The 144,179-nt window shown below is 47.0% G+C and overlaps 1 protein-coding gene across 1 annotated transcript; it reads right to left on the bottom strand.

Moving 5' to 3' along the window:
* Nucleotides 1-39,309: 39,309 nt before the first annotated feature.
* ACRBP (acrosin binding protein) lies at nt 39,310-141,219 on the bottom strand. Its single transcript, XM_085615188.1, has 5 exons — nt 141,106-141,219; nt 106,891-106,939; nt 97,170-97,412; nt 55,475-55,569; nt 39,310-41,794 (listed from the first exon to the last, which is right to left on the bottom strand). The coding sequence occupies exons 1-5, from the start codon at nt 141,217-141,219 to the stop codon at nt 39,386-39,388; spliced, it is 2,910 nt and encodes a 969-aa protein (XP_085471314.1). The 3' UTR covers nt 39,310-39,385.
* Nucleotides 141,220-144,179: the final 2,960 nt, after the last annotated feature.

Genomic DNA, 144,179 nt, shown 5'->3' with positions numbered 1-144,179 from the left:
TTTCACTGGAGAAGGTTGAAAGAGGTAATTTCTCCAAGGAATTTGTATAGCGCAGAACACCCATAGTGCTTTTACTGTGTTTATTTGACACACAGCGGAAAACTTCCCATTGGTGGTCCATGCTGTCTGCCTGAACGGTCCCTTTGGGGTTCATATAAGGTCTGTTCTTAATGACTCTGTAGGGTTTATTTGATGTCTACTTCACTGTCCCATATTTCACACTCTTGGATTGACCTGAACAGAGCTGCTCCACATGGGTCAGAATAAGTATTCAGCCGTCATCATGAAAGATATGAATAGGTCTGGATAATTCTTCGCTTGCGTCAGAGAGAACACCTCCCAGCAGAGTGAAAGAGCATATTATACTACTGTTAGACATTGCTTGTTTGTTGAAGTCTTTCCTCATTGTCCTTATGAAATAAGTTGACTTGTCATATCAGTTTCCTTCCAGTATTGATCTAAAGGGTTTCCTCACTCAACCTTGGTGTCTATCCTAGTCTGCTTCTGGTGTCTATCTGAGTTGTGCTGGAGCTTGTAGCATTTGTTGGTCCTGTTCAAGTAAGGATGCATGTGTTAGAGAGGTGAGTGTCCAATTGCATGTGATGTTTCAGGGGTTGGTTAAGTGGCTCCAAGGAATATGTCCCTGATGTAAATTCAAAGCCGCCTTTTTGAGGCGCTGAAGGGTTGTCGATCTGCAGTCAGAAAGTTAATGCTTAATCTGTAGAACAATACGGCTGACCCCAATACTTTGCTCAGTAGCCAGCGGCTGGTACTACTGGATGTCTGTGGACCAAATCCCAAGGCTGTCTAGCCTTGATTTCACCTCATGACTCTTTAATCTAGAATCAGACATACCCTGCTTCTTTAGCTCACTCTTGCAGGTTCCTGCTTTTTAGGTCTCGCCTACGCAGCGCGCATGCGCTGCATAGGAAAGAGACCTTTAGTAATCGGCACAGCTTTCCCGGCAAAAACGTGCACTTGTTGCATTGCTTCCAATGGTAACGCGTGCACGTCTGGCGATTCACTTGCGGGAGCTAGCGGCTGGTGTCATATGTTATATATTATCGCGCCCTGCTGCTCGCTCCCGCAAGGGAATCGCGCAGGCCCCATCCTCTCTCCTCTCCCCCTGCAGCCGCGCGAGGCACGTGCTTGTTTTTTTTTTTCTAATGGCCATTTGTTTACTTTTTTTTTTCCAACATGCGCATACCATATTTAGACAACAGGTCTTTTATTTTTTTATTACTTTTTTTGTCTATTACATATGTTTGCAAAAAAGGAAATACTAAATAAAGCAGGGTTGCCAAGGCCATACCTATTGGCTTAGGCAATGCCTGTCTAATTTCATGAGGCTGGCAACACTGCTCTAGGCCAGACCTAAAAATGATAGGATTTTTCATAAACTCGTGCCCATCTAGCAGCACTTCTCCCTTCCAACCTCAAAGCATGAAAATCATATCCAATATATTACTCGGAGAAAGACTGCGGTCCTGACTGGCTGATGCAGTTTCGGTTTCACAATTAGACGTCACAAGCCTGAAGAGAAACTTCCCCACAGCAGCCGGGGCGCTTCGGTGGAGAGGAGTGTTGACCCTGAGCCCCCGGAGGAAGCCTGCTCTGCTGCAGCCCCCTCTCCCTGCACGAGACACACAGGCGGCGCGCGGCCTCGGGTAGGTCACGTTACTGCTTTTTCTGCTCCACCCGAGACCAATATTCAACTGGTATTGCCTAGGTAATGACGATGCAAGAAATAGTCTTTCTTTTAGAGTTTGTCCTGTTCCGTGTTTTTTCCTTAGCGGTATTGTGTGCCTCAGGGAGACGGAGTTTGAAGAAGTGTTGTGTATTGACAGGGCATTAAGTGGGATGAAAAAACTGGGGGTGGGGGGGGGGTCTCTCAAAGGGGCGTGGCTAATGTAATTAAGGCGTGGCTTAAAAACACATAAGTTACAAAACTGTGCTTAACATAGTGTACCGTCCGACCTGTATTTTGCTGTTTCTGTCATTGCATCCAGTTATGATACAAGTAGCATCATGCCTACAACAAGCCTGGACTATTAGCTTTGTCAATGGTTGTTAGTTGGAAAACCACTATAAACAGTGGGTTTCCAGCTTGTTTTCCGAGGCTTTGAACTGCCGACATCCATTCAAGCTGGTGAATCAAGCCACCTGTGTCCATATGGCAAATGTCACGGAAACAGCCAAAACGTAGGATTCATCTGGTTAAAGTGAAATACGCGTTCCACTTTTTCCACATAACTTTGAGAAGGAGTCATTAGGCGGCAATGAGCTTCGGAGGACGTGCTGAGTCTACAGTTGTGGAGTGTATTCTTTTATTTAACAAGAGATCTGGAAATAGCACCAACAGACCTCCTTGGGGCGGCGAGTGCTCTGAAGAATTTGATATTATGATGTCCGGGTACTGACAAAACTGTGCCATTATATTCCCCTGACTGTAAAATCAACGCAGTGTACAAACATGGACAAAGTATATAGTTGGTGGAAAGCAGCTTCTATGGGCAAGCTGGCAGACAATTCACATGGGCCATGGACCCGTAGAAGCCTTCGCTCTTAGCTCTTCTTCACAAATCTATAAACCACGTTGACTAAATTCAGTGTCTGTTCCTGGAGATTATTCCAATGTGGAAAAACTCTGTAAAGTAAATTTATGTTGCAGTGGGAAGTGTCATATTTTTTTTCTGCTGAGCTGGATAGGAAAAGCACAGCCCATTTGTATGCATCAGACGTGGCTTTGATGGCTTCCACTGTGCAGTGTGCGACACATCTGGAAAATGTGGACACATTAGCACATTCTTGAGTCTTACATACCCGGCCTGACAAGCCGTGTACTGCTACCAACTCCACTTTCAGAAGGCCTCTCGGTTTGAAAGGAGGCAAAACTGTCTGTGGACTGGAGAGATACATACTCCTGTCAGACCTCATATCAGATTTTTAAATGCCTATTTTTCACCCACTGCACTTCACAGAGAAAAAATTAACATGGAGTGCAGCTGTAAAATGACTGTCTCAGGCAGATGTGGACAAAAGTGCCTTAATACCAAATGAAGTGATCACTGAAAAGAACAAGCACTGGCATAGCCAATAGGTCTCGCCTTTGGGACCTTATAAGTGTTTAGTTATCCAGCACAATATCCTTGGTGCAACAACATCAAGTGTTGCATGGCTAAACACTTATAAGGTCCCAAAGGCGAGACCTATTGGCTATGCCAATGCTTGTTTCCTTTGTCACAGGTTTCTGTCTTTCTCTTACTTCTTCTTTCCCCCTTGTATTTTTTCTCTCTTTTGTTGTGGGTCAAAGTTTGATTAGGATAAATAAGCGATGGTCACCAAAAAGGAGTGCCGTTGACCTCACCTGCAACTGGCAGCTCAAAGCACTGCCAGAGGTGTGTGCCTTATATATCGCTAATTAAAACTGTGGTGTAGGAGCTGTTGAAGTGATTCTCAGAGGTCTTTTGACTATGAAACCCATAGGAACAATGTTCTATGGTTGCGTGGGGATGTTGGAGTAAGATCCCAGTAGGTCTGTAGATACCTGTGTCTTGTGTTGATGCTGTGGCTGGTGATTTGACTAGTAAAGATTTATCTAATCTTGATAAATACTTTTATTCTGACTGTAAAATATACAGAAAATAACAAGATAATAATTCATTTAACATACTAAAAAGCTTTCGATACTTTAAAAAAAACACTTTGCAACACACCAGAATACAGTATTCTGAGAGCAAGCTAAAACATAAATCAAGTAAACAATTAAAAAAATGCAAAACTTTATCAAGAAGTCACAACTACTTTTGGAAGTTGGTATTTCATTAAGTCCTAGTTCAAAGAGACGGTAGTTACAATATATATTCTAAATTAATTATTAAAGCACCTAAAATAATATTCAGGGGAGTATGGCTGATATTTCTTCACCCTCCTTTTTTCCAATTTTACATTTACCCATATAGTTCAATTGGGTCCATAGATCTGCATTAACGATGGGGACATAAAACAGAGTGATAGACTCTTAATAATGCCACGAGCTAGAGTTACATAAACAAGTGTTGTGCTATGGCAGCAATCAGAGTCTTAAACACAACACAACCTAGAGGTTCAGTGATATATCTTGGTTCCTTGAGCTCTCACCTGGCAACAGGACTAGAATCAACGCGAGATGACGCTGCATCTCCCTCCTTATATCTTTTCCTCAACTAAACAACTCCACGTTGAGGAAAGAAATGAGAGCCGGGCTCCTCTTCATGGAAGCAATGATACCTGGACTCATCAATGGTAAAGTGAAGGACCAGGTACCTAGGGGAGGAGAAGGCTAGTAACCTCATAGATGAAAGGCGCTGACCTCAAACAATCAGGATCACCACTGTAGGATCTTCCTCCTCCAAACATGGTGTGTCTGCTTCAGAGGAACCAGGGGCACCTGAATTGGTTCCCTCTGTCACACGTGTGCTAGGCAAGGGTCATGTGAAAAGGTGCCCAAAGACTAAGGTGTTGATTTGAATTGCGAGAAAGAATACTTGTAGCATGCGGGAGTCTTGCTTTAGGTATATTTTCCCAACTTTTAGAAGGGTTTGGGAGTATTGCTATCAGATTTAGGTCTTTGATGGCATCCAGTTTAGATCACAGGGCCCAGTAAAGACCTAGATGCGTCACTAAAGAAAGAGAAGTATAATCCTCGCCTCCATGTCCTTAATAGAATTGAAAATGCTTGATGCGTCAGCTAAAAACTTTTTTATTCTAGCTACATCACTCGCTACTAGCAGCCCTGAGCAACCAATGGGGAGACATGACCAACAAACCTCCAACTCACCTAACTATTCAATACTTACATGTCATGGGACGGGGCAGGCACCTCACGAAATGGTTTGCTGCCTTCCTCAGACAACACACTGCAGTGGCGCTATCACCTTTGAGAAGACACTGGGAAGAGGACCTGCACCGCCCTTTTACAGACAAAGAGTGGAATGCCACACTGGAAAGCCCCGTCCTTGTCCCCAGGAATATGCACTGCCGCCTAATACAATACTATATTATGCAGAGAGCGTATCTCACCACACCTAAAATCAACAAATACTTTAACTGCACAGATACCATCTGCCCGCGTTGCCGCCTTACAGATGCGGACCTATTGCACATGTTATGGAACTGTCCGCTCCTCTATGGGTATTGGAAGTCAGTTACCAACACACTATCCTGTTGCACAGATCGCTCAGTGCCCCTCACATGAGAGACATGTATACAAATGTCTATCGTAGGCGTAAAAGGTAGAGGGTGACTTCTTGCTTGATTGATCTGGGAGTGGTAGTAGTTAAGGGACTGATCACTAAAAGGTGAAAGTTACCTGTGCCCCCCCCCAGGCATTGTCCTGGAAGCGCTCCCTGCAAACATGGGCTAAAGCTGGGAGCGTTGCTTTACAAAGGGAAGACATATCAGGCCTCGGTAAAATCCCAATCGCCGCCAGCTGGGACACCATCCTGCACAAATTACAGAACGAGCACCAAACTGACACAGACACACTAACCCTCTTCAACATCACCAGGCAAGGGTTGGAAAAGGCGCTAACCCTGGCACAACCGTAGTAGAGGAGCTGCTAAATGTGCAGTTGGATATGCACCTCTCATCACAGATTTAGTACCAAATAATCAGGAGATCGAGGACACAAGAAGCACACAAAATTGTTATGCTCGAGATCAAGGGATGCATTAGTTAGACACACAGCTACCTGTATTTTTCCTATATACTCTTAATAATGCCACGAGCTAGAGTTACATAAACAACTGATGTGCTATGGTAGCAATCATAGTCAAACACAACACAACCTAGAGGTTCATTGATATATCTTGGTTCCGTGAGCTCTCACCTGGCAACAGGACTAGAATCCACGAGAGATGACGCTCCATTTCCCTCCTTATAGCTTTTCCTCAACAAAAGACCTCCACATTGAGGAAAGAAGTGAGAGCCAGGCTCCTCTTCAGAAAAGCAGTGATACCTGGACTCATCAATGGTTAAGTGAAGGACCAGGTAACTAAGAGAGGGCAAGGCCAGTGACCTCATAGATGAAAGGCTGCTGACCTCAAACAATCAGGACCACCACTGTAGGATCTGCCTCCTCCAAACATGGTGCGTCTGCTTCAGAGTGACCAGGGGCACCTGAATTTTTTCACCTCTGTTAGACGTGTGCTAGGCAAGGGTCATGTGAAAAGGTGCCTAAAGACTAAGGTGTTGATTTGAATTGCGAGAAAGAATACTTGTAGCATGCGGGAGTCTTGCTTTAGGTATATTTTCCCAACTTTTAGAAGGGTTTGGGAGTATTGCTATCAGATTTAGGTCTTTGATGGCATACAGTTTAGATCACAGGGCCCAGTAAAGACCTAGATGCTTCACTAAAGAAAGAGAAGTATAATCCTCGCCTCCATGTCCTTAATAGAATTGAAAATGCTTGATGCGTCAGTTAAAACATTTTTTGTTCCAGCTACATCGCTCGTTACTAGCAGCCCTTAGCAACCAATGGGGAGACATGACCAACAAACCTCCAACTCACCTAACTATTCAATACTTACATGTCATGGGACGGGGCAGGCACCTCACGAAATGGTTTGCTGCCTTCCTCAGACAACACACTGCAGTGGCGCTATCACCTTTGAGAAGTCACTGGGAAGAGGACCTGCACCGCCCTTTTACAGACAAAGAGTGGAATGCCACACTGGAAAGCCCCGTCCTTGTTCCCAGGAATATGCACTGCCGCCTAATACAATACTATATTATGCAGAGAGCGTATCTCACCACACCTAAAATCAACAAATACTTTAACTGCACCGATACCATCTGCCCGCGTTGCCGCCTTACAGATGCGGACCTATTGCACAGGTTATGGAACTGTCCGCTCCTCTATGGGTATTGGAAGTCAGTTACCAACACACTATCCTGTTGCACAGAGACCTCAGTGCCCCTCACATGAGAGACATGTATACAAATGTCTATCGTAGGCGTAAAAGGTAGAGGGCGACTTCTTGCTTGATTGATCTGGGAGTGGTAGTAGCTAAGGGAATGATCACTAAAAGGTGAAAGTCACCTGTGCCCCCCCAGGCATTGGCCTGGAACCGCTCCGTGCAAATATGGGCTAAAGCTGGGAGTGTTGCTTTACAAAGGGAAGACACATCAGGCCTCGGTAAAATCCCAATCGCAGCCAGCTGGGACACCATCCTTCACAATCTACAGAACGAGCACCAAACTGACACAGACACACTAACCCTCTTCAAAATCACAAGGCAAGGGTTGGAAAAGGCGCTAACCCTGGCGCAACCATAGTAGAGGAGCTGCTAAATGTGTAGTTCGATATGCACCTCTCATCACAGATTTAGTACCAAATAATCATGAGATCGAGGACACAAGAAGCACACAAAATTGTTATGCTCGAGATTAAGGGCCGCATTAGTTAGACACACAGCTACCTGTATTTTTCTTATAAAACCTTAATAATGCCATGAGCTAGAATTACATAAACGAGCGTTGTGCTATGCTAGCAATCATAGTCAAACACAACACAACCTAGAGGTTCATTGATATATCTTGGTTCCTCGAGCTCTCACCTGGCAACAGGACTAGAATCCACGAGAGATGACGCTCCATCTCCCTCGTTATAGCTTTTCCTCAACAAAAGACCTCCACTTTGAGGAAAGAAGTGAGAGCCAGGCTCCTCTTCAGAGAAGCAATGATACCTGGACTCATCAATGGTTAAGTGAAGGATCAGGTAACTAAGAGAGGGCAAGGCCAGTGACCTCATAAATGAAAGGCTGCTGACCTCAAACAATCAGGACCACCACTGTAGGATCTGCCTCCTCCACACATGGTGTGTCTGCTTCAGAGTGACCAGGGGCACCTGAATTGTTTCCCCTCTGTCAGACGTGTGCTAGGCAAGGGTCAAGTGAAAAGGTGCCTAAAAATTCAGGTGTTGATTTGAATTGTGAGAAAGAATACGTGCGGGAGTCTCGCTTTAGGTATATTTTCCCGACTTTCAGAGGGGGTTTGGGAGTATTGCTATCAGATTTCGGTCTTTGATGGCATCCAACCTAGATCACAGGGCCCAGGAATGACCTACGTGCTTCAGTAAAGAAAGAGAAGCATAATCCTCGCCTCCGTGTCCTTAATAGAATTGAAAATTCTTGACCCGTCAGCTAGAATTTACTTTATTCTTGCTACATCACTCGCTACCAGCAGCCCTGAGCAACCAATGGGGAGACATGACCACCAAACCTCCAACGCACCTAACTATTCAATACTTACATGTCATGGGACGGGGCAGGCATCTCACAAAATGGTTGGCTGTCTCCCTCCGACAACACACTGCAGTGGCGCTCTCTCCTTTGAGAAGTCACTGGGAAGAGGACTTCCACCGCCCTTTTACAGACAAAGAGTGGAATGCCACGCTGGAAAGCCCCGTCCTTATCCCCAGGAATATGCACTGCCGCCTAATACAATACTATATTATGCAGAGAGAGTATCTCACCCCTGCTAAAATCAACTAATACTTTAACTGCACAGATACCATCTGCCCGTGTTGCCGCCTTACAGATGCGGACCTATTACACATGTTTTGGAACTGCCCGCTCCTCTATGGGTATTGGAAGTCAGTTACCAACACACTATCCTGTTGCACAGAGCACTCAGTGCCCCTCAGATGGGAGACATGTATACTGATGTCTATCGTAGGCGTAAAAGGCAGAGGGCGATCTCTTGTTTCATTGATCTGGGAGTGGTAGTAGCTAAGGGACTGATCACTAAAAGGTGAAAGTCACCTGTGCCCCCCCCCAGGCATTGGCCTGGAAGCGCTCCCTGCAAACATGGGCTAAAGCTGGGAGCGTTGCTTTACAAAGGGAAGACACATCAGGCCTCCATAAAATCCCAAGCGCAGCCAGCTGGGACACCATCCTGCACAATCTACAGAACGAGCACCAAACTGACACAGACACGCTAACCCTCTCCAAAATCACAAGGCAAGGGTTGGAAAAGGCGCTAACCCTGGCGCAACCATAGTAGAGGAGCTGCTAAATGTGCAGTTGGATATGCACCTCTCATCACAGATTTAGTACCAAATAATCATAATATTGAGGACACAAGAAGCAGACAAAAATGTTATGCTCGAGATCAAGGGCCACATTTTAGACACACAGTTACCTGTATTTTTTCTATATATCCTTAATAATGCCACAAGCTAGAGTTACATAAACAAGTATTGTGCTATGGCAACAATCAGAGTCTTAAACACAACACAACCTAGAGGTTCACTGATATATCTTGGTTCCTCGAGCTCTCACCTGGCAACAGGAGTAGAATCCACGAGAGATGACGCTCCATCTCCCTCGTTATAGCTTTTCCTCAATCAAAGAACTCCACATTGAGGAAAGAAATGAGAGCCGGGCTCCTCTTCATGGAAGCAATGATACCTGGACTCATCAATGGTTAAGTGAAGGATCAGGTTACTAAGAGATGGCAAGGCCAGTGACCTCATAGATAAAAGGCTGCTGACCTCAAACAATCAGGACCACCACTGTAGGATCTGCCTCCTCCAAACATGGTGTGTCTGCTTCAGAGTGACCAGGGGCACCTGAATTGGTTCCTCTCTGCCACATGTGTGCTAGGCAAGGGTCAAGTGAGAAGGTGCTCAAAAATTAAGTTGTTGATTTGAATTGCGAGAAAGAATACTTGCAGCACACGGGACTCTCGCTTTAGGTATATTTTTCCGACTTTCACATCGGTTTGGGAGTACTGCTATCAGAGTTAGGTCTTTGATGGCATCCAACCTAGATCGCAGGGCCCAGGAAAGACCTAGGTGCTTCAGTAAAGAAAGAGAAGCATAATCCTCGCCTCCGTTTACTTAATAGAATTAAAAATTCTTGATGCGTCAGCTAGAAATCTTTTTATTCTTGCTACATCGCTCGCTAGTAGCAGCACTGAGCAACCAATGGGGAGACGTGACCAAGAAACCTCCAAGGCACCTAACTATTCAATACTTACATTTCATGGGACAGGGCAAGCACCTCATGAAATGGTTTGCTGCCTCCCTCAGACAACACACTGCAGGGGCTCTATCACCTTTGAGAAGTCACTGGGAAGAGGACTTGCACTGCCCTTTTATAGACAAAAAGTGGAATGCCACGCCAGAAATCCCCGTCCTTGTCCACAGGAATATGCACTGCCACCTAATACAATACAATATTATACAGAGAGCGTCTCTCACCCCAGCTAAAATCAACAAATACTTTAATCACACAGATACCATCTGCCCGCGTTGCCACCTTACAGATGAGGACCTATTGCACATGTTATGGAACTGCCCGCTCCTCTATGGGTATTAGAAGTCAGTTACCAACACACTATCCTGTTGCACAGAGCACTCAGTGCCCCTCACATGGGAGACATGTATACTACATCTCTATCGTAGGCGTAAAAGGCAGAGGGCGACCTCTTGTTTCATTGATCTGGGAGTGGTAGTAGCTAAGGGACTGATCACTAAAAGGAGGAAGTCACCTGAGCCAACCCAGGAATTGGCCTGGAAGCGCTCACTGCAAATATGGGCTAAAGCTGAGAGCGTTGCATTACAAAGGGAAGACACATTAGGCCTCCGTAAAATCCCAATCGCAGCCAGCTGGGACACCATCCTGCACAATCTACAGAACGAGCACCAAACTGACACAGACACTCTAACCCTCTCCAACGTCACCAGGCAAGGGTTGGAAAAGGCGCTAACCCCGGCGCAACCATAGTAGAGGCGCTGCTAAATGTGCAGATAGATATGCACCTCACACCACAGATTTAGTACCAAATAATCATAAGATCGAGGACACAAGAAGCACACAAAATTGTTATGCTCGAGATCAAGGGCTGCATTAGTTAGACACACAGCTACCTGTATTTTTCCTATATAATCTTAATAATGCCACGAGCTAGAGTTACATAAACAAGTGATGTGCTACGGTAGCAATCATAGTCAAACACAACACAACCTAGAGGTTCATTGATATATCTTGGTTCCTTGAGCTCTCACCTGGCAACAGGGTTAGAATCTACGAGAGATGACGCTCCACCTCCCTCCTTATAGCTTTTCCTCAACCAAACAACTCCACATTGAGGAAAGAAATGAGAGCCGGGCTTCTCTTCATGGAAGCAAAGATACCTGGACTCATCAATGGTAAAGTGAAGGACCAGGTACCTAGGGGAGGAGAAGGCTAGTAACCTCATAGATGTAAGGCTGCTGAACTCAAACAATCAGGACCACCACTGTAGGATCTGCCTCCTCCAAACATGGTGTGTCTGCTTCAGAGTGACCTGGGGCACCTGAATTGGTTCCCCTCTGCCACACATGTGCTAGACAAGGGTCAAGTGAGAAGGTGCCCAAAAATTAAGGTGTTGATTTGAATTGCGAGAAAGAATACTTGGAGCATGCGGGAGTCTCGCTTTAGGAATATTTTCCCGACTTTCACAAGGGTTTTGGAGTATTGATATCAGATTTGGGCCCTTGATGGCATCCAACCTACATCACAGGGCCCAGGAAAGACCATGGTGCAGCATTCTCAGCCGGTGTTCTCTTGTTGTGTCCATCAGCATCCTCTGCTTGTACTGTACCTTTAGGCTCCTTGGAGAAGGTCTTAGGCACATTGAAGGCACACAGCAGGTTCGATCTCTTTGCTGTCATGGTTTATTTATGATGGATTCTCCAATCGTGTCATCTTTAGAACCTGAAGCTTTTGCTCCTCGTGGGACATTCTGAGAAATTTCACCAGTTTTGCTGCAGAACCTGGTTGTGTGGGCCTGGCGAGAAGGAGGCATCTTGTTACTCGGCCATGATTCATGGCACAGATCCCTATGAATTGAGGCTAGACCCTGGAGAGAATGTCAGGAAAGTGAGCAAATGACCCCAGAGCCTGTGGGTGATTTATAAGCAGAGACCGGGGTGCTCTTTGACAGACGTGGTCCATAAACTCTTCTGAACCTGACTATTTCTTTCCTGGTCTCCTTACACCAGGGCCTGACTTCTTGCTTTCCATATCGGGTCAGATCAATAACAGTGCATCAAACCAGTAAATATATAGACTGTGCATCTTTCTGTGCCTCCTGTGATATGCATGTCTCACACCAGTGCATCAGTCTCTTGAGTAGTAATGTGTTTGTATCTGACTTGCACAGTCCTGGTGTTGGCTGTGGTTGTGTGGTCTGTACAACACGTGTCCCATTGGAGCCCATAGGTATAGAAAGCCTAACATAGCATTATTAGCCTAATTGTAGTGGAGGCTGCATCCCTACCTCACACAATCACTGAAAATATAAGCCAATGAAATAGCTGATTTTACATCTGGCTTTGTTAGGAATATTGATGAGTTGTTGGTTAACACAGAGACAGGATTCATAGAACGAGCAGGAAGTTGCTGTCTCTACCTACACACAGGTACACACACACACACACACACACACACCCTCCCCCAGAAGGCAAACCCCAGATACTGCTGTATGTGCTTGGCATGGGGCGGAGTCAGAGCAAGATCCCATTGGATTGGATACAGGAGCTAGTCAAGGGTTTTGGTCCCACCTCAACCTTTGTAGAACACATTGGTATGTTGTTTTTCTGTCTGTGGACTAGGATTCTTAGATCAGCCCCTTGCATTCGTACATGTTTGAGAATAGTGTGATCTGGAAAGTACTCTTGCCAAGGTGTGCATGGCCAGGACAGTTGGCAAAGCTAATGAAAGACCGTGTCAAGCATTGTGTGTGTGTTCCAGTTCCCTGTACTGCTTTATTATTCCTTTCTACTTGACTACGTACTACTTAAAGTGTCACTTCTTTATCTAATAAAGAACCTACAAAGAACATACCGTCTTTACTGTTTCTAGAGTATGCAGCTGCTTTCATGAATATAATAAACATATTAGTCTGAAAAATACACACAAACGCATTGCATTCGAGAGACATCGTCAAACAGCTCCCAACAGCTCTTCCGTAAGACAATATGCCGCTTCCAGACAACAATTCACACACTTCACCAACCCATACTGCCACAGCTACTCAGGTTGAAAGGGATGCGTGGATCCTAACAAGAGGTAATTCTCTTCGTTCCCCCAGACGGATGCTTCAAGCTGGTAGTTGACAGACCAGTTTTCCTAGATGCCAAGTACCGAATAGCCAGCTGCACACGTACACTCACATAAACACATTAAACTAAACATTACACCAGACAACCACGCATACGTTCGAAAAAACCGAACTATCGATGATCCAACTCAAACAATAAGAAAAAACAGAAATCCCGAAGACCAGGGCAGCATTGTGAGGCCTTAGTAATGGCAACACAGAGCCACATAAATTTATGCAACATAACATGATGTGAACATGCTCAGATATAGTGGTGGGGGCGCCCACATGAAACCAGGTGCTTAGAAATCCAATCAGTAGCTCTCGCTTTCCCCCCCCCCCAGTGACCATCATTCATCTTTGCTTCCGTCAACACAAGCACCATATGAATGGTGTCCTGCGTGGTCCCTGGGTCAAAGCCTTGGACTCTCAGGGGTCAGGGTCTTCTGGTAGAGAACTGGCATAGACTTAGTCACACATACAAATGCACACTGCTATCCTCTGTTTTCTCTATAACTTGGTAACTTTCAAGGACTACGAAGAGATAGGAATTTTTGGGCTTCAAGAACTCAAATTAGGATAGTGGTGCAGTCACCAAAATTTACATCACACAGCCTTAGTTCCAATCATGACTTCACAGGAAATCACATCACACTTCCGTGCCAAATGAGAGGACCTGACTGCGTAGCTTTTGGACCAGATGCCATAACAAGAATTGAATGAAAGATAAATGAGTGACTTTTATGTACAATGGCTTGAGGTAACCTTATAAACACATATCTTCATTTGTCTATATCTTATCTCCATGAAGTCCATGCTCATAATTCCAGTCATTACCAGGAGGAATTTATTTCGAGGTAGTAAGTGGCTTTGAGGCATGGCATTACTTGTGTGACACTTGGTTGTCCATGGAATGACACTGATTCAACTTTACACTGATGGCTTCTTCATGGACGCTGCATTGCGCCGCCGGTTTCCCATGATAACCCTGAAAAATTTGCTGGCCACTCTGTCATTATAGAGATCTTCTCTTCCCCTTTCTTCAAACTAAACTTTGTTAAAATCTTTCAGGCATCCACTTCAGCACTTTTGTCAAGTGAAGCCGTGAATATTTTGTTTAAGGCCCTTTGTCTCGTGATGTCCTACAGTTCCAGAGCGATTACCATTGGTACTGATACAACGTTCAATAACCCACCGAGACTGGGATTGTATCATGCTCTTCTTATCACCCCAAAGGCAGATCTGACTGCCTCACAAGATGAATCCAGCTTAGCTTGTGGCAGCCTGACTTCTGGCTATCATGTGTCAAATGATATGCCTATTTAACAGAAAGGCTGCTATGTGTAGGATTATTATATATTTTTAACTCTTTTTATAGTTTTTTCCCCAACATCATCATAACTATCCATGGGAGACCACCAGCAAATAACATAATATGTTACAATGTTCGGTACACTATATTTTCATATTTACAGGGATTAGTCATCAGCCATCTATTGCCGTTACATTTAGTTGACCCAGGGACACTGCTCAGCCGTGTTTTTTGTATTATGCCGTGCCCGTGGTGTTGTCGTTTTTGTACGCCCCTCCCATTCCCCATCGATGCTTCTCCCCCCCGCCTCAGATTTCAAAATCGTCGCCTTGTACATGCCTCCATTTGGACCATATCTTGTCAAAGTTCCGGGGGCAGTATCTATCCTTGTAAACTCTGGCTTCTGCCTGTATGCACTAGTTCATGTAAGTGACCCAGTTTGTCATCTTGGGTACCATTTATGCCCTCGTAGCCGAACAATATCCCTTTTTTTTACTACCAGGGCCATGTTGTGAAACAGTAAATCATACATGCAGAGCGTACCAGCTCCTCACAACCCTAACAGTACCAAAGGCAGTGTGAGTGTGATATTGTCCACTGCCACTCATAGTGTTCCACCCGCACCCAGAATGTCTGTAATCGGTGGCAACTCCACAGTGTGTGGACCGGCCGACACTAGCTCTATCCATCTGGAATTATTGTGTTCTGCTTTAGTGGGCTCTATGTAAAATCTTATATTGTACCAGGCAAAACTCCACTTTTATAACACTCTCCCCTCCAACCCACCTCCTCTGGGTAGCGACAATCACCTGCCAAGTCCGCGTCGCCAGAGATCCTAACTCTTATTCCCATTTGACTTTCAGTTTGTCTAGTGGGCGTTGATAGGTCGTCACAAGTGTTCAATATATGTGTGAGATCGCATGCTTGTGGCGTGTCGTGGTGCTAGCAAAAAGAACAAATGATGGACGGAATGCTGAACGATGCAAACACTCACCCCCAGTCACAAAAGTCTGGGTTTAAGCCATGACTTTTTTGCCCACCATGCCACCCCAGTTTGGACCCAGCCACATATGCAAATCAGTCTTGACCCTGCTCCTCATAGGAACAGTCCAGCCTGACCTGCCAAGCCAGATTGTACCTGGACCGGAAACAAGCATCATTGGACAGTTTTCGGGGTATCACCCCTCATCAACCAGGCTAGCTGGTGCAGTGAGCACTGGACCCACGTCTGGGCATACCCTTCCCACTTAGAGCGACAAAAGCAAGAACAAATGATGTACGGAATATTGAACATTGGAAACATTCACCCCAGTCACAAAGATCTAGATTTAATCCATAGTTTTTTTGCTCACAAGCCCACTCCAGTTTGGACCCAGCCATATGCAAATCAGTTTTGACTTGCTCCTCATGGGAACAGTCCAGCACGAACTGTTAAGCCAGGTCCTCCATGGAACGGAAACAAGCATCCTGGGACCTGTTTCAGGTTATCACCCCTCATCAGCCAGACTAGCTTGAATCCAGTGGTGCAGTGAGCATGAGACCCACGTCTGGGCATTCCCTTCCTACTAATGGTGACAAAAGCAAAAAAAACTAATGATGAATGGAATGCAGAACAATGCAAACATTCAGCTCCAGTCACAAAGATATGATTAATTCACAGTTTTTTTGTTCACCAGGCTACCCCCGTTTGGACCAAGCTATATGCAAATCAGTCCTGATCGTGTTCTTCATGGGAACAGTCCAGCCCGAACTGCCAAGCCAGGTTCTCCCTGGACCGTAAACAAGCATCCTGAGACCAGTTTCGGGAAATCACCCCTCATCAGCCAGGCTAGCTTGAATCCAGTGGCGAGGTGAGCACAGGTCCCACACCTGGGCATACTCTTTCTACTAGGGGGGACAAAAGCAAAAAGAACAAATGATGGACGGAATGCTGAACAATGCAAACAATAACCCCAGTCACAAAGATCTGGGTTTAATCCTTATTTTTTTGCTTACTGTGCCAACCCAGTTTGTACCCAGCCATATGTATATAAGTCAAAACCCTCCTGCTCATGCGAACAGTCCATCCCAAACTGCCAAGCCAGATGCTCCATGGACAGGAAACAAGCATCCTGAGAGCGGTTTCGAGGTATCACCGCTCATCAGCTAAGCTAGCTTAAAATCAGTCCTGCAGTGAGCACGAGACCCACGTCTGGGCATTCTCTTCCCACTAGGGGCGACAAAAGCAAAAAGAACAAATGATGTACGGAATGCCGAACAATGCAAACATTCACCCCAGTTACAAAGATCTGGGTTTATTCCATAGTTTGTTTGCTCAGAAGTCCACCCCAGTTTGGACCCAGCCATACGCAAATCAGTCTCGACCCAGCTCTTCATGGGAACGGTCCTGCACGAACTGCCAAGCCAGGTCCTCCCTGGACCGAAAACAAGCATCCTGGACCCGGTTTTGGGGTATCACACCTTATCAGCCAGTCTAGCTTTACTCCAGTGGTGCAGTGAGCACGAGACCCATGTCTGGGCAGACCCTTCCCACTCAGGGCGACAAACACAAAAAAAACAATGATGGGGAGAATGCTGAACAATGCAAACATTCACCCTCAGTCACTAAGATCTGTGTTTAATTCATAATTTTTTTGCTCGCCACACCACCTCAGTTTGAACCCAGACATATGCAAACAAGTCTTGAACCCACTGCTCCTCATGGGAATAGTGCAGCCTAAACTGAAAAGCCAGGTCCTTCCTGGACCGGAAACAAGCATCTTGGAGCCAGTTTCTGGGAATTACCCCTCATCAGCCAAGCGAGGTTGAATCCAGTGGCACAGTGAGCATAAGACCCACGACTAGGCATACTCTTCCCACTAGGGGCGACAAAAGCAAAAAGAACAAATGATGGACAGAATGCCGAACAATGCAAACATTCACCCCAGTTACATAGATCTGGGTCTAATCCTTCTTTTTTTGCTCACCACGCCATCCCAGTTTGGACTCAGCCATATGCAAATCAGTCTTAACCCTGCTCCTCATGGGAATAGTCCATCCCAAACTGCCAAGCCAGATGCTCCATGGACAGGAAACAAGCATCCTGGGACCGGTTTTGAGGTATCACCCCTCATCACTAATATTATCGAAGATAGACTATTGCAATGGCCTCTACATTGGCATGCAGGCCCAGTATCTGCATAAACCGCAAGTTCTTCAGAATTCCGCAGCCATACTTTTTCTGGAAGTGCCCAGGCACCACGTGGTTTCTTCCACACTTAAAGACCTTCACTGGCTGAAGGTCAAAAATAGAATCAAGTTTAAGGCTCTTTGTCTGACCTATAAAGTCCTCCACGATTCTGGATCCATTTTCCTGAAAGCATCCCTATCCTGGTACACCCCCACCACAAACCTAAGATCATCAGGCACGTTTAAAATTTATTCAGATTTAAAAAATCCAAATGGGGTGGGAGCAGTTTCGTGGTCAGAGCTGCTACTTCTTGGAACCTCCTCCCACTCGACATAAGGTCAACCCCTGCCTTACTCCAAATCAGGAAGCACCTGGAAACATGGCTTTTCAATCAGTAGGATCTCTGTCTCCTCTCATCTTTGCTCTTGGAATCAGCGCCAAGACATCTCCGGGTACACGTTGCGCTTTACAAATTGGCTAACATAACATAACATCAGCCAAGCTAGCTTAAAATCAGTGTTGCAGTGAGCACAAGACCCACCTCTGGGCATACCCTTCTCACTTAGGGTGACAAAAGCAAAAAGGACAAATGAACCCAGTCTTGATCCTGCTCCTCATGGGAACAGTCCAGACCGAACTGTCGAGTCAGGTTCTCGATGGAACGGAAACAAGCATCCTGGGACCAGTTTCAGGGTTTCACTCCATATCAGCCAGGCTAGCTTAAATCCGGTGGTGCAGTGAGCACAAGATCCACGTCTGCTTATACCCTTCCCACTTAGGGTGACAAAAGCAAAAAGAACAAATGATGGATGGAATGCTGAACAATGAAAATATTCACCCCCAATCACAAAGATTTTGGTTTAACCAATTGTTTTTTTTTTATTACCACACAATCCCAGTTTGGACCCAGCCATATACAAATCAGTCTTGACCCTCAAGGGAACAGATCAGCCTGAACTGACAAGCAAGGTCATTCCTGGCCCGGAAACAAGCATCTTGGGACCGGTTTCGGGGTATCACCCCTCATCAGCCAGGCTAGCTTTAATCCAGTGATGCGGTGAGCATGGGAGCCACGTCTGGCCATACTCTTCTTACTTAGGGCGACAAAAGCAAAAAGAACAAATGACGGACGGAATGCTGAACAATGCAAACATTCACCCCTAGTCACAAAGATCTAGGTTAAATCCATCATTTTTTTGCTCACCACACCACCCCAGTTTGAACCCAGCCATATGCAAATCAGTCTTGACCCTGCTCCTCATGGGAACAGTCCAGCCCAAACTGCCAAGCCAGGTCATTCCTGGACTGGACACAAGCATCCTGGGACCGGTTTTGCGGTATCACCCCTAATCAGCCAGGCTAGCTGACCAATGTAAGCATTCTCCCACAGTCACAAAGATCTGGGTTTAATCCATCTTTTGTTTGCTCACCACACCACACCAGTTTGTGTAGTGGCGCTGACAAAAGCCAAAACTCCAATGGAGTCTCTTCTGCCACGTTCACTAGTCAGTTTGAATATTCTGTCAGTGTCTATTTCGCTTGGAGGTATCTTAAGAATTGCCCGTCAGCCAGTTTGTATCTGGTCTGCAGTTCCACATATGGTACCATCCTACACTCCTCCTATATATCCTCTACTTTACACAAGTCCATAAGGTACCACTAGCGGCGCACTTCAGGTTCGTGGTTCTTAGCCAGTATATTGGCTTCTCATAGTGGAGTTTCTAACGTCAACCTCATCCTCCATGCCAATGCGCTCGCAACTGCTCTCCACACCTTGGGGATTTTGGATGTTGGCGTAAGGAGGGCTTAGTTCCCCCATACAGTAGGCTCACGTTACCCATTGCCTTTTCTGTCGACCATCAGCACCAGCTGAGTTTGTGAGAGCTCATTCGTTTGACACCAACAGCTGGGCCGCCCTGTAATAAACAGTATTTTAGTTCTGGGAGAGAACTCCTCCTCACAGGGCACTCTCTTCAGAGTTAGATGGGCCTTTTGCAGTGCCAAAACATCCCACAGCAGTGTGTGTGTGGTGGACTCCACTACCCTGAATAAGGTGTCCGGCACCTCATAGGAAGTATTATGGAGCATATACAGGAATTTCAGGAGTGTGATTATTTTGTACAGGGCCGTTCTGCCTAGTAATTTTCCCCAGTGGGCTACATCTTTCTTGAATTCCTTGGGTATGCGATCAAATGGTGTAAAGTTGATGCCGAAAAGACTACTTCAGCAGTCTTGAGCCGCATACTCCCGCACATAGAAACGTGCTTAAATTTACAGTCGCTTCCCGGTCAGGTACTGGAAAGTTTCTCTCTCATTACATCAGAAATTAAGAGAGAGCTGTTCCGTAAAACGACGGGCACAAATCAAACAAAAAAGGGTTGGTTTAATTCTGCAACAAGGCGCTCACATCAACTATTGAAGAAAGCTCTTACTAAAACTGTCAGGGATAGCGAGGAAGTGAGAAGATTGAGAAAATGTTATAAGCAAGCACTAAAATCCTGCAAGGTTGATATCAAGAAGGAATTATGGGCCAAGCTGCATCAGAGTAGCTCTCTTAAGGACTCGGCCACTTTCTGGAAAATAGTTAGAACTCCCTTTTTGACTGATCAACAAGAGACCCCAAGGATCGAGGTAGCAGTGGGTGAGGCAGCATGGGTTGACCATTTCTCAAGGATCTTTGGTCTCTCGGATGATTCTATGCCAGAGCCCCCCCCAGATAGTGCAGGGATACGGCTTACCCAAAACTACAGTAGGTCTCCTCCCACCCCTAATTCTAACCTTCATTTTGGCCACGATGAGGTACTTATGGCGTTGCAGGCCTCTAAATGTGGCAAAGCCCCAGGTCCTGATGGGGTCCCTGTGGACCTATTCAAAAACAACTTAGAACTATGGTCCCCAATTCTCACTAGGGTCTTCGAAGCAGCCACTAAAATCGGCCCACCAGAGTCCTGGACAACTTCTATTCTTCTTCCTATCTTTAAGAAGGGCGACCGTAATAGTCCTGCCTGTTACCGACCCATTTCCCTCTTGGATTCTACCGGCAAGGTGATGGGTCGGCTGCTTCTTAAAAGACTCCAGGATTGGGCTGAAAGCAATCAAGTGGTTTCCGACCTACAGTACGGCTTTCGAGAGGGACGTGGGACAGTGGAGCAGGCACTAAACCTTTCCCTACTGATAGGTAAATACGTTGGGGCTAAAAAGGGGAGGTTGCATTTAGCATACGTCGACTTATCGGCGGCATTCGATTGCGTTTCCCATAGTAAGTTATGGAAACTCCTTTTGGCTATGGGGATAGATCCTCTTCTGGTGAATTTTATTCGGAATCTCTATTCAGGGGCCTCAGCTAAAGTACGGTACGGTCTGGGGGGGGAAGTCACAGCATCATTTCCAGTACTTAAGGGTGTCAGACAGGGATGCGTTTTGGCCCCCTTTCTTTTTAATCTATATACAAACGGTTTAGAAGCTGCGATGTTGGCAGGAAGCCAGGACCTACCAGCGATTGGTCACCGTTCGATACCCGCGTTGCTTTACGCGGATGACGCGGTGATCATGGCCAGGACCCCACGCCAACTCCAACTTCTCCTCGATAGATATTGTGACTTCATGGCAGCCCTCGACTTAAAAGTAAACATAAAGAAAACGTTTGCCATGCACATGGGGAAACGCCTTAGACATTCCGGCTGTATCCAGATAAACAATACCACCCTGGAGACTGTTACTGCATACCCCTACTTAGGTATTCTGATAGACAATACCTCTAGTTGGGGTCCCACCCTCCAGGCCAGAAAGTTGGGGCTCCTCAGGACTACAACGGCTTTGGTCACATTCGCACAAAAACTAGGCCAGCGCCCTTCCCGGGAGTTGATTCAGATTTATGGGGCCAAGTGCCGTCCAGTGGCAATGTATGGGGCAGGGGTCTGGGGTTACATCGACACGGACCTATCCAAAAAAATAGAAAATGCTTTCTTGCGGTACCTTTTGGCCGCCCCCAAAAGTTCACCAATTTACGGTTGCCACATGGCGTTGGGGGAAGATTACATTTCGGATCTTATTGCAATCCAACCAATTCTTTTATGGCATCGTCTTTGGGTTACTCCAGAATGCAAACTGACTCGGCAGCTCATCTCTGACTGTCTCACCTTAGAAGGTTGGAAAAATATCTCGTGGCTGCTGTATGTTTATAAATTTCTGAAAGATGTAAACCTGGAATCTCTTTTCATACTTCCTGAGTCTTCAGCGGACATTTCACGCAAAAATTTGAAAACCGCATGCTTATCTCATCTACGTGAGCTGCGCCTAACATCAGAGATCTCAAAGCCCACAAATCTCCATCTTGCCGCTGTACAAGTCTCATTAGGAATTCAGCCATATTTACTAACCAGTGCCACCCATTATGAAAAATATCTTTTAACACGATTCCGGTTTAACACTTTCTATCGGTTGATTACCTTCCCGAAGACAAAAGATTGGTCCAGAAAATTAATTCCGTGTCCCTGTGATGGCCATTCTGAACAATCATTATTGCATGTAGTCCTATTTTGTAGTTATTATGATTTTCCACGTCATAAGTGGATTTTACCTTTACTAAAAGTCATAGGCTTACGCCAGTGTCGTCCGGCCCTTCTTGCATTACAACGTTTGGACACTGAGCATAGCATCTTTTTAATATCCAGTTTTCTAAAAGCTTGCGTTAAATATCGTGAAAACTATGACCTTTCTTAATTCGCCAGATTGTAATGAATTAAAAGTAATTATGTGTTACATACCTGTTGTATTTACAATCAATGCATATTAACTTTTTCATGATTTACTTGAATATTTTTAATCTCAAAACTTTGTTTTTAATTCTTGTATACTTTTATGGTTACAAATTTTGTATCCGAATAAAGTTTTAATTGATTGATTGATTGAATTCCTTGTGTACCTTTCCCAAGTTATTTGTGGAATTCCTATTGGTCAGTGGTAATATATATACCTAGATATCAAAACCCCTTGGGTTGCACCACTAGGATCTCTCTCCCCTCTGGTCCTACCCAGAGGGTGATTGGGTATATCACCAATTTATGCCAGTTTATAGGAATGCTTGTATGTTTCCCAAATACGGTGAATATCTCCAGCACCCTGGATAGGGAGCTGTCTGGATCCGCCAGATATCTTCATATATCCATCAGATATTTGAGGATATCATCCACATATAGGTATATTATGTCTCTCCATGTGGTGGTCAAGTTGCTTCCTCTTATAAGTGCATTCCTCCTCACTTACTCCGCTGGAGGTTCAAGGGTGACCGCAAAGAGGAGTGGGTTGAGTGGGCACTCCTGTCTAGTTCCCCGACACAATGCAAAGCTGGCTGAACAAGCCCCATTACCTTACCTTGGGCTATGGGTTCAACGTAGAGTAGTTGCAGCCAGGCCAGAAGTCAGGGCCAAACCACACTTTACACAGGATGGCCTGCAGGTAAGGCCATTCCAGGGGGGGTCACATGCCTTTTCGGCATCTACCGAGAGCAAGATAGTGGGGTCCTGGGTCACCTGGCATCTCTTCAGGAATTCAAAAAGTTTTCTCAGTTATAATGTGTGGCCCTTTGTGGCATGAACCTGGACTTGTCTAGGTCCACCAATTTGTAAATAATTGTGTTCAGACGGTTTGAAAGTATCTTAGCCAACACCTTAACCTCAGTTTTAAGCAGGGAGATCGGCCTATAAGATGCAGTGTCTTTCCTAGGGTTCACCACTTTTATGTATTACGACTATTGTCGCAGACCTGAGATCGTCTAGAAGTCACCCTGTTCGTTTGGCATCTTTAAACATTGCTAGAATAGGCTTCATTATTTTCTACTTCAGGCATTTAAATATTTTGAGTGGGAACCCATTCGGTCTCGGGATTCTCCTACTCCTCATTTGCACAATTGCCTCTCCCAGCCCCTTTCCCATATCTCCTCCTCTAGTTGTGCCATGTCCTCCCTGTCAAAATGCGGTATGGGGAATTCCCTAATGAATCCCTGCATCCTCTCTGGGTCTATCTGCAACTTGGAGCTATATAGGTCGTGAAGGTGCATACTAAACATCTCCCATATCTTCTCCGCAATATATGCCATCTCCCCTGTCTCTTGACGAATGGTATGTACCCATCTTTGGCTCTCTTCCCTGCTCGCCAGTCACGTCAGCGTTTTCCAAGTCTTATTGCTGAATTTATCAATTTGGTGTTGCTTTGCCTGGTAATGTTTTTGTGCCTCATCCTCTACAATTGCCTGTAGCATTCTCTAATCAGCTCTATTTGTCCCGTCATCAAATGGTCAGGGGCCTCCATATACTCTATCTCCAGTCTCTCTAGTTCAGTTTCTAAGTCTTCAATTTCTTTATGTCTTTTCCGCTTCTTGCCCTGGATGTGGGACACTGCCTGCTCATGGTGGCTTTGTAAGCCTCCCATAATACTCTATCAGAGGTCACTGAACCCTCCGTCTCTCCAAAGTACAGATCCATGGCCTCAGTGATGTGTCATCGTATGTCTCTTCCACCAGATATCCAGCAGCCTCAGTGCGGATATGAGATTTGTCAGCCTATTGTCCTCTTTACTCATGTGAGCACTGCTTGTGACTCTATCTGAAGTGGTGTTCATTGTTAAGTGCAAGTCCCCCCATTAGTAGTAGGGAATCTGACGTTTGCACAATCTACCCTCTCAAAGCCTCCATCTTGTCTGTCTGCCCAGGATCTAGTTAAAGTGAGTGGGAAGGAGTACTGGACCAGGACCCGTGTTCCTCTGGATTTCGATGAGAAACCATAGTGCACCAGGGAGAAAACGAGTTACTTACCTGTAACTTCAGTTATCCAGTACTGGTATCTTTCATAGATTCACATGCTTGAATCATCCCAGCCGTCGAGGTGGGAGTCTCACGTTACAAATAAAATATATACATAAAAGTAATAAAACATAATACAATAGGCTATAATGGACTGCACAGTCACTACATTAGCTCATTCTTGTCCTTTTGTAAAAAAGAACCAAATCTGAAACACAGCCAATCAGGCTCTAGCACCCTCTGAGAACATTCCACAGAGAGGCAAGTCCCTCAGATTTTCGAGCGCAAGTGACAGTAAGTATAAATTAGCAATAAGGAAAGCCTCTCCGGGGAGGAGGGGGGGGGTCGCATGTGAATCTATGAAAGATACCAATACTGGATAACTGAAGTACAGGTAAGTAATTTGTTTTCTTATCCAGTATTGATGTATCTTTCATAGATTCACATGCTTGAATCAGAATAGCTAGCAATAAAGGTCTTTAGTTTTTTAGCAGATGGTGGGTATCATACAAACCACATTAGATACCTCGTAATAGATATACATCAATATATCCACAAATATGGAACATAATATGAGAGAAGCAGTATGCATAAAGAGAGAAACAGTATTAACATGCAATACAAAAGTTTTAATTAGTATAGAATAAAAATAAACACCTCTCAACAGAGGCTTACCTTATTGGAAAAGGTTGCATAACAATGCTTGACCAACAGCTGATTTAGCTTCTGTACCTAGGTCAAAACCGTAATGCTGTGTAAATGTGCGCACATTCTTCCAAGTTGCAGCACGGCAAACTTTTTCCAAAGGCACTCCAGCAAAAAGCGCCGCCGATGATGACACTGCTCTTGTGGAATGAGCTTTAGGTTTGACAGACATAGGATTTCCTGCTTTAGAGTGGCACAATTGAATCGCAGATGCAAGCACAATTGAATCGCTGATGCAATCCACCTTGCTACTGTTGGTTTAGTCACTGCTGTACCTGGTGTTTGTCCACCATATGACACAAATAATTGATCCGGCTTTCAGACAGATTTAGTATGTGATAAATAGAATTTCAGGCACCTTTTTATATCCAAAGAGTGAAGAGCCTTCTCAGCCGGGGTAGAAGGACTAGGAACGAAAGTCCGTAAGATAATAGGCTCATTAAGATGGAAAGAAGATGGAATCTTTGGAATAAAGATACGGTTCATTCCGAGGAGAACGTAGTCATTGGTAAAACATAGATATGGCTGTTTGATAGCAAACGCTTGAATTTCGCTGACTTTCCTAGCGGATGTAAGGGTCAACAAAAGAGCGATTTTCCAGGAGAGATACTTAAGTTCAGCTCTGTGGATAGGTTTGAAGGCATGTTTCATGAGCTGCACTAGAACCAGGTTAAGCCTCCATTCAAGAGGAGGAGCCCTAATGGGAGGAATAGCTCTGAAGAGACCTTTCATAAATTGCTTGACCAGACGGTTAGAGCAAAGAGATATGCCACTGGAAGAGCGCCTATGAACAGAGATGGCAGCCAGATATAACTTAGCCGATGTGAACATGAGACCAGACTTTGCTAGTGAAAGAAGGTAAGGAAAAACCTTGTCTGGAGAACACTCCAGGGGATGTACATCATTATCAAGGCACCATGAACAGAAGCGTTTCCATTTCAGAGAATAGGTCTTAAGAGTAGATAGTGTTCTCGCCTTAGCAAGTATGTCTCTACTGTCCTGAGGCAAATCTAACTCTTTGAATTCAGAGAACTCAAAAGCCAGGCATGCAGCTGCAGTGGGCTGGGTGCGGGTGGAGACTCTGGCCCTTGCTCAATGTCATTAGTGTTGGAGACACTAGGAGGCGATATGGTCTGCATTGTGAGAGCAGGAGAAGCTCTGTGAACCAGTGCTGATGTGGCCACCGCGGGGCAATGAGAATCATCCGGCAGGGTTTCATTTTCAGTTTTCTCAGAAGTCTCAGGAGTAACGGGAAGGGGGTGGAACGCGTAAGCGAAAATCCCCATCCATCTCATCATAAAAGCGTTTTCCTAAGATCCTTTCTCTGGTTCCCAGCTGGCATAGAATGGGCATTTCCGATTTGACTCAGAGGTGAAGAGATCCATGTTGGGCTTGCCCCACATTTGGAAAATGCGTTCCAGGATTGAATGGTCTAGTTCCCATTCATTACAGGAATGTGACATTCTGTTCAAGGTGTCCACTAGACTGTTGTTTATTCCTGGCAGATGTTCCACCTTTATGGAAATGCGGTGAGAAAGGAGCCATTTCCATATATCTTGAGCTTCCCGAGATAGGATGTGAGAGCGTGTTCCTCCTTGCTTGTTTAGGTAGTGCATGCAAGTGGTGTTGTCCATCCTTATAAGGACCGAGGATCCTTGAAGTCTTGGAAGGAAAGCCTGTAGAGCTAGAAGTATAGCTCGAAGTTCCAGGAAGTTAATGCGCATTTTTGCCAACGCTTTGGACCATTTCCCTCTTATGCGAAGATCTTGAAGGTGTGGACCCCATCCTTCGAGAGAAGCATCTGTAATAATGATGAACTGTGGTGTTGGAGGAAGGAAGGTAAGCCCGGTCGAGATATTGCTGGAGCGCTGCCACCAGAGCAGAGCTGCCCGCATGACCTGGGTTATCCTTACCAGGTTGTCGAACGATCCCGTGACTTGAAGCCATTGATTGTCTAGCTTTTCTTGAATAGTTCTCATTCTGAGACAGGAGTGAGGTACTGAAAAGGATTGCAGAGGACAACATCCCGAGAAGAGATTTTACCTTCTTCACAAAAGCCAACCTTCTTTTCCGTAGGCCTGTTGCTAGGGAAATCAGGTGTGATTGTCTTTCTGCGGACAAGAATGCTTTGTCTTGAATAGTATCCAAAACTGCTCCTAGGAATTGAGTCCTTTGAGAAGGAAGTAGAACTGACTTTTTGGAGTTGAGAGACAGCCCCAGGGATTGAAACATGTGAAGGCAAGTTAATGTTGCTTTTGAGGTTTGCTGAAAAGATGGAGCTTTTATCAGCCAATCATCCAGGTAGGGGAATAGATGTAGGCCTTGCAGCCTGAGATGAGCCGAAACTAGTGCAAGACATTTTGTAAAAACCCTTGGAGCTGATCGCAGACCAAAAGGGAGAACCCTGAATTGAAAATGAGAACCTGTCACAGTAAAACTGAGGAATTTTCGATGTTTGGGGTGGATAGGGATGTGGAAGTATGCATCCTGTATATCTAAAGTCGTCATGAAGTCCGCATGATCCAGGAGCTGCAGAATCTATTGAAGAGTAACCATGTGGAAGGATTTTTCTGCAGATATTTGTTTAACGTCCTTAGATCTAGGATTAGCCTCCATTCTCCCGATTTTTTCTTGATCAGAAAGAAATGGGAGCAAAAACCTCTTCCCACTTGAGAGTGTGGAACTCTTTCTATAGCTCCTTTTTTAAGCATATTCCTGGCCTTTTCCTTGCGGAGAGTTAGATGTGGTGGATGTTTCTTTAGAGGTGGATGGGGTGGTGGGATCTTTACAAATTCTAGGGTATGTTCAAATTTGACTATGTCCAGTACCCATTTGTCTGAAGTTCATTTTTTCCATTGGTTGAAATGACGAGAAATATTCGGCGCCTTGGGGTTGAAAAATGACCGAATTGCTGCAGGTGCTGGAGAGAGGTCACTGTTTCCTGGTATTATCTCTAACGTGTTGGGGCTATTTCCTCCTGTTTTGCTGTCTGGTGTAAGCGGCAGCAGGGGGGCTCTGTAAGACCGTTGCTGCTGATAGCCATATCTGCTCTGGTAATTTTGGGGTTGGTATCTTTGGTAGCTACCACGAAAGGAATAAGCTCCTCTGCCACGGGCGCCTCGAAAGGGAGTTTTCCTGTACTGAAGCGTACCTAGGGCCTTGGCTGTGTCAGTGTCCATCTTCATCAATATGCTTGCCAAACAGCGCATCCCCATCGAATGGCATATCAAGAATTTTACTTTGTACCTCCAGCCGAAAGGTGGTAAATTTAAGCCATCCTTGACGGCAGAGGACCACTGCTCCGGCTAGTTGCCAGAAACCTAGGGAGGCAAAATCCATTCAGATGTCAATTATCTCTGAAGCTGCCCTCTCCCCCTCAAGGAGAATGTTTCTCGCCTCCTGCTTCTTGTCATCTGGCAAAAGCTCGAGGTACGGAGCAACATCGGACCACATTTGGCGGTCATACCTTCCAAAAATTGCCAAAGAATTAGCAGCACGCACAGAAGCACCTGCCATGGTGGTGAATCGCTTCCCAATGTTATTCAGTCTCCTTCCATCCTGATCAGGTGGCGCAGTGATTGGCATTGATGGATTTCTGGATCTGCGTTGAGTAGTCTGAGAGATCACAGAATCAGGTCTAGGATGTCCGGACAGGCATGCAGGAGCATCATTAGGGGTCTTATACTTCTTATCAATTCTGGGAATAATTGCAGGCACGGAGAAAGGATTTCTCATAATTTTAACGCCCTCTTCCCAAATATGATCGATAACGGCGCAGACCGATTTCCTGCTCTGATCTTTGAAATCGTATAAAAAGCAGTTGGACCACTTAATGGGCATAGGGAGGTGAAATGGTTCGCAGCTCTTTCCATGATGGCATGGAAACCTCCAATGTCCTCCGGAGGAGAATCAATTGCCTGAGGAACTAGGGATGACGGTGTTGGGATTAAATAAATCCTCCCATTCGTCAATGGTAGTTGGTGTTTTAGGAAGTTCACATTCCTAGGTGACTGTATCATCATCGTCTTTCGCTCCCTGATCTTGTGGCGCAGGGGAAATATCATGAGCTTCAGCAGTAGGAACAGAGGAACCTGTAGTATGGTGAGCAGGTGAAGGAGATGGTTGACTGTGAACGGGACCCACTGCAGATGGGACACGAGTATAGTAGTCCTGCAGGATATAGCTGTCAAGTCCTGCACCAATGCCACGGGCATTTGAACCATAGGTTCCTGAGGAGGTAACAGCACTTGAGTCCATTGAATAGTTTGATAATGTTCATAATATTCCTCCTTCTCATCATCATCCTCCTGGTATTTAACATGAAGTTGAGAGGGGCTGCGTGCTGGACTGAACAGCCCATCATCCTCTGATTCCTCTAGAAAATGACTAGGTGGTAAGGGAGATATGTAGGAAGGATCCTAGTAAAAGCTTCTCGTTGACGGGAACGTGGACAAAAGCCTGGAAGATAATATAGGTGTGGCTTGCAAGGAAGTAGGTCTTTTCCGTGTGAGCATCGACGAGATGACCGTCGACGGTGACATAGAGATAGCTGACACTGACATGACCGCCGTCAGCGTTGACGTTGTCGTCGTCAGAAGAACCATCGTCGACTATGATGTCTTTGAGGCAGTGGTCATCGTCGACGTTGGAGTCGTCGACGAGGGATGGACCGTTGACGTCGATGGTGTCGTCCACGGGAGAGTCGTCGACAGGGAAGAAACTGTCATCGTTGGTGGTACCGTCGATGGTGCCGTCGTCGACGGCGAGGTGATTTTCGTCTACGAAGGTACAATTTTCACTAACGGTTCTGTCAACGGGGAAAGCGTCGATGACATCTGAGGTGGTTTTGTTGTCGACGATGTCTTCGATGACGAGGATGATCTGACAGACTCAGACTGAGTCTTAGGCTGTTTAAATGTAGTTTTAGGTGGCATTTTCGATTTTTCACCAGATTTCTCCTCAGAAAAGAATGTCAGCTTAACTTTTTTAGAGGAAGAGAGAATAGTCTCATGCTGGGACTTTTTGGATGTCTTACCAAGTCTCTCAGGTGATTCTCTAGATCTATCCTGCTTTTAGTCAGCTGGGCTGACGCTTGAGAATTGCCACTGGCTTCATCTTCAGATACCACATTGGATCTTGATTTCAATTTCTGCAACCAAATCAGTAATCTGCCTTCTCTGTCCTTTAGAGTTTTTGAAGAGAAGGTTCTGCAGATTCTACAGTCCTTGACCTTATGAGCAGGATAAAGGCAGTACATACACTCCTTGTGGGCATCTTCAAAATGAAGCCTCTTTTTCCCCACAGGAGCCACAAGGCAAAAAGAACCCTTTCTTAGAAGTATCAGACATTCTGTACTCACTAACAGTAAATGTAGAAAAAACTGAGCAGAGTTCAGGGAAACTCCCTGTCACACGACGTGCAGTAGAAAATCTGAGGGACCTGCCTCTCTGTGGAGTGTTCTAAAGGGTGCTAGAGCCTGACTGGCTGTGTTTCAGATTGGGTTCTTTTTTACAAAAGGACAAGGAGGGGCTAATGTAGTGACTGTGCAGTCCATTATAGCCTATTGTATTATGTTTTATTACTGTTATGTATATATTTTATTTGTACTGTGAGACTCCCACCTCAACGGCGGGGATGATTCAAGCATGTACATCTATGAAAGATACCCCAATACTGGATAACTTGTATTTCCTTCAGCTCAAGAGTCCATTTATTTCTTGCTAGGTATGTATTTTGCAGGAGTACTAAGTCTGGGTGTTGTCTCGCCAGGTATTTGTACACCACTCCCCTCTTCAGTTGACTGTTTAGGCCATTCACGTTCCATGACAACAGGGAGAGCGTCTGCCCTGATCGCCTATCCCATGTCATCCCAGAGGACTGTAATAAACATCCCGAGGGTTCATCTTTCACCTGTCGTGTGTCATGAACTTCAGTTGTTGCCAGTGTTGGCAGCCTCCTCTTCGCCACCCTTCCTCTCCCCCTCTCCGGAGCCTCTTGCTGCAAGTTTCTAATTACTTGTCCCCCTACTGCCTGAGGCGCCTGTAGCCCCACCCTCAAAACCATCAAACCTGTGTTGTGAGTCCTGTTAGCTCAATAACAGACTACATCAGTCACACCAGCCAGCCAAATCCAGACTCTATGGAAGTCATGGGTGATCAACAGGCCTCGGACAGTCACCAGAAGGTCCATATCAATGTTCCCTCTTCAGATAACCGATCATTGTGTGCCTTCATTGTCTATCACATTGGGTCACCAGTTTTTCATATCTGCGCGAAGCCAGGAAATAGCCACCGCCACAGTGTCGATATTAGTTTCTAGTGCAAACATAGTGTCTTTTATTGCCAGCAGCAGGTCTGCGAACAATGGTGCCTGTTTATGAGCCATTTCTTTTTGCGGTGTCTGAGTTTGCTATATCTTCCCCTGGCACTCCGAGCCGAAAGGCATATTTGTCCAGCATGGCTGCCGATAGCAGACTGAGCACCTTGTCTTGTACCATCACTGCGCGAGACGAGTGTATTAGCCAATTAAATGATGATGGGGTTGGGGAGCCTGGGTTATCAGTCATCTGTCTTGTGAGCAGATATAATGCTGCTTGCTGACCTGGCGTATGATGAGCTGTGAGATTCGCATCGCTCCATCAGGCTTTTTGTGTATCTTGAATCCTTGATCATAAAAAGGCGTGATAGTAAAGGAGTCTTTACCTCCAACTAGGGTGTGGCCACATACAGTGCTTGTTCATGATGTGCCAGATCAGACTGGACTTGGCAAAGTTACAGTGTGGGCCTCTCATGTCTCCCTCATCTGAGCAAGCACTTTATCCTTTCTAACTACAGGTAGCAACTCGGTAACAGTGAAGCAATCTAGTTGCACAAACTTATTGTGCAACTGGGTTGGCACATTTCCTGATGCCTTTAAACCAGGGATCTCCAACTTTTTTTGTAACAAGAGCTACTTCTGTTCAATGAAAATCATTCTGAGCTACCAATAATATTAGTGTTGTAATTGTGATTACAGAAGACAAGATTACATTAATGGCCACCACAGACAGGATTACCAGCAGTGATCACCTGAGCGTATTAGGCAGAGTTATCAGCAGTAATATAAAACCGTAAATTAGGAATGTTTCTGTATGCATAACAGCCATAGCTGCAATACACCAAGGAAATAATATTAGCAATAAGTCTCTCCAATATCACATTATTTATCACTCAAATATCAACTTTACATGTATTTTAGAAATTCATCCATTTTTGTCCAAACGTCATCCTAGGAGTTCTTAAAATACACACAGTTTCGTCTCGTCTACACCCTTTTCAATTTTGGTATATACATATTCATTCAACCAAACAAAACCTTCTAATTTAGTAGGCTGGGCAGAACACAGGAGAGCTTCTAAGAGGTAGATGGAGAGCTTGCTTTAAACAGACCTGCAGACTACACACCACCAGCACCCAAAAAACAATGCTATGTACTAGGCGCCTTAATGCTGCCTGTGCAACAGCACTGCACATGGCCAGGAAGCACTGGTTGGCCTGGTGACTTGGTGACCATCCACCTCAGATTTGTCCTTTGGGTTTAATGCCATACCAAGGGGGTATTTATATAGTTTCTTCTGCCCCTCCACAGCAAGCAAACAGTTGTTGAGGAGTTAAGGGTCTTACAATAAGACTAAACCCCGTTATGTCTTGGGGTGGGGCAAAGAATACGTGATGTCACTTCCGCTATCCTTGATATTTTGGTAAATTGTCCTTCATGTTTGAGTCTTATAACTTGAGCATGTCTGAGACGTTTAGAGCCGTGGTAGAATTACAAGACCTAGGAAGAGGTTCCCTGCCTAACCAGGCTTGTGGTCTGGAAGACAGTTGGCTTTTTCAGGACTGTATGGATGGAGCCATCCTCAGCCCTTCAATCCAGACCCAAGGAAATGGCACTCAATCTTTTAGGCATGTACATGACTGTTTGCTGCAGAGAAGCAGCATTCCTAGGTACTTCCCGATTCTGACGCAAACAGAATATTTTATTATCTTCTCTCGATCACTTTGCAAAGTGTAGGGCTGGTATAGCAACATCTTCCAGGAATGCTTTCTTCCCCAAACAGTATATATATTGTAGATATTCTTTCTCACACAATCTGGGAGTCCATTAACCTTATCCTGAACAATGTCTTCACTTTAAAACATGACATCTTTCCAATTAATTAATCCAGGAGCAACACAACTCCTCAACACACTTACAATTTCTCTGGTGATTCTTGTGCGTTTTAGAAGTACTAAGAGGTTCTGGGTTCCAAGAGGAAAACATGCAAAATTAAAGCTGAAATTGATTTCTAATGCATGTGATTGTGGTTCATGGCTCTGTATCGGAAAGTTTATTCCTAAATGTGTTGAGTTGAGAGTGGATCTGAACCCATGTTTTTAACCACCAAGATCAATCCCTTCATGAACTCTTGCATTACCACATGTCTGAAGGTCAATGGTTTTGGGGTGAACAGGGCGCCCTAGACTTGCAATTGGCAATCTCATGTGGCCCAGAGCAGAATCTCTAATAGCCAGGGGTAAAGCCTTCTGTATGAGCAGCCTAGGCCAGGCTGGCCTAGATTCAGTAAGTGGCAGTATCGGTCACTCAGCACTTTAGGTACAGTTTCTCTTTTGACAAGTAAGGACAGCTTCACAAACCCCAAGCTTCTATGAAAATGAGAGAGAGCACAACCAATGGTCTATGAGCCACCACCGCAAATCTTTCTCCAGTGTTGGACTCCACAGGCAAATTTATCATTAGGAATTGGGTCGGGAATGACCTCTTCCCGTAGCCTTCTCAAGCACAGTGCTCTGAGATCTTCAACACAGTTACAAGGGGTTAGTTTGGGCCAGAGAAACTCTTCACACAATGCAACACCACAACTCTCATTACAAGTTCTTTTTTTACTCTTCAGGGAGATACCATGTCAGGAATTAATGATTCCGGCCAGTATTTCCCTCCGAGTATAACATGTGGACCCAGAAGTAACATGTTCAATTCCACGTTTTTCTTCATCCCGGGGTAAATAAAAGGACATCTGGAAACATTTACCACCTGCTTAGATTGAGTGGTAAATATAGGAGGTGCTTTTTTCTTGGCCATGGTAGAGGAGGAACTTTTTCTCCCCCCATCCCACCCAACCAAGCTAAAATATGAAAGCAAACACAACAAGATGATGGACGGAGAGCTCAAACTTTGCAAACACTCACCCCCAGTCAAAACATCTGGGTTTAATCCTTTGTTTGTTAACTCACTATGCCACTCCAGTTTGGACCGAGCCATGTGGAAATCAGTCTAGACCCTGCTCTTCATGGGAACAGTCCATTCCGAACTGCCAGGCCTGGTCCTCCCTGTACCGGAAACAAGCATCCTGGGACTGGTTTAGGGGTATCAACCCATATCAGCCAGGCTACCTTGAATCCAGTGGCACAGCGAGCAAGGGAGCTTGTTTCCGTTCCAAGGAGGACCTGGCTTGGCAGTTCGGGCTGGACTGTTCCCATGAGGAGCAGGGTCAAGACTGATTTGCATATGGCTGGGTCTAAACTGGGGTGGAATGGTGAACAAAAGAACAATGGATTTAACTCAGATCTCTTGACTGGGGGTGAATGTATGATTTATTCAGTATTCTGTCCATCATTTGTTTGCGTAGACGTATGAAATTAGGCACAGCTCAGGCACAGCAGATGCCCTGCAGCTCCTCACAAGCGTTGACAGTGTCTCCAAGCCTAGAATTATCAGGTGTGGAATTTGATAACCCTCTGAGGATACTGCTCCGGGAAACCTGTCATTAAAGCCCAGGTGGGGAAATGGCAAACAAAGGGTTCAAGGCAAGAGATTAGAAAGAGGGTGAAAAAGAGGAACAGTCTGTACCAGTTCCAATGAGACTAAACAAGGAATAATCACAACATCAGCTCTATCAGAACTACTCTCTGTCAGACATTGAACATGCCGCGCCTACGTAGCAGGCAAAAAAAAACGTCCGCACTACAATTCCCAGAAGACCTTCTGGGTAGGACCAGACTTATTTAATAACACACAACGCAAGGAGCATTGTACGTGATTCTAGCGGAGTGTTTGTTTTTGGGTTTCAAATCGACTTCGTGGATTTGACCGCGTCCTCCATTGAGGCGCGGAGCGGCGACCTTGTGGATTGTTTATTTCAGGCTCGTTTGAAGCTGCCACACGCGTTACGCTCGCCCATTCCCGCTAGCAACTGCAGTGGAATTACTGGGGGCGGCCGCCCCTCATCTACCGCCATCCTTCTGTCTCTCCTGGTCCGGCGGCAACGGGATGAAGAGGTGATCCGGCCAGAGGTGACGAGCTGGAAATCTCTGAAGGATCCTACACTCAGCGCATTGACAGTCAGAGTTCGGTAAGCTTCCTGGGCCTTTGGAGCGGAGGTCCGGCTCGGAGGCCTTTCTTTCTCCTGTTATATTTGCTTTTTCCCGGAATAACAAAACTATTTAGCTGGGGCAGCTGATTATTCTTGGAACCTATTTTTGCCTTACATATACTATGTGTGTTTTTGAATTACTCATGGAACAGAGATCTCCAGCATTTCGTTTTCCTTTTTGAGTGTCTTGAGTATTCTGTCCTGGTGCTGGAGTTGGCCTTATCATTTGGATTAAAGGGTGTGTGACAGAGGGTATGTATGGAGAACAGTAGCGCTTACTTACAGTTAGGATTTGATGTTGGCAGTGTGTGTGATATCTCATTGTGCTTGCATTATAGATGTATATGACTTGCCTACGGAAAGAGAACTATCTTACCTGAGAGAGAGGAAGGGTCCACCTCAGGGACAGTTCTGTTTACGGTATGTCTACTATGCTAGTGAGACTTATATGAGAGTAGCCAGAGAGTTATGCGGTATTAATCCTTTGCTTATGTTGTTACAGGCCTCCCTTTTCCACCGCTGTCCCTACCCTAAACCCATCCCTCGCTTGATTGCCTTTATACTCTGTATATTTATGTAGCCAGAGTGTGGGGACGTCAGGAGGTGGACCCCCCTGAGTATCGTCCTGATCCTGAGGAGCTCGGTAGTCGTGACACTCTCAGTAACGAATGCCACAGACAAGAATCAAAAGAAGACTCCGACACACACCCACATGGGCTGTTGGAAGAACATAGCGATTAGGCATGGCTCCAAAATCATAAATGGCAATCACTGTCAGACCTAACATGGTTTAAGTGGAGGACAGCAAATCATAAATGACCTGCCAAGGGCATCACAGAGACAACTCAAGATATGGTCGACACTCATGTGCCGGGTTGGAATGTAATAATATCTGCCTGTCTTGACTGGACCTGACCATGAGCAAAACCCTCAGGGTGGTGAATGTGTATTACAGCATCCCAGCAGGGAAGGCCAAAAAGACTGATTCAGTTAAAAAAGAATTGTAAAAAGAAACCTGGGAATTGTAGTACTGAAAAAGCAAGAGTAACGTTTGCAGCCATGTAAGACGTGCACCATGAAAAGGCAGCAGATTACACTAGAAACATTTTAAGCAAATTATTTCAGAAAGTACCTGAATAGAAAAACACACAAGCAAATGAACAATGCACATCAGTGAAAGTGTCATCAAGAACCCTAAAGAGAGACACATATTTACTAGGTGCCAAGGGCAAAGCTAATGGCAATTCACATGTACCTCGTCTTTGCTTTGTTGATGGTAAGCTTTTTTGTTGGTGGTAAGTTGCATGACCATCTAACTCATGGAGGTGCAAGAAAAACACACGAGACCAAAAAAGACCTACACTTTCAGAACGACACAGCACTTAATTAAGAGTAAACATAGAAACACAGGTTAAAGCTGAGCGCTTCATGACCGTGCCTCCCTTGGGAACAGCCCCCCTTCTGTACCAACTCCTTCATGAGTCTACTTTCGTCCTAACAGAACCAAATGACCATTGGAAATGGTGGACAATGCACTCTGCTATAAGTCGATCACAACATGAAATCCATTCTGTGTTCCAGCTGCTTTTTGAGTAATCCAAACATGCATGCTGGTAGTGGCAGCAGCTGAAGACAGCAGAGGGGTCCCATCTAGCAGCAGCAGGAGTCCACAGAGGCGGGATTCATGCCCCATGTTTCAGATATCCGCTTGGGATAAATGTACATGCAGTGACTCTAGATAGTCGCTGGTCGTTATGAAAATATGGCATGGATCCAGCCCTCTTACACCGAACCTGGAAGATGAGGAACAATGAACTCCTTTTGTTGGTAAGCTCTCTCGCCAGAGAGGGAATTTAACTGGGCTTGCACACACCGTCAGTGCAGAAGGGGCACCCACTCCACAGCTGTGCAGGGAGGAAACTCATTCCCCACTGGGCCTTGGTAAACTATGTGCTTTTCAGATACCAGAGGGCTCTGCAGATGCACTGGTGTTCAGAGTGAAAAATATTTGTTTCCAATTTAGAGGGCATTTCTGGTGGCACGCAAGCTGCAACAGATTGAGTTATCCGGTAACAGTCAAAGACGAATATGACACTTTGTTATTCATTTGATTAGGTGGTGAGTTTTCGTTTCTGAATTTGAATAAGGCTCGCTTATATCTGGGGTTCTTAAAAAATTATATATTTCGTTATTAAATGCAGTGAGATTTATTTTCGATTTAGCACACATAACTGGTGCTGAGCAGGAGGCTCTCTGCAGACTCCAGTGCTTAAGACCTGGTGCAATGCGCCAGTGGGAGTTGTAGTTCAGTCTGGCTTTGCCCACTAGACAGACAAGTGTACAGCTTTCACTGCTGATCTGATGCTAATACTCCTGGAGGGCCAGTGGAGCTGTAGATACTGACAGGAGAGCCTTGCAAAAAGCCCTGTGCAAGATAGCAGTTGAGTTGGTCTATGACCTGGGCCTCATACTGGCACAAGAAGGACTGACCAACAGGATAGTAAAGAACCAGATGGCACTAACACTCTTCCCTCAGGCCACCCTGATCCTCATACAAACCAATCATAAATTGGGACAAACTGAAGCCCTAGTCTCGCTGTGACTGGATAACTGAATTACAACTTGTAAAGGACCCTATGAGAAAAGTATTGTTTCCAAATTATACATTGTACTAAACGAGACAGACATCATTTTTCTCATCTCGAAGACTATAAAACACAGAATGTCCCCTAAAATCACCCTCTGGGTCCACTTTCCCAGAATAAAATTCAAAATAATCTGCCCCGTGCATGAAGCTTTCTGGAGCAAAGGCTCTCGTCACCTGTAGACACCTATTCTTTTGCATTAAACCCCGGAGCATCATCCCCAGCCAGATGTTGATACTCTGCCGTACACTTGTGGATCAAACAGGGAGGTAGGCTACTGGTGGGCCTGGGTCACTGCATGAATGTGCAACCCATCGACCTGTCCTTTGGTTAATGACTTAGTCAAGCTTATACTAGATAGCCTGGCATACCTGTACACGCCCCACTGGAGACCTCAGACTCTGGGACAAGTAGTCATAACCCTCTTGACTCAATGTTGTTTGAACCTGCCTGTGAAACCTGTAACCCACTGACACATCTTTGCTAGCTCACAAGCATCATATCGTTTTTGACATGAAGCTGAAGGAGTCTGTCAGGGGAACATGCTTGGCGCCAAACAAAACAAAGTAAACAAGAAATAACTTTATGCTACTGTTGGAAATGGCCCTTTCTGCAGGGTCACCCCAAACTGTTTGCCTTCCTCCTCCCTTTTCTTTTTCTGACCTCGTTTTTATTGGTTTTAGGACTCTAGGCACTGCAAACTTTCAGATTTGACGCGGCCAAGCACAACCAGATAGCCCCGGTTGGCGCTTTATGTTTCTAAGCACTATATTTCTGGATATTCTTTAAAAATTCATAACTCCGGTTCTACTTATTGGATTTTGGTTGTTTACGTTCAATAAATTAAGCTCTATGTTTCTAAGAAGGAGTGGGTTATTTTTGTGAGGTGTTTCTACTGTTTTACCCCTTTAAATGTTACCAAGCTACCACAGGGTGAGCAAAGGGTAATTTAGGGTGTGTATCTGACTTATCCTGACTAGGTTTGTGGTTCCTGCTTGGACAGGTTGCATACCTCTGCCAACCAGAAACCCAATTCCTCACAGCTATCCTAGGAGGGACTGCATCCAAATGTATTGAGACCATGTTTCTACATCTGGAGGGACCTTGTACCTAAAACAAACTGTTTAGGGCAGAAGGTACAAAACAGAAAGACTTTTTATTTTCCCCAAAAAATAGATACCTATCTCCGGACCCCACACCTTAGATCTATACACTACATTCGCACACGCATGCGTGAAAGGGCTTTCATCAGTCTTATGGATAATTTTTGCAGGTCTGCTCCGTTGACATGTGCAGTGCCTGTTTTGGCACCCTGGGCAATCAGTTTCTCCTCCAACTCCTGAGATAGCCTCTGCACTCTGGGATCCTGCAATCGCTGATACAGGTCCACTATGTCCCCCTGCCATATCTCTCCTCCTGAGCGGGATCTGGCCACAGTGATTCTGAGTGGGTGTGCAACAGACGGAAGTGGCCAGTTGTCAATGTAATGGTGTCCCTTCAAACTTGGCTCCCTATGTTGCACTGCCATTATATCCAAATTGTCGTTATTTGAGGCAGATCTGAGACTAGAAATGCTATCAGTTAGAGCCATGTCTGGGGTTCGATAGGTAGAAAATGTTATTCTGTTAGATGGCAACAAACGCATTAGTTCATCCGAGTCAATGGTTCTTCTACCCGGAGTGGTCAAAGTGACTTTGTAAAGGTCATTGTAGTTGGACCTTGTTATTTTACTCAAAACCTTCAACAAGTTCCTGTCTGTCCCCGTCTTCTGATTGTGGTCAATAGATGGGAATTTAACATCGATTACTTCAATGGAATACGTGGGTGAAGGACTATTGATGTCCGACCTGGCAGAGTTGCTGTCAAGTCGAAGATGCCGCAATTTTTGGCTAGGGAAGCCAGGTGCAAGATTGTTGTAGGGGTATGATGCGTCCTTGCTAATGGGAGCGCAATGAAACCCACCCTGGGAACCGGGGCAGGATATCTTCTTGCTGGTCACCAACCTTATGTAGGCAGTAATCGCCTTCTTATTCCCCAGAGATCCCACTGTCCTGCTCTTGGCATTTCCACCTGGGTGGAGGGTGTTGCTGGGGATCACTTCATAGTCGTGGCTTGTCTCTGCTGTTAATATGTGAGTGGGCATCTTTCCTGCAATACTTCGGGAATTCCACTGACGAAGGCCTTGTTTTGGGAGAGTTGCGTCTACAAGCCTCTCAATGGGGTTCATCTCTAAAACCTCATCTTTTGGCATCAACTGGACAGGTCTTTGTTTAATCATTGGGTGGATGTTCTTCGTCAAGGTCATTTTTACCTTGAATGTTGCCTCCAACATCTTTGTGGGCATTAACCGGTGAATACCTTGGCTAAAGATGGCCTCTTCTTTTGGGATAGTCACATCAACGTTCAAGTTGCTGGGGCTTTTGAAAGTCTTTGTCACCATAGCTGCATGTTTGGGCATTACCTGTAAACCTCTCTGTATTGGAGTAATCTCTGAGACCCATTTATTTGGTGTTGAAATTGCAATCTGTTGTCTTATGCCAGGGATAGTGATAGTCTGTTGGTTTAAGGCCGTCACACTAACTTTCCCCTCTGAAGGTTCCTCTGGGAGTCTTTCATCCATGGTCAGGTCTCTGAGTTTCTCTTCATCAGTCGCCCTAAGGATAATGGGGGTCCTGCTATTTCTATAGATCATTCCAGTTGCAATCTTGGTAGTAAGGGTGGGTCCAAAAATACTTCTGGCATTGGGTTGGTTCACACTACCACGGAACACCGGTTCCTCAGAAGGAGCCGTTGTCCTCACATGAAACTCTAGAGTTGGCAAATAATTGCTACTTCTGCTCTCCACAATCCTTGCTTTTGGCATCTCCTGATATGGAGGCGGAGCTTCCATAATCTTCAAGGTTGTGCGCTTCAAGAACATTTTAGGGTCCCACCAGCTGCTGCTGTTAAACCTCTTTTTCTCAACCATCTTCTTGCTTGGCATTGCTCTCAGCATCTCCTCGGGGGTCGACTCATGTTGGACGGCAATAAAGATTTTTTTTCTCTTCTTTTTACTTGGAGTCTGCTGCACGTCACTCATTCTGTCCTGCCAAGTGACATCATCACTTAAGTGGGCCTCTCGATCTGAGGCCATGAAGCCTTCATTGAGTCTGGAGGAAATGACAAAGTCCTCCTCAGGCTCCGGACTTGGTCTCACTTGGTCTCTCCACTTGTGGAACGATGTTGGGTGGTCTGAGATTTTCTCCTCCGCACTGGATCTTGGGAACCAATTAATGTTGAAAGTTGTCTTCTCGGTCTTGTCCTCGCTTGGTCTTACCAGTAAAGTTCTGATGCTAAATGGCCCACTATTGTCATTGGTGAACATTGGACTAGTGACCTTGGTAAACTCCTTATTGTGCACCATAGGAATCTTGTTGCCGTTCTTGCCAGGTCGCCTGCTGGAGGTGAATTGTAGGTCATTCCTGATAGTCCCCATCACTGGGCTACGGTCTGATGTCAGGCTCATTTCATAGAAGTCCTGGTCTGCTGGGTTCTCCAACGTATCACTATCTTCATCCACAAGCCTGTATTTCTGAGCCATGCTGTTCCCTTTGCTCTGAACATCATTAGGACAGTTGACTCTCTAAATAAACAAAGAGACAATGATTATGCGCTGAATGAAGCTCAACTATATGCAACTTGCTTCCTGATTTGACTCAGATTGGCTTTCACCTCTCTCCATACAATTCTTTCCCTTTATCTAAACATTTCTCTACCTCCCACACATGTTCTCCTCACACTGATTCCATATTTCTCTTGATCGTTCCCCACAACCACATTATATCTCATTCTCCTTAGGTATTCTTCTGTCATACACTCTCCATACGTCCTGTTCCTTCAATCACTCTTCACATCTCTTGTTGGTCTGCACTCTTTCCACTGTTGCCTGCACTCTCATCACATTTCCAAAATACAGACTTTTTGCCATAGTAATCTCACTGAACCCATTAGGCAGTCCGGGATTTAGGTCTTGCGGTTATTTCACTTTTCAGCTTGGTTTGTGACCTATGCTGCCTTTAGGAGTCATATCTTGCCTAGGGGTTGGTATAATTTGCATAATTTGCTGTAGCATAAATACGTGAAATTACCAGCAAAATTATGAAAGACTGCGTAGCATTACAAGAGGTGCTTAACCCAGCATTTAGCATTATTTTCTTAGAGCAAAATGCACCTCGTGCCCAGCGTGCATTTTGCACAGCAAAAATATCGTTAAATGCAAGATAACATGAACAACAGCAGCTGCTTGCACTCGCTAAGTTTGTTGCTTCTGTGTTCCTGCAGTGGGATTTTCATGGCAAATTACTCAGAATTATGCAAACGGGCATAATCGAGGAACTTTTTTGTAATTTTGCGTGAAAAGAGTAACACAAAATTACTCTGCTTACTAAGGCACAAATAAAATTTCTCCCAGACCTAATCTTACCTAATGAGCAACAGCGGTTCCTTCACTAAGGCGGAGAAGCGTCAGCCCACTGCTTTAAGAGCTGTGCTGAGGAAAATTACAATTACAATAGCGGAACGTTATAATTCTATTTTTCCGTTCCTAGGTGCAGGCACGGCTGGCCAGAGCAAGAGTCCGGGGGTTGGGGAGGAGCCAAGATGGCGACCGGGACGGCAGCGTAGATTCCCGGCTCCGTGAACCTCCGCATCCCGCACGGATATCCTGCATGAGATCCTTATTCTGCGCTACGAGATCGTGTTCGTAAACGAAAGTGGCAACCGATCGTGTGACCCTGAGGTTTCTGACTGCAGTACCGCCGGAGAAATCAGCGATTGAACTTTGCGGCCCGTGCGGTCCCGAAGCCGGGACCTCGAGTGGACGCCTTGGCCGGGCGGCAGTTTAACAACAGCGGCCTGTGGTGACTGGGTGGAGTCGGTCCGCCGGAGTGGTGCTCCCTTCGGCCTGCATTTTGCTGTGGTCGCTCCCCCCCTGCTGAGCGCTGCGGACCGAGGACATGCCCGGGTGTGCAATTCTCGGATTCTGTGGTGTTTGCCCCTGCCTTTGACGGTGAGCTGCCCGGACGCCGTCCCTGGTTCGGCCTGATCCTTGCGGGCTGCTCCCGGCTTTTTGCGGGAGCTGGTCCGTGGCGGAGACGACTATTGCCCGTGACCGCGCAACGGTTGAATCTGTTCCTCCCCCAGGATCCCTGTCTTCAGCGACGTGGACCTTGAGGCGTTGGTCCCGGGGTCCTGGCCCCAATACGAGTCGGGCCTTCCCAGCGGCCATTTTGTCACTATGCAGCCTACCATCCTGTCCGCTGGGACGCAGCGGGACTGGGGGTGTGTGACGGTCGGGAGTGTGGCAGAGCGATCGGAGAGAGCTGCTCTGGGGTACGGCGACCTCCTGGAGGCCCTTGGTGCCCTTCATTACTCCTTGGCTCATGGCGCCGGGGTCCTGGGGAGGAAGCTAGATGGTGTGGTATCAGCGTTGGGACAGTGGCGGCATGCTGGTCCGCAAGTACACAGTGGCTTTCCACACTGCACACAGGAGGAAGATGTTGCAGCCCCCCCCGCGATTAGTGTACAGCCGGACACTCCGGACAGTATGCTACCGTGTGGTCGGCTAACTGTGGGCTTGATCTGCTCCGGAGGTATTGGACCTGAGCGGAAGATGGTGGCCTTGTCCCGTGCGCAATCTCCGGCGGCCCAGGGACGATTCCAGCAACGTGTGTCTCATTTGACTGCTTCAGCCTGTCTGGACCTTGTGTGCAGTGCAGATCCTGGGGCGGCACTGGAAAAGACGCCCCCCCATGAAGCGGTCCGTGCTGATGCTCAGAGACTTCCACCCCACCTGTGTGCGTCGCTTCCCGACTGTTTTTGGACACTCCTGTACCTTGGGACATCGGACATGGTGCTGGGTCGAGGGGCAGGCATGGGCAGAATCGCAAAGAGCGGTCAAGGCTGAGGCTGATCCTTCGGGAGTGGTCACCTAGTAGACAGGCGGACTCATGGTTGCGTGCTCTTATGGTTATTCGCATAGTTGGTGCATAATGCTCCCCACTCCCCACCTCCTTTTTTGATATGACCAACCTGGTGCTGCTAATTGTTTGCTGTGGGGAGAATTCACCGTGCGGGAGGGAGAAGCCGGGGGTATGTTTTGAAGGCCCTCCTCCAGTTTATTACATTCCCTCCGCCCCCCCGTCTGGGGGGGCTCTTTCTTACTCCTTTTTTCCCTGTCTCTTCTATATTTCGGGTCTAGTTCCAGGGCGACAGGCACACTGCTGGGGGGTGGGGCCATACTCATTCGCAGAGGTGCAGGGTGGGGGGATGGGGGAGGGGACTCTTTAGTCTTTATCTCTTTTTCCATGGCCTCCTTTTTCTTCTCTGTTTCTTTTTGCTTGTTTTTCTGGGATCAGCGCGGTGCACCTCTCTTATTGTGAATCGCTTGCTCTTAATGTGTGCCACAGTTTCCGGGGGGTTCGCTGGGCTTTAGGTACGGGGACCTGTAGGCGCAACTATCTTTGATATTGCTCCCCATCCGTACTTTCCCGTGTTTGCGCCATTGATTCAATGTATTGCTGCTTGCTGCTTGCGTCTCTTATCCTTGCCCCTTATCGCTGTTGGGAAACTGTTTGGCACCTGATCCTACTGTTTTGTTTTATTATAAAATGAAAAACCCTTTCTCTCCTGGTGTCCTACCTGAGCGGCTCATTGGCCGGACTATACTGTATTGTAGACTTTGCTCTCCGAGGTGCCGCCTGTGTTTACATGTGCTTTTATTGTTCTGATTCCTTAGCGGCCGGTCCCGGGGGGTTGTAGGCCCATACGTGTAAGTGATTGAAACGTCAATAAAGGTTTTTCAAAAAAAAAAAAAAAAAAAAAAAAAAAAGAGTCCGGGGGTTACAAATGGCCTGGAGAAGTATTTGTTGGATCACTGCTGTGATTTCCCAAAGGTAAATGGTAGAAGTATCCCCATGCTTTCTTACGCCGACGACACGGTATTAATGACCCTTACAGGAAATAGCATGCAGACTGGTCTTGATGCTTTTAATACCTTCATGCAGGACCTGGACCTGAAGGTAAATTTTGCAAAATCTTTTGCGATGGTCTGTGGCCCAAAAGGGTCAAAATCTAGGAAGCTTATGGTAAAAAACTTCACCATCGAAAAGGTGGATAATTTTAATTACCTGGGAAATCTCTTTAATAATAAACTGAGCTGGGCCCCTTTGATGAAGGCCCGAGTGCAGAGTGCTAGTCGATCCATAGAGGGCCTGTTCCGTTTTTGCAGTAAGCTGGGTCAAAAACCGGTCGCACACCTAAAAACTTTGTACAGATCAAAATGCTTATCTGTGGCCACTTATGGGGCGGGGGTATGGGGGATTGAAAATCCGGCCGTGATACAGGTCATGGAAAATAAATTTTTAAAACGCTTATTATCTATCCCTTTGGATTCGTCAAACAGTTTTTGCCATGTTGAGATGGGAATGGATTATGTGACTGATGCCATTCGCATCTCCCCTTTATTACTTTGGGGTAAAATATGGTTATCTGAAGATCTTAAGTTTTCCAAAGAAATTCTTCAAGATTGTAAAAGTCTTGATTACGCAATGCAGATCCCTTGGTTGTCATATGTCAGTGATACGTTATATAAAATAGGTTTGGGTCATCTTTATGATAATCCTGAAAATATCCGGGGAGATATTAAAACTTTAATTAAAACGAGTTACCGGAAATACTTAAATACACTGTGTCCGGTTAGGTCAACAAGCTGTATGGATAAACCGCAGCATCAGTTTTATTTAACTTTTACAACCCATGTACAATGGCGGTTTTATCTTACCAGGTTTAGACTAAACATTCTTCATTTTCTTTTTGCCTTTCCAAAACAAGGGGGTTGGTGTGAGAGGCTGCCCCCTTGCCCTTGTAATAACAAAGTTAGTCAGAGTACCATTCATGTTGTCCTTTTTTGCTCTTTATACCAGGAGCCTAGGATTAGGTTTATTAAGCCTACCCTTAAAGGGCAGCAACCTTGTAATTATAAAGAAGGTTATGACTACTTATTATCACAATCATCTCCTGGAGTATGTTGTGCCATGATAAATTTCATACGACTTTCACTCCAGATTAGGAAACGGTATAGTTAGTCTGGTGTTAGGCCTCTACATTGCTGTGGGTAACCGTATTAGAAATTGTTGTTGTATGATGGCCACTAAATTGCCTTGTGCATTTATTTATACTCTCTGGTTTAGGATGCCAAGTATGTCCTATTATACTGACAATTGATCTGTTGAATGTATTAAATGCATGTTCTTTTTAATATAAGAATGTATACTTTTATGATTCATTTTTTGAATCGAATAAAGTTCTTGAGACTGAGACTGAGTCCGGGGGTTGGGGCAGGGGTGAGCACACTCAAAGTGTACATGAAACCGTCAGGCACAGTTTTTGCATGTCCCCCACTACGCTGCATTACACAGCCCGGTGGGGAACATGCACAGGCTCCCTGTCCCCATCTCAGCGCCGAACCACGGCACTCAGACCAATCACAACGCTGCCTTGCAGCATTGCCATTGGCTTACGGGAACCAATCACAATGCTGCATTGCAGCGTTGTCATTAGCTTATGGAGCCCGGGTGCTTTCTGCGACGGCAGCTGGCATCGCGACCAGCAGGTACGTTTTCTATCCTTTTCCTTTATTTTCTAACCCTCTCATCACTGTTCCCTACCAGCCGCCACTGCTAGTGAGTCTGCTGTTTCTACTGATTTCCCGGTGGAAGCGGCAGAGTTTTGCCCTGATACCGTATTTCCATGGAGAAGGGGGACAGTTAGGAAAACTTGTTTTCTAAGCTGTCAACCTGGTCTATTCCCACATCAGATATTGGCTGATTCTGGAATCTCCCAAATTTAGTTAGCTATGTGCCATCCAGTCTCTGTTTCTAGCCAGTGGTCACCCAGTCTGCATTTGGTATTTGTCTGTGATTTGCATTTCTGACAGTTTTGAAGTATCTGAGATGCTGTGCGAATGGTCCATTCCAGCCTGTTGTATTGTGGTCAGTGCAGGCTGTATTGCCCCAAGGGTGTCCCCAGTTAGTCTCTATATTGCCCTGGTGTCTTTCAGTGGAGGGTGCATTGCCCCAGAGCTCTCCCCAAGTTGTCGGCATATTACGCCTGTGTGTAGTCTCTGTATAGGCATGATCTGTCTCCCAATGGGTGTCATCGCACCAGTTATCTGAAGCTTTCTCTCCTGCTCTACTTGGGTGCAGGCGATGGGACATTCAAATGAAAAACTTTGCCAGAAGAGAAGATACTCTAACTGCTCACAAGAAGATGCTACTGCAACTCCCAGCTTGAGATACATCAGTGTGACCGACCCATCACGGTGAGGGTTGCTGGATGAGTAGACTCCGCTCTATTCATACTCCTTGAAACAAAACATACTTTTCACATGCTGGAGGAGTGGCGCTAGAAGTTAGGCTATGGCACTCCTCTTCTGGTTAGAAAGTCTAGATGAAAAGCACAATTTCACAACTCACTGACCTTTCCCAAATAAGGCAACAACATAGCCTGTGTTTTGTTCCTGCTAGAGCAAGAGAAAGAACTGAAGTGTGCAACACCTTTTTATGCGGTGTAACTTGAGCATCACAAGAGCTGCAGTCATCTTGTCGCGTCTTCTTCAATGGTCAGGTTACACAAACTAACCCCCTTTTGCTATAAAAAAAAGTCACATCGGGTAATATCCCTGGATTTCAACCCCATCGATTTAGAACAAACACTAAACTTCTGGACTTGTCTCTAAATAGTATGACCAAATTTAAGAGAGTTTGATTTTGACTTTTTTTGTATTTGAAAAGGGATAGCCTGACGGGTTCCCTGTCATCGAACTTTAAGCCGACATTAAAATTTGGGCCATGTGTGGACAAGAATTCATAGCAAATGTATTCCATAAAAACCAGATACATGCACATGTTTTGTTGCAAAAATCATCCGAAAACAAATGGACCTGAAATGTTTACAGGAAAGGATTGTTTATTAGTTGTTTTCTTACAAAGTCAGTGCAGTCTATGGCACGTACAACATAACAAGCGATATGAGCAGGATTGGAATATTGTTTAAAAAAAAAAAACCAGCAGAACGTATGGACTAAACTAAGAAAAGCAACACTCAGATGTGTGTGAGACTGAGTATAAAGCGATGGGAGTGGTTTAAAAAGCCTCTCCTCTGGTCATTGGGAAGAGTATTTCAAGAGTAAGAACTGCGTTGGAGAATGTTTAGCTGTCCACAATGGAATGATTTGTTTTAAAACATGGATGGAACAGGGCTTTACAGAGAGTGTTCGTGAGCTAAGTAAAAATAAATTACTTACAAAGACTTTTTACTCACCTTAAAGGACATAACAATGGCTCCATTAGTTACAATAAAGTCAATGTACTTTGACTCCAAATTTTTAAGTGAAGCATTTTAAAATGTGTAAAAAGGGGCATTTAGCTCTTGAGATGGTGGCATGTTCTAAAAGCGGATGGGGACGTTCACTGCAACATTGACAAGCAGGAAATCTACACAGTAATATAAAAAATTAATTATGCAATAAAATCACATAGAAAAGTACAAATGTGTATAGCTAGGCTCCCCAATCCTCTCCAAGCAGTCAACAGGACGCTTGTGCATTGTAAGACCAGCAGGAGTTTCTTTGTGCAATGATAGCTGGTGGGCTGCTACAGCCTCTATGCAGAATTAGATTCTGGTACATTAACACCAACGGGTTTTTGGAACCAATTACTCAGCATATTCCAGATTCCTCATTCCAGCATTTTAGGGAGAGTTGACAGCTTATCAACGACGCTGGTACGGGGGCAGTGTATTGGGGAGATTGTGGTATCAGACTGGACTCGTTTGATCAGGGAGTTTAATTCCCCCAGTTTGTCATCAGTCCCGGCCACAAAGAAGGCCAGGGTTTTGAGAAGAGAAAGCTGGATGTCCATCTTGTTTATTGGTACTGCAGCCCTCCACAGATAAATGTGCCATGTTCTGGTGGGAAACCCATTCATTGCTTGGAGTTAGTTGCTCCCCATCTGCCTAAGATTTACTGCCTTCAGGGCTGTGTTGAGAGCTGCGTTGCCGGGGATTGTGGAATGGCTGCTCGGAGTCCTGTGAGTAAGTTGCCAGGGTTTCCTCCCATCCTGGTGTTTTTAAATACGAGAGTGCCCCGCAGTCCTTTTCTTCCGCATCTTCTTTGGCTTTGAGGAGTCCTAAGGGTGACGCCCCTGGGCCATGAGGTAAGGTATGGGAGTTTGGGGTGCTGTTTGAATTACCCGCACTGGTGGAAGCAGCTGGGCCTTCCTCGGTGGTCGCATGTAACCAGAGGAGACCTTGTGCTCCACTGCTTGCTTGCGTTCTGGGGTACTCCCATTGCCTTCTCCGTTGGGGTTGTCTAGGCTGCAGGATCTAGGCTCTTCCATCCTTGGAGAGGTCGGCAGTCCTGTCAATCTTCAGCTTTCCTCATTGCTGTTTTGTAAGGGCATGGAGGAGGCACTTGACTGTTGGTCGGGAGTCTCAGGCAAGGGGAGATGGCCCAGAGCTACTTCAGTAATGTTAAAAGTGACCATCGGAGGTGTGGTAGTAGGAGTGTTTGCAGCCCCGTGAGCCACTTGTTGTTTGATAAGAGCACCGAGCCGGTGTACTTTAGGAAGTTGAATTTTGTGTAAATGTTCGGCTGTTTCATGCAGGCAGCAAGCTTTCATGTGGGTGGCGAGAAATTTCCTAGAGCCCCCATATTTTCCGGTACCTTGTCTTTTTGGCTGAAAAGATTTATTAGCGGGCCTTCTGATGGTGGTTTGGGCTTTGTTTTGGATCTCACCCGCTTTGTTGCCTGCGCGGGAGAGTTGTCGTCTCTGCCACGCTTCCTTCTTGTGGCAGCTGGGAGGGCCTCCTCCCTGGTCTTCCCGGACCTCATGAATACGCCTGATGTCTGGCCCCTGGATGATGTTTGATCAATGGCCCTGGTGCCGTCTCTCTCCTGACTGTCGACACTTCCTACAAAATTGGAGAGGGAGGCATTAAGGTCACCTCCGCAAACCAGGCCAGGCCTGCCCTACCCCCTGCTGCCACCTCTCACCTGGGGAACAGTGGACACCAGCAAGGAGGCAGCGAGAGGGGAAGTGAGGCCCGTGATATGGATAGAGAGGTTGCAACTGAGGTCACAGCTTTGTGCGCGGGGCGGGCAGGTCACGTCGGCACAGCCGCCTGCCGCTCGCCAGTTCGGCCAGAGACCAGCGCACCCCGATGCAGGGGCCTGCCAGCAACCTCTGCGGGCTGCCCCGGGTCCATGAAGGGGACCCTGCTAAGAGGGTGTCCCCCCTAGTGCCACATGATGGCACACGAGGCAGCCGCCCAGTGTTTGCGACCCCCTAAGTGTCCGCATGCCCGCGTCACTTCCGGGCAGGAGTGGGAGGGGGGGCGAGGTACATATACCTCTCCCGCCCACTGGGCGCCCTCTTTTCCCGCTGCCCTAACGCCGTTTGGTCTGGGCTGACAGTGATGGTCGAGGGCAGCGGCGTCAACGGCAACAGCGGCTTCACGGCCCTGCCACAGCCTCGCAGATCCATGCAGCATGGCTCTGCCCTCAAGTCACGTCTTGTGTGACTACTGGTGCTCTGAACAATGTTACAATTGATCTCAAACCCCCACATCAAACAAAGCAACATTGTAGAATGCCTGTTGTTGGTGATTGTTACTGATGCAGAACTGGGGAAAGAGAACTCCCTTTTTAGGTCTCGGCTCGAAGGCTGCGCTTGCGCAGTCTCGCTACAAGATTTAATGTTTTGGAGAAGAGGGGCTTGAATCCGACCCTCTTCTCCATTGGCTGGCCTCTTAAATGCTGGCCAGCCATTGGAGAAGAGGTTTGTCTCTCTGAACAGGCCCCGTCCTTTTCGGATTCGGGGGCGTGTTTTTCGCTACTTTTCTCATTATCTCCTCCAGCCAATGGCAAGAGGAGAGAACAGAAAAACACGCCCCCGAATCCGGAAACGCCGCTGCCTTTTCCGAGGCATTTCTGCTTCGCCTTGGAGAAAGGCAGTGGTGTGCTTGTTCAGTTCGTGGGCATGTTATGAATGAAAGGCCTTGAATGCTAGTCAGAATTACTCTCGCGTTCTCTATGTTGATGAGACCTCTAATTCTGTACCCCTTGATTGATCTAAAATTGGAGTCCTTCTTTTTTTGCCAAAAGTCTTGTTTTTTAAGTTTCCAAAATCTGGTCACCGTATGCCGTGCTCCAAAGGAAGGAACGGAGATGCGCACCGTTCACCACGGGGTGGGGGGCAATGCATAAAGTGCACCCTGGGAGGAGGAAGCAGGTATTGTGCAGTATAGAAACGAAAAGGCGGTACACACTGAGTTCCACGAATGACACCGTGAAACGCATACAGGGCTCACTGGCAAGAAATGAGGCAAACAGAAATATGTAGTTGAAAGGAGACGCTGCTGCGCTTTGAATCTGCGGGTGAACATGTGGCGCTTTATTAGAGTGAAATGAGGTACAGAGCTGTGTTCTGAAACAAGATGTGTTGAGAGGGCTAAGCCAGTGGGGCTATGGGAACGGAGAAAGGAGAAAGGAAGGCATCCAATGAGTACACAGCACTCTTTAATAAAGCTGAAACGAGCTGGCTTAGTAAGCAATTGCAACATTTGTAAATTACAGGTGAGAATTTGGCCTCAGGTGCCTGGTGTGTGACACGTTTCTCCCAGGGCTGTGGTAGCATCTCACGCTCTCATGAGCAGCCTCTGATCTCTAACGCGGGTCACTGCAGAGGGTCAGCGGAGTGTCTGCCGGCCCTGGCCTGAGGAAGCCTGACTTCGCTCAGGCCTGGCAGGGCGCTGCTCCCATCTGCCCTTCGGATGTGGATGCCAGTCCTGCCGCAACATGCCCTTTCGGTCCCTTCCCGGCGCAGGCAGATGAATGGAGAATGCCAGCCCCGTGCCAGGCAGGAGGGAGGGCGCACGCTACGCTGCGGCAGAGGAATGAGGTGTAGCAACAACACCAGGATGCGTACTGTGTACCCATCCCCTCCCCCACCCGCCGTTCGCCCCCGTGGCACGCTCCTCCGCGCTGTGCGGTTACACTGTGCGGCACACGGCGTCCGTGCCAGCTGACTGTAGGGCGAAACAGAACTCGAGCGCCCCGCTGCCTTGTCCTCACAAACCATACAGAACCACATAAAAGACACGAAGGCCCACTCCTTCAGGAAGGTGTGCCAAGCAGGGGGCATAGCTTTTCAAAAGAAGCACAAAGCCCACGCGTCTGCAGGGAAACTGAGTGTCATGGGACAGGGTTGACACTGCACGAGTATCACACACACACACACCCTGAGTCTCTGCAAGAAACTCAGAGTGCTGTGTTACTGAGGCAGAGAACGACTCCTACACGCCAGCTCTGCAGGGACTGCCAGGGCGCGGGATTACAGCAGGGCTCAATGGCTCCTGCACTTTCAGGTCTTGTAGCAAGGTTCTATGGCTGGCATACTCACAGTAGGGCCCGGGACCCCTCCACCTGTACATGTGGCCCCTGGTCAACATCCGCATTAGGCTGCTGCTCACTCCACTCAGTGAGGGGCGGGGCATCGAGGGCGTTGGGCGGGGAGGTGGTGGTTATCACCACTGGGAGCTCTTAAGACATTTCCACGGCATGTCTGTATGACGAGTTTCACACAATGATTGAAAATCCGCCGAGGAGCACACATAGCGAACTTTGCACTAAATTCTAAATTCTTCCCAACTTGTAAATTGTAGAAATTAGCATAATTTACGTGAAATGTGAAAATACATATAAAAATTCCCTTCAACCTAGGACGCCAGGTCAAAAAAAAAAGTTGAATCAAAGCGTGGAACAGTCACGGGGGGCTTCTGAGCGCTGTACATAGCAGATACATACATTTATTTTAGACAAAGACGGTATGCACACGTCCCACTGCACACGATCCTTGCTTTCACACACTTTCATGCGCCCACCTGCTATTTTCCAGCGCTTAGAAACGGCAAAATAAGAAAGCAAGATATCCTGCCCATATGCTCCGTCACCTCCGTACTTATTCTGTGCAGAAAATAACGACAAGGAAAGGGTCAGGGAGCAGGGCTCAGTCATGGCAGCTAGTTCAGCTGTGAAAGCGCCTCGAGCCTGCATCCTAATGTGCTGTAACGAATAAGCTAAGATGTGCTCAAGTTCCAAAAGCACTTTAAGCAATCCCTAGATTGTCAACACATATTGAATACCTGGTAATACATACTGGATGTATACAAATCTTAATTGCGAAAGAACTTTCCATCTGTCATAATTTTTCGAGGCCTTGGAAGAGAAAGTTACTCTCATGGCTGGCTTTAGAGCGTGTGACTGGTGCCACCGCACAGGGCGCCGAACTCCGAGGGTGCTGCATTTAGAAACACCTTAAGGGATTAAAAGCACCAGCTGCAGAGTTCCCTGTGTGACCAGCAACATTTTGGTGGTTAAAAAATGCAAAGATAACCCTGGTGATTAATGTACCTTCTGGAGAGATCAGAGGTTTGTTTAGTGTGGTTTTGAATTATCATAAAGCAGAGCAGAGGGTTAATGTCCCTGCTGTAAAGCACCTGCACGTCACAGGACTGTAATTTTTGCAGCTTAGTGGGTTAATGGGTTTTGTCACAGAGAGCCTTTTGTTACTACAGTTCATAAGTTACAATCCTAATACAGCATCCTGCGCTATGAGCTGCACGTAAACAGCAAGGCATAGGTTTAGAAACTTCTGTTTTTTTTCCCAGTCTTTCATTGCTAAAAGGCATTAGTCTGGGAAGAAGTAAATTGGGTTAACCTTCAAGGTTTGTCCACCACAATCCATACTGACGTTCACCTCCACTCTTGCTAGCAGGTCTATTAAGCAGCACAGCCAAGAACAACAGTGAATCTATCCCTCAGGTCACAGGACCCTTGAGAAGGGCCAGCACTAGGGCAGTGCAACCAGTGTGACTGGACGCTGACTTTGGGTGGAGACATTATGTTTATTAAGGTTTTAAAATCGCTTGCTACCTCCCTCCTGGCCTCCAGCAATTTTCGGCAACAATAAAAATTTCATGATGACTGGGGTTTAATGTTCTTCCTACAGAGAGATCGGAGTTTTGTCTAGTGGAAGTTTTGACTCCAGCAAAGGTAGCACATAGGGTTAATGTGCCTGCAGCAAAAAACATGTACCATGCAGATCACAAACTGCACATAATGTAAATAGGTTAGTGGGCTTCTGCGTGTGTGTGTGTGTGTGTGTAGGTGGCTCTGTGGGTGGCTCTATTTCTGTGTGGGTTGCTCTATTTGAGTGGCTCTGTGGGTGGCTCTGTGTGTGTGGGTGGCTCTGTGTGTGTGGCTCTGTGTGTGCCTGCAAATGCAATAAATCTCGCATTTGAGAGTGATTAAGTTATTCACATTATAAATAACAATGCCGTTTCTTTAAATGTTTTAAAAACAAAAACATAAACAAAAATAATGTCATGAGCAATGCCAATAGCTCTAACTTTAACAATGCCGAGACCGTTGCATTGTAAATGCTTGTTTTCTCTACTGGACGGCTCTTTTAAGTTCTCTGCTCCACACACTTCTTCACAATGCCAACCAATGTGTCTGCACATGGGCATGAACAGGGGATGGGGTAGTCCAGTCTTATATAGGGTGACATTCTTGTTAAACAGACTAGGTGGAGGGTTCTTCATTTGGTCAAAGGCCCCCCTACTCCTATTTCTCACAGGCCTCCTTTAGTGTAAATACGTATTTTAGAACACATGTTTTGTTACTATCTTTATATTGTGCTTCCATCACACTCTTTGTACCAAATTCACACATTTTCTCTTTTAATGTTTGTCACCTAGCTGTTAATAAAACTATATCCAGTGATATTGTCGCTATTGTACAACATATCTTGTTGAAATTGTTACTGTGGCTTAAAAAACCCCGAAATAAATTAAATTAAGGCCTATATGCTGTCAATGGAATGCTTCGTGACAACAAAGGAAATGTTCACATTACCTTTTTTCATGGCGTTCGTTAGAACTCTGTCTCTCCGACCACCCATGCCTCTCCATCCCTACATGGCATGTAGAATACCTAATGGCAGTCTTTTTTCCTACTATTTAATGCGCCATTCAAGGCAAAAACGTATTTGAACCATTCTAGACTACAACCAACATTTCCGCTCTTCTTCATACAATTTTTCTTGCAGATACACTCTCCTGCATGCACTCTCAGATCTATTCCTCTCTACTGTTTCTCGCTTTGATCTTCCCAGATACTATTTTTTTTAATTTCAGGACTTACCCTTAAATAATATTTCTTCTTTGCGCATCGATAGTGTGCAAACGTGCAAAAGTCTGAAAAGTAGGGGGCAGCTGGTGATTCTGAACAAATGACTCCTGCAGAATGGGAACAAAAACATCCGTGAGAAATGCAAAGTCTAGGACTAGTGAATACGCCTGAGCTTTGAGCAGTAACGACCATATGCATTCACACACACACACACCACTATTTTCGCCCCTTGGTCCCCACGCACACAAAACCACAACCTGACCGGCTCTCTACTCCAGCCCACTCTGGCAGGTAACGTCACAATTTCGGCAGTGGTGTAACAAACACTTAGCGGGCCACCCTGCTAGGAATGGTGAGGGGGTCCCCCCAATGCCCATTCCAACACAGTCACCAGCTATCCTGTAGAAGTACTCCACTTTTGTCTCCTGCCTCCACATGACATCAGCAGGAGTTTTCCATGATACGTTTAGCGTCAAAGAGAAAAAAAGTTATCCTTGTAGGATGAACATGCTCTCAGTGGGTTAACAGCAGCCACTGCAGCTTTCGCAGTGTGGGAGGCACTAGAGCTCCAGGGGCCCCCCTCTGGCACTGCGCACGGGCAGAGGGCCCCTGGCCTGGGACCTCCTGACTGGGCCTCCCTCCATGTTCTTTGCAGAGGTCCCCCTCAAGTTTCTCTATGCCACTGCATGCTCCAGATACATGCACTGTAATAAGATGGAATTAATGGAAGTAGACGAGATGTAGCATAGGATGAATGCTTTATTGTTCAGATGATAAGTATCAAGGGGAGGCCCCACCAGGAGCAGCTCACTTGCTGCTCAGCCCGTCCTCAACTGATCCCCACTCAGGCATTCCACACTGCATTCTAACCATGCACCAACATTCCACTCTGGCTGAGCAGCAAGACCTGTAATACTAGTCTACTACATCACCTTCCCCCTTTTAACAGAAACAAAAGAATTTTGTAAGTACAGTACAATATGAGTCAACATAGGGGTAAAATTGCTAACAAGGCATCTAAATGAAAAAAAACATGCAATAATTCATAAAAGAAAATACATTGCATTAATTAAGAGCAAAACATAGCATGCCTCATTCCTATTAACGGAGCAAATGAAAGATAGAATAGCAAATGGTAGAAAAAGGTAGGAAAGATCAAACAATCCATAAGAATATAAGCAAAGACTTTGAAGAAAAAACATATTAAGAAGGGTGAAAGCAGCACCCTGTTGAACTATAAAATAAGTCCAACGTGACAGAAAAGGGTGTGGAATCATGAACCAGAACCAAGAGTAGAAGTAAAAACCACACACTGCCACAAAATTAAAGAAGCCGTCGATTCTACACACAGTGGATGAATAAATCCAGTAAAGTAGAGAAGTAGAAACACAGCAGGTGATATCTGCACGTACAAGTGAGTATCACAAAGCCAATAGGCTTACAAAATGTATACCTGAAAGTGACCTATCCACGCAAAAGTGGAAATCACCGAATACTTGACTAAATGGCAACCCCTAAACATGCAAAGGAAGCACTGTGAGCGATACACAATAAAAAAAATAGGTGAGAAATCCACGAACCGGTGGAAAACCACATAGCCTCCGGCTATTACAGTGTGTACCTTAACCAATGAAAATTATAACCAAGCAGTTCAATAAAATAACGTACAGAAATAATTTATGTGACATTTCATCGTACAAGTGAAATGACACGGGCAATGTATGCGTACCATGAAAATCTTGTACTGGCTGAATTTAGCAGGCTAGCTGTACTAAACTAATGAAAATTCCCATTAGGGAACTTGTAACAGATTAATTAGCTATGAAAAAGTGCATACTTCAATAATGAAAATTATTTCAGTGCTGATGAGTAAAATTCTATACCGTAATAATGTATGTGACGTATCCACGTACAAGCGAAACGACACTGGCAATGTATGCGTACCATGAAATTCTGTTACTGGCTGTAGTAGGCTAAATATAAACCTAAACTAATGAACATTCCCATCTGGAACTTGTAACAGATAAATCACCTAAGTGAAAATAAATTACACATTGTGAACCAACAAACTTTGTTGGTAATGCATACCTCAAATAATGAAACATTTTGTTACGGACGGATATTCACTCATATACCTAACTTAATAAAAATTCTCCTTCAGGAAACATGTAATAGATCAATATCTATACGAAACCCTAGTCCATGCGAAATGGAACATATACAGCAATTTTAAAATAAATAACCTCTATTCCTTTTTTTTTTTTTAAATAAAATAAATATGTCACATGAATAAATGGTTGAATGAACTTTTTAGATGGCCTGGAAGCTAATGATAATAACAACCCCACTACTAGAAAGAATAACATTTTTCCCTAGAGGATTAGCCGATGACCAGTACGTCAAGGAAATGCTGAATATTAATTATTTACAGCAGTACAAATTAGGCGTTCTTCTGAATGGACGAAACTTTACTCCAGATGAAAATAGTTGCTTGAGGAAATAAGCGAGACTGGTCATATCCTGAAATTGCATTGGGCATTTATGAAATCGCTTCACCTCCATGGTGTGGCACAACTAGTTCTTGGCATCAAAAAGGCGTAACTCACCAGAGCATTTGAGCAGGCAGGTCTTTGAAAAACCGAGTACAATGTCCTATTGCTGCACTGAAAGAAAACTTTATTATCCCCCAAAACGGAAAACAATTGTGGTTGGCAGAAGCAGCACTACTGGGTGAACACTTTGAAGAAAACGTAGCCAAAATGCAGAGCTCCGGTGAAAACACAACATGGCGGCACGCCTTGTGACGCTGCCCCGGCTGGCTCACGGCGTGACAGAGCCCACAGACGTCCAGAAGCAGCTCCGAACATCATGAAGGAAGAAACGCCACGCGAGGAGAGGCAGGTGAGCTCGAGCACACGGAGTATAGTCCGTGCTAAATTTAAACTGAGGCGGCAGTTTAACAGTCACAGGTTTAACAGGGTGCTCCACAGCGATTAGCCAAAATAAATATCCGACCAAAGTACTCACGGACAACGCTGCCAAAACCACTTCAAAAAGTGCCCAAACTGCATACACTGACAAGCTGCTCACCCGGGAGACGAACCACGGCAAACTAAATCAGGCAGACTCGCTCCTCGAATCGATCGTATTTTCAGGCGAATCCAAGTTCTTTTTACTTCCAGTAGGTGGCAGCGTCCATCTATTCACTCCTGCATTTAACAGATGAATTACAAAGCCCTCTGAATCAAAACGTAAAGATCGTTTTCATCCTTGTCAGTTCTCTCCACCAGTTTAACTCGGCCAAAGCTCCGGTCCTTGATATCTATTGAATTCTCCTCAGATATCAGTCGTACCTATCCTGGTTTGACAGGAGAGTGCCTGATAACCCGGGAACTGGCAAACTGGCAAACTGGCAAGGTGCAGGTGATGGAAAGTAGCAGAAAGAGTCTCGAGTCCTGACAGATTTCAGCGGGCGACCGATGTTGGTCACTGGTGGGGCCCCCAGGTGTCAGGCTTTTAAAAATGAAGATTTCCGTTACAAAATAGGTGCTTTACCTTAGGTAATTTCAGTTTTCAGTTTCAGTCAATTAAGGCAGCACAGGCAGGTTCTTCCGGATCGTCGCCAGATGTAATAAGATGGAATTAATGGAAGTAGACGAGATGTAGCATAGGATGAATGCTTTATTGTTCAGATGATAAGTATCAAGGGGAGGCCCCACCAGGAGCAGCTCACTTGCTGCTCAGCCCGTCCTCAACTGATCCCCACTCAGGCATTCCACACTGCATTCTAACCATGCACCAACATTCCACTCTGGCTGAGCAGCAAGACCTGTAATACTAGTCTACTACATGCACACTAAAAATCGAGTCATATTCATATTATTTGACGATAATATTACTTTTTATTAACAAAAGTTTACTTTGAGGGGTGAGTGAACGCTCCCCTCACTGATGCTTAAATAGAGGAGTAAGTTTGTAGGGGATGTACAGTTGTAAAATAAATCAAGCCTCAAAAAGATGAAGATTTAGCAGGTTATTTTTATTTCTGCAGAGCAAGTTAATCTACCAAAGATTTGCCGAGCTCCTATTCTATGAGACTGGTAGCTCCCCTTTCCGATTAGTGCCTTATTCTCAGTGCCCAGGTGCAACACCAGTTTATCTGTGACCTCATGTGCGCCCCTTTAAAGTACACTTCTAGGGACACTAATGATAGTCTGGCTAGTGGCATTTTAAACATCGCATATAATAAAATGCATAGAGAAAATAATGCAGGCACACATGGCTCACGCGGACATGGGTAATTGCTGTTTTGGGTCATAGATAGGGCCACTGTAATTACGTGATTCTGCAGCTGCACAGTTGTACGCATTATTATGGTGTGCAGCTACTCATCGTCTGCTACATAGACTACAGATTTTAGGCAAAAAAAATGTGCTTCAAACTCACACGGATTAAAAATTACTAAAATCCCAGAGACGGGTGTTGTCGTGCAATGGAAGGCCCTCTGCGAAAGTTGACCGGTTATCTTTCGGTTTCTTTTTTACTGTATTTGTGTATTAAACTAGAATAAATAGTACCCTTTGCCTAGGCAGTCTTAACGTGTTAAAAAAATGACAACATTCGGAAGTAATTCTATCACAAAATGTGCCACATTACATTGCGTAATTTGCCTTATCTCGCGGCATAATGTAGACCACCCTGCAACATAATTTGATCTTTAGAAGCTTCATAATTCCAATGGCCCTGGTAAGAAATGTTATTTACTTGTTGAGGGGTTTACATTCAGTGTAAAAGGTGCCTTTACCTTTCCAATGCACCTGCTTGGATTAAAATAAATCATATGTCCCTACAAAACTCCTCCCTTTAGTTTATTGCATCTACAGGGGACACCATGCTAACATCTAACTATGTTAAACAGGCTACCAAGTTGTAAGATTACTTATGTGTGACATTTCATTGTTTGCAGCAGCTGTGTGACATTTTCAGACCTCACATGTGACACTCTGAGTGACACCATAGGGAAAACCTTGTCTTTGATCCTAGCAGATCATTTTTATGCACAAATAGCAAGATTTTTCCCTGAGACAAGTGCAAGGACCCTTTGCGGGAAGCTGACCCCGTGTCAGGAATTGTACTTATCAATACAGATTCACTACATTCGGATCTCTCACGATATCATGATTCTCCTTTCAGCAATAAATGCCCTACGGCCGCCTGCCACTATCATCCCCTGCCCAATAAAGTCATGTGCGTGGTCTCCTTCCCCGACGACCCCTCTGCACTGCTTTGGTATCACTGCATTCTTTTACATGCGGGAAGGATTTTTTTTTCGAAACCTAAGAAATTGCCAAGGCTGCTGTACATTCCTGTAGGAAGCTGGATCTCTATAAAGTGCACTAAAATGAAGTACACTGTGCAGAGAGTCCAGTGGGTTCCCATTTGGTTCACAGAGGCTAGAGTAGATAATACTTACCCTCTCTTCTGTATTAGTGTGCGCGAGCAGTTAGGCTTATCAGAGGGTAGTGCTAAGCATTTGTTGTACTCAAAGAGGCAATAAATGAGACACACACTCAAAGAGTAAATCAGAGTCCAATCAGGCAAATAACACCTCTTTTCACACATATTTCAAACATAAAAAACTTAGTTTCAAGGTAAGTAAATTTTTCCATAAAAATATTCACAGGTAAGTAAACGTTCAAACCTATGCGCTTTTATGCAAAATGCAATCCTATGGGAGGAAAAGTCAACGATGCATAGGTAGGTACAGTTGGTTAAAGGGGCTCACCTTCTGGGATAAGAATAGTAGTGGCCATAAAGTTCAAAGTACTACCAGCAGCTCTTCGGGAACCGCCAGGGTACTAACAGGAACAGGGTGCTGGTGAGGCTGGTAGCTGCCTCTACAGGGCGCGGAGGGGGGTACCTGAAAAGATGCTGCACAGAAGGACTCGCGGGTAAGTCAGATGGCTCCCAAATGGGGGTTCAGGTTGCAAGGGATCTTGGTTGCAGCGTGGTTGGGTCGGCTGGTCTGGTGCACAAAGATGCACCTCGCGGTCAAGGAGAAACTGCTGGCAGGGGCAAAATCAAAGCAGCTGGGCAACTCTTGAAGTGGGTCTCAGTGATGCTGAAGTCCCTTGATGGCTCCTTGGTCCTGGTGCAGTGAGAATGCGGACTGAACTTTCGCTGTTGGTGTAGGGTGTCCGGTACCCTGGAGGTTGGTGCTGTACGGCTCCGGTTGGTCTTGGTGTGTACACACTCGGTGGGGAGACAGATCTGACCTTCCAGAGCAGGAGTACATTCTCCTGGTCATCTGTGGCGTCGGTCGGGCCAGGGAGCTGCACGGTGGTGGACCGGACCCTGTTTGTTGGTGCCTACGGGCTGCAGGGGAGTTCCTACTCCAAGGGAGACTTTCAGTGTTTGTTGAAGTGCTGGCAGGCTACCCAAGGCTTTGGTAGTTATTCCAGCTTGCAGGATGAGTCACTTGGTCGAGATTGTTGAGAAAGGGCTTAGGACGATAGGGTTTCATGCCAAAGTCCAAAGTTCTGCTGTAGTTCTCAACAGGCAGATACTCTTCTTCATCCTTCTTCTGTTGATTCATCAAATCTAAGGTCTTTGATTCAGGGGTGCTGCCTAAATAGTCAATTTCGGGGCGCTGCAGAGTGACATGTAGTAGCCAATGGGCTGCCTACCTTTAGGGTGTCTACAGCCCTCTATATGACCACTTCCTGTGGGAAATGGGCATAACCCTGACCCTAGAAGGCTAATTCCATCCAAAACAACATGGAGGAATCTGAAAAGTGAGGTCCACTTCAGCTGGCCTTCCCCTAGGGGTGGTGCTGGCTGAAAGTGGGCACAGCCCCTAATCCAACATATTTTCCTACCTGTCTTGCTGCCAACAATGGGGTCAGGACAGGGGGAAGGGGTGGGCACCTCCACTATCTGGAAAGATAACAAAGGTGGCAGGGCTTTTGAAGCTTCAAGCTCTGGAATGCCCATCCTGCTTGGAGGAGGTGTGAACACCTTTGCACAGAGCAGGCTTTATTCCTGTCCTCCAAGAGCGAAGGCTGTCACCCTCAGGAGGTCCGAAACCCGTCTATTGTGGCTGGTTGGTCAAGAACAACCAGTCAACACATTAGTAGTCAGTAGGTTTTCAGGGGGCACCTCTAAGATGCTGCTCTCTGAGTGCATTTATTAATAAATACAGCACTGGCATCAATATGTGTTTATTAAGACGAGGTGTTTGGTACCAAACACCTTGGGGTACAGTGAAGCCATCATGTAACTTGGGAACTCGTTATGAGTGTTCAGTTCATGTATTCGTTATGGCTTCCCTGTGTATTTATGATATCTGAGGGCGAATTTAGATACCACAGGGACACATCCACTCAGGCAGATACGCCCACAAATGGGTATAGTGCACCCTGCCTTCGGGCTGTAAAGCTCGTCGTAGGGATGACTTACCTATACCACATGCAGTGTTTTGCTGGCATGGCACACAGGGATGTGTGCCATGACAACTCTTCATTTTCTCTGCACCAAGACACGTAGGCTAAAGTGTCAGTTTGCATGAGCTGGGCAAGGGGTCCCTTAGGGCGGCACAATTCGTGCTGCAGCCCTTAGGGACCCACTTTAGGTCCAATGCCCTAGGTACCACTCACTAGGGACTTACAAAGGATCCTAAAGGGTTGCAAATTGTGGAAGAATTGTACAGTTTAGGGGAACAAGACTGGTGCAGGGGACCTGGTTAGCAGGAACCCAGCATACTTTCAGTCAAAGTTGCACCAGATACGGGGGGCGTGGTTTGGACGCCGGGAGAAATGGCGGCGTAGCGCTTCGCACCTCCCGTGGCGATGAGCTTAAGGAGTATTTTGGGAGGCTTCAACTAACCCTGGAGCAGTGATCACGGCGTTTCCGGAGACCGGAGGCTTCGGTCCACCTCGGGTGTGATTTTTGGAACTCTCCGAGTCCCCAAAGACAAGATACATGCGGGTGCCCTGAAAGCCGCGACCGCGAGCGTGCAGGCCGTGAGGCCGTGTGATCCCGCAACCCCTGTGCCGGCCGGCTGAGGTAGCTGCTTACCTGACTGATCGGAGGGATCCCCCGGCGATGTTCTGTGAGTAGGTTTGGGACGAACCACAGAGCGGAAGACTGCCACCAATGTTACTCTCTGATGTTCAGACCTGTGAGGATCATAAAATGGCGGACACGCTGTGCACTGAGGTTCCAGCGCAGCAGTAGGCGAACGGAGATGGAACCGGAATCCCACTGTGAGCGGGGAACGGAGGGCAACGCGGATGTTACATTCGGACTGTGAGTGGCATGTAACTAATATTGCAAGTTGGATTACCGTGTTTCGTTCTTCTTGGAGTGCTGAGGGTGTGCTCACACAAGATGGCGGACACTGTAACAGACACTGTAACGCTCTCGCCTCAGGAAATTTAATCTTAAAATGCCAGGCCTATTTCTACACGGTCACAGAAATACATAGGAGGGTGCCGCCTGGTGAGATACACATTTAACTTTTCTCTGGCTCTGCTCGGCGAGACCTACCACGACAAGTGGAGCGCACGACATAGTGCGATGATGCGCGGTACGCGATCTGGGCAATCATGAGAGCTCTAAACGAGGCAGGGAGACTGGCAGCAACGTAGACGTAGATGATGCCTGGTAAGAAGTATGTGCAGTCATTATATGGCCCCTGGGATATGAGGGGGAGTAGACTATGTGGACGCGCATCTACTTAGCGAGTGTGTGGAAGCTGTGCTGAGCGGGGAGCTACGAGAGAGAGGCTGTGGATTGAACACTGGCGGTCATAGACGTGAATACGAGCATCGGAGGAAAGGAGCACGATCTTGATGTGCTGAGAAATGCTGGCAATATTGTGGTGGCGACGCAATTGTATGTGCTGGGCAAGAAGGTCTGACCATGATGAAATGCGACTAAATACGCCACATCCACAAATGTAGCTCACTAGGAATCGCACAGACCATATGTCACAAGAAGGTCCCCGGTATCCTCCGCTCTATAGCTAAACGGAACCACACCACTAATAGAAGGAGTGGATCCTGACATACTGCTCTAGTCATTTTGCACATCCTGTGTCCTTTGGAAGTTGCTTTATTACGGACCGAAATTGCTATCAAGAGAGCTATTGTGGCGGTGCTTATTAGGTGAATCAAGTTGCTGTGCTAGTTCCTAGCTGTTGGGCCAATATGGGGGACAAGGATACAAAAAACCTCAAGAGGCTTAAGGCTGAACCTCCTAATCCGATCTCACCTGTTAAAGGCAAGAAGGACATCAATGATACGATGGACATCATACTGAGCAAACTTGAGGAGGTACGAGAGCTTGCGAAATCCACAAAGGAGGAAATCGTGGCTATTCGGAAGGATATTCGAGATACTAACACCAGACTCACGGAAACAGAATCAAGGATCAGCCGTCAGGAAGACTTGGAGAATAAGACCTGTAAATCTATTAAAAGCCTCTCTGTCTCCACAGAACAGATGTCAAGGAAAATGTCCGAGTTGGAGGATAGGAACCGAAGAGGGAACCTTCGTATTTTTGGGATACCCGAAAGCTCAGAGGATGCATACGATTCCTGTGTTTCCTTCTTGGAGGCATGGTTCTCGCAGGCAACCAACCTCACCTTTCATCGCCCACTCGAATTCGACAGAGCTCACAGAGTGCCAGGCAGGGCTACACAGGGTCAGAAAGGTCCCAGACCCATCGTTTGTAAACCTCTGCAGTACCAACATGTGGAACAGATCTTATCATTTGTACGTAAAAACAACCACATCCTATGGAAATCAAGCAAGATCTTCATCTCGCAGGACTACAGCAAAGAGACGGTTGATGTGAGAAAATCCTTTCTCGCCCTACGTCCGAGGCTAAAATCACTGGGCCACCAATTTGGGTTCATAGGTCCGGCGAGGTTTCGGGTCATCGTTCACGGTTCTCCACAGATCTTCACAGATCCACAAAAACTCAGGCAATTTTTAGATGATTCTGAGGATCTACATATGGATACATCGAGGGGGGCCTCCGCAGTCCCTTCTAAATGACTATACTAACTGAATTTCTATACTTCCTGCCGGGCAGATATCTGTTGGCATGTGCAGAAGGAGTTTCCTGTTCATGTGTTCTGCACACCTGAGGACAGGGTCCTGCGTAGTTTCAAGCATAAGAGTACTGCGCACTGCTGTTTGCTAGTTGCCTTGCTGCGTTATAGGTCCTCTATATCACTTATAGCCATTCATGCAATGCTCGGATTCTACGCTGGGCACTGTTGTTATTGAAGGGGGGGGAAGGCCTGCCTTTATGCCCATGTGCCAGGCAAAGATGAATGTCTGTAAGTTTCCAGGCTCATTTTTACACAGACTACGATATGGTTCTGATGCTGTCCTTAAGGTCCTGTGTTCACTCAGTGCCTACCTATAGTGGGTGGTAATTGCAATAGGTCCTAAAATGGGTGGTAATTGCACTGTGATCTGGTCAACTGCTAGGTTGCGGTATGTTGTATGACAAATGGCTTATTTCTGCCAAAGACGAGGACTTAGAAGGACTTAGAAGGGGTTGTGTGTAGTCTTTTGCTCTGGGACTTCTGCGTTTCGCCTACAAGTGTTTGGGTTCGGTTATCTGCACAGCCATTCAAGAAATTCGTATTTACTTGCACTGTGTTCCTCTCAGGGATGGGACGTACTTGCTAAGGCTGTAGGAAATGTGATAATTAGTGGCAAAAAGGTTTGCAGTAAGTAAAGCGGATTCCTTCATGAAGGACATGATCCGCTGTATCTGTATCTGTGCCTATATCATACTTACACTGGGTTATGATGATCTATGTTTTCTTTTCTTCTGGAGACCGCTGTTCTAGGATGTTCAATTGTTGTGCCTGTTCCCAAAATATTAATATGGTTACGGTTTAAGGCCATGGGAGGGACACTGTTTTTTCCGTGTCACCATGCATATTACTTTCTGTCGGGGTGGGGTGGGTTGGTCGGGGGAGGTGGGGGTGGGGTTGGGGGAAAGGGGAGGGCAGAGTAAGAGTAAGAGTTTGTTTTTCATTGCATTTTGTTTTCTTGCCTTTGTTTTTGTTTCTGTCATCATTTGTCATGCATACCAGGGTCGGGAGGCTCATACTGTCAGTACTCCGATGAGGTTTCCTATTTCTTCGCCTATGATGCTGTCTTTACACTTACGGTTGCCCTACTTTTACAGGTTCGGGTCCAGGGGCTGTTTGGGTGGGCTCGGTGGTTGTGCTTCTAGGCAATCCCATATCCGATTTGGCACGATCTTTTATTAACTCCCTATGTCACTATCCACAATAGATACATCGCTCGGCATAACGAGGGTGAATAACCTGAAAATAATGTCATTTAATGTTAAGGGTCTCAATCAACCTGTTAAACGCCAGAAAGTCCTGGATAATCTACGTAGGCAAAAAGAGGATATTGTCCTGCTGCAAGAATCTAAAATCAATGTGAAACAGTTTCATACACTTAGAAATAAATTCTATGTCGAAGTGGCCGGTTTGGAGGCGATAGGAAAGAAAAATGGGGTTTTAACTTTGATAGCGAAAAAATCCAATGTTGACTTGCTCTCCGCCATGTCTGACACTAAAGGGAGGTGGGTCACAACCAAGTTGCTCAAGGATGATACTGAATTCTATGTTACCAATGTCTATGCTCCGAACACATGTGATTTAAGCTTCTGGACAGATCTCACTAAACAAATTGAGACCATCCCTGACTCAGCCATACACATTCTTGCAGGGGATTTTAATTTACCCTTTATCCCACTCTGGACAGAGACTCCCGTTGCACATTCCGTGGCAACAGGTCTCATAAAGCCTTCATTAACCTGTGTACCAGATTTAATTTGGTGGACACATGGAGGTTGCAAAACCCTGATGGGAGAGATTATACTTTTTACTCGTCTCCACATGATTCATTCTCCCGTATCGATTATTTATTTATTACGAAGAATGGTATTCCCAGAATAGAAGAAACATCGATAGAGCCAAGGGTTATATCCGACCATTCATGTATATCCCTGTCCATTTCCAATGTGAAGTCATCTACTCGCCAATCAATTTGGCGGCTTAATGATGAAGTCCTCGAGAAGGAGCAACATCGGTCTGCAATTGAATCCGCCATTAAAGACTATTTGGAACATAACAATAGGGGGGATACCACTGATCTGATACGCTGGGAAGCATTAAAAAGTAACGTTAGAGGGGTCATTATCAAAATAAAATCAGCCATGAACAAGAATCACAATAAGGCCCTGGAGAATCTAGAAAGAGAAATCACTGCCCTGGAGAATAGACATCTAATCGATGGGAAAGAAGATACATTGAATAAGCTGGCCAATAAGAAGTATGAATACAATAAAATAATAAGTGAAAGAGCAGGAGTTTGGTTAAATAGGAGGAAACAATTTAAACTGTGTGAATCAAATAAGGCTGGGAAAAGTCTGGCTGCTTATCTCAAGTTTAAGGTACAAACAAAAACCATAAATTCCATCCAAGATCAATTGGGGGCGGCCCACTCCGATCCAGTCAAGATAGCAGAGGTATTTAAACACTTTTATGAGTGTCTCTATGCCAAGAATTTGGAAGTGGAGGATTCCAAAATTAAGGGTTACTTAGGAGAATGCGACCTACCGTCTCTCTCCCTTGCTGATCAAGCTGATCTTAATAGTCCCATCACGATTCAGGAAGTGGAGAAGGTTATTAAGACGCTAAAATGTGGTAAGGCCCCCGGACCGGACGGGTTCACCGCTAAATTTTTATAAGTGCTTCTCCTCTCATATATCACACCCACTCTTGCACCTGTTTCAGGAAATCAACGATACAGGAGAGGTGAGAGGTTCGTTATCTGAGGCTATCATAGCCGTCCTTCCGAAGGAAGGGAAAGATCCAACACTCCCAAAGAATTATAGGCCTATTTCGCTTATCAACCTTGACTGTAAGATTTTAGCCATGATTCTAGCCAACCGGCTTCAGAAGGTTCTGCCCAAGCTGATACACCCTTCCCAAGCGGGTTTCTTGAAGTATAGGTTATCCAGTGACAACACCAGAACACTAGCTCATGTACTCGAAAAGGCGAAGCTTTTATCCACCCCCACCGTAGCAATTACGCTTGATGCCGAAAAGGCATTTGACAGAGTCGATTGGACCTACCTGAAGGCAGTACAACATAAATTTAACCTGGGCCCGTTTTTTACAAGGATGGTGATGTCCCTTTATTCCAGTCCCTCTGCCAGAGTTAGACCGGATGGCTCGTTCTCCTCGTCGTTTCAATTACATCACGGAACCAGACAGGGGTGCCCCCTCTCCCCTTCACTATTTTTACTAGCGATCGAACCATTCTTACATCGCCTGAGGATTAGTAATGGTATTGCTGGAATTCCATTTGAGGATTGTATAATAAAGCTAACCGCATACGCTGATGATGTCTTGGTTGTCTCGGAGAGGGCTGAGGAGGCTATACCGGCTCTTATGTCTATTATTGACGAGTTCTCCAGGGTATCCGGTTATAAGTTAAATAAGGATAAAACGGAAGTTAAATTGTTAAATAATCTGGGAAACAGAGAGGTGATGGGGGACTCTGGTCTGTCTTGGCAACCGGACTGCTTCAAGTATCTGGGGTTAGATTTTGATAAAGATCTAATTACGACATTACGGGTTAATGAAAATCTGACTTTAAAGAAAATATCTAAATTGTTAGGTGGCCGGTCTCCGAAGTATCTTTCTTGGTGGGATAGGGCCGAAACTTTGAAAATGATGGTAACCCCCCTGGTGAATTACCTCGCCAGTATGTTACCGATGGCCTTCTCTGATGATTTTTTAACTAAGGTGGATAGGCTCTTTGGCATGTTCCTGTGGCAGGGGAAGAAACCCAGGATATCAATGAGGAAACTACAGTTAGCTAAGGGAAAAGGCGGCCTGGGTCTCCCTAATTTCAGGAACTATCAGACTGCCTTCCTCTGTAAACAAGGCGCACAGTGGCTGACTGTAGACTCAGGTTACACTCCGCTGTGGCTGGGCGTTGAGAAATCCCTTATTGATAAGGTCCCCCTTACTGCGCTACTTACTATGGATCTCTCCCATCTTCCTCACTCCAAATACATCTTATTAAATACCAGACGGGCCCTCCTAAGACTTGATCAAACACATAAAACAGGATTAACCTTAAAAAAAACTACTATGATGTCCTTGTGGCGTAACCCCTCACTTAAGATCGAAGGAAAACCTCTTCATTGGGAAAACTGGTCAAGGAAAGGGGTCAATTTGGTGAGCGACTTGTTCGAAGGGATACACCCTTTGCCGTTCTTCTCGCTCCAGGCCAAACATAACCTGGCGCCGATAGATTTTTATGACTTTTTGAAACTCAAAGTCCTTTTATCCACTCGTTCTCTTAAATCTTGTGACCCATGGCTTAAGATCCACGTCCCACGTATCATGGCGGCTGGCCATTTTGTTTCAAAAATTTACAAGCTTCTCCTTCCTACACCAAGGAAGGCCCACAGACGGAATGAACTCCGGTGGGAATCCGAACCCAACTCTACGGGCTTAGTATTTGATTGGGATATGATACACGCCACTGCTCTATCGTGCAAAGTCTCACCAATTCTATCTCAAACCAAATACATGCTCATTAATAGGACATACTGGACACCAGATAGGCTCTTTAAACTCCATTTGAGAGATAGTCCTAAGTGTTGGAACTGCGATTCAGCAGTAGGAGACTTGGCACATATGCTTTTTAGCTGTCCCTCGTTGGGATCATTCTGGGGAAAAATCTTTGATTGTATAGAACATATTTTCAACATCAAACCTGAGAGAGAATTTGTCTATATTCTACTGGGTGTTTTGGATCAGAATCTGCATAGCACTCATGATCGCCAACTGCTGGATATTTTACTCACACTGGCTTGTAAGGTAGTGTTGTGTAAATGGAAGAGCGCTTCTGAAGTGTCCTTCAGGATATGGCAAGATTGGCTATCTTTTCTAAGGGGAGCTGACAATCCTGCCCTACATTCTTCACCTTGGCGCACTTCCCACGGGAAGCTATGGAAATCTCTGGATGCCTTCTCATTTGATCCGCCATGATCCGCCATGATCATCCATGATGTGTTATAGTCATATGTATTTAATGAGGAAGTGTGGCTTCTGTTGTGTGTTAATTTTTATAGGATAAAGGAAATGGGCGGTACCATCTGTCACACAGGGATCTGCCTTCAATAGGTGCAAGGAATGTATAAAAATGGATCTCTGTACAGGTCTTTGACTAAGACAATGCATTTGCAATGTTGTATTGACAGTAGTGGGACTCAATTGGTGCTCAATTGGTGTTGAGCAATCGGACCTCATGGTATGCTGTGTATATCTCATGACATAACGTACTACTCTGTTTCATTTGTTGAGTTTGGGGTTATTTTAGAAATGTAATTTTAATTTTAGTTTTAATTAGCATGATCTGTATAAATTTCTATTACATGATTTGCACGATTCATTTACAGGTTGGATCGATTTCGGTATGAATATACTTCTTATGTTTACTGGGACAACGTATGTCATTCATTGTATGTATTCTCGTCCGTTTTTATGATTTCTTTTCTCAATAAAAATGATTTGAATAAAAAAAAAAAAAAGTTGCACCAGATACATAGCAAAAAGTGTGTGTGTGGGGGGGAGGTAGCCATGTCAAAATGGGTACTTTCCTACAATTCCTGCTATGGGAGCTACCAGTATGAAAACACAAACGTACTTTAAGGGAACAAGGAAGGAAAAAGCTTCCATGCTCCGTTTGTGTACAATAAATAATTCATTCGATCTTACACAGTGACCTTGCATTTTTCCATTTCAGGTGAGCAGTCCTGTCTATAATGGGTAAAGAAAAAGAACAAGAACCAGGTTTTTAAAAAAAAAGAAACATCTGACAAGAGAGAGGTTGAGCTCTCTGCTTTAGAATCCTACAATTTAATGTGCCTATTTAAATATTAAATTCACTGACTCTTTTTATGTAACGCAGAGGCAATCTGCTTTGTTGACTTAAAAAAAATACATGATGCAAGTATTTTAGTAAATTTGGTCACTTTCATTTTTCAGCGCTGTGCTTTTAATGGTATATGTTTGTTAGTTATCTTTAAAATATACCTATTGCATATTGCTCTTTAGATTTGGCCTGGCAGGTTAATCAAAACATGACCCAGGGAAACAAGGACTTTAGGGTTCCCTTCAGATCCTTTAATGGAAACATGTTTGTCCCCTTTTCAGTACATACTTCCAACAGTTAATGTAAGAAGAAAACACTTTAAAATGTGTTTTTCAGCAGTCCTATTGGCCACTGACTAATAACTTAATAAAAAAGACATAAAGGTCATGTTAAAATGAATACTGATTATTTCAAATAACGCACTGCTTAAGAATCGTGTGCAGGCATTTGCAGAATCTGAAATTATGAAAAGACCCTGACATTTTTCTCTGGGCAAGGCAGCAACCTTTCCTCTACTCTAGTAAAATCTCTGCTGCATCTTTCCTCCGATAAAAGCAGTGCTTTGTGGAGGACGTACTGTCTCAGGGGCACCCCTCCACTCCTGAAAGGTGCCTGGCAGGGCCGGTCAGACTGAAAAAGACCCCAAATAAGTTATATTTTTTCTTTTCAGTCCTGGGCCAGCAGGGTGACCACTCAGAGCAGGCTGCAGGCTGCATCCTGCAGCTGTTTTAACCCTTTAATTGCTAGGTCTAAACATCCCCCCAGCTAAGCCTTTTTGGGTTATTTGGGGTCATTGATGCTTAGTCTCCCATAACTTTGTCCACTTAAGGTATCCATGTCAAATTTGTGTCCTTTTTTTCCTACATCCTGAGGATTCTAAAGGTACACATGGATTACCCAAAATACACCTGCATTTTGGGTTTTTGGGGAAACAAGTGCTGCAGAAGAAATCATCTGTTTTTTTCCCTGCGAATGCCATCAACAAAGGGTTTGCGGTGCTACAATCACCATCTTTCCAGCTTTCACGAAGGCAGACCTGAATCAGAAAACGTATTTTACTGGGGCATAATCAATTTTTCTAAATTTTGGTGCTTTCAAACTCCTTCCAGTTAATGGTTAGTGTGGGTGTGAAACCCGTGGTGAATCCCGGAAATCTATACATTTCTGAAAAGAAAAAAAACATTCTGAATTCAACAAGGGGTCATTTGTGTAGATACTTCAAGGTTTTCCTATAAAAAGTAACAGTTGAACTAAAAAAATACTGAAATTGAGTTGAAACTCCCTCCGAGCCATTTGTGTCTAAGTTTTTCATCTGTAACTTCCCCTAACTGTGGCCTATATTCAAAAGCTACGAAGGTTTTTGAGTGCGCGCACAACCTCAAGTTTGATGTAGGGTAATGTGGCCAATTCCTTGCTTTAGATGTGCTCCCGGGGTATCACTCGCCGGTCTAGAGCATAAAGTAAGTGAATAAATGTGATAGCCCACCCCCCAACGGGGTGGATCCCCCTAGGCACAATCTGGACCCTGTGTAGGGTTTTCATCTTCGCAATAATCCAATAACAACAAGTAATCCAAAGGTTGATCAATATTTCATAAATGTATTTTGGAGTAGAAATGAACTTCAGTTTCAATTGATCAACCTTTGGATTACTTGTTGTTATTGGATTATTGAGAAGAAGAAAACCGTACACAGGGTCCAGATTGTGCCTAGGGGGATCCACCCCATTGAAGGGTGGGCTATCACATCTATATTCGAAAGCAACATACCATCACATCCGCTGGACCCTTCTGGTTGTGGGGATATATAGGGCTTGTAGGTTCTTCAAGAACTCAAGGGACCCAAGGCCAATACTGAGCTGCTCCTTGCAATGGTTCTTCATTGTGTACCGTGTATACAGCAATTCATTTGGTAAAATATACAGAGTAAAAAATAGGAATTAAGGAAACCTATGTATTTCCAAACTAGGCACAAGATATGAAGTTTATTCAAGTTACTTAACCTGTAGGTCTAGTAACATTGTTATGACTTTGAGGACTGTGAAGGACGAAGCTCAAGGCAGGAGCACCTGCCCCAGGGCCCAGCTGGAGCTTCTGAACCCCGCCATGCAGGGGAGGCATTCCTGTGCCAGTAAGACTCCATCCCAGGTGATTGAACATATGGCTGGCCGCAGGACGGGGGCTCCCACCCCAGGGCCCGTCACAGCCCTGGCCCAATCAGTGCTTCTGAACCCAGCCAAGCAGTGGAAGCCTCCCGGAACCCGCGGGTCCTCCGTTCCAGGCCCCTTGCGAGGTAGCAGACTAGAGGACAGAGCCCCAGGGCAATCACTCTATGGCCCAGCGGGGGCCCCGTTTAGAAGGGGATGCTGCAGGGGCAGCATCCCCTTCACAATACCATGGGCCGAAGGTCCTGGTGGGCTCGCAGACACCGGCCTGCTGGCTCCCTGATCCTGAGGTCCCCCGTCCTGTCCGGTCTGTGGCGCGGAAGCCCTGACTGGGGCCACAGTCAGGTGTTTCCAACCAAGCAGCCAAAAGTCAGCAAATAGGCCCAACCATGCCACTTTGACCAGAGTCCGGTCCCCGGCCAAACTGTCTGTGACCACAGAGCCCATGCCCTGGTAGGAGGCTGGCTTAGTATATGGTGCACACTTATTTAGGTGATGCACCTTTCACTAATCCAGGTAACTCTTATAGTGATTTTAGTGGTCTTTGATAACCACAGAAAGCTCTCATAGTGGTAGCTGTGGAGAGCAGCCTTCAGGCTTATCTTGAAGGAGTGTTAAGCAGCTTGTTCAACCAGTTTAATCATGTAGTGTAGGTTAAATGAAAAAAGAACCACACAGCTGGGTCCCACATCACATGCCGGTCACCAGGTGGTCTGGCTGGGAGTCAGAGGAAAGAGATTGGGAATCTGATTGAAAACCTGTCTACAATCAGCTTGCTGTTGATCAATGAGGCTGCCTGCCAAGGATACTCCATCAACTGACCCATCAACAGGGTTCGGAGAGAGGAGATCAGGGAGAGTGTCACTCTCTTCCTCCTGTCCCTCATCAGTGGCCATGAGCAAGCTCATGTCAGCCCTGTCAATAAAAGGATTTATGCTGTTCACATGAAGTACTCTGTGGGGACTTCTTGGAGTGCCTAGGTCTTATTTATTTTTATTTTTGAACAGGCAGCAATAATACATTAATTGATTTGATGACATACCAGTAAACAGGCTAGCAGGTTACATCAACTTTGTTCCATCTGATAGTACATACAAAGCAGACAGGTAAAGGAAACAGAAAAAAAAAAAAAACACGGTAGGATGACATCGCATGACCCTTAATTCCAGGGCGTACGTACCTACAGCCGGGAGCCAAAATACCTATCCATAAATTCTCCACCAGGATCGGTCATTATTCCATCAGTGGCCCCCAGATTTGTTGTACCCTTGCCATCCCGCTCCTACCCTTACATTTATAGAGTACCATCTCTTAATTAAAGATATGATATACTCTGGCATACCAAGCCTGGTATGTTGGTGGATCTGTGTCCTTCCACCTGGTAGATATAAGTAAACGATAAATAGCAGTCGCCATAAAGCAAAAATAAACTGAGCGATGATCTAACTGTAAGCTTTCATCAAAACCAAGTATCAACATAGTTGGAGTTAGAGATACTGATTGCCCCAAGTTTTGACATAAAAAATGTTCCATACCTTCCTTCAAGCTGTTCAATTTATAACAATCCGCAAACATATGGCTTGTATCTGCTGGGCCCTGATCACATCTGGGGCATTTATTATTAGCTCTTCTCCCCCATGCCCAAAGTTTAGCCGGAGTAAAATAAAGTCTAAACACTGTTTTAGAAGTCTGGGCTTTAAGATTCGCAATCAGAAAGTTTTTTTTAGACAACTTGAGTGATCGACTAATGTCTACATCCGGGTTATTTAATTTGCCTGCCCAAGCACTTTCTACTTTAAGGATATCATCATTATTAGCCTCAGTCAACATTGTATACACATCCTTAACTCTATATTGCTTTTTAGTCACATAATCTAATAGGGTAATTCGTGATAAGTTATTTGGTTGTGGAGACAGACTACTAATAATCGCCCTGATTTGTATATATTTAAATATCGTGCCAGAATCTATTCCAAATCGTTCCTGAAGGTCCCCAAACGAGACCATCCCATTCAAATCTGTGATATCGCCTACATTTTTTATTCCTGCTCTGTCCCAAGTTCTACCTATATTGTCCTACAATATCGCCGGAAAGGCCGAAGAACACCACAATAGTAGATATCTATTAATTCTGGGTATTTCCATATGTTTACCAATCTTCCGCCATACATTCCAGGCTGCTCTAATAATCTTGAAACAAGTTTTTTTATAATAGCTGCCTTAAGACCAACCCCAGTGCTAATTTACCCATAGCCAGTTCATAGATAGATGGTGGGATATCTTTATCCCCTTCTAAAAGGCTAGTTACCCCGGCTGAATCCAGAGTCTGTGACCTATATAAGATACTCATATGTTGCAGCATTACTGCCCAGAAGTAGTGCAACATATTTGGAACTGCAAGGCCCCCCCGATGTTGCGGTAAGGACATATATTTTATTGATCTTCTAATTTTCCCATAGCCCCAAATAAATTGGCTAAACATCTGCTCCAGCTGCTTGAATATTAAATTTTCCGGCTCTAATAGTATACATCGGAAAAGATAAAATATTTTAGGAAACATCGTCATTTTAATGACATTTACTCTACCTATAATCGATAAATGTAAGTTAACCAAGTGGGTTTACCTCACTTTTTTTCTTAAGGATAGTGTGGGGGCACTCTACTTGTCTTGGAGAGCTGCTCGGTCCACAAGCTCAAAACCCACACTTTCTGTCCTGGCTGGTAAACAGTCAGCACAGCCTTTTGGTAATGCCAAGCTTTCTGAAGCTCCTGGCTGGTCATAAGGTTTTTACTGGCCTTCTTTATGTACTCAGCCATACGAGAATGCAGGCCAAGTACATAGTCCACTATTTCTAGTTTAGGAGGTTTGAGAGGTTGCTATCATCCTTCTTTAACTAGACATAATGGACCCCTAACTGTATGTCCAAAAAGAAGTTCAAATGGGCTGTAGCCCACTCCCTTCTGAGGAACCTCTCTGTAGGGAAAGAGAGGCAAGGTAGTAAGACATCCCATATTTTTCTCAGTTTTTCTGGGCGTCCCATGATCATACCTTTTAGGGTCTTGTTGAACCTTTCAACAAGCCCATTGTCCTGTGGATGGTAGGGTGTGGTAAACTCATAGTTAACACCACACTCTTTGCACATAGCAGCGATGTAGCTAGACATGAAGTTATTACCTCTGTCTGACAAGACCTTCTTAGGAAACCAAACCCTGGAAAAGACTCCCAGGAGAGTCCTAGCCACCATAGGAGAAGTAGTGGTCCTAAGTGGAACAGCTTCTGGATACCTGGTGGCATGATCCACCACCTCTAGTATTATAACTATGTGCAGATACTGTTGGAGGGTTTAAGAGACCTACAATATCTATCCATACCCTCTCAAATGGAACCCCAACCACTGAAAGTGGAATTATGGAGGCCTTGTCACTGGCTTCGCAAGTGACACAGGAGCAACAAAACTCCTTGGTATCTTCAGACATGTGAGTCCAGTGAAAGTGAGGGTCAAGCCTATCCCAAATCTTGCTTTGCCCAAGATGTCCTGCAAGGGGATGTCATGTGCGAGGTATAAAAGAAACACTCTGAAAATCAGAGGTATGACCAACCTCCTGGTGGCACCCGCCTTGTGGTCTCTACACTCAGAAAATAGGAGCCCATCCTCCCAATAGATCCTATGGGACCCACTGACATTCCCTGCCTCCTCAGCAGTGCTCTCAGTGCTTAACTGTTTGGCCCGAGCCCTGATAACAGCAAAGGCACTGGCAGAGACTCCCATCATCTCTGCATGTGCCCTGAACTCCCCAGCTGAGATTCACAACTGCCAAGGAATGATCAGTCCTGACATTGCTTGCATTGGTCACTTGGTACATTTGACCAAGTATGATCTGTTCAGGAGACACAAGTTTCTCTGTCACCATAGTGACACTGGCCCTTGAGTCCCTGTATGGCAGAGCTTCTTGACCATTAATCGGGGGCTTCTCTCTGTTCTTGCCCATGCTAGTGGGACTTACAAGTAAAGTATCAAGTTCCATACCACTGTCACAGAAAAAGACAGCCTGAGTGAGTGAGTGTTCTGACTATGTCAGAACCCACGTAGGGCGACAAAAGCAAAAGGAACAATTGATGGACAGAATGTTGAACAATGCAAACATTCACCCTCAGTCACAAAGATCAGGGTTTAATCTATCGTTCTTATGCTCACCACACCACCCCAGTTTGGACCCAGCCATATGCAAATCAGTCTTAACCCTGTTCCTCGTGGGAACAGTCCAGCCCAAACGGCCAAGCCAGGTCTTCCCTGGACCAGAAACAAGCATCCTGGGATTGGTTGGGGCATCACCCCATATCAGCCAGACTAGCTTGAATCCAATAGTGCAGTGAGCACGTGACCCATGTTTGGGCATACCCTTCCCACTTAGGGGGGACAAAAGTAAAAGGAGCAATTGATGGACGGAATGCTGAACAATGCAAACCTTCACCCACAGTCACTTACATCGGGGTTTAATCTATCATTCTTTTGCTCTCCATACCACCCAGTTTGGACCCAACCATATGGCGGCATCACCCCTCATCAGCCAGGCTAGCTTGAATCCAGTGCTCCATCCATCATATCCTTGTGTTTGCTTTGTTCGCCCTAAGTTGGCAGGGTATGCCCAAACGTGGGCCCCTTGCTCATTTTGCCACTGGATTCAAGCTAGCCTGGCTGAGGGGCCTTACCCCAAAACTGGTCCCTGGATGCTTGTCTGCGGTCCAGGGAAGACCTGGCTTGACAGTTCGGGCTGGACTGTTCCACTGAGGAACAGGGTCAAGACTGATTTGCATATGGCTGGGTCTGAACTGGGGTGGTGATGTGAGTTAAAGAACAATGATGGATTCAACCCAGATCTGTGACAGGTGGTGAGTGTCTGAAAAGTTTCACCGCTCTGTCCATCATCTCTTTGTGTTTGCTATGGGCAGAACCCACTTCAGAACCCAAGGTTACCCCTACTAATCCCTTGGGGGCACTATTACTACTTGTACTGGTGCTAGTGGCATTAGTTGCTTTAGGAGCAGTAGTAGTCGTTTCCTTGGTGCCAGATTTAGAGCAATTGACATCTTTTTCTCAATGGCCTTTCTCCTTACACAGATAACACCAAGGTTTCTTGCCAGAAGAAGAGGGGGTTTGGGAACCACCCCCAGTGGAAGACATTGAGGGACCTGAAGATTTGTTGTCTTTACCTTTTCCCCCTCCCTTCTCTTGGGCCTTAGAAGAATCTTGCTTCTTTTGGTCACCACCATCACCATGAGATTTCTGCTTGACCCTGGTGCGGACCCATTGGTCCGCCTTCTTTCCCAATTCTTGGGGACAGGTCGGATCAGAGTCCACAAGGTACTGTTGCAGCTGCTGATTTTGACAGTTAAGGATATGCTCCCTCATCAATAAATTTTACAGTCCTCATAGTCATGTACATTACTTCCATGAAGCTAGCCTTCCAGAGCCTTAGTAGCACTGTCTACAACATCAACCCAGTCTTGGGTGTGTGCCTTCTGTGTGTCCCTAAACGTAACCCTGCCTGGCGGAAGAAAATCGCCACTTTTCAGATAGTGATTTTTCCAACGACGAAATAGCACAAGCTATCAGGTTGCTACACTCGGGCAAGGTCCTAGGGCCAAATGGTATTACAATCTAACTGTATAAACTGAGGCTGAACAAACTAGCTCCGTATCTCCGAGCTATGTTCATAGAAAGCAGGGAGCGGGGACTGCTACCGTATGACCAAAGAGTGGCCACCCTAATCACTATCCATAAGGAAGGCAAACCAAAGACAGATTGTACCTCCTACAGGCCTATCTCCCTGCTCAACCCAGAACCTAAAATCCTAGCCAAACTCCTGGCAAACCGCCTGGTGAAGGTGATTGGTGGCTTGGTTCACCCTGACCAGTTGGGCTTCATGCCACATCGGAACACCGCACTAAACTTACGAAGAGTGCATGGTGTGTTAGGGAGGGTAGCAACCATACAAGAAGCAGCAATAATAGTGTCCCTAGATGCTACGATGGCATTCGACACTGTCGAATGACCATATCTCTTTGCAGTCCTGATTAAGTTAGGGTTTGGACCAAATTTCATACAATGGGTCAGGCTCCTCTACTCAGAACCCTTGGCTCAGATCGTGGTCAATAATAAAAAATCACCAATCTTTCAGTTGAGTCGGGGGACTCGTCATGGATGCCCCCTCTCTACTTTACTGTTCGCCCTGACCTTGGAGCCCATGGCTGCCTGGATACGCAGAGATCCTTTCATTCGAGGTCTATGCTGGTCCCCTGACTGGGAGGACCGTATCTCACTCTACGCAGACGATATACTACTTTATCTGGCCTCCCCGAAATTGTCACTCGTAGCAGTGTTAGACATGTTGGCGATCTTCGAGAGATATGCTGGGTTCTCTATAAACTGGGGTAAGTCTCTTATCTACGTTCTGACAGGAGACCCGCCCACACCTCCCAGGAACTGCCCGGTCCAAACCAGTGCGACGGGTTTCAAATATCTAGGCATATTTATTTCCCTCAACCAGACACTCTGTTTTCACCATAATCTACTCCCGCCCATTCAAAGACTAAAGCGGGACATTACGAGCTGGAAAGCGCTTCCGATCTCACTTCTGGACAAGGCAGCCCTCTTTAAAATGATGCCATATTCCCGCTTCTTATACGCATTACAGCACTCTCTGGATCCCGTTCCGGTTTCATATTTCAAGGAAATTAAGAGTCTACAACGAGACCTACTCTGGGATGGGAAGCCCCGCATAGCATTAAATAAACTGTCCCTGAATTGGTATGACGGGGGGGATCAGCCTTCCAGATATCCGAAAGTATTACTGGGCGACGCATCTTGCAGCAATCAATCAGGGCACCTATGGGCGCCCAGATGACCCGGAATACGCCATGGATCGATGGCTTCTTTCTGGTGGGAATTATTAACAGATCAATCTACGCCCGGCCCCAGTAACACATATTGACGGGACCAACTAAACATTCAGTCCATATTTAGCATGTAGTCAATAAGCACTTAGGTTGGGACCGGAAACTCACTCTAGCCACACCTTTATGGGATTCCGAAATGCTAGGGAATCTGTGGAGGACCAAGGGCTTCGATACATGGGATCTTATCGGGATCTCACACGTTCGAGACCTATGGACCAAGGCAAAGTCGGATCATTTGCCTCCCTACAGCAGCAATACGACCTAGCTGACTCTGAGCATTTCAGATACAATCAGATACACCACGCCATTGAAGCCCAGATTCCAAGAGGCTCATCCCCCCCCGGAAGCCTTGCCACTAAAAGATAGACTACTAGATGGCCACCTGCCCGAAAGAGTCATCTCCCTGACCTACAAGAAATTACTCAATAATATGGCAGACCCTCCCAGCCCCTCAAGGAATAATGGGCCCGTGATGGTATTGAGGTAGATGATGAAGAGTGGCAGGAGGCGGTATCTTCCCCGAGGGTGGTGGCTATACAGGCAAGACTGCGTTTGGTCCAACTTAAAATTCTTCACAGGACCTATATCACAGGGCCTGGCCTAGTACGAATGGGTAGAGCAGATACTGGCAATTGTAGACGACGGTGTAGAAGGGAGGGTACATTCATGCACACGCTGTGGGAATGTGACCTCATACAAACATATTGGCGTGGAATACACAACGTTTTTAGAGAAGTACTTGCACTTGACCTGCGGGTGGAGGCTCAGAGATTTATATTGGATGTATGGGAGCCTACAGACCTCTCTACCTACAATAAACAGTGGGTCACCCTGGGGCTTATGTTAGCGAAAAGAAATATAGCACAACTATGGGGAGCCTCGCAGCCACCTAAAATTGATGCATGGAAGAAAGACCTGGACTGGTGCATGTTTAGGGAAAAAACTGTATATGTGGCTCGAGGCTGTCCCAAAAAATGTTTGCGGATATGGAATCCTTTGAACAGCTACCGCGGAGACATTTGTACCCCCCAAGGTGTGTCGCCCAGAAGGGAACCCTTGTCCCATAATATTGTTCCCATTGTGTGGTGTATCATGTATTTGCAACTTATGTATCTGCTGTAAGGTGTATTCGGTCTCCTCTGTCTCAGTTTTTGTATGTCGATGAACAAGTTCAATAAAAGGAATTATTTAAAAAAATAAACTTAACCCTGTACACATCTACGAGGGCACTCTTCAAGACTAAATATGTGCACCTACCTCTCTGACAGTGAAACGTTTGTCTCCAACATTGTTAGCAAAGGAGAGCCACAGGATAGCTACCCACTGCCCTTGAGGGACCGTCTGAACTTTACAGGTTCCTGGTGGCAAAGGAATTCACCCTGACCCTAGGTTCGCTAGTGCTGCTACTTTGGGACCCTAGTCCAAAATCTGAACCTCCAGGGTTTTCTTATCAAGGGCCAACTGCTCCTTCTTGTCTTGACTCTCTCAAACTTGAGCAGGTGGTATTCCCTTTGTAAGGAGTCTTCCCTCTGTCTAGCGATGGAGTCCCTGTGGAATGGTTAGAGGCATTGGAATTGACTCTTTTCACCCTCCCAGGAGGAATAAAGGTGGACCTGCCTCTAGGGACTCCCTCTGTACCATCTGTACTATTCTCTGAGGGATTAGAATTCACCAATGAGGGGCTCCCCCTGGTCATGCTCAAAAGTGGAGTCCTTGGGGTGACCCACCCCTGACCCTTCTTCATGAGGTCCACCCAACCAAGAGATTTCCTGCTCTTTTGGACTCTCAGGATTCTGGAGGTCATTCTGCAGGAGTATTCCTAAGAGTTGCTCTGTGTTAGGGTTACTATCTGTCTTTATCTTCCTACATTCAGCCAAGGTCCTAAGTTTCTGGAACTTAAGACCACTGTATTTAGAGGGTTAGGACCCACTGGCTTCCTCAACTAAAGACATGGTGACTAGGTGTAGTGTGGTGTTGCACCTACTTACCTCAGTGAAACTAAATGTCCAAAGATTGGAGAAAAGGTTGTGCTAGACCCTTAAATGTCAATCCAAAGGGTTGAGTAGAATTTACTAATCACAAAAAGTATTTTATATGTGCCTATGCTAGTGATGTTTTTTTTAATCTAACCACACCTAGATTAAATGGTAAAACAGAGCATGCTTAAATCCCAACCGCTGCACACCAATGTAGGAGGCTGGCTTAGTATATGGTACACACTTATTTAAGTGATGCACCTTGCACTAATTCAGGCAACCCTTATGGTGATTTTAGTGGTCTTTGATAACCACATAAAGCTTTAAAGTGGTAGCTGTGGACAGCAGCCTTCAGGCTTATCTTGAAGAAGTGTTAAGCAGCTTGTTTTACCAGTTTAATAATGTAGTGTAGGTTACACGAAAAAGAACCACACAGTGTTTTTATAAAAATACTTCTATGTTCGAGGCATATGAGCTGCAGATCACACACTGAGGATAAGATCGCCATCTGGTGTTGGGCTCGGATGATTGCAGGTTGTTGTTGTCTTCGGAAGAAGCCTTTGGTCACGAGGATGGTGACTCCTCCCCTGGACAACAGTGCGCATGGGCATCCACTCCATCGTCAGATTGTTTTTTTCCGCCATTGGGTTCGGATGAACCTTTTTCCGCTCCAGCAGAAAACTTCTAGCAATCGATTTAACTCTTTAATCTTCATTCCATCGACGTCGAAATCAACTCGGACCGGTTCCGGAAGCGGCTGATGGACAGGACACCCTTCAAAAAATGCCCCCAGTGTGGAGCGAAGCTCCCCCACAGTGACCACCACGAGGTTTGTAACCTCTGCCTGTCGCCGGAACACAACGAATCGACCTGTCCAGCTTGTGCCGCTTTCCGTTCGAAGAAGACCCTCCGGGACCGAAGAGCTCGACGCCATATTATGGCCAAACCAGCTCCAGAACCGGAGGACATCTTTGCTCAAGATGTTCCTGAAGATGACACCGAAGATCTCGAGATCGTGTCCGAGGCCGACGATTCCGATGACCTCATCACTCCAGGGCAGCGTGTGAGTACCACCCCCCCTGCCCCTGCCCCATCCAAAAAGACAGTGGTCAAGACTCCGCCAGCTGGGCCCAGTCGCGACCGGAAATCCTCTTCAGAAGCCCCGCCCTCTGGCCCGGCTCCGAAGACATCTAAGCTTGTAGGTAGCTCGGGCTCGAGCAAACCTCATGTGATTGTGCCTTTAACACCCTCGGCACCGAAACAACCACTGTCGGCACCCAAACAGGCTTCAAGACCGAAATCTCCTTCGGCACCGAAACGTTCCTCGGCACCGAAGTCTCCACCGGCGCCGAAACGTTCTTCGACATCGATGCCTAAAAGTCCCTCGGCACCCAAACATACATCGGCACCGAAAACTCCATCGGCTCCGAAAAATCCATCGGAACCGAAACATCCTTCGGCACCGAAAACATCATCGGCACCGAAAACTACGTCCACACCGAAAAAAGCTCTTAAAGACCCGAAACGGCCGTCGCCGCCACCACCTTCGGAGCCAGATGAACTTTTTCGCCCAGATCCTACTCAAAAGTGGATCTACATCAATCCCGACACTGGACATGTGACTGCCGTCCCATATAAAAAGCGGAAGCTGGACATCACACCTCCTCCAGCTCCCATACGGAAAAAGGACTGTGCCACTTCACCACTTCGTCCTTCCTCTCCTGTATTACCTCCTAACCCGTCCCCCTTCCTCCTCCTCCTCCTCCTTCTCCTTTACCCTTACCTTTACCATCTCCCTATCATTCACCTCCTCCACAGGATGATAATGATGACTTGGGGGGAGGGGCGGACCCTGATTTATTTAATGATCCTGTTGATCCACACGACCCTTTTACATTTCCAGGCACAGCACCAGTAGATGACTGGTCTTATCCAATACCTGACATTCCTGACCCCACTACCTACCCCTCCAAGCCCTCCCCTCCTGATGACCATTTGGGGTTTGGCCAACTAATAAATAGGGCAGCAACATTCCATGGTGTCACTATGCACACGGACCCCCTTGAAGAGGACTTTCTCCTCGATACTTTTGAGCAGTCACAAAAAACTGTTCACATACTGCCCATGATTAAAGGGGTTATAAAGCATGCCACTGAGGTCTTTAAAGACCCTGTTCGAGCGAGGGTTCTCAACCCACGCATCGAAAAAAAGTACCGACAAGCCCCGCAGGACCCTGCATACATTAAAGCCCAGCTCCCTTTAGACTCCTTGGTCATATCAAATGCCAGGAAGCGCGTTAACTCACAGACAACTAGAGAAACGCCCCCCCCAGACAAGGAGTCTAAGCTTTTAGAGGCCTCAGGCAAACGAGTCACCGCACAGGCGGCGAACCACTGGCGTATTGCCAATACCCAGGCCCTGTTAGCCCGGTATGACAGGGCGCATTATGACCAACTTGAGGACCTTATGCAACACCTGCCTGATCCCTTTAAATCCCAGGCCGCTGACCTCATTCAAGAAGGCAAGTTAATATCTAATGCCTCCATTAAATGCGCCTTAGATGCGGCAGACACTGCTTCTCGGGCGGTCAATACTAGCGTCTTACTCAGACGACATGCCTGGCTCCGTATTTCCGGTTTTAAACCAGAGGTTCAAACCACAATTCTAGCTCAACCTTTCAGCCAAGAGCAGTTATTCGGCCCTGCAGTGGACACTGCATTAGAAAAAATGAAAAAGGATAATGAAACTGCCAAGTCCATGGGAGCACTGCAGTCTCCTCAAAACCGGGGTTCCTTTCGTCGCTCCTTTTATAGAGGAGGCTCCAAAAACACAGCAACTGAGACCACGTCCACCTTTAAAAATTCTGGACAAACATCCCCTAACAGAGGATATTTCCGGGGAGGTTATAGGGGAAGCAATAACAAAGGTCGAGGGCGGGGCAACAACAACAACACCCGCACCTCCCCAGCCACCAAACAGTGACTTGCCACCACTCCCCCCAGACCATTCCACTCCGGTCGGGGGGCGACTCCAACAATTCCTACCTGTCTGGACTTCCATCACCACAGACAGATGGGTAAGACAAATTATCCAGTCTGGCTACTGCCTAGAACTCATACAATCCCCCCCAAACATACCACCCAAACAACGTCCAATGTCCTCACATCATCTCTCTCTCCTCAAACAAGAAGTTCAATCCCTGTTACAAAAACATGCGATAGAACCAGTCCCTCTTCAACATCAGGGAACAGGGGTGTATTCTCTATACTTCCTCATTCCCAAAAAGAACAGAACATTACGGCCCATACTGGATCTCAGACTGCTAAACCAGTATATACATTCAGATCATTTTCATATGACTACCCTCCAACAAGTCCTCCCACTGTTACAACAGGGAGACTTCCTTGCCACATTGGACCGCAAGGACGCGCACTTTCACATCCCTATGCATCCCGCTCACAGAAAATATCTACGATTTGTGGTAGATGGGCAACACTATCAATTTACAGTTCTCCCATTCGGAGTAACAACAGCACCCAGAGTGTTCACCAAGTGCTTAGCAGTCGTGGCAGCGCACCTCAGAAGACAACAGATCCATGTCTTCCCCTATCTGGACGATTGGCTCATAAAAGCCAATACTCACCAAAAATGCGTTCTCCACACTCATCGCACGATTCAAACTCTCCACAATTTGGGGTTCACTATCAACTACCCCAAATCCCATCTACAACCTTCCCACTTACATCAGTATCTAGGAGCAACCATAGATACATCCAAAGCCATTGCTTATCCCAGCACTGCCAGGATAGCCAGTATACAAAATCTCATCTCTCAATTTCAAACTCATCCATCTCTTCCAGCAAGAGTGTTCATGCAGCTCCTAGGCATGATGGCGTCCTGCATCTCCATAGTCCCACACGCACGACTTCAGATGCGTCCCTTACAGGAATGTCTAGCACAACAGTGGAACCAAGCTCACGGACAACTGACCGATCTGGTGTTGGTGGACAGTCGCTCGCTTCGCTCACTGAAATGGTGGAACACCATCAACCTGTCCAAAGGGCGACCGTTCTTAGAGCCTCTTCCACAAGTTGTGCTAACTACCGACGCATCTCTCACAGGGTGGGGAGCCCACCTCCTTCACCATACCACTCAGGGCAGATAGACCAGTCAACAGAAACTGCTCCACATCAACCACCTGGAACTCTTAGCAGTGTTCCTAGCACTAAAATCCTTTCAGGTTCACCTAAAGAACAAAACTGTCCTCATATGCACAGACAACATGGCGACAATGTATTATATACAGAAACAGGGAGGGACACATTCTCTCCAACTGTCCCAACTGGCACAGCAAATCTGGAGATGGGCAATTCCCCAAAACATCTACCTGTTAGCAGAACATCTCCCAGGGATCCACAATCAAGTGGCCGACCTAAGTCGCCACACACAGCAGATCCACGAATGGGAACTACACCCCAAGGTTCTACTCCCCTTCTTCCAAAAATGGGGACAACCAGACATAGACCTGTTCGCCACTCCCGAAAACACAAAATGCCCAACCTTCGCCGCCAGGTTTCCACACCCACAGTCGAAGGGCAATGCCCTATGGATGAACTGGTCAGGCAGATTTGCGTACGCTTTTCCGCCTCTCCCACTAGTTCCATTTGTGGTACGCAAACTGAAACAACAGTCACTAACACTAATACTAGTGGCTCCCACTTGGGCACGTCAACCGTGGTTCACCACACTTCTGCAACTATCTTTAGTTCCACATCAAAGGCTACGCCTCTCCCCGGATCTATTAACCCAGAACCATGGAGAAATCAGACACCCAGATCCTCAAACACTGAACCTAGCGATCTGGCTCCTGAGGTCTTAGAGTTCGGATACCTCAATCTCCCTCCAGACAGTATGAATATCATAAAGGAAGCCAGACGACCTACTACTAGAGCGTGTTATGCCGCTAAATGGAAACGATTTGCCAACTACTGCGCTAATAATGACATACATCCATTGGATGCTTCCATCCAAAACATCATTTGCTATCTACTACACTTGCAAAGATGCAATCTAGCGTATTCCTCTATACGTTTACACCTAGCAGCCTTGGCAGCCTACTTGCAAAATAGGCAACACCTGTCCCTTTTTAAGGTACCAGCCATCAAAGCGTTTATGGAAGGTCTCAAAAGAATTCTTCCCCCAAGATTGCCACCTGCCCCAGTGTGGAATCTCAATGTGGTTCTGACAAGACTCATGGGTCCCCCATTTGAACCTATGCACAAATGTGAATTACAACTCCTAACATGGAAGGTAGCTTTCCTTATCGCAATCACTTCCCTACGCAGAGTAAATGAACTACAAGCCCTTACACTAGAGGAACCTTTCTTACAACTACACCGTAACAAAGTGGTTCTTAGGACAAACCCTAAATTTCTTCCAAAAGTGATTTCCCCTTTCCACCTTAACCAATCAGTAGAGCTACCAGTCTTTTTCCCAAACCCAGACTCCGTAGCTGAAAGGGCCCTACATACCTTAGATGTCAAAAGAGCCTTGCTTTATTACATCGACAGGACAAAACCTTTTCGAAAGACAAAACAACTCTTTGTTGCTTTCGCACCACCACATAAAGGCAATCCAATCTCCAAATCAGGTATAGCCCGGCGGATAGTTAAATGCATCCAAATATGCTACCTAAAGGCTAAACGTACACTTACAGTTCCCCCTAGGGCGCACTCCACGCGTAAAATAGGGGCTTCTATGGCCTTCTTAGGGAACATTCCCTTAGAAGACATTTGCAAGGCAGCCACGTGGTCTACCATGCATACCTTCACTAAACACTACTGTGTTGACGTGCAGGCCAAACAACAGGCCTCAGTGGGCCAGGCTGTCCTAAAAACTTTATTTCAAGCTGCTGCAACGGATACAGGCGACCACCGCTAAGGGGAAGCACTGCTGTATAATCTATCCTCAGTGTGTGATCTGCAGCTCATATGCCTCGAACGGAATATGCTACTTACCAGTATGCATCTGTTCTTGGCATGTAGAGCTGCAGAGTCACACACGCCCGCCCGCCTCCCCGGGACCTGTATCTGTTCCAGCATCCGTCTTACTTAGACATTACACATGGACATCCTTTCTTTCATTCCTATACACTCCATCTTTTCCCATCATGGCGAAAAAACAATCTGACGATGGAGTGGATGCCCATGCGCACTGTTGTCCAGGGGAGGAGTACCATCCTCGTGACCAAAGGCTTCTTCCGAAGACAACAACAACCTGCAATCATCCGAGCCCAACACCAGATGGCGATCTTATCCTCAGTGTGTGACTCTGCAGCTCTACATGCCAAGAACAGATGCATACTGGTAAGTAGCATATTCCTTATTACACAACACTCACTAACACATTGGTAAATTTCCTACCCAGAGATATCAATACAAACACACACAATAATAATTGCAATATGGGAAGTGGCACAAAATACAGAGGTCTCCAGGGCAAGACCAAATCATATACTAAGAAAGTGGAATGCGAACTGCGACTGAAGTCGGGACTTGGACCAGGAGACTCAGAGGAGCTAGGGACACAAGAAACCACCCAAGATAATTACCCAGGAACCCCACGGAGGCTGAGTGCATAGTGGAAACACAGCCGCATGTCCAACAGAAGTTAACAGGAATGTCACAGTTGTAGTTTTTAAGAAGAAGGACCCTTTCCTGTGGACCCTGAAGAAACCCTGTGAAGACAGCAGGCTGGAGAGTCACCCCGCCCGTGGATACCCCAGGAAACCAGATACCTTCACCATGGAAACTGGGTGCATAAGTGGGAAGTGACATCGGAAACCACCATAGACAACAATGGAGGACTTTAAAGAATATGCCAAATATGAAGAAGACTGTGCAAGAGTCCGGTGGAATCCAAGGGTGGATTTTTGTAAAGGAGAACCTGCAAGCGGAGAGGACAAAGTCTATGCCACTCAGAGGTGACCAGGAGGCACGGAAGAGCAATGCCCACTGATGTCAGAAGGTGCAGAAGTGTGGACGGTGACCATGTCACTGCAGCTGTGAGGACCAGCCGACACTGAGAAAGACCAGGAGCCGTTCAGGAGCTGTACCAGGTCAGATGTCAGTGGCCAGGGGGTCGGTGTCCGGCGGGAGCACCAGCCAGCCTTGGTAGCCGCAAATGACATGGAGAACGAAGAAGGAGCAACTTTGGGACCAGTAAGGTCCAGGGGACTCACCAACAGCAGGAGAGTCAGAGCAGGCCCCAGCAAGCAGGGGAGCCTACTGAAGCAGGAGAAGACCCTCAAGATGTCTCACAGGCTGAAGGCATAGGAGTCTTAAGAGGACCTCGAGCAGCTCATCATGAAGGAAGGCTCACAGTACAGAGGATGCGGTGAGGACGCTGTACTTGGCAAGAAGAGATGCTGGAAGCTGGAGTTTCTTGTAGCCCGAAGATCTCTGGAGTGCAGAGTCAACAAGCCTTGACAACGGCAAGTCGACGCGGTGCACAGGGGTTCAGTCCCAGCGGTTACGACGAGGGATACTGGTGATCACCACCCGTGATGCTGAGCCTTTTGAAGTCTCAGCAGACCGGTCAGCTTAGTTGCGGTGCCTGCAGATGCAGGGGAGTGACTCCTTCACTCCAGGGGAGATTACTTTGGGTGTCCTTGATACCCACAGGTCTGTTGAAGATCCTGGAAGAAGCACAGACACACACGACGACGAAGGCTTGCAGAACAGCAAGACCAGGAGCAGCAGGAGTCTTCCTTGGTGCAGTCTTGGTTCCAGGCGAAGTCCAAGTGTTCAGGCGGTCGAAGAGAGATTAGGTTTCAGGCTCGAGTCTTGTCCCATGACAAATCTAAAGAACCACCCATGGGTAAGCCCTTAAGTACCCTAGGGAAAGGGTTGGACCATTCAGGGGTCCCTCCCAGAGGAGAGGCTGGACAGAGGGGAGGATACTCCCATGTCCTTTGTCCAGTTTCGCACCAGAGCGGGAGCCAAGAGCTATCTGAACTGGCTCAAACTGGAGTATGCAATGGGGTCAACAAATGTGCCCTTCAAAGCAGTCTGGTGGCGCTGGCAAGCGTCCCCACCCCAGCCCAACACACTGAGTCCTGTCTGGGAGGTGGTCATACCTCCCTGTGACAGGAAACCTATTTTATCTTCCCCTGCCCAAGCTTGGCTCAGCAGCAGGAGGGCAGAATCCTGTCTGTGGTGGAGCAGCAGCACTAGCTTGCTGTCAGACCCTGAAAGGCTGTTACCGGTAGTACGGGGGGTACAACAAGGGAGTCCCCCAGTACATGGGATCATACTTTCAACATTGAAATCGGTGTTGGGGTATGATTTCAACATGTTTGATATCAAACATGACCGGATTTGGTGCAGCCACTATATAGTTCAATATCTCGTAATGACTGATGTCCACTATATGTATTAAAATGTCTGACCACACTTACAATGCTTGGAGAATTGACTCCAGGGTCTCTATGGGTGTCAAGCTCATGCAAGGACACCCTCACACTTATAACCAAGCACCCTGTCCTCAGGACTGAAGAGCTTGCCATAGGGGCGACTTAGAGGTTTTAAGTGCAGTGACCCCAAGATATAAGGAAACATTAGGTCTCTCGTGAGAGGTGAAAGCACCAACTCAAACAAGTTGCAATGGCAGGTCTGTAGTCACAGTTTAATTGGACTTCCATGGGTGGCACAATACATGCTGAAGCCCATGGGAGACCCCTAGTGTACCTCGGCCCAGGGTACTGTAGGACCATATACTAGGGACTTACATGGGTACACCAGTAGCCAGTTGTGGATGTATAGAAGTCCTTACCATGGTCAATTTAGGGAGAAATCACCGTGACATGAGTCCTGATTAGCAGGATCCCAGTCAGACTAGTCAAAAACATACTGACACCAAGCAAGAAGTGGGGGTAACCATGAAAGCAGGTCCTACTTTCCTACACCCCCGCCGCATGCTTGGCGGATCGGAGGGCCAGCTCATGGAGCCCGGACCCCACCAGAGCTCTGACCGAGAGCACGATCACAGTCTCCCTCCCTGCCGGAGAAGGGGGGGGACAAGGCTTCCCAGGCCTGCCACATCCCCTTTGCCAGGCCCGCTCGTTCTTAAGAGAACTGTAAGCCTTGCACGAGGCCTGCCGACCGTACCTCCTGGGTGCCACGAGACATCATTAACAGTTGCTGCCATTCGAGACCGAGCCCAGTCATTTGCTGAGGGCTTCTTGCGCTCTCCCGGCTCATGTTCCAGTTCGGCGCCACAGGGGATGGGCCTTCATGCAGGGCTGGTCTCCGCTTTTTACCCCAAACCCGGTGGGGGAGCAAGAGAGTCCTCCCTGGTCTGCAGCCACCCTGCCCTGGGTAGTGACTGTCACAGCCATACCGTGGGCTCAGGGTGCAGCCTTTGGTGGGTGCCTTCCACCTTCCTAGAGCCCAGGGAGCCAAGGAGGCTTATACCCATCCCACCTCACATCCTCTCCCTACAGGCCTGCCTGGAAAGTCCATTTTCCTTGATTATTAAGCTCCCACGAACGGAGGGCTTACAGTACACTGGTTGGGGGACCCAAATTGGAGTTAGCCCCACTGGCCGGCCAGTCGTCATCTAGTCGGCCAGCCCTCCAGGCTATCCAGTTGCCCAGCCCTGAGTGGATTCTGACTTCTATGGCCACCGTTCTACTATCTATATCAACCAACACCTTTTCTTGGGTCTGATGAGAGTCGGCATGGGGCGCCTTAACCCGGCGTTTGGTTCATCTCACAGCACCAGTTCTGCTTACCAAAAATGGCCCACTATGTACTCGCATTCCATGCCCAGCTCTACACCAGCGAGCTGGGCTTCTTACCCATTTAAAGTTTGAGAATAGGTTGAGATCATTTTGGCCCCAAGACCTCTAATTATTCGCTTGAGCAGATACAACAGGGAGTTTTGAGCATCAGCTATCCTGAGGGAAACTTCGGAGGGAACCAGATTGTTCAATTAGGCTTTCACCGCTTACCCAGGTCAGACGACCGATTTGCACGTCCGGACTGCTACGGACCGCCGCCAGAGTTTCTTCTGACTTCGCCCTGTCCAGGCATAGTTCACCATCTTTTGAGTCCTATTATGCACGCTCATGCTCCACCATCCCTCCCCCTCCCCAAATTTTGCACAATTGTTTCTGTATATAGTGGACTATATTTATCACCATTCAACACATGTCACTGTTTCACCACAGTCACGTACTTTACATTGCAATTGAAATTGTAAATTGCGACAGCCTTTCTTATTTGATTTTCTCTTAATACATTATTGATTCAAAGATTTTGGTGTGTGTTATATAATTCTATTTGATTTTCTTTGTAAATCATTCATATTGGTTATAAGTAAGCTGTTGCTACTTGTCCTAAGTAATTGATACCCTGACAGAACCAATTTTTTTCTTTAAAACCACCATCCTGAAAGAGCAGGTGAGACGGACTGGTGGTGCGCCCGCCACAGCCTTCGCAGCAGGATCCCACATCAGCTGGCGTGTGTCGGCCCTCACCTTCATTGCACCACAGGGTTCCGCTCGGCCCTCCGACTCCTTGGTCCGTGTTTCAAGACAGGTCAGGTGGGTAACCGACATTGCCGTAGACCCCAGGAGCCCAGAGTGGCGTCACCGCCTGGCGGCACAACATGGTCGGAGCACACTGAGCACAGTCCACTACAGTTGCGCCGGTAGCAGGGGGCCCTGTCCCTCTTCCCCGCCCTGGCACACCCCAAGAGGTGGCTGGGAGCAGTTGCCAGGGGAGGGCATGGAAGCGGTCGAATCTCCTTCAGCCCCACAGACATGGCGAAGCTGCAGCCAAGGGAGCTGTAACACTCTCCACCAGAGCAGAGAGTCACCTGCCACCCCAAAGCCTTCCCAGCCAACCTAGAGTTGGTCGCAGCACACCACAGCGAAGGAAATGCACCCTGTGGGGCCGGGTGCTCCCGGGCGCCGGTCCCGCAGAATGGATATGCCTTCCCGGGCAACCGGCTTTCCCGCTGTGTTGAATCCTCCAGGCGGACTGCATGGACCCCATCTGTTTACCTCTCAACTGTTTCAGGCCCTCTTGAACTCTCTCTTCAAAGTTCTTTTCAACTTTCCCTTATGGTACTTGTTGGCTATCGGTCTTGTGCCCGTATTTGCCCTTAGATGGAGTTTACCGCCCGCTTTAGACTGCATTCCCAAGCAACCCGACTCCGAGAAGGCACGAGTCTTTACCGGCCTAACACCGTCCGTGAGGTAAGCCTCGATCAGAATGACTTGGCCCCCCTGAGTGACGCCGGGAAGGAGATCTTCTGTAGGCCACATTCACCGTGCCTGCCGCCGGGTGAGGATTTGGCACTGGCATCTTTACTCGCTTTTACTGAGGGAATCCTGATTAGTTTATTTTCCTCCGCTTAGAAATATGCTTAAATTCAGCAGGTCGCCACGTCTGATCGGAGGTTGTAGCTGGACGCTGAAGCATGGGGGAGCCGGGGATGACACTGGCCCCTGGGCTGCTGCAGGGGCTGAGATCACAGCAGCGCACTCTTTTTCCTGGGTTGGAGGTGAAAACCAGCAGGGGCAGGCAAGTACCCACGTGACTGGCAGGGGAGTGGCCTCCTCGGCTACAGAGCTGGCTGCCCGAGGAGGCGCACACAAGGGGGACACCACAGACAGATACGTGCAGCAGGCAGCCAGGCACCTTGAGACAAGCCCGGGGATGAAGTGGCCAGTCTGCACCCTGCCGAGGCAGGTGGGAAGTTAGACTAGCTGTACCTCAGTGACAGGACTGAGGGGGGGATCCTGTGACCGGCGATTGAGGGACTGGAGGACGGGGGCCCCACCCCAGGGTCCGCCGGGTCCCTCGTCAGAGCTTCTAAACCTGGCTAAACAGGGGAAGCCTCCAAGGGCCTACTGGGCTCCCGTCTCAGGTACATGGCAGTGCAGCACACTGGAGGAGGGAGAGTGCCAGACGCGGGACCCAGTGGGAACTTCTGGACCTGGCTGTGCAGGGAAGGCTTACCTGGGCCTGATGGACGTCCCAGGCCCTACACCGTGTGGCAGGCTGGAGAGCAGAGTCTAGGGTGGGAGCGTCACTCCTCCAAGGCTCAGGGGGGCTCGGTCAGAGTTCCTGGACCTCCCCAGGCCCGGGCGACCCCGTATCGGGCTCACTGTCACATGTCTGGCTCGAGGACGGAGACAAGGACCAGGAACCCCCTCCCCAGGGCCCGCCTGGGCCCTGATCAGAGCATCTGAACCCAACCAAGCAAGAAAAGCCTCAATGGGCCCGAATGAACCCCATCCCAAGCCAATGGTGCTGTGGCAGACTTGAGGACGCAGCCCATGGTGGGAGCACCAAACTGCACCGAAGCTTCTGGACCTGGCCACCCAGGGGAGGCCTCTCTGGGCCTGACGGGCCCCTGTCCCAGGACCTTGCCGTTGCGGAAGGCCAGAGGATGGAGCCCAGGGTGAGAGCACCCACCCCAGGGCCCAGCTGGAGCTCCTGGACAGGATAAACCTTACCGGGCCTGCAGGACTCCGTACTGGGAGCTTTGACAAGTGGCGGCCATGAGGACAGAGCCCAGGACAGAATGGCCCCAACCCACGAGACCGCTGGGGCTCTGGTCAGAGCTTCTGAAACCGGTCAAGCAGGAAAAGCCTCCCGAGGCCTGATCCTTTCGGGGTACGGCTGGCTGGAGGATGGAGCCAAGGATGGGAGCTCCCACACCAGGGCCCGCGAGGGAATCAGTCAGAGCTTCTGAACCCAGCCAAGCGGGGGACGCTTCCCCGGGTCAGGACAACAGGTAATAACACGTGTTGTACTATTCTGTGTTGCCCTAGATTTTGGGCCCTAGCTCAGCTGGCACCTTGGGAAACCTAGCCAACCTGTACATTTTTGAAAACTAAACACCTTGGGCTATCCAGGGTGGGCTGATTCGCATGGCTCTCACCACATTTCATTACCCAGAATCCACTGCAAACCTCAGACTTTGACTAAAAAACACATTCTCCTCACATTTCTGTGATGGCAAGTTCTGGAATCTGCAGGGAGCCACAAATTCCTTCCAGCCGGCATTCCCCCGATTCCGTCCTCTGCAGACACCAAACGTGGCTGAGGATGGAACCGTTCTGTACTCCGCACAGACAGGGTTACAGTGACATGCTACGCAGGCATGCTAATGGGGCCCTCTTCATGCAGAGAAGACTGGAGCCCCGCCTGCACCACAGGGGCTGCATGGGGTGTCCATTACACCCCTGAATATCAGCTCTAGAGACATTATTTATATTGTAACCCACTCACTGGGCAGTAATCTCAGATCATTTACCCTGAAATTGGGCAGTGACTATACTCAATGCTATAAAAAGTTGACCTTAGTTACAATATACATTTTTCTTGCTTCTCAAATTGATATCTTGAGCATGGTTGATAGCATGAGTTATGGGCATGTGTTATGTGTTCGTAACTTTCACATTTCTATGTTTTTCAAGTGTTTTCTTTCAGTGAATGTCATAGTTATTTTAATGATTACTTAATGTCCAAACCCCGCTTTTGGCCGGGGCTGTGGTGAGGCTCTGCGTCTAACCTGTCACAGGCGGCCCACTCTCGCTGCGCATGACTTAACTATGCATAGCTGGGGTTGGGCTAAGGATCAGGCTCTGCATGTAACCACCTAGTTTAGCAGGGGTTGGCTGCAAAGCCTGACTCTAGCCCTGGGTACCATCTAGGGACAATGGGAGAACAGGCTTCCTTATCTAATAGGATTCCTGTTTTTTTTAATTTTATTTCTGAGGTATAAAAGTATTCACGAATCCCAAACAGCAAAACTTCAAATCCCACTCATCAACATTTTACAATGCTTGTATCTCAAAACCTAAGGAACATTTGTGTACCGTACAAAGAAACACACACTTCCTGATAAAAGTTCTCATTTTGTGCCACATTTCGTGTAAATATCTTCAGCGCGTTGGGATGTAGGCGCAAGCAAAGTTTCCTGTGGGAGCTAATGTGAGAAAATATTTTTATTCCAATTTCCACATCCTTCCTTAGATTTCATGTCGCACCTTCGCTGGCTATGCCAAGCAAATGCTAAACAGAGTACAAATCCATTCACAGGGCTCAAAAGTATAGCACATCACAAATGCATTTTAAATGGAAAGTGTACCTGAACCATAACTACACACTGGCAGCTAGCACGGTCTAGTTCACACACACCCACCCCAAAAAACTGCTCTTTTGAAACTTACATTGTCATAACCTCATGTTGTTGGGAAATATAGCTTGGTACGGTGCATAAATTTCAAAGACCGTTTTGAAACTCAGAACTGGGGAGGAGATATACATGCTTTGCTTGACCCATCCCAGACACTAGGTAGTAGCTTCACACACTTAGATACATAGTCTGGCATGGGATAATAAACTCACAGATTCCTATAACACCCATCCATGTGCAGTAACCCCAAACACTACCGCACTGGGCAGTAAACTGACACACTGAAATAATACCAACACTAGGCATTATTCTGACACAGTGAAATAATACCAAGCACTGGGCAGTAACATCAAACACCAATGTATACTCACTAGTGCCAGGTGTTAAAATCTTACCTTCCGGAACTGCACCATGGTTCTCATACTTGTCCATTCGCATGATGCTCAAGTTTTCACAACCAGAGTGCAAGCGGATCGCACAGAAAACCTTGGCCTGGCCATGTGCCATCACTGTACGGAAGAACTGATCATACTCATCATGGGAAAGGGGTGATCCTGGCACCTTCAAGTGTGCAGTAGAAGAAATGTAACTGTACCAAGTAGCATATTGAGCATTGGTGCCTTTCCAGACCTGGATCCCTGCGGATGAAAGAGAGAAACAGGCAAGCCCATGAAATGTCCATCAAGACCATCAAACATTTAGATGGAGATCATGAAGGAAGCAATAGCAGAGCAGTTGATCCCACCTTTGGTTTGCTAGCATGATCAAGGCACACCTTCGGGATCTAATTTCTTATATGTTTTCTCCTAGTGCTGTCCTCAATCTTAGTGTGTCTGGTTATGTAAGACCTGCAGGAAGCTGGCTCTTTATATACTATACTAGAGTAAGGTATAGTGTGCACAGAGTCCAGTGGCTCCCCAGAGGCTTTACAGAGGCTCAAGTAGATAATAGTAATGCTCTCTTTTATGGTAGCATTGGTGAGAATTTAGGCTTACCAGAGGGCAGTGCAAAGCATTTGTTGTACACACACAGGCAATGATTACTCACACTCAATGACTAAATCCGAGACCAATGTTTTGTAAAAATATTACTTTTATTATATTATATTTTATAGAACCAAAGGTACTTTGTTGTAGTAACAAACAAGTTACTTACCTTCGGTAACGATATATCTGTAAGAAACATAGGTTAGTTATAGATTCCTTACCTTAGAATTACCCAAAGGTGTCAGACTGGATCTGGAAAGTTTTTGTCAGCAGTACCCCTGCGCGTCAGAAGATGGCATTGGTCGACTCCGCGTTTGTCGTTGTGGTCGCCGGGATGATGTCCCGGTTGCTACATAGACGCTGCCCTCGCGCGCTGTCAGTTCTGTACACGACTTTCCACGCCAAGACAAGACGTGCCAGACACTGACCACTGGAGCACAAAACTAGGGCCCTGAAAAGATATCCTTAACCCTAAAAGTCAGTTCGCAGAATGAGGAGGATGGGTGGGGCGGTAAGGAATCTATGTTTCTTACAGATAAATCGTCACTGAAGGTAAGTAACTTATTCATCTGAAAGAAACAGTTATAGATTCCTTACCTTAGAATAGATACCCCAGAAATACCAACCCCGGTAGTGGGTCTGCGAACTAAGTTCACACCAGACAGTCCTGGAGAACAGAACGGCCAAAGAAGTCGTCTCTCTGGACTTGGCTGTCAAGTCAGTAGTGTTTAGTGAACGCGTGCAACGATGCCCATGTAGCTGCCTGACAGATGTCATTTAGGGGGACTCCTCATCCCAAAGCAGTGGTAGCTGCCGCCGCCCTGGTGGAATGGGTGCGCAGCCCCACTGGCAGCTCTTTCTTTGCCAAAGAGTAGCAGGTTTTGATGCACAGAACGACCCACCTGGACATGGTTCGTTTGTACACAGCCCGACCTTTCTTAGAGCCCACGTAAAAAACAAAGAGATGGTCCTCCACCCGGAATTGTTTGGTGCGATCCAAGCAGAAGGAAAGCGCACATTTTGGATCCAGATGGTGGAGCCTCTCTTCCTCCTTTGAAGGATGAGGAGGCGGAAAGAAGGTGGGCAAAGTGATGGTTTGGCCAATGTGGAATGAAGTAACCACCTTGGGAAGGAAGGAAGGTCTAGTTCTCAGGATGACCTTTTCCGGATGGATAGCCAGAAAGGGAGGCTCGGAAGGAGGAGCTTGTAGCTCACTCACCCTGCGTGCAGAGGTGATGGCCACCAGAAAGGCAGTTTCAAAGTGAGAAGTCTGAGAGGACAGTTATGAGCAGCTCGGGATACCAGACTCTTAGTGTCCAATCCGGAGCCACAAGAATGACTTGGTCGGTCGTGCTTAATCTTCTTCAGCAATTTGGGCAGAAGTGGTATAGGCGGAAAGGCGTATAGAAGACTGCAACTCCACTCGTGACAAAAAGCGTTGCCTAGCAAGTGCCGCCTTGGAAATTCCAAAGCGCAGAACTGCTGACATTGCGCGTTCTCTTGGGTGGTGAATAGATCTAACCAAGGCTCTCCCCACTGCTGAAAGAGACCTTGCACCACCTCCAAGTGAAGACGCCATTCGTGATCTATCATGCACCTACGGCTGAGTTTGTCCGCCCTGGCGTTCAGAGAACCTGCCAGGGATATGCCCTGATGTTCCAGCCATGTCCAGAGGTGGAGGGCCTCCTGACATAGGGTTCACGACCCCACCCCGCCTTGTTTGTTGCAGTACCACATGGCGGTGGTGCTGTCCGTGAACACCTGCACTACTCTTTCCCGGACAGAGGGAAGGAATGGCTTGAGTGCAACATGAATCACCTGAAGCTCTAGAAGGTTGATGTGGAGCCCGGACTCCTCCAGAGACTAGAGGCCTCTGATCTCCGCCTCCCCCATGTGGCTGCCCCATCCCAGAAGTGATGCATCGGTCACCTCTGTGAACTCTGGCTGAGGATCGGAGAGGGATCTGCCTTCGACCCAATCCTGATTCGTATGCCACCACTGCAATTGGTGTGCAGTGCCCTCCGAGATCTGGATGCCATCGGACAGATTCCCTTGATGTTGGGCCACTGGAACTTCAGGTCCCACTGCAGTGCCCGCATATGCCATCTGGCATGATCCACCAACAGGATGCAGGAGGCCATCAGAACCAGCAGCCTGAGGGTCACCCTGACCGAAACCCAGGATAGAAGCTGAAAGATCGGAATCATAGCCCGAATATCCCAGACTCGCTGTTCGAGAGGATAAACCCGAAACTGCGTCGTGTCCAGAACCGCTCCAATGAAGAAGAGCTTCTGAGAGGGGCTCAGGTGTGACTTTGGCACGTTGATGGAGAACCCCAGTGAATGCAGGAGGTCGGCCGTAGTCTGGAGGTGGGAGACGACAGCCTGGGGAGATCCCGCCTTCAACAGCCAGTCGTCGAGATAGTGGAAGACTGGAACCCCTGATCTGCACAGATGAGCTGCGACCACCGCCATCACTTTTGTGAACACCCGAGTGGCACTGGTAAGACCAAAGGGGAGCACAATAAACTGAAAATGCTCGTGACCTACTGTGAACCGTAGGTAATGCCTGTGGGCCGGCAGGACGGGGATGTGGAAATAGGCATCCTGCAATTCCAACGCTACATCCAGTCTCCAGGGTCGAGGGCAGACAAGACCTGAGCGAGCGTCAACCGTTTAAACTTCTCCTTCCGGAGGAAGCGGTTGACGTTCCTGAGATCCAAGATAGGATGCAGGCCTTTGTCCTTCTTGGGCACCAGAAAGTAGTGGGAATTTCAACCAGGACCTACTTCTGGGGCAGGAACGTGCTCGATGGCTCCCTTGGCCAAGAGACCCGAAACTTCCTGTTGGAGAAGGGCCAGGTGATTCTCCGACATGCGATGGTGCTGAGGTGGCATGGCTGGAGGAGTAGTGTTGAAGGGGATGGAGTAGCCCCTTTGGACTATTTGCAAAACCCACCTGTCCAACGTGATGATGCGCCAGTGGGGGAGGTGATGGCGGATCCTGCCACCCGCTGGCATTTGGTGGCCCTGAAAGGTCGGACTAGGAGGGTTTGGAGGCTGTTGCAGAGGGGGCTGTGGTGGACTGGCCCGCCCGCTGGCCCCCAGAACCACGGCGGTGGTTCCCACGTCCCCTGCCACACTGGGGCTGAACAGCTTGCGCCGGCCTGTGGCTCTGGGCGGGACGTAGCGGGGCACCCCTTCCGTAGCCACGAAAGGGGCAAAAGGCAGATTGCGCAGGGCGGGTGGTGGAGAGGCCCGAGGACCTGGATGTCACCCGAGAGTCCTTAAAGCGCTCTAGTGCATTGTCTGCTTTGTGGCCGAAAAGGCGACGGCCATCAAAGGGCATGTCCATAAGTGTGGATTGGACATCCCCGGAAAAACCAGTCGAACACAACCAGGTGTAGCATCAAAGGGCTACCGGCGTGGAAATCGTACTGCCAAGAGCATCGGCGGTGTCCAGCCCACAGCGGATGGTAAACTTCACTGCATCTCTCCCTTCGGCAATCGCTCGAGAGAGTGCGGCCCGGGCCTCCTCCGGGCACTGAGGCAGCACTTACACCCACTCCGTGTGGGACACGTTTGCGCAACGGCCCAATAGACATGTGGTGTTTACCGACCGCAGTCCCAAGCTGGAGGAAGAAAACAACTTCTTCCCAAGATGATCCAGTTTTTTAGATTCCCTGTCCGGGGGAGCGGTAGGGAATGCACCCTTGGACGTGGAGGCTTGAACTACCAAGCTCTAAGGGGTGGCGTGTTGGGAGAGGAAAGTGGGGTCGCCCGGGGCCGGGCGTTGGAATCGGGCAATCATCCTGTCCACAGGAGCCCCTGTGTTGGGCCTGGATCGTGTGCCCAAAAGGATGACTGTCAGGCCTTCATTAAACGGCAGCAGGGGCCCCCAAGAGCTTGCTGCCGGTTAAAGCTCCTCTGTCAGGAGGTTAGTCCTGACTGTCACCATAGGTAGCTCAGGTGGAGAGGCTCGGCCGCCCTACGCAACACCACTGCATATAACTCTCCCTCCTCCGTAGCCAAGGTAGGAGGAGACAACATGGCAAGGTCTGGTGAGGTTTCCAAACCACTGGCTTCCCCCAGTTCCTCTTGCCAGTCCTGCTCATACACCAACTGGTCTGTTAAAGGGTCTCCAGACCCCTCCCAGTCCTCCTCACCCTCCTCTGGCTGCCAATCTGCTCTCAAAGAGCCGGGTAGAACAGTGGCACAAAAGTACCCATTGGCGTCAGATCCGGCGAAGTGGAGGCCGAAGCGGACACAGCCGATGCCGGTGGCGGACGTGGTGCCAGTGAAATTGGCACCGGGGGATGCGCAACAAGGTCGACCGGCGCTGATCCGGATCCAGGCCAGGATCCATGGGGACCCTGCCGAAGCCGCCGAATGCCCAGGGTCCCCAGTCAAGTCCGCGGGGCCCGAAGGCGGAGTTGGGCTGCCCAAAGATGGCATGCATCGCTTCGTAGAAACACCGAAGCTGGGCAGGGGTCGTACCGGGTCCGGAAACAGAGGAGAACCCGAAGTTGACCCAGCAGGCTCTGTACACGGAAGGGCACCACCCGCATCCCTCGTCGCGTCGGCCGACGGACGGGGAGAAGTCGAAGAGCGACGATGCTTCTTGGACAAAGAAAGGTGTTGGCTCGGCGACCGGTCCCTCGACCTCCTCTGCGACCTCGAGCGGCGCAGAGCCAACTGCCGGGCCTCGAGTAGCTTTCGGGACCGCTCCCGCAAAGACTTCGGGGCCATGGTCTGGCAGTCGGAGCACAACTTGGGGTCATGGTCGTGCTCCAGGCAGTAGAGACACACGCGGTGCGGATCCGTCACCGACATGAGTCTGTTACAGGAACCGCAAGCCTTAAATCTGGGCATCCCTCGTGCACCAGGAGTCAATGGACTCAAACAACAACGAAGTCGACAAAAGTCGAGAAAAAGTTCAGTAAAAAATTGACTGGGGGTACCGCTCTCTCCGGATCTGCGCTTACTGGCGCGGAAAAAGAAAGAGCTGACGTCAGCGCGCGAGGGCGGCCTCTATGTAGCTAACGCAACGTCATCCCTGCAACAACGACGCGAACGTGGAGTCGACCGACGCCACCTTTTGACGCGCAGGGGTACTGCTGACGAAAAACTTTCCGGATCCAGTGTGACGCCATGGGGTAAGTCTAAGGTTAAGAATCTATAATTAACTGTTTCTTTCAGATATGCGTTTTGCAATATCACTGTTTTTCAATGTAAAAAGTGGACACTGCATATTTCAATCAATACAATGTAATCCTATGGGAGGAAATACAATCAGCAATATGAAGGGAAGAAAACGAGTTACGATAATGAGCTTTTAGATGAAGAATCAGTACCAGGCAAGTGACCTCACTGCACCACCAGCGGCACTGGGGTGGACGGGTGCAGAGGTCAAACTCGGAATCTGGTGCCAATGTTATCCAATGGAGAAAGAGGGCAATCACAGGTAAGTAGAACGGTTTGGTAAGCCAGTCTCCGGGGGTTAAGGTAAGCAAATGGGGGTGGGGGGCACATGGTATCACCAAATTAACACCACCAGCAGAACAGGGGCGGCCCTAGTGCAGAGTGCCAACACAGTGTTGTGCGCCTCATCCAAACCAATGGGGAATCTCAAACTCGGAAAAAGGCTGCAGGCTCAGGCCAGGACGCCGGACGAAAGAATCCTACTGCTGCACAGGTAAGTTGGGGTCCAGTGAGCATTGGGTCACCTTCGGTAGATCTCACCAAGGCCCAGAGGCTCCGGGTGTAGGGGTGTCCTTTGGCATTGGAAGTCAGCTTACCGGTGCAGGTCACGATTGGGGCAGGGGGTCGTAGTGCAGAAGCTGCAGGCGTCGATGTGGAGTCCTGCAGAGGTAGGCCCACAGTTGACTCTTGCTCTAAATTGCTGGGGAACGGTTCAACAGGCAGAGCTTTGGTCTTTAAACATGTTTTTCTTCTGGACAGGTTCGCTGTCCATGGTAGATCAGGAGTCTTTTTAGAAGGCAGGCAGTCATCCCAGGGTTCTGGAGGTCGCTGGTCTGCGGGACGAGTCGCTTATCTGTAGTAGGGTCTTTGAGGGCTGCAGACAGGCTGGTAGGGCTGGGGCCAAGGCAGTTGGTGTCTTCAGTCTTCCCTACTGCATGGCTCTTCTTTGCCTCTTCTTCGTACTTCGTTGGTAATCTAATGATTAAGGTTCAGGGGTGCTCCTAAATACTCAGTTTAGGACCGTTACAGGGGTTAGAAGGTAGTAGCCAATGGGCTACTTACCTTTAGGGTGACTACACCCTTTGTATGTCCACTCCTTTTTGGGAGGGGGCATATCCCTAACCCAGCCGTGGCCGCTGCAGGTAAGAGCGGTGGCGCCAGGTGAGGGGGGATTTCGAGAGACGACCACGAGGGAAAATTCATTATTTATTTAATTTTCCCTTGTGGTCATCTCTCAAAATCCCCCTCACCTTGCCCCACTGCTCTTACCTGCAGCAGCCGCGGCTGCCCTAACCCTATTGGCTAGAATCCTCCAAAGCAAGTTGGAGGATTTTCAAAGGAGGGGCTGCTTCAGTTCAGGGCACCTTAGGGGTGGTCCTGGCTGAGAGGGGACACACCTCTCTTGTTTACTAATTTTGCCACCGACCTTGCTGCCAAAAGTGGGGCATGGTCAGGGGGGTGGGCATCTCTACTAGCTGTAGAGGACCTGGTTAGTATAACAAAGGACATGAAGCCTTTGAGGCTCAAAACCAAATGCTGCTCCTGCTTGGGGGTAGGTGTGAAGCACCTCCACCCAGAGCAGGCTTAGTTTCTGACCCACAAGAGCAAAAAGCTCCCACCTCAGGGGGTCAGAAACACATCTAGAGATGGCAGGCTGGTGCAGACCAGTCGGGCACACACTAGTGGTTTTGGTAGGTTTGCAGGGGGCACCTCTGAGGAGCCCTCTGAGTGCATTTATGAATTAATCCAACACTGACATCAGTGTGGGCTAATTAATCTGGAACGTCTGGTACCAAACATCTTGGAGTTCGGTGAAGCCATCATATAACTGTGTAACTCGTAGTGACAAGCTACCAGCCCATGTACTCAGTATGGCTTCACCGTGCAGTTATAGTGTCTAAGAATGGACTCAGACACTATAGGGGCATATCTGCTCATGCAGTTATACCCTCGTGTAGGATGTTGGTTTAGTATATGGTGCACATTCAAAGGAGTGAATGCACTTTGCACTGATCCAGGCAACCCTAATGGTGATTTTAGTGGTCTTTGATAACCATAGAAAGCTCTCAAAGTGGCAGCTGTGGAGAGCAGCCTTCAGGCTTATCTTGAAGGAGTGTAGAGCTGATTGTTTTACCACATTTAATCAACAGTGTAGATTAGATGAATAAGAACCACACAGTGTTTATAAAAAGAAGTCTATTTATTACACAACACTATCACTAACACATGGCTATATCTCCTACCCGAAGATATCAACAATACACATGAAGGTATTACTGAGCCGCACACCTGGCGGCAATAAACCACTGTGTATATAGATTCGGAGACGACCCTGCATATAGGATGGACAAATGGTTGTTACCAGGGGGTACGTATTACAGAGCTCTCTACTCTAGGCCCCAGAGGTATCCCCTTATGAGACCAACTAAACATTCAGTGGCAATTTGGCACATGGCTAGTAGGAGTCTGGGGTGGGACAAGAAATTCACACTGGCTATCCCCCTATGGGACTCGGAACGACTGGGTACAATGGGTACTACATAAGGGTTCGACAAGTGGGATCTGATTGGAATCTCTACCATCGGGGACCGGTGGAAAAACGGTGAGATGATTCCATTCGCTGCTCTGCAGCAGAGCCACGAACTCGCAGACTCGGAGTACTTCAGGCACTTGCAAATCAGACATGCCCTGCAGTCGAATCTCCCCAAAGACACCTCCCTACCTGACGCTTCACCACTAGAGGACAGACTCCTAAATGGTTATTTGACGGATGGAGTTATATCTTTGACGTATAAAAAGCTGATAAACAACACCCCGGATCCTCTGATACTCCTGAGACAGCACTGGGAGGGAGACGGGCTGGAGATGGACGACGAGGAGTGGCAGGAGGCTCTGGCCTCCCCAAAGGAGGTTGCAATCACTTCCAGACTGCGTCTGGTCCAGTTAAAAATCCTCCACAGGATATATGTTTCCGGAACAACCTTGGTTAAACTGGGAAAGACAGACGAGGGCAGCTGCAGACGCGGATGTGGGCAGCTTGGTTCATTTATGCACATAATATGGGAGTGCTACCTTATCCAGTCCTATTGATCACGAGTGCACAAATGTATGAGTCATGTGTCGGGGTAGTCATACGGCCAGAGACTAAGAGATGTCTCTTGAATATTTGGGAGCCCACCGACCTCAACAGTAAAGATAAGCTTTGGGCACTGCTGGGCCAAATGATAGCCAAATGGAACATTGCGCAGCTGTGGGGAGCGAATGAGCCACCCAGGGTGGACTCCTGGAAAAACGACATGGACTGGTGTATGTTCAGGGAAAAAATTGTCTGTGTCTCCCGTGGATGTCCCAGGAAATAGTCTTCTATTTGGAGTAAATGGAATAACTATCGTGGATGTATCTGTACCCCCCCTCCACCCCGATTCTGTTTCAGATGAACAACTTACACCAAGTCTCTGTTGTTAGATGGAAATATCAGTATGCTTGTACCTATGTAAGATCCAGACTCGACATATGTATGCATTTTCAGTGCCCTGTAATGTCGACTTTGTTGGTTAATAGAAATTAAAACAATTTAAAACACAATACACATGAAAATAATCAAAAGAAATCAGGTAAGTGGCACTGGTCTCCAGGGGGATACCAAACCATATACTAAGAAAGTGGAACTGCATGGAAGAACAGGACTTGGACCAGAAGTCTCAGAGGAGCTGGGAGAACAAGGAACCACCCAAGGTAACTACCCAAGAGCCCCACCGAGTCTGTGTGCAGGGTGGAAACACAGCTGCGTGCCCAATGGCAGTCTATGGAGAAGTCCTGGTTGCAGTTTTAAAGAAGAAGGACCCTTTCCAGAGGACCCCGAAGAAACACTTTGGATGACGAAAGGTTGTAGAGCCACCCCACCCAGGGATGCCCCAGGAACCAGCTTACCTGCACCAGGTAAGTCAAGTGCATAGGGGTGAAGTGACGTTGGAACCTCCTGTAGACGACAATGAAAAACTTTGTAGAAAAGGCATCTGGAGAAGTTTGTGAAGATGTCTGGTGGAATCCAAAGGTGGATTCTTGAAGAGGAGAACCTGCAAGCAGAGGGATTAGAGTCTATGCTATTTGGAGGTGACCAGGAGGCAAAGAGGCACAATCCCCACCCTTTTAAGGGAGCTCAGGAGAGTTGTTGAGGACCTTGTAGCTGCAGCTGTGGGGACAAATGGACGCAGAGGTAGACCAGGAGCCGTTCACGAGCAGTCCCACATCCGTTGTCGGTGTCTACGTGGTCTGTGTCTGGTGGGAGCATCAACAAGCCTTAGCAGCCGCAACTAGCATGGAAGACGCAATCATTGGGGCCACTAAGGTCCAAAGTACTCACCAAGTGTAGAAGAGTCATAGCAGGCCACAAGCAAGCAGGGGAGCCCACCAAAGCAGGAGAAGACCCTCAAAAGGACCCACAGGCCGAAGGCACAGGAGTTGCAAGAAGATCTCAGGCAGCTCACCAAAGATGGGGGCCCACAGTGCATGGGATGTAGTGAGGATGCTGATCTCTGAGGGATGAGGTGCTGGAGGCTTGAGCTTTTTGTAGCCCAAAGATCTCTGGAGTACAGAGTCTACAAGCCTTGGCAACGGCAAGTTGACGCAGTGCACAGGGGTTTGGTCCCGGGAGCTTTGACGAGCGATACTGTCCTCCAAATTGCAGGAAAGACAGGTCAAGCCTCTAGAGAGCTGCAGAACCACAACTAGTGTTGATGGGCCTTGGGAAGTCTGCAGGACAACAGTTGGCAGCAGACCGGTCAGCTTTAGCTGCGGTGCATGCAGAGGCAAGTGAGTGACTCCTTCACTCCAACAAAATTTCTTTGGATGTCCTTGATACCCACAGGTCTTCTGGAGAAGCTAAGTGAAGTACAGACACAGACGAGGCAGAAGAATTGAGGAACAGCGAGACCAGAAGCAGCAGGAGTCATTCTTGATGCACCTTGGTTGCAGTCGAAGTCCAACGAAGTCCAATTGTCCAGACGGTTGAAGAGTGTCTTGGTTTCAGAGGTGAGTCTTGTTCCATGATAAATCCGAGAATCCACCCACAGGGGAGCCCTTAAATACCACCGGAAGAGGGTTGGAATGACTTTGGGTCCCTCCCAGAGGAGGGCCTGGACAGAGGGGAGGATACTCCCCTATTCTTTGTCCAGTTTTGCGCCAGAGTGGGAAACAAGGGTTCCTGAGCTGGCTCAAACTGGAGTATACAAGGAGGGCAACAAATGTGCCCTTCAATGCAGTCTGTTGGTGCTTCACTCCAGTCCAATATACTAAGTCCGTCTGTGAGGTGGTCATACCTCCCTGTCACAGGAAACCTATTGTTCTACTTTCCCCTGCTCGAGCTCAGCTCAGCAGCAAGAGGGCAGAACAGTTTCTGTGGTCGGCAGAAGCACTAGCTAGCTGGCAGACCATGAAAGGCTGCAACCGGGGGAACCCCCCCAGTACATAGAATACGACCTCCAACAGTGGAATCGGTGTTTGGGTTTGATTCCAACATATTTGATACCAAACATAACCAGGTTCGGCATAGCCATTATATAGTTAGACATCTCGTAATTAACTGATGCCCACTATTTGTCTTAAAATAACTAACCGCACTTACAAAGCCTGGAGAATAGACACAGGAGTTTGTAGGGGTGTTCTGCTCATGCAGGGGCACCATCACACTTATAACCAAACACTTAGCCCTCAGAACTGAAGGGCCTACAATAGGGGTGATTTATAGGTTTTAAATGCAGTGACCTCAGATATAAGGAAACATGTCTGTTGTGAGAAGTGCAAGTAGCCACTCACATATGCTGCAATGGCAGAGTTGAAGTGGACTCCCATGGGTGGGACAATGCATGCTGCATCTCTTGGGAGATCCCTGGTGTACCTATGCCCTGGGTACCTCAGTACTATATACTAAAGATTTATAAGGGTACACCAATCCAATTGTGGGAGCACAAAAGTACTTACCAAACCACTTTGGGACAGGGAGCACAGATGCTGGGGTTCTGATTAGTAAGATTCCAGCAAACTACAGTCAAAACACACTGACACCAGACAAAAAAGTGGAGGTGGCCATGAAAGCAGATCCTACTTTCCTACACCTCACATGATATAATGCACCCTGCCTTAAGGCTGTAAGGCCTGCTGTAGGGGTGACTTACCTATGCCTCTTTCCTTCGTCTCTTTGCCGTATCTCCCCCCACCCCTTCACCCTACCCCCTTACCCTTCTACGCTTTATTTATCTCGTCCTCTATGCTCTTTAAATGTTTCCTTGGAGACCCAGCATTTTGGCGGCTGCCCGGTGGAGCTACCTTGTTGGCTATAGAGGAGATGGGCTGGGGACTTCCCCCTCGGCCGTCACCTACCCAGCCGGACTTTGGGCAGACTTTCCTTCGTCTCTTCGCCATATCTCCCTCCTTAACTTTTACCTTACTCCCCTACCCTTTTCTACGCTCCATCTATCTCGTCCTCTATGCTCTTTAAATGTTTTCTTGCAACAAATGTAACTTGTAACTGATGTAACTTTGTAACAATGTTGAACCTCATGTAAAGCGCTCTGATACCTAAGGGTCTAGCCAGCGCAATATAAAACTCATTAAATAAATAAATATAATCTAATGGGATGCAGCCCTTAGCAGTGAGATGGATGAGGAAGTGTAAGAGACAGGTGCCCCGTTTGTGGTTTTCAGTAAGTTGGCAGCTTTGAGAAGCTCTGCAGGTCCTTTATGGTATTTATAATCTTCATAGTCCACTTAGCTGGTAACTACGCTGGGTTCTGATATACTTTGTTTAAAGCTTTTGGTCCCGAGCAGCCAAAAGTTGCAGAAAGACATGAGTCAGAGATCTTTTTACTATCATCCCATATCCGATTGCCATTGTGAGATGTCAAAAGGCAGTTATAGCATGAATCTAGTTGGGACTTGCAAAAGTGAACTAAATTAAAGTCCTCTATTGGCTAGCAACATGTGACAGATCTCCTCAGTTATTCCATTCCTGTTCAGTTTGTGATGGGTGATTTACTACTGTGGACTGGTACAGTACTGGGTGATGGACATGACCATAGCAGTTTTGCCTTATGTGAGCATGAGAGTGTTTGAAATTTTAATGCTGTCTTCATAAACTACAATTGACTGTCCAACCTGTAAGCGTTACTGTATCAGTGTGTGTTAGATATTGTATTGTATTATAATTGCACTTATCACCGGAGTTGCCGAATGAGGATATTTCCATCTGAAGCGGGGAGGGGGTGAGGCGATATTTATGGGTCCGTAGATGTGATCTGACCACTATTATGATGTAACAGTGTTATGAGTGTTGACGTCTGATAATGTACCAACAGAATGCATTTGTATAGCTATTCCTGTGATTGTGCACTGCCCTAACTTTAATAATAATAAAAACAAGTTTTAAAAATAATTGCACTTATGTAGCAATTAATACTCCTGAAGATGTATGATAGTGTTTTACATTAGGCTGCACGCTGCTCTGAGGCCCAACATTAGTTTTTGGCTCATTGTGATTAGTCTTGCACTCTTAAGGAAAGCATGCTATGCCATTTTCACCACTTTCTATGTGGTAGTTTAAATTATTAGGACTAAGGTGTGATCTTTAGAGGAAGGGGGGTTATGTGAATTCCTGCACAAGTCTTGTGGTATTAATACATGAGCTACAGCAGATTAGTTATTGTTAGGTTGTAGGTGTATGACTTAAAGGAGAGGTTGTAATCTTTGGTGTAGGAAAGTGCCTCTTTTGGACATGGTAGCCCCCACTTTTTGCCTGGAAAATTATATAATTTTGGCTGGAAGTGCACAGGGTACCTGCCAACCAGGTACCCTGTGGCAGAAGCTCTTTCCCTCAACTGTACCTTTTTTCCCCAATTGGCACAACTTCAGTATCCCTTTTAAGTCCCTAGTAAATGGTACCCCTGGCATCTAGGGAACTGGCACTGAAGAGGGAACCCAAGGGTAGCAGAGCAAATTGTGACACCTTAGGGTCTCCTCACCAATGCCATGCACCGAGCTATCACAGACTGCATGCCTTGGTGCAGACAAAACCAAACTGTTGACATGGCATACATTCCTGGGAGCCATGCCCATAGACACAGCATGAGATATAGCTAAGACACCCCTCTGGAAGGCCTTTTTAGCCCTACGGCAGGGTGGACGATATCTCCTTTGAGGACATATCTGCTTGAGTCAATATGCCCCTGCAATATCTATGTCGATTCTTGGATATTGTAAGTGAACAGTGAAGCCATACAGAGTACATATGCTGGGCACTCTTTATTACGCGTTCCCTCGCTCCATGTTGGCTTCACTGTATTATGGGATGTTTGGTACCAAACATCTCGTCTTAATAAACCTGCACTGGTTCCAGTGTCAGATTTATTAAAACTTTCACTCAGAGGACCCCTTAGAGGGGTGCCCTGAAATCTACCAACCCTTAGTGTGGTCACCGCATGTTCTAAGCCAGCCTGTCACCACCAGTCAGTGTTCTGACCTATAGGGTGAGCGCAAGCATGCTCAGAGGTCAAGAACAAAGCCTGCCCTGGGTGGAGGTGTTCATACCTTCCCATAGTCAGGAAAAGCCATCTGTGGAGGGAAGCTTCAAAGGCCTTGCTGCCTTTAAAAAGCAACCCCAGCCTCTCCTGATAATAGGCGCAGCACCCTCCTCCTGTCCTAACCCTGTTTGGTGGGAAAACTTACAAAGAATAGGAGGTATGGACCCCTCAGCCAACTCCACCCCTTAGGTGCTGGAGGCGAGGTGAAACACATTTTTCAGTGCCCACCATCTTGAAGATGGTGGGACTTTTCCAATCAGGGATAGGGCTATGTCCCCCTCCCACAGGAGGTCGGAATAATAGAAGGTGTAGCCACCCCAGGTAAGGCATCCATTGGACCACTACCTGTCACTCCCTTGTGATTGCCCCTAAATTTAGTATTTAGGTGGCAGACCCTGAACTTAGGTTCCACAGACACAAGAAAAAGACAAATGAAGAAACGCTGTTGGACCGAGAACTGCATCCTTTGTGGTGGATTCTGGATGCAAACTCCTGTCTGCAGCAATAGAACTCAATAATCACCATCCTCCAGCTTGTCTCGCCGCTGTGAGGCTTCCAAAAACCTCTGTGGTCATCAGCACTTCACAAATCACCACAGAACTCCCTCTAGATAGAAGTACTATATTCCTGCAGCCGCAGGCACCAAAAACAGCAAAGTCTGGTCAGGCGTCGTCAAGCTCCCCAGCCTGGCGATGTCTCCAAGTACCAGTGAAAGGTACACCTGCTCCGGAGGGTCAGCTAAGCCTCTGCACCAAGTGTTGAGGCCCCAGGACCCACCAGAGCTGAAAGGCATAAATACCCAGGGTACCGGGCCCCTGCTGCAAAAACCTACAAAGACGAATCCTGGTGGACTCGAACTCTACCGCAAGCCAGAACCAGATGAGGGACATCAGGACCCCAGCGATCCACCTCTGCAGCAGCCCAGCGCTCCAGAATCGTTGCTCCAAGGTGTCAGCCCATGACTGTGAGGTGCTTCTTTGCACGCCATTGCCCAGGTGCATATCTTCACTGCACCCAGCCCGCCTGACCGAGGCATCTTCAATCCAGCTGTGCTCTCAAGTCCTCTGAGCCCTTGCGACCCCTACTCTTCCTTGAGAGCCCCTGGACTTGCCTGAAAGTCCCCTTATACTTTGCTTTTGCAGGTAGCCCCTTGTCTTTGTAGCGCAAGCTATAGAGACCCGTTTTGCCTTGTTTCTAAAGAAATCTGGGAAGCTCCTGAGAACTTGGCCGTGGCACTTTGGACCTCAGGCCCGAACCTTCAGATTTCCAAAAGGGAAACCACAACACTAACTGTAATGCATTGCTTTTTCCAATTGCCTTTTCCCTTCCATAGGAAATGTATTGTGCGTAATTGCGCATAACTATAGATACTGCATTTACTGTGATTTTCTCGTATTTACCTTGTACCCGAAGTTCTTAGTCTACAAATTTATATAAAAAGAAGTATTATTCTTCTAATTTGGTCTCCACTTCATTCCTTGAGTGTGTTTATCATTTATTGTCTTGGTGTGTACAACAAATGCTTAGCACTACCCTCTGATAAGCCTAATTGCTCATGCAGACTACCACAAAATAGAGCGTTAGTATTATCTACATTTGACCTCTCTGCATAGTGTACCCCATTGTCGTGCACTAAATAGAGAGGTGGGTTTCCTACATTTGGAATGAGGTGTGAGAAATTTGTAGAGGTGCAATAATAGGGATTAAAGCAAATATACACGTGACTTAGAGTACGCTGTGTTTAGAGAAATAAATTATACTGAGGCTGGGATGTGGAAAGTAATTAGAAAGAAAAAGGAGAGTCGACAATCTGATGTTTTAAGTCAAAGTCAGTTTTCATGCTGGGTTTTTAGTAATATTGTAGAGGCTTATTGAGCTTGCATGGATAAATGTAGAAGGAAAGAAAATTATTTGAATGTGTAGCAATATCATTATAGGCCACAAGAACACCAGTGTGCACACACACCACCACCAGCATCATCTACAGGTTTCATTTCTGATAAATCAGATAGAAGGAAAACACAAAACAGGAATGTTGCACTTTAAATGTTTGTGGTTGTGATGTTCTTCCCCTTTCCATCTTGAGATGAGAGTGAGACGAAGGATACCAGAGTCTGGTTTAGTGAAGTTGTAATGCTTCACAGGGCAGCTAGCACTGAGCTGTCCCCAGTGTGAAGCACCCTCAACACAGACGCAAGGAAATGTGAGATCTTGGGTCTTGCTGTCATTCAGCCTTCCTGTAGCAGTAACCCGACACACAAAAGAAAAGGCCCTGCCTAGAAACTTCTTCACCTGAAAAATAGACACTGTCTCCACCGGCACTTACCATCTACCAACCTGCAGAACTCAGGAAAAACAAGTAATCGGCAGCCCCTTCCTAACAAGGCCTCAATGATGGTCTAAATAGGAACCCTGTTTCCACTCTTGTGCTTCACTGTCTGATCTCCGCCCTCAACCCATAGGAATGCCGGCAATGACCTTCAACCGTCTTGGGAGGGGATTCCATTTGATTCTCCTAAACTGCACATCTTGTTACTACTTTCCTTGCATCCACCAGGTACCCCCTACCTCCACACTACACACCACGTTCTTCTGAATTATCGGTTAAGCTTTAAAGAAATGTATCTCCCAAGTGACTGACCAAAGCAGTGTTTTCTATACTAATATTGCTTACACCCACAAGGATAATGTTTCCATTTAACATGATAAACACATCAGAGTAAAATATAAGTTTGTGTATGCAAACATGTGTATGCACAGAGCACCATATGTAGAAGCACATACAAAGTGTAGAAAGTGATAAAACAGTGATAAAACAGTGGAAGGGCCCTTTATTATATTCTGGAGACTTGGAATATTCCACAGACGGTAAAGTGAACAGGTATCCAATATGGAGATGTTTGGCGTGCCATTATGTGTTGATACATTGTTAGATACAGGAGTCTCTCCCGCTGTTTAAAAAGTTTTAAACAGCTTGACTTTAGGCTACAGCGCAGATAATTGCCAAGTACATGCTTTAGGGGTCGGCATTCAAAAAGCAGATCACAGAGCTTTGAATCCTGACAGCCCAGGCTTAGCCTTTCATTTCAACAAAGGCAGCAGCAGAAACCCAGAATGATGAAACCAGTATAATGAAAAGAGACTGTGACAATGTACCAACATGGTGAAAAGATGCACTGAGGGAAATTAAGGCAAGTGTCAGGCACGCAGGATTAAGCACAGTCACCCTGCCAAGCAGTGCCCAATGTCACAGCAGGGGCCAAACTCAGAGGCGGCTCCTCCACTAGGGCAGAGGGACGCCGCCCCACTGCTTTCTCTCAGTGCGAGAAGCAGAAACATAAAATGGTAACTTTCAGTTACTACCATTTTATGTTTGGTTGAGGGCGGATGGGTGGTCGGGGCTGCTCTGTGAGCAGGGCAGGGGACGAGTGGTGTGCCTGCCCACGCCCAAGTGTGCAAGGACTGTTTAGTCAGCCCCGTAGGGCCGCCCAAACCAGTCATGTGCACTCCGCCATTCTCCATGCAGGCTGCAATGCAGCCTGCATGGAGAACATGGCCTCCCCATAAGCCCCTGGCTGGGCAGCATCCCAAACAATCACAATGCTGCTTGCAGCGCTGTGATTGGCTTACGGGAGGGAGACTGGCTGCCTGCTTCTGCTTCCTGCCGGAGCGACCCTCCCCTGCCTCCCCACTCACGATCCATGCCGGCCGCGTCTGTAAACCTTCCTGCTAAGAGGCTAGCTCTAAAGGCCTGTTTTCCAGTTCAGTTAGAGGAAAGCAGTTGAGGGTTAATAGTGTCAATCAGCAACATTTATGGTATTTCACATCCTTGGAGCCCAGGGAGCAAGTTATCTCCACATGGGGGCAAGCCTGAATGATAATCGATAATGGAGAGGGTGAGAGTGGGGGACCTTTGATGAAACAAAGGGATCATCTCAGGCCATACAGGCCGCTTTGAGTGACCTTGCTGGCAAGTCAATGGGGTTGCTGGATTATAGCAACATCATCACAGTCAAACAATGAAACATTGACAAAGTAGGTGCTGAGAGGGGTTCTGCTTGCCCGGCACAGCCACCACTCATCTCTACTCTATGTAAAGCAGTTGATTTCGACTCTCTTTCTACATCTCTGGTCTATAAGGACTGGCTTGGGGTTTCCACATTAACCTGTGATGTGCTTCTAAATATGACCCATTGTTCTCCATGGAGGAATTAGTACTAGTTAAGCAGGATACGGTCACTCTTAGTTAATATGTCTTAGTCTACTTAAATGAATTGCCTTACTGGGGTGGTGGTGGTGGTGTGGTACTGAACATAGCCTGTCATTGTCCCAGCTTGGCCACCATGTTTATAAACAAAGAGTTGAGCATCTTGGAATGGTAAAACAATGATGCACTGCAGAAGTAATGAGTGGCAAGCAAGTGGCCAGTTAGCACTGCCTGGGGAGCTGTAATGTCCCCTTAAAGCACATTAAAATAAAAAAGGAGAAACGAAGAAATGAAAGAGTCATAAAAGGAGAAAATTGAAAACTAAAGAACCGGCCACCACCCCAACACTGAGGCGCACTTCTTTTTAGGTGGATATGCAAATGTGATGAGAATAAACTGTCATTCACTAGGTAAGACCCAATGACTGATGTGGACTGAACCATTTCCCCTGGCAGTACCCGGTCATGGATGAAAACAGAGTGTAAACTCGACAGCAGAAGAGGGTTGACTCAAATAGCCTTTTGACTTTAACTTATGTGCCACATTGTGAATAAATTAGTCCTACTGCCTTTGTCGTAACTTTTCATAATAAACAGATCAGACATATGGCATTTGAAATACCTTTACTTGTTATCACTAGGCATACAGTCATAAAATTACAGAAGTATACAAAATTACAGTTGCCAAAGCAAAATACTATTATTGCACACACAGAGTGTCTAAAAAGGATTCTCATAGAGTCAATCTTCTAAATCCACGGTTTGTAAGAGGGGTATCCAACATTCCATTAAAAAACATAACTGTATGTAGTCTTCAATAGAGTAATCACCCCTTAAATGCCAACTGTCTTTCACATATGCTTTTCACAATGATATGTCGGCCAACTGCCTCTATCAAATTTTTGTAATAAGCAATCAGGCCATAACCTTTATCATTGGTTTGACACCATAACCAACCCTGACTTACTGTGATGGGCAATTGTTTCCTCAAATGGCATCAATCAGGCATACAGTAATAACATTACAAATATGTAGAAAATTTCAGTTATCAAACAATATAAAATCCCTCCTAATAGAGGCTAATAAGGATTATCATTGTATACATCTACTATCTCCATGGTTTGTTTAGGTGGGTCAACACCACCAAAACAATTGCTTACTACAGTAAACTGCAAATTTTGATGCAACAAAATAACTGCCTACAGGCTTTAACACAGTGTTATAACATCTATCCGTAAAAACCTATTGCGATTAACACGTTTTTCACAATAAGTCAGGCCTATTGGCATTGTGTTAACATTTTATAATAAACTGATCAAACCTTATTTGTTGCTTAAGTTACAACAACTGCCATCGCTTAGAGTAGAGTTTTAGGGTGATGAACAGGAGTGTAACTAGCCAAGACTGGCCATGTAGCTCAATCATTGTTCAAAAGCCTCAAATGAACATGTCTGTGCGTGTGTGGCAATTGACTACCAAACAAATTTTGGTGTTCTTGATAGGTTAAAGGGATTTCCAAATCCCTATAATCCCTATCATGCGCTAGTTGATCTACCACTGTATATTTATGAAACTGCCCTGAGGCAGCATCAATAGGCTCCAACTCCACCCAGAAGTAAAAAGTCTCAAAGTATATGCTGGATGCTTAGCTGTTACAAAAGTAACTGCCCACATTGGGGACTACTCGAGATTTGAGGTGTTGAGTAACTGCTTCCCTGCAATTGGCCCCTATAAGGATGGCTGCTGCATTGATGAATGGATTACATTTATAATTGGAATATAAGAATTAGAAAACCCATGGAATAACCTTTTATGAGTCAAGTTTGATGAACCTACAGAAATAGGTGTTCCCTTATTCCCAATGAGAGGTAACCATGATTACAATGGATGTCTCTGTAATGACGTAATAATGGCTCAAGTCGGTGTGATAAGTGTAAAGCACTCAAGGTAGAACCATAAGATACAAGCTCCATGTTGGGTGTCAACTGTTGCGTAAGTTACGACTTTGACGTAACTCTACAAGGTGCGTTTTCGCACCCACAGGAGGCACGGGCGAACTTAGCTCAATGCCCCAGTGATTAATATGAAAGACAAGTTATTGTAGCCCCGCAAAACACTATACAATGTGTAATTGATAAAGAAATATTACTTTTGGGTTACTAACAATCCCATAAAGGGATCAGAGGCACAGTGGAAACAGCAACAAACCTTACTTTGATATGCAGTATCACACACACATTACTAAGAAGAATGAACACGGTTACGTTAAAAACATTTATTATTGCAGGAATAATTTCTCAGTACATCTAAAACTACACAGGATATTAAAAAACAGGAAGGCACATTATTAATAACAAGAATAAAACATTTCCAGCACAGTTAAAACGTAATTTAAAATGTTATCTAGAACCTTATGCCTACTTTTATGCACTATATTACGATAGCATGAAAGGCAGAGCAACTTGTAACAGAGTTTCTTATGGAGAAGAGACGCACTGCATACCTTGTTGACAGCAAAGGCTGTCTTTATCAGCAGAGGCATAAAGACAGTGTTTCCTGCAAAGGGCAAACACCCAATGTGGTAGCAGTCAGTCGATCTTCCTCTGGGGCTTGGCTATCTCAGCTTCAGTCTTCAGGTGAGATGCATCATCTGCAAAGTGTGAAGTGCGCTGGCAGCACGTGAGACCGTCTCTGGCAGAATATCGGGCAATAATCTGGGTGACAAACCTCTCCTGACAAGTGTCAGTCCTTACATCCTAAATCTCATCAAAACCTAGAATTTCTGATGTGTTTAGGAATGTCTGACATAGATTATGTGCATCAAGGTATGCATCACAGATGTTTCCTTATAAACATATAAGGAAAAGGACATCAATTCAGACGACATTATTTTAGTTATATGTCTTATGTGTACTTGTTGACATGGTGAAAAGCAGACATCTGACCCAGATGAATGTTGTATTAGATGTTGTATCTATGTCATTAATCAAAGAACTTGACGCTACTGCGGTTCCTAGAAAGATAAAGTGAGGCGACATCTGCATTCTAAGGCAGGTATCACACCAATTCTGCATAAATTAGGGAATATGGTGGCTTTTGTTGTCTAAGTTAGGGAAGATGGTGGTCTCCATGAACTAAGATGGAGCTGGGTCTACATAAGATGGAGTCAGACCAAAGAACATTACTCCAGAATCTGGCCTAACTTTTCCCAATGAATCAATAAGGCTTAAAGTCCTTACCATTGGCTGGAAACCATAGCCAACACAAACCTACTCAAGTGTACATAAACTGCCAACCATCATACCCACAGTTAAGAAATTACAAATATGTCAAAAGTAACAGTTGGCACAGCAAAATACAACCCCTCTCAAAGAGCCCAGCAAGAATCATCATATTGAAACCCCCACAGGGTTTCATAGCGTTAAAGGCCAGCACCAAAACCCTTGAATACTATGGTAATCTGTGAGATTACTTGTAACAAAATACCTGTCTATACTCTGTAACACAATGTGATAACAACCCTCTTCCAAAGACTTACAGGTTTTAGAAACTGCTTTTCGCAATAAACAAGGACTACTGTCATCACTTTTTATAATAATCAGATGAGACCTAAAGCATCGAACATAACTTTTCACAGGGCATGAAGAAAGTCTATAGCTTGTTACCATAACCAACTCGAGCCTACAGTTATAAGTGAATGCTTGCCCACACATCAATAATCAGGCACACAGTCATAGAATTACTAAGGCATACAAAATTATAGTTTGCTAAACAAAATACTATCCCTCCTAAGATGGCCTAGCAAAGATTCTCAAACAGCAACTCTACTATATCCATGCTTTGTCCTCGGGAGTAACCAACACTGAAATCCTTGCCACCAATGGTAATCTGTAAGATTCTATGTAACATTTTTTCTGATCAGGCTTTCATTCAAAGTAAGAACAATCGACCCTCAAATGGACTTATGTTAACATATGCTGTTTACAATTAAATACGTCAGGCCACTCTCTTTCTCAAAACATTTAATAATAAACAGATCAGGCCTATAGCCATGACCACTTGTTTGCCCCAATAACCAACTCAGTCCTGCTGTATTAAGTAGATGCTTGCCAAAAACGTGCAATACCAACATTCTTTTCAGTGGAAGCATACAATTGCGGCCCAATCAAATCTTGTACCCAGGGCGACCAACTTGTTGCAGGAGCTTAAGTCCCTTTCTCAGTAATATTCTGAAAGCTTTTTGTTATTCTAAAAAGTTTAAAATTCATATTCAAGGCACCACTTTAACACAAACTGTAACATTATTACATTTATTCATAAATACTCTAGTTATCACGATGCACAATGCCAAGAAGCGAAATGCTCAATTTGGTGTAAATATGCTCACAATCAAATTGGACCCACTTTTGGTCAACCATCATCTTCCTTTATGGACCAGTAACATGCCCCTTTTGGTTAAAAAAAAACCGATACTTTTTGGGACTCCTTTTGATTACGAGTCTGATTCATCAAGACGAAGAATATGTTGACACCTGCTCACAGTAGCATAAAAAGGGCCATAAATCCAAAGACGTCAACAATAAAATAATAAATTGGAAAACACTTGAAAACTCAATAATATTAAAACCAAACAATTACATTCATAAGAATGGTGTGTTTCTTCAAAGTTCTTGAAAGCAACGTAACCACACATTTAAGGTAAAATATTTCTTATCTACTTAAGTCATCCTTAGACACCCAACTTCAATGTCCATTTGAGAAGATCATCACAATTATTATTTTTCCGCCCAGTTTTATATTGCATGAACTTGACCTGAATGTATTGGAAAACTTTACATGAGCACCAGTTACATTACACAAGGTCATATTTATTTTTAAGCATGCAGAGATTAATAGGCATTTGCCCCAAACCATAGGATGTTGAGCCGATGCCGAAAACCGAACCCAGTTCTCCAGTTCCTAAGTTGGTAGTCCTGGCCGCAATGCCTCATCCAGCAAACACAAAGTGTTTAAACATCACTAATTTTAATAATCAAGACATTATTGTGTCCTACAATCAGTGGCCTAGGGGAGATGTAGCCTGATTTTTTACATTATTTTACGGAAAGGTAATTGCTATTCCCAAGATTTAAAGCAATTACTAAATTCATTTAAAGGTGGTTCACAAAATTACCTACATTTTGACCCCAACTCTTTCCATGGGAATTTATGTTATGCAGTCTTAACTGCATACACGGTGTTTGGGTTTTTTCGGGATGTTTATTCAGTCTTAATTATAATTTACATAGATCTTATATGCTATTATCTATTTAAATCTAGTTAGTATGGTGTCCATTTTAGTATATGACTGTAGGGATTCGACCGATTTTCACATTGTAAAGATATAAACTATTCACTAATCTGATTAGTAGATTGGGAGCTCACTCCCCCTATGAAATATAGGGGTCATTTAACAATTTTTCAATCTTGTTTCTCATACGTTTTCTGAATGTTGTCTTCCATTATCATTCTCCTCCTGCCACAAGAGACACTCCAGGAAATCTTTAAATACTACACTTGTATCAGTTCTGAGTAGCTGGAACCAACACTATTCTGCTGACCTCCAAACACAAGGTCATATAATGAGAACCATGAATGTGTCCCTCTGTCTGCTTCATGAATTCTGCAGATTGACTATAGCTCAACATGCTGTTGACTTTTTCCTGTATGGCCGATGCTAATACTGGTGCTCTAACCTAAGACCATATGTTCACTAGGGAAACAAAGATGCTTCCTTGGTATCTTTAAATCATTAGGACAAGGAGGCTTCAACTTCACCTCATATTCTTAAAGGATGCATAAGATCATTTTTCTATGAACCATATCAATTCAATTTATCTTTGTTCGGCAGATTAAAAACAGCCATAAAAGTGAGTACAGTATCATAGAAAAATACAATTAAAATAAAATAAAAGAAACCAACGTAAAAGGCACAAATTATATGAAAATGAAAAATCAAAACAGAAGACTTCCCTAGGCCACAACTAGCACACAAGACCTTTCCTGAGATGTAGGGCACCTCTTATAGAAAGTGCAACAATAAAACAAACATGGAGGTCTTGAAGTGCAAACAAGTAGCTCAGTGCAGTTTTATGATCTCTCATATTCTGTGCAAGAAGAACTGGTTTATGGTAATAACTGCTTAAGTACTTATAAAAAAAATAGAACAACATAAAGTGTTGGGTGCTTTGCTTAGTCCGACAATCGCAAGGGCAAGGAAATGAGTACGGTGGGAGACCCTCATTTGAGGAAATGCAACTAGATGGTGTACTATGCCTGCATGTTGTCTTGTGAGGACAAACTGATGCTGATTGTTGTTAAAAAAAGGACAAATGGAGGAGCCTAGCGCGCAACCAAGATGGCCGCGTAGGTGCGAGGCTCCCGAGGACCTCCGCGACCTCCTACGAATATCCTGACATTATTCTGCCCTGGATGAGGGGACTAGGTTGGTGAACCTGAGCTGAGGTGGCACCCATTTCCCGCTTCCGAATCGGACCTCGGACACCGGAGTGAGCACCGATTGAAGTGTGCGGCCTTCCCCTCGCCGGACCCCGGATTTGCGCAGTGGGGTGATCCAGGGACAAAGTGAACAACAGCGGCAGGCAGGGCCTGGCGACTCGCGTGCCCCGCACTTTCACTTTCGCTTTCGCACCACCTTGTTGTCTCTGCAAGGTTGGGTCGCGGAGCCCTTGGTGTTGGTGTGGTGTGGCCTTGCTGGGAGACCCTGCCTGCCTGCCGGCTGTGTCCACCCCGCTGCCCCGAGGGGGCCCCCCCGGAGCCTGTGTCTGCTTTCCTGCCCTACACGGCGTGGCTGGTGCGACTGGGAGACTGGCGGCCATGGCCACGAAACAAGATGGAGACCGGGTAAAGACCAAATCGACCCGGCACGGTGCCGTCCATCAGGCCAACAGTATGGACCGCTACACCCTCCAGAAGGGATCGCCCGATGGACCGCGCAAGCCCCCTGAGAGTCCTTCTGATACCCCAGACCTGCCCGCAGATTTGACTCTGCGAGATGTTATGGGCGCCATTGCCGAGATGAAGGCCTCGGTGGGCCAGCGGTTTGATACACTGGCGCAGAAGATTGACTCGGTCCTTGTGGATGTTGGCCTGGTGAGGGCCGATCTTTCCAAAACCAATGACCGAGTAGATTCTTTGGCCCACACCGCATCGGGCCTAACGACAGATGTGGCGGCCTTGCAAACGGAGGTGCGCCGGCTTAGTCGGGCGACGGCGCTAATGGATCGGCGCCTGGAGGACTCCGAGAGTCGGGCACGGAGGAACAACATCCGCATTATCGGGGTGCCCGAGGGACGCGAGGAGGCGGCGGCGGATCTTTTTGTGGAGGACCTGATTGCTACCCATCTCCAGCCACGGGGGCTGAGCAAGTTCTTCGCTGTGGAGAGGGCTCACAGGGTTCCCGGGGGTCGGCCTAATGTCGGAGCCCCTCCGAGACCTCTCATCGCCCGGATTTTCAATTTTCGGGATAGAGACGCTATCCTGCAAACCTCCAGACTGCATGGACCGGTCAAGCTAGACAATATGGAGGTTAATTTCTATCCTGATTTCACTCCAGCGGTCCAGAAGCAGAGACTGAGCTTCCTAGGTGTCAAACGCCGTCTTCGGGACCTAAACCTCAAGTATGCCATGCTTTTCCCGGCCAAGTTGCGTGTGGAGGTGGATGGTCGCACGCATTTCTTTGATCGTCCCGAGGCGGCCGGGGACTGGCTGGATACTCTGCCCGGGGATCGTGATCGGGGGGGCGGGGGGGGGGGGCGGCGGGGGGTGACGGCACGCTGGATCAGGACTGAGGGTCTCATAATGGGCCTCACTCTGGACGAAAATGATGCCACTTTTAATTCTGCGTCAGTTTTTTGTAAGTTCCCCTCCTATGGAGGTTGTGTTGGGTCTCTTGGGGGTTCTCCCTCCTCCTCTAGGGGGCTTAATTAGTCTAACTATATATGGGGCGACAGGCACACTGCACGTTGGGGGGGCTGTTTGGGCTCATGCAGGGGTGCAGGGAGGGGGGAGTTCTGTTGGGGTGGGTGGGTTGGGATGGGGTGTTGTTCGTTCTTACCACAAGGCAAACGTATTATTGTGTTGGTTTTAAGGTGCTCTCCGGGGTACGAATGATGGCTCTTGTATATGATGGGGGGTAGGGAACTAACTTTGTTATCCTGGAATGTGAATGGACTGGGGGACAGGATCAAACGGGGTGTGGTCCTGCAATTTTTGAAGCGAATCTCGCCTGATGTAGTCTTCCTGCAGGAGACGCACCTCATTGGTAACTCCTTCTGCGCCATGAACCGGCGTGGATATCGCCTAGTGGCTCACTCGGGCTTTACGTCCGGCTCACGGGGTGTGGGCATCATGGTGAAGAACTCGCTCTCGTTGGAGATTGATGAGGTGCTCCACGATGATAGGGGACGCTATACGGTCTTGGTGGGAAGACTGGAGGGCAAAGTGGTTGTCTTTGTGTCAATATACATCCCACCGGGGCTGCAGTCGACCACCTTTGCGGACCTTGGGTGCCTTCTCCTTGGCCTTCCGGGGGGGCTTTTGGTTGTGGGGGGGGATTTCAATGCGGTGGTATCTGGATCTTTGGATCGTCACCCCCCTAGGGACCTCCCCCGGGCACAGGCGTGGCTACCCGGCCTCTTAGATACATTTGGATTAGTGGACTGCTGGCGTTTAAAACACCCCGCGCAGTTACAGTATACTTTCCACTCGGGAGCCCATGGTAGCCTCTCACGACTAGACTATGTCCTTGTCCCGGCGGCCTATGTTGGGAGGGTGGGAGAGGTACGCCATTTGCCACGGGGTATTTCGGACCACTCCCCGCTCCTACTGCACTTTGATGTCTTTCCGAGGGGTGAGGGTAGGGTGGTCCCAATCAATCCTTGGTACCTGCGCGACCCCTCCATTCGCGTTGCATTGATTAAATCCCTTCAGCGATATTTTGATGAGAATGTGGGGTCTGTGCCTTCGGCCATACCGCTATGGGAGGCCTTCAAGACAGTACTCCGAGGAGAGGCCCTATCCCTCATTTCCCATGCCCGGAGGCGCGAGCGGGAGGAGGTGACCCGGATGGAGGCTTAAATAGCCGAGTTGGAGGGGAATCTAGAAGGTGGGGTGACGGATGCTGCATTACATGTCCTCCAACTCAAGCAGGCGGCCTACAGGGCCCTCGTCACGGAGGCGGCCAGGGGCCTCAGTAGAGAGCAACAGGGGCGTTTGTATGATGTGGGTGATAAGGCTGGTAAGCTTATAGCGTGGTTGGACAAAAAAGAGAGAGCGAATCGTGTGGTCCCGCAGATTGAGAAAACGGATGGTGTGTGTGTGACCGAGCCAGAAGAAATTGTCTCCTGCTTTGCGGATTATTTCCATGGGGTGTATTCCCGGTGTCTTCCTGCTCGGAGGAGGATTCCCTCGCCCTGCTCAGTGATATCGCGCTGCCCTCCCTTTCTGGGGAGGACAGGGTGTCGTTGGACGCCGCTCCCACCTCCGACGAGATCGCCCTCGCCATACGCTCGGTCGCTTCCGGCAAGGCCATGGGTCCGAATGGTCTCCCTATCGAGTTGTACAAGTTACGACCGGATACGCTGGCACCCCACCTCCGGGCTATGTTCCTGGCGGCACACTCGGTGGGCTCCCTCCCGCCGGACCAGCGTCTGGCTACAATCGTGGTCATCCACAAGGAGGGGAGACCTCGGAACCGGGTTACATCCTATCGGCCCATCTCGCTGCTGAATGCGGAGCCCAAGATTCTCGCTAAGGTACTGGCCAATCGGCTGGTCGGCGTGGTGGGCGATTTGGTTCATCAGGACCAGTCTGGCTTTATTCCTCATCGCAACACGGCCCTTAATCTGCGGCGTTTGCACGGTGTGCTCGCACGTGCCCCGTTTATACGGGAGCCGGCCATTTTGGCGTCCTTAGACGCCACCATGGCGTTTGACACGCTTGAATGGCCATATATCTGGGCGATGCTTGCGAAGTTTGGATTTGGCCCAGGGTTCATCAGTTGGGTCAAATTGCTGTATTCGGGCCCATTGGCGCAGGTGGTGGTGAACGGAAGAGTATCGGCTCCGTTTGAGCTGGGCCGAGGCACTCGACAGGGCTGCCCCTTATCGCCGCTCCTTTTTGCACTTGCCTTGGAGCCCCTGGCGGAGTGGCTGCGGTGGGAGCCTTCCATCCGTGGTCTCCGCTGGACCCCCGAGTATGAGGACCGTGTATCCTTATACACTGATGACATCCTCTTGTACCTAGCTTCCCCACGTAAATCACTCATAGTACTAGTTGATGTTCTGCATTCATTCGGTCGTAACTCCGGTCTGGTCATCAACTGGGCTAAATCGTGTGTGTACGTTCTCTCTGGGGAGGCTCCTATCCTCCCGCGGGGCTGTCCGATCCAGGTCGCCTCGCAGGGATTTAGGTACCTGGGTGTCTTCATTACTCTGGACCCGGAGGCTCGGTATGATCGGAACTTGCTTCCCCCCCTCCAGCGTCTGAAAGAGGATGTCGCGCGCTGGCGGCGTTTGCCGCTTTCGCCGCTCGGCCGGGCGGCATTGTTTAAAATGATGTCGTTGCCGCGTCTCCTATACGCGTTACAGAACACGATGGACCTTGTCCCGGCGCGCTACTTCCGAGAAGTGGAGAGTTTGCAGCGCCGCCTGTTCTGGGACGGGAGGCCACGTATTGCCCTGTCTAAGCTGACGCTCCCCTGGTATGATGGGGGGATTGCCCTCCCGGATATTAAACGGTATTATTGGGCCTCCCAGCTAGCCGCAATTAATCAGGGCCTATATGGGCCAGCCTTAAACCCTGCGTTTGAAATGGATAGGATGCTACTTCCAGGTGGTGACTATAATCGAGCGCTCTACTCTAGCGCGCCCGACGCTCGCCTGACGGGCCCCACGCGTGTCATGGTGCAAGTGTGGCACACGGCTAATGCTGCAATGGGGTGGAAGGACCGTTTGACCCGGGCGTCACCACTATACGCATCTGAGCGGTTGGGCTCCTTGTGGACCTCGAAGGGCTTTGAGAAATGGGATTTAATAGGCATCAGCAGAGTGGGGGATCTCTGGACGAGGGGAGGATTTAAAACGTTCGAGATGCTGCAGACGGAATTTCAGTTGCAGGGCAGCGAGTACTTTCGGTACTTGCAGGTCCGGCATGCGCTGGGCTCCGTCTTTCCGGACGTCGCCTCCATCCCGGAGTGCTCCCCCCTGGAGGATAGAGTGCTGGACGGACACGTCCCTGACAGCACGATCTCACTGATCTATAAAAAACTAATCAACGATCGCTCAGACTTCCTGACTGCCCTTCGTGAGGCTTGGGTAGCCGATGGGCTGGAGCTGGACGACGAGGACTGGATCTCCGCGGTGGCCTCCCCGAAAGAGGTGGCCATACCGGCTCGCCTTCGTTTCGTCCAGCTCAAGATACTCCACAGGGTCTATATGACGGGGCCAAAGCTCCTGCGTATTGGCTATGCTGAGGACGGTTTGTGTAAGCGTGGGTGTGGTGCGCTGGGGACCTTTTTGCATATCCTTTGGGAGTGCCCGCAGGTGGAGGGATTCTGGCGAGGTGTGCATGAGGTGCTGCGAGTGGTCACGCATGTGGCGCTGTTGCCCGAAGCGAGGAGATGCCTGTTGAATGTGTGGGAGCCTACCGACTACTCGGTGCCGCAGACGCGGTGGGTGACTCTGGGATATATGGTTGCCAAGCGTGATATTGCCCAGCTGTGGGGATCCCAGAACACCCCGACAGTCTCGGCCTGGAAGGAGCATATGGACTGGTGCATGTTTCGGGAAAAGGTGGTGTATGTGGCGAGAGGTAAGCCTGCGATATGGGTGAAAGTGTGGGGCCCCTGGAACGCCTACCGCGGGGGAATCTGTGCTCCACCCCTACTGCCTGATCCATCGCCGGCCCCGTCCCCTTAGCCAACTCATCCCCCCGGTACCTGGGCATCGGGTGCCCCCAATCCTAGTTCTGATCTCTCCCCCCCCTCTTGAGACTCCTATAGATGGCTAGATTCCCCCTCTAGGGGAGCACGTGTTGCTATTTCGATTGAGGATTGCCTTGTGGGTTTGTTTGTGTTTGCTGTGCTTTAAATTTAAAATGGAACCGTAGGATGGGGTCTGCATAATGTGACACGCAACGATGTTATCTCCTGTAAATGCTCGGCAGCGGCACCATGTGTTTTACAAATGTATACCGTATGCTCCTTATATTGCTAGCGGCCGGCCGGAAGGTTGTAGGCCCATACTTGTACAATTTTTTTGAGTCCTGTAATAAACGGTTTAAAAAAAAGTAAAAAAAAAAAAAAAAAAAAGGACAAATAATACTGACAACCTTCCTGAGGATTGATTCACATGTAAAAAGCAACAGGTGATTTCCTCAGGTCCTCACTCATCCTAAGGTCATGCCTATACTTAAAAAAAGGTTACTTTGAGAAGGCCCTTACCAAGAGGTGTACCTTTTAGTGAGTTTTGCAGTACAGGCATATCAAATAAAGTACCAAAAGAAATATATATATATATATATATATTCACTGAAAAAACCATAGGTTTCAGGCACGTTATAGTTAGGAATTAGCATTTAAAAAAACCTTAGAAATTCACTGAAAAAACCATAGGTTTCAGGGGCGTTATAGTTAGCTGGACTTTTCACTCGTACAAAACCATAGAATTTCCCCCGTTATAGTTAGTTCGGCTAACTATAACTCGCACGCCCGCAATGCACTGCTGATGACGTCACATATTACATCACTCATGACATGGTCAGTGACATCACTCATGACATCACTGATGACATCTCAAATGACATCACCGATGACATCATCCAGTGAATGTGTGTATTTCTGAAAATTACATATGTTTTATATATGTATATCTCAAGGTCGATGGAAGAATAAATGGGTATATAAGTGTCTAAATGGATGATTTGTTTTTGAAAAATTGATTGTTTAACTGACAGATTAAGTGTATCTTAGTGAATACATGGCTTAGTGAGTAATGTTTAAATGTGTAAATATCTGTATCAGTCTCTCACTTAGTGTATAAGTGGCTGCATGAGTTGGTGAGTAGCTACATGAGTGTCTATATAGGTTATTAGTTGGTTTTTTGAGTATCAGTATGAGTGTCTGAGTGTCTGTATGGTTCGGTGGGGGGTATTATGTAGTGCATAGGTGCATGAATGAGTGACTCACTGTTTGTATGTGTTGAAGACAACATGTGTGCAGGACTGTATGGGTGGATGAGTGTGTGCATGGGTGTGTTAGTGAGTGAAAGACTGTCTCAATAGTGTCTTTATGAGTAACTACATATGTTTTAAACTAGTATATGTGACTATTGGTGTATATAAGTGAGTATATGTGAGAGTGAGAGATTGAAAGAGTTCCTGTATGAATAAGTATGTGTTTCTATAAGTGATTGTTTAAAAGACTAAGTATGTGTAAGTTTCTGTAGAAGTAAGTGTGGTGGTGTGTGTATAACTGTATATGCAAGTAAATGGATGTTTGATTCTTTATTAGCATGAGTGACTGTGTGTGAGTAACTCTATGGATGAGTGGCGTTGTGTAACAGGATGTATAGGTGTGTGAGTACATATGATGAGTGAGTACATGTATGAGTGACTGTATAGGACTGTTGGTGAATGAGTGGATGTGTATGTGGATCTTAGAATTACTGAATAGGTTGTTGTAACTGGTATTGGTATGTCCATTGTTTTGAAAATTGTAGTTTCTATTTTTGAATGTGTGTATCAAAGGTTATATTAGGGGGAGAGGAGGTCTGCCACTCTATCACAAGAATGATGTCATCAGTGATGTCATTAGTGATGTCATTTGAGATGTCATCAGTGATGTCATGAGTGATGTCACTGACCATGTCATGAGTGATGTAATATGTGACGTCATCAGCAGTGCATTGCGGGCGCGCGAGTTATAGTTAGCTGAACTAACTATAACGGGGGAATTTCAATGGTTTTGTACGAGTGAAAAGTCCAGCTAACTATAACGCCCCTGAAACCTATGGTTTTTTCAGTGAATTTCTAAGGTTTTTTTAAATGCTAATTCCTAACTATAACGTGCCTGAAACCTATGTTTTTTTCAGTGAATTTCAAAGGTTTTTTAAATGCTAATTTCTAACTATGCCTACAGAGATAGGACATGTGAAGAAAGAAGAAAAAACGCACAGAAAGAAAAAAAAGAAATGCAGAAAGAAGCAACAGAAGTCCTCAAAGACGAAGTAAAGTGCAGGAAGAAGGATAACGTGCAGAAAGAACAAACAGAAGAGCAGAAAGAAGCCTTGTTGCAAAATCATCCTGTACCCTCAACTTTTTCAGACGGATACTGGTGGTAACTGAGTCTGACTAACCAGTCCTAGAGCCAGTGCTATGTTAAAAGACACTCACAATACAGTGAAAACACCTACATACACTAGGGAACACTATGCGTTGGGGTCCCCCTGTGATCAGCATGACCTCCTCTGTAAGCCCCTAGTATATAATAGGGCAGGAGATTAAAACTACCTCTTAAAACGCGCCACAGGGCGTGTTTGCACACATCACCTCAGGCCCCGTCCCCTCACTTCCCCACTGTGTAAACACGCCCTGTGGCCGTTTTAAGTTGGGAGATTAAGTCCCCTTGAATCCTGAGGGTCCCTAGGATCCAACTAGACCACTAGGTACCTCCAGTAAGCGCCACAGAGCTGTGTTGCAGAGAGATGTAAAAAGGGGCACGGCCTAGACCACCTCTCTGCAACGCAGCAGAGTGGTGCTTACTGGAAGCACCTTGTGGGCTAGTTGGCCCCCAGGATCCCTCAGGATTGAAGGGGAATTATTTCCCCAACTTAAAACGCACCACAGAGCTTGTTTGCACACGTTAACTCAGGCCCCGTCCCCTCCCTTCACCACTGTGTGAACACGCCCTGTGGCCGTTTTTAGTTGGGAGATTAAGTTCATTTGAATCCTGAGGGTCCCTAGGGTCCAACTAGCCCACTAGGTACCTCCAGTATGCGCCACAGAGATGCGTTGCAGAGAGGTGTAAAAAGTGGCACGGCCTGGACCACCTCTCTGCAACGCAGCTCAGTGGCGCTTACTGGAAGCACCTGGTGGGCTAGTTAGCCCCCAGGGGCCCTCAGGATTGAAGGGGAATTATTTCCCCAACTTAAAACGCGCCACAGGGCTTGTTTGCACACGTTAACTCAGACCCCGTCCCCTTCCTTCACCACTGTGTAAACACGCCCTGTGGCCGTTTTTAGTTGGGAGATTAAGTTCATTTGAATCCTGAGGGTCCCTAGGGTCCAACCAGCCCACTAGGTACCTCCAGTATGCGCCACAGAGCTGCGTTGCAGAGAGGTGTAAAAAGTGGCACGGCCTGGACCATCTCTCTGCAACGCAGCTCAGTGGCGCTTACTGGAAGCACCTGGTGGGCTAGTTAGCCCCCAGGGGCCCTCAGGATTGAAGGGGAATTATTTCCCCAACTTAAAACGCGCCACAGGGCTTGTTTGCACACGTTAACTCAGGCCCCGTCCCCTTCCTTCACCACTGTGTAAACACGCCCTGTGGCCGTTTTTAGTTGGGAGATTAAGTTAATTTGAATCCTGAGGGTCCCTAGGGTCCAACTAGCGCCCTAGGTACCTCCAGTATGCGCCACAGAGCTACGTTGCAGAGAGGTGTAAAAAGTGGCACGGCCTGGACCACCTCTCTGCAACGCAGCTCAGTGGCGCTTACTGGAAGCACCTGGTGGGCTAGTTAGCCCCCAGCGGCCCTCAGGATTGAAGGGGAATTATTTCCCCAACTTAAAACGCGCCATAGGGTGTGTTTGCACACGTCACCTCAGGCCCCGTCCCCTTCCTTCCCCACTGTGTAAACATGCCCTGTGGCCGTTTTTTAAGTTGGGAGATTAAGTCCCCTTGAATCCTGAGGATCCCTAGGGGCAAAATAGCGCACTAGGTACGTCCAGTAAGCGCCATTGCAGAGAGGTGTAAAAAGGGGCACGGCCTGCACCACCTCTCTGCAACGCAGAGCAGTGGCACTTACTGGAAGCACCTGGTGGGCTAGTTGGCCCCCAGGGTCCCTCAGGATTGAAAGGGAATTATTTCCCCAACTTAAAACGCGCCACAGGGCGTGTTTGCACACGTCACCTCAGGCCCCGTCTCCTCCCTTCACCACTGTGTAAACGCGCCCTGGGGCCGTTCTAAGTTGAGAGATTAAGTCCCCTTGAATCCTAAGGGTCCCTAGGGTCAAACTAGCCCACTAGGTACCTCCAGTAAGCGCCACAGAGCTGCGTTGCATAGAGGTGTAAAAAGGGGCGTGGCCTCAGAACACCTGTCTGCAACGCAGCTCCCTGGCGCACACTGGAGATACCTGTTGGGCTAGTTGGCCCTCAGGGACCCTCAGTATTGAAGGGGAATTAATTCCCCAACTTATAACTGGCCAGGGGGCGCGTTTGCAGTGTGCTGCAAGTAGGGGCGTGGCCTCCAGCGTGATGCCGGTGTTTTATTTATTTTATTTTTTCAAGAAGGAGGGCTGTGTGGCCCCCCTTCTTTTTCTAATTTACTGGCCCTGGGGACCCTATCCCCCAGGGCCTGCACCCTAATTTTTTTTGTTGAAAAAAATAAATTTGGCCCTCCCAAGGCCTTAATCGGCCCCGGGGACCCCAACCCCCGGTACATGGCCTTTTTTTTATTTAAATTCTTTAGGAGGGGGCTGCGTTGCCCCCCTCCTCAGGCCACTTATGGCTCCGGGGACCCCATCCCCCGGGGCCGGCCTTTGTTTTTTATTATTTTAAAAATATATTTATTTATAGAAACACCTAGGACATGCTGGACAAACCGTATGTACCTATCACCATGACGATTTGCGTGATATTCATTAAAAGGCAACTATGCATAGAATGAATCCACATGGAATGTATTTACACCGCTAGTGAAGCTCTGACGTGTCTGACGCCCTTCCGTGCCTAATCCCGGTGCCCCCGCCGGTGGGTACTCTCCAAGTAGACACCCTTGTTGTTTATTTATACAAACATGGGTAGCTATTGATGGGCACATTTAATATACACGCACACCAAGCCATTCAAAGGGGATTCGACAAAAATTCGACCAAACTATGCAAGAAACCCCCCTCATGGTTAATAAAAAACACATCCACTGCCGGATGTGTAATACTTTTTATTTTACTCTCTGGAAAGGAGACGAACCTCACTTGAGAGTCACAGCGTGCTCCTGGCTGAGCCCAGTGCTGTGTTACACCCACCAGTGCCCGCCGATTGCCTCACACCTCTGTGTTGTATTCCACCAGCTAGTGCGTATGCTATGACACTCTCTAGCCCATGTGCACTGTAACACCACCCCGTGAATGTCATGCCACACTTGCCTTCGCACGGGTTATATTGCCCCATCTAACGTGCCTTCCTCGATGTGTATGTTATAACACACAGCGCTATGCGATACATATTACAATCTGGGATCCATATCTTTGTCACAGTGCATATGCAACGTTACACTCCCCAGCACATATTTTATATTACAACTTAAGAGACTAGTTATATTACACAACACTGCCCTGTGCATATTACACTCCAAGGCGCATATCGCATAGCACGCGCTAGTGCCTGTGCTATCTCGCGCTCTCCAATGAATCTGTCATTGCGCACAATGTATTGCATATTATATTTCACGCCCCGGTTCATCTTATATCACACTTTTTGGTGCATAGTTTATACCATATACTACATATAGTTTCATTTTCAATCATGCTCTCAGGACTATGTTCTATATAACACTGCGTCCACCTACCCTTTTCACGGGCATTACATTTTGCGATGGGGGTGGAGGGTCAGGGGGTGTTTCTGCCAAGTGAGCCCGGAGTCACAGTCACAAACGTCCTCTTCTTCCTGAATAAAAGTGAGATTATGCTGCATACTTGTTCATATTTTAAGTAGTTTGCACAGACACACATTTTAAAAACAATAAAGTTCCTAATTCCCACCTTCTCTGAACAGTTAGCTTGCTGCCCCATCCACCTCCTCCCTATCCTCTGTTGTCTGAATCCATGGACTAGCCTCCTCCCTCCTGCCATGCATGGTCTGATGTGCTGCCTCTGCCCTCCATTTAGCATGATGTACCAGTCCACTCCTCCTGCCCTCCATTGCCCAATTCTATGGCCCATCATTGACCTCCTGCTTAGCCTCTGTGCTTAGCTTGCTGCCCCTATTCTCCTTCCCCCTGCCCTCCGATGTCTTTGTGCATGCCCCTGCTCCATCCTTTTTCCCCACTATGCTCCATGGACCTGCCACTCCTATCTACTCTGAGTGTTCTGTTGAGCTGCCACTCCCCTCCCACCTGCGTAGCATTGTCAGATGACTGTAACCTGTCCCTGCCACCTCCACTCTGCCTGTCCACATGCCATGCCCCTATCCCCTTCCTCCTGTCCTCCATGGTCCATTTTACTGCCACACCCTTCTGCCCTCCCTGATCTGTTGTGCTGCATCTGCTCCTCCTGCCTCCCCTGCGCGGTCTGGTGTGAGACCCCTTCCCCTGAACTCTCTTGTCTGTGCCCAGGTCCTGACCCTCCCTTCTATTCTCCATGGTCCTTTGTGCATGCCCCTGCACCCTCCTTCTTGCCCATCATAGCCATTGTGCTGCCACTAACCCTCCCGCTTGCCATGCATGGTCTTCTGTGCTGCCATGGCCCCTCCCATCTTCCCTGTGTGGTCAGCTAGCTGCCCCTGACCCCCTCCCACCTTCCCTCCACGGTCTGTGTGTATGCCACCATAGTCTCATTGTTGCTCTCCATGGTGTGTCTTGTTTCTAGTGCCCATCCTGCCTGACCTCCATGGTCATCTTGCTGCTCCTGCCCTGCCACCTTGCCCCCAGCCCTCTGTTTCCATGTGCAGACCCCCTATTCCCTCCCTCCTGGCTTGTCTGTTCCCTTGTAATGCCCCTGATCCGTCCCTCCTGCCCTTTATGGTCTGTTATGCTGCAGCTTTCTCTCCTGTCTGTCCATTATGATCAGCTAGCTACCATTGCCTCTTTCCCATCTGTTCTCTGTTGTCCATGTGCATGGTCCTGTCCCCTCCCTATTGCTTTCTATGGATTGTTGTGCTGCACTCCCATCCCGCATGCGCTGTGTGGTGTATTGTGCTGCTGCAAACCCTGATGCCTGCCCTGTAGGGTCAGTTTGGTGCAACTCTCCATGTCCCTCCTGTCCTCTGTTATCCGAGTCCATGTCCCTACCCCAATTCCTCCTGCCTACCATGATTCAATGTACCATACTTGCGAACATTTTGAACTTGGTAAGAGGGAGAATTTGAAAAAAAAACTGGGGTATTGATTTTCCCCTTTGAGTTACATTGAAAAAGAGGAGATTGTAGACAGGAGACAGATCAAATAAAGCCCATTTGAGCTTAAAAACATTGGACGTTTCCTGGCTGAAACGGGTCTGTTGGCATGTATGGTTGTACTACCACTGCCTCTTCCTTCTGCCCACAATGGTCTATTATATTGCCACAGCCTCTCTTGCCAGTCCTGTATTGTTGGTTTGTTGCCCCTGCCCCCCTTTCCACTGCCCTCCATAGTCTGTTGTGCTGCCACTGCCCTTCCTGCCTGCCCAGTGTGGTCAAATTGTTGCCTCTGCACTTCAATTTTCAGAGTCCGTGCCCCTGGCCTCTGCCTCTCAACAGTATCCCAATGAACAACTAAATTGCTAACATTCTATATTTATTACAAAAGTGTGGAACGCCTGACGTCATCTTGATGTAATCAAAACTGTAATACCTAGAGTATTTCCTTTAGAAATTACATATATGAGAGGGTCTTATTTGCATCAAAATTATGGTTAGTGCTCTAAAAAACTAAAATGAGGACATATTTTCTGAGTTTTCAAATAGCGACAAAGAACTTTTAAATCATTTGTAATCTTTGTTTTTTTTATCCAGTTGACCACTTGATTAAATGTTGCACCGTGGCGAGAGGATGTGGTGTTACTTCCAGAGCTGCAGACTTTGCAACTGGGGAATCAGGTTGGAGTTTCTGCTTCAGCTCAACATTCTGTGATTGTGGTCAAATCACTTAATCTCCCCATGTCTACAACCAAAATGAATTTGATCTTGTGTGATGTAACCAATGCTCATGTAAAGCATTCCAATACCTGACAAGTCTGCACTATATAAAACTGCAAATACACAAAAGATAAGTGTTTTCCACACTTCTGTCATTGGGCTACATGTGGGCTACATCTGGGTGATATTTGTGCTGCATTTAGGCTCTTTTGTATCTGGTGGCCATCTTGGGAGATTTATTTGTTATGAAGTTTCCTAAGTTCCTCATTTACTGCAGTCTCCTCAGTAGGAAATGCTTTCAGTTTTTTACTTTGATTCCATCAAGAAGGTATTCAGATATGTCACACATTTGCCATAAATTCTGAATGTTAGCACTCTAGTTGCTCATTAGATCACTGTAGTAAAGCTACTGCTCACCACGGAAGTCTGCTGCTGGTATTAAAAGTGCATGTTTCAGTCTGCAAATCAGAATTTTTTAATGAAATAGAAGAGGATTTGAGAAGTCACTCAAAATGTGCCCTAATTTTTCTTTCTTCAGCACTAATCATAATTCCTATGGCAAAATGAACCCCCTCATTGTGTTCCTTTTTAAATTAAATGTTTTAAGTGTTACCAGTTTATTCCAATCAAGATGGCTTCAGGTGTGCCATACTTTTGTCATAAGTAAGACAGTAAGCGCTCTAATTGTTCTTAAGAACACTCTGGGACATTCTGTCATTAGGCTATACTTGGGCTACATCTGGGTGATATTTGGGCTACATTTGGACTCTCTTGTCTCTGGTGGCCATCTTGGGAGATTTATTTGTTATGAAGTTTCCTAATTTCCTCATTTACTGCAGTCTCCTCAGTAGGAAATACTTTCAGTTTTTTACTTGGTTCCATCAAGAAGGCATTCAGATGTGTCACATATTTGCCATAAATTCTGAATGTTAGCACTCTAGTTGCTCATTAGATCACTGTAGTAAAGCTACTACTCACCAGGGAAGTCTGCTGCTGGTATTCAAAGTGCATGTTTCAGTCTGCATGTCAGAAAGAGGATTTGAGAAGTCAAAATGTGCCCTAATTTTTCTTTCTGCAGCAGTTATCATAATCTCTATGGCAAAATGAACCCCCTCATTTTGTTCCTTTTTAAATTAAATGTTTTAAGAATTACCACTTTATTCCAACCAAGATGGCTTCAGGTGTGCCATACGCTTGTCATAAGTAGGACTGTTAGCCCTCTAGTTGTTCTTTAGAACACTCTGGGAAGCTGCAGTAGAACACAAAGGAATCAACTGACAGTCTCTGCCCTTGTTGGATGTACATGTTTTACTGAGAATGTCAGACTTCATTCTCACATGACTGAGAAAGATAATGTGAATTTACAGAACATATGCTCTCAGTTAGCTTATAGATCACCTTCCAAACCTCTGTGGGAAAAGCATGAGAAAACAGTTTTCTCTCAAACATGATTCATGATATCACAGCAGAAGGCTTTTTCACATGGTAAAATCACCTTAGAACACACCACTATTCCTAAAATGAGTATGGTACCATCAACAAATGATTTATAATGTAACTAAAGTCTTAAAACCTTCTATTAACTGCAATGCTTTTTAATGAGGTGCTATCATGTATATTGGTCCCAAGATGGCTGCCAACACTTCTTGGATGAAGTGCTGACAGCCAATCAGATCTCACGATGAGATGTGTGGTTAGGCTCCGCCCAGATATATATGTGATTTTACTTTTGATTTTCTCAGGAACTACTGAACGGATTTACACCATTTAAGCAAAAGGCACATGCCTGACCCGAGGACTACCTCTTTGCCAAATTTAAAGTAATTCTGCTCAGCCGTTCGGGCTGTACCTTCGACTAAAGGTCCTATGGGAAAATGCATGGGTAAAACGCGTTTTGGGACCCCCCTTTTTTTCAGCTCCCGCTTGACGAATCACCCCGAGACTTTCAGGGTAGGAGCTGAGCGGAGCGCCCCATTAGTTTTAAAACTTTCACGAAGATAAGTCAACCGGCGCCAAAGTTATTAAAAATAGAATTTTCAGATTTCCTATGGGAACTCGGTCCTAACTATAACTATCTACTGGCGACCGCCAGTAGATTATATATATATATATATATATATATATATATATATATATATATATATATTCAGTGAAAAAACCATAGGTTTCACACATGTTATAGTTAGCTGGAAATTTTAGTGATAAAAAACCAATGAAATTCCCCCGTTATAGTTAGTGCAGGCAACTATAACTCACGCGACCGCAATCCTCTGCTGATGACATATGTGTCTTTATGAAAAAAAAATATTTGTAATATATGTATAGCTAAAATTTAATGGAAGAAGACATGGGCAAATAAGTGTCTAAATACAGTATTAGCATCAGCAGAAGATTGCGGTCGCGTGAGTTATAGTTGCCTGCACTAAGTATAACGGGGGAATTTCATTGGTTTTTTATCACTAAAATTTCCAGCTAACTATAACATGTGTGAAACCTATGGTTTTTTCACTGAATTTGCAAGGTTTTTTAAATGCTAATTCCTAACTATAACGTGTGTGAAACCTATGGTTTTTTCAGTGAATTTGTACGGTTTTTTAAATGCTAAGTTACTTTACGCCATTCGTGGCGTGCGCGCCCACTTAACGCAGTTCGTTCCGTGCGCGCACGGTGCGCTTCGTGCACCGTGCGCGCACAGTGAGCAAGCGGTGCGCTTTGCACACCGCGCGCCCACTTTACGCAGTTAGTGCCGTGCACGTTACGCTAGATGAGCCATGTACGCACGATGCGCTTCGCGCACCGTGCGCACATGGAGGACATATGATGCGCTTCGTTGTGAAAGGTAATATTTAAATTTTTCATTTCTGTATCAATATCAAGACAGTCCAAAATGATTGATTTAGTAAAATAGCTGGTCTTCCAAAAAACACAACCTGACTTCCTCATAAGAATCAGGGATGAAGCGGAGACAGGTAGACATCAATCATTTTAGAAAGGTATTCTCGTCAACCTGAAGAGGTTTACCGGGGGTATAACCCCACAACCCCCTCCTCCATAAGTAGCAGTAGACACCCCTCTTGCCTTATAAATATCAACTATTTCTTTTACAGGTCAGCAGTCCAGCCCTTGGGCAAACCAAATGATCCAATGACAGTTCCTACTCATTCTATCTCTTACATTTTCAACCTGTTGTCTCCATGTATCATTACTTGACGGTAGGGAGCCTACTCATGCTTGTGGAGCCTAACTTTTAAATTACTGCCAAAATTGTTTTATTGCATATTTTGCACCGATATCTTTGAGTTTTTTTAATTAACATTGCTCATGAGACCAAACAACATCAGACGATATCTGAAAAACATTTCAGGAAATAGCATTGGAATTAACAAATTAAAGCATACGAAGACACATGCGGGGTAATCAAGAATTATCATTGTTCCTCCAGAGCCACCTCTGCCACCCTGTATGTCAACCAAGGCCCCCAAACTTTCTTCCAATTCTTGGCGCATCTTCGGCTCCTATATACAGTTTCTTCTGCCCTTTGGCACCAATCAAGATCCTGCCTCCACTCCTCCCATTGCGGAGGTGCCTGTGACCCCCACCAACTGGCAATGTTTCGTTTCGCCACCCCACTGCCAATGCGATCCAAATCTCCACATGTCTGGACCAGTCTGAGTCCCCTTTAATCATTAATAATAGCCACTTTGGCTCCAGCGGAACCGTAACGCCCACCACTTCAGACATGGTGTCGGTGACTCTGGTCTAGAAGGGAATGACATCCAGGCACTCCCACAGTATATGGTAGAAGGTGCCCTCTTGTTGACAGCCCCTCGCACAGAGGGCAGAATGACTCCTGCCCAAGTATATAGGTGTGTGCGGGGATAATAGGTACGGTGAGGGATTTTTAACTGCACCAATTTAAACCTTGAGCGGATTGCTATTTCACGCGGACTCTGTATAGCATCCTGCCAGTCCTCATCATTGTGGCTGCCAAGATCCCTGACCCATGCTGCCCTAAGTTATCAAAGGGTCCGGTATGTTATTTATGAGTTTACGGTAGATGGTAGATGTGGGCTTCTCGACTATGGGGTCGAGGAGTAGTCTATCCTCCATGGGGGAGTATTCCGGGATCAACGTACCGCTATGTATGTAGGAGCGTAGGGCATGGAGGAGACGTATGTGGTGGTATCTTTGTGAGGCGTGAAGGCTATATTCCTTTAGAAGGTATTCAAAGGAGCGGGGTGTCACCCTTCCAGACATCTCCCAAATATTCAGTGCCAATTAACTTCCACCCCTTGAAGCCTGTTAACGCGGTCACCTCTCTCATCTGGTCACCTAGCCACAGAGGGGTTCTCCCTGTCAGTTTGTCCGTCCACCCTAGGAGTTTGTTTGCCTCCAGCACTGCAGCACCACTCTGGTGTGGTCAGGCCACCCCACCCGTGACCTCCGGGTATAGAGAAGAGGTTCACAGTTGTCCCCTGGCACAACCATCCTGTCCACCCTGTATGCAGGTTCAGAACCGTCCATGTACACCCAGTCATTGACCACCTGGAGCAGCGAAGCCCAATAATACAGTTTGACGTCCGGGAGCGCCAGACCACCGTCATATACTCCTCTAGCAAGCTTGTGTAGCGCAATTCTCGGGGAGCCGCCATCCCACAGCAACGTTCGTACCACCTGTGATATCCATTTGAATACTCCCGGGGGGACAGGATACGGTGTATTCTGTAGGATGTACAGAAGTCTCGGCAGTGTGAGCATTTTTAATAATGCTGCCATGCCCATAAGGGAGAGCGGAAGGGATCGTCAATGACATACGTCTGCCCCCAGGCGAGCCAGTTGGGGCTCGAGGTTCTTGTCAAAGAACTCCTTGTCCCTTGTGACATAGATGCCTAAGTACTTACAATCCGTCTGTCACCACGGAGGCAGGGCACCGATTGGGGATGGGCCCAACAGGGGGAAGATCACTGACTTTGCCCAATTAATTGTGTAGCCAGAATAACTGCTGAACAGCTCGCAGAGGTGCAGCACCTGCGCTATCGAATGGTATGGCCTCGCTAGGTATAGAACAATATCATCGGCGTAGAGGGAGATGCGCTTTTCCCACTCATCCATCATCGCCAAGCCCCATATCACCGGGTCTCTCCTAATCCAATGAGCCAGCGGCTCCATAGACAGGGCACAAAGGAGGGGGGACAGGGGGCAGCCCTGCCTGGTACCCCTCCTAAGGGGGAAGGCCCTGGACACAGCGCCATTGACCCTCACCTGAGCCGTAGGCTGCTCGTACATGAGGCGCACCCAGCTACAAAAGATCGGACCAAAGCCCAACTTCTGTAGCACCATGAACAGGTAGGGCCATTCAATAGTGTCGAACGCCATCAAGGCGCTAACGCCATCACCGCTGTCTGACTATTCCCAACATCTTCGGTCATGTAAAGTACCCCATATAGTCGCCGCTGGTTGTGGCGGGTGCTCCGACGGGGCATAAACCCTGATTAGTCAACATGCACCAGGTCTGCAATAACGGACACCAACCTGTCTGCAAGAGCCTTGGCCAGGGCCTTGGCTTCCACGTGTATGAGCGATATGGGGCGGTACGAAGAGCATTGATCTGCCGGCTTCCCTGCTTTATGGATGACTACAATCATGGCCTCTCTTTGATCTGTGGGGAGCATGCCGGCCTCGCGCGCTTCCAAGTACATCCGAAGAAGGGGGGTAATAATGACGGCCGCCGGTCTTTTGTATACCACCGGGAGCCCATTAGGCCCAGGCGCTTTCCCGGAAGGGAGGGAATTTAGGGCATTTCCGATCTCCTCTTCCGTAAATTCTGCCTCAAGTCGGTCAATTTGGTCGGTGGACAACGTGGGCATTGCGAAATCCCGTAGGAACTCCGCACAGTCGGCTTCGGTCCTAGTACATACCAGGGAATACACTCTCTCGAAATGGGTCATGAAAGCTTCCGCTATGCCCGTGCTAGTTAATAGGAGGGACACCGACACATCTCTTACCTCGGATACCCATGAACGCTCCCTATCGCGACGCTCAAGCCACGCCAACAACTTCAAGGCCTTATCTCCTACATTGTAAATCCGGTGCTGGGTGGCTAAAGCATAGGCCCGTGCCTCTCCCTCGGGCAGGGCCCTAAGTTCCCTCTGTTTTAGAGTCAATCTATGGTGAAGGTCCACCGAGGAGGAGGTTTCAACATTATGTTCCAGTAGCTCAATGTCACTCCCTAGCTGCCTGCTCTGGAGTGATTCTTCCTTTTTCTGAGCCCCTATCAATGCCTGTGCCTGCCCTCTCAGTACCGTTTTATATGCCTCCTATAGCGTTATTTGGGACTCCACCGAACCCTGGTTTTCTTTAAAGTAAAGCTGAGAGCTCTCCCGGAGTTTTCCCCCTATATTCGGGTCTCGGAGACGCCAAGGATCTATCCTCGGAAATGCAGCCCTATTGATCACGGGCCTCTAAGAATGACGCTAACTGGGGAATGATCGGAGATCCCACATGCCATGTTCTGGGGCTCAATGAAGTCCCTCACCTGGTCATTTCGGGTGAAGAAATGGTCAACCCTTGAAAAGGATCCGTGTCTGGCTGAGTAGAACGTATATTGCCTTAGTGTAGGATTGTGTGTGTGCCACAGGTCACTGAGTCCCAGTGCCGTGACAAAGCCATCTAAGCCCTGTTCTCCCCTGCATCCCGTCTGTGTTAGAACGGTCGAGGTCTGCGCTCATAACAGCATTTGTGTCTCCCCCCAGCAGGAGAACCCCAGGGGGAAGACCTGCCAGGAAGGAGCCCAACTTTGGTAGAGTCGAGAAGTGAAGGCCCGGTGGTATATAGCAAGAGCAAAACACTAGGACGCGTCCCTCCAATTTACCCGTGGCTGCCACTAAGCAACCCGAGTCATCTCTCCACTTGTTAGACATAACTATGGGTAAGGTGTTGCAGACTAAAATACCCACCCCCCGTGAACCAGACGTAAACCCTGAGTGAGCCACCATTTTATAATCAAAGCGATACAGGGCCCTGCACCTCATCCCACGCAGGTGCGACTCCTGAAGTAAAACCACGTCAGACAAATGTCTTTTAAGGTGTTGCAATACCAATGTACGTTTAATTTTGTCGCCAAGCCCATTCACGTTCCACGTCCATACTGTTATATTAGCTGGATCACCCATTTTCCCCAGAGAAGCCCACACCCCTCGGATATTCCCCGGGCCCCACTGTGTCGCTTGGCTGATTTCCCGTAACTAGATGTCTATCCTGGTCTCGAGCAAACCCCCCCCACTCCCTGAAACGAAAGAAACCCCCCTCTCAACTCACCCCTCCCTGCCTCCCTGCTCGGTGGGCCCCCAACCCCCCACCTCTCAAACTTGCAGAGTCCCCTTCGCCCTATCAATCCAAAAACCAACTTTTGTGAGGAACCATGAACATGCAGTCATCCAGAAAAAATATACATCACTGACGAATGTTTCGCCCACACTGCAAACTGTAATGGAGCATCCCCGATGCCAGTCCCTGTAGGCACTCTATCCCCACATACTCCCGGATGAGTCAAACCACCATAGCTTTCAGTACATTATTGTAGTATGTTGCGAGGGAGTCCGACTCCCATGCTTCCAAGAACTCTTCATGGCGTGTCCCCCCACCTGAACAGAGGAGCCCAGACAGCTTCCCAGAATGCGATCCATTAACAACCCATGGTCTATGCCGACCCCAAATCACTTAACTACTCGCTGTTCTCATCTCTGGCTGCCTGACAAGTGTCTCTCGTCGCTCTCAGCATCTTGTCCAGTTTGATGTGGTTCGGATCTGTGCGGGCCACCTTTCCTACCCACTGTACGCCAACCCTCCAACCAGTCACTAGCCTCTTCTGTTGCCTCAAAGAAGTACGCTTTACCACCGTCAAGTATTTTTTAGTCGAGTAGGAACAGCATCATATATGTCACTCCCTGTTCCCTGAGGGCTTTCTTCACACCGTCAAAGGAGCGTCTCTGGCATTGAACATGGAGAGTGAAATCAGGGAAAAAGCGGACTGGCATTTTCAAGTTGAAGATCGCCATGCACCCGTGCCGCCTGCAGGATAGCGTCCCGGTCTCTAAAATTCAGGGTGTGGGCGATGATGGTGCGTGGGGGAGCCCCGGGTTTGGGCTTGCCCCAACGCTCAATGCTCTCACTCGACTGAAAAGAAATTTGATAGGCGTTTGGGTTTCAGGTGGTTCAGTCCCAGGTCTTCTATGAACCAGTCCGTGGATGGTCCCTCCATTCCCTCGGGAACCCCCACCATGTAAATGCTGTTGTGTCTGGCTCGCCCCTCCAGGTCTTCTAGCCCGGCATAGATG

This window comes from Triturus cristatus, chromosome 7, assembly GCF_964204655.1.
Source record: "Triturus cristatus chromosome 7, aTriCri1.1, whole genome shotgun sequence".
Classification (NCBI taxonomy): Eukaryota; Metazoa; Chordata; class Amphibia; order Caudata; family Salamandridae; genus Triturus; species Triturus cristatus.
This window is presented reverse-complemented; position numbering and strand designations above follow the sequence as displayed.

What these genes read in the sequence shown, in the direction of transcription:
- ACRBP (XM_085615188.1), bottom strand. Translation starts at nt 141,219, where the DNA reads ATGGCGTTCGACACTATTGAATGGCCCTACCTGTTCATGGTGCTACAG. An exon ending in ACGAGCAGCCTACGGCTCAG is followed by an intron (nt 106,940 to 141,105) that starts GTGAGGGTCAAT and finishes TGTCGTCTACAG; the next exon opens with GAGGTTCCAACGTCACTTCA. An exon ending in AGAAGAAATATTATTTAAGG is followed by an intron (nt 41,795 to 55,474) that starts GTAAGTCCTGAA and finishes TTGTTTATTTAG; the next exon opens with AGAGTCAACTGTCCTAATGA.